Source organism: Lonchura striata, chromosome 22, assembly GCF_046129695.1.
Source record: "Lonchura striata isolate bLonStr1 chromosome 22, bLonStr1.mat, whole genome shotgun sequence".
Taxonomy (NCBI): domain Eukaryota; kingdom Metazoa; phylum Chordata; class Aves; order Passeriformes; family Estrildidae; genus Lonchura; species Lonchura striata.
In genome coordinates, this window is record NC_134624.1 from 10,598,140 (window position 1) to 10,734,161 (window position 136,022).

Below are 136,022 nucleotides of genomic sequence, written 5' to 3' on the forward strand. Positions count from 1 at the left end.
CTCCTGCAGGAGCAGCCACGGAGGCTTTATCCAACACGAGAACTGTCCAAGGGACATCACAATCCAGATTATGTTCCCATAAAAACCATTGAAGGTTTCCTCTCAAGTTTCACCTGGGATGTATTTCCAGACAAGGACATCACAGCAGTTTGCAGTCAGCCTGTGTGAGATGTTGGAGCTGTGATAGATTTTTACTGGTTTTGGTTGGTTTTTTTTTTTTGTTTTTTTTTTTTTTGTTTTTTTTTGTTTGTTTGTTTGTTTTTTACAAAGGAAAAAAGGGGTTTAAAAAATTAATCTTTCATACTGACCAGACATTTCTCTAAATTTCACCACCTCTACAAGCCTACAGCTGGGATGATTAGGCAATGGAAGGCAGACATGTAACTTGTGCTCTCTGAAGGACGCAGGGTCCACCCTGGGTAAATGAAACCTCCTTATCCAAGCGCTGGGGAGAACTCAGATACCCCAGGCATATACTGCTTTCAAGATAAGTTATTGGCAATCATTTACCAATAAAGAACTTCACTGAAGCCAGCCTCTCCGTGGAGTATTTCCTCTTTCTAACAAAACCTGTACAGAATCATTTTTATCAACACATAAAATCTGGAAGTCTTCTAATTACGTAATTAGGACTGTAATAATTAAGACCAAAGCTAAAGCTCGAAGGGTCCCCTTGTCCCCCAACTTCCCTTTCTCAATTAACTCTGCACAGTGATAACCACTTTGGCTTAAAGGCTAAAAAAAGGACAGGATCAAAAGGCTGGTTTAATACAGCTGGAGGGAAAGAATGCATTTCAGCTCCCCAGCAGCCATCTGATGAAACCCTGGGCCAATTCCCTATGTAAATGACTTAATTAGAATTACCAGATTACACTGCTGAAGGCTTTATTTAAATAGGCAGTTTATCAACAGGATAAACTGTGCTCCCATTCTCACAGAATGCTGGTGTAAATGCATCTGTTCAAAGCTCTACCACGTAGGAGTTGAACAGTAATTCAATAAACCACTGGCACATTTTCCCTACCAAAAAAAAGAAATACCACAAAGGACTTGCCAGAGGCAGGGCAGAAAGATAGCTATTGCTTCCCAAGAATTAATCTCCCAGATGGGAAAGTTCCCTCATTTTATATAATTCAATATCTTTATACTGTTTTATAGCAAAGCAGGGAAAAAATCCTGTTGTTGCAGTGTCACATCACACACTGCAGCTGCTCAACATACAGCACTAGTCCTGGGCTCAGCACAAAAAGGCATGCATAAACCCATTTTCCTGATTAATGATCTACAGAAGCCATCAATACCAAATTCCAACTTTATACCAAGAGGTATTTTTTCATCTTTACCATCAAATCAAACAAAGGAGTTAAGTTGTTCCTAAATTACAAATCTTTCATTTCCCATCACAGAACTGAGAAAATAAAGCATAGGATTCTGAACTATTATTATTTACAAAAGCAAGAAACATCCACATTCAACAAGCCAACACTGAGCTGAAATAACACTGTAGCTTCTTGTTTATTCAGAGACATTTGACTTCAGCAGCATTGCCATTCGACAACTCCATTTGTTTTTCTTCCTAAATCTTCAAAGAAATGTTTATAGCAAGTAAACTAAGACCCAACTATATCAATGAAATAGTCTTTGTTAAGCAAAGGCTTATCTCATCAGATGCAAAGCAACCAAGCATAAAGAACCACTAAAAATGTCAGTGTGCGCCAGTAAAGTTTGGGAATGCTGTGGAAAAGGGAAGGGATGCAGGCAAAGGGATTTTTCTTTGAAAACCTTACATTCTTTGTGCTCTGACAACTTTCCTCTTTTCTCTGGTATGAAGTTTATCCAGATCAGTAATCTGCCCATCTGAAACTCTGATCGTTTTACGGGAACACAAAATTCAAGTTTTCTGTTTAGTTTCCTGATAAATCCAAGACCACAGTACACAACAAAGTGTCCAAAGCTACCTTAATTCAAGCTAATCTGTTGTGTCCCTATTTTAACTAAGACATAAAATAATTAAAACTACGTAAAAGCCATCGTGTCTCACTCACAGAGGAAAAAGATGCCAACTGAAGCTATAGCAAGACTGATTTTAAATGGGACCCTGTTGAGAAATAATTGCTACTACTGCAAGAAAAATAAATGCCTTAATGAAACTGCTTTAAAAAAAAAAAAGGCTTTATGAGTTGCTATTGATTTGCTCAATGACAAAATATGTTTCTAACATGGAAGAGGAAGTACTCAAATTGGCAAGGGAAAACCATCATCTTATATTCTAAGAACGTCAAGTGTCCCCTCAAATAATGAGGCTGCAATTGCCTGTAACTGCTGAAATAAAACTACACCTCTGCATTTCAAAGTTATCCTGAGGCTTCTCTCACTGAAGGCGCCAATAAACTTGCAGCAGTTTACTCCGGGTTAACACAGAAGCCACGTGCACAGCTTAAGTTCATTAATGATTTTATCATTAACATTTTAACACCAAGAATACAGTCTGACTTTTATGCCTCTGTCCTCATACAATTTTCACTGGTTCCGTTAAGATGCTGTTCCTCAATGTATCAAAAGTACTATGAATCTTTCTTAAGGAAACAAAACATTCAGAGTCATCATTTGGCATTATCATTTGCGGGTATTTTATAAAAGCATGAATTAACAACCCAATCTTTCCTGCTCCTCCCCCAGAGGCTTTAGAAAGACTGAAGGTCAGGCAATGTCTCAACACCGCAACAGTATTTCACATTTTTGAAGGCAAAGTAGTAAAAGGTTGTTACATCACCCATTCAAAAGACTAACCACAGCCACAGGTACATCTGTCACAAGAAACAGCTACGCAAGAAACTCTTAAAGCTAATCTGATTAATCAAAAGAGATTTCCTTCAAAATCCCGCATCTGTGGGAAAAACAGCAAATGCGGACAAAGCATTAATATCGCTGCACTCCCAGGGACACTAAAGCAACAGACACTTCACAAATTAAATCAGAAAGTTCAGAAACTATTAAGGCTATATTAAAGCATTAAGAGTGCTATTAGAGTGTTATTAAAGTATCTAAGAGTATTAAGTGTCTTTCATCCAATTGGACATCTAATCAAGTGAGAAGGAATAAAGAGCTTCCAGGGACAACTGAGCATTACAACATCAGGGCAGGTACAGAAATGCCCATTTCTGCAGTTCCCACACTGCCTATCTTTTGGTACCGCCTGTATCTCGAAAACCGAGGATGCTGCCTGATAAAAAGCCTCTTTTGTCTGAGCAAACCCTTTGTAGAGAACCCGAGTACCTCAAGATGGTAAAATGCAATTGTAAACCATAAAAATTGGCAGGGACATTCAAGTGCAGATGCGGCATCTGCATACGGGAAGTGTAAAAGGGTCCCAAATGGTGCCCATAAACCCCGGGCAGGGACCGGCTCACAGGGGCTGAGCCACGACACCCGCGGGGCACCGGGAGCAGCCGCGGGGTACGGCCGGGGCGGCGGTACCGGCACCGCGGGGCACGGCCGGGCGGCGGTACCGGCACCGCGGGGCACGGCCGGGCGGCGGTACCGGCACCGCGGGGCACGGCCGGGACGCGGCGGTACCGGCACCGCGGGGCACGGCCGGGACGCGGTACCGGCACCGCGGGGCACGGCCGGGCGGCGGTACCGGCACCGCGGGGCACGGCCGGGACGCGGTACCGGCACCGCGGGGCACGGCCGGGCGGCGGTACCGGCACCGCGGGGCACGGCCGGGACGCGGCGGTACCGGCACCGCGGGGCACGGCCGGGCGGCGGTACCGGCACCGCGGGGCACGGCCGGGACGCGGCGGTACCGGCACCGCGGGGCACGGCCGGGCGGCGGTACCGGCACCGCGGGGCACGGCCGGGACGCGGTACCGGCACCGCGGGGCAGCCCCCGGAGCGCTCGGGCCGAGCCGGCAGCGGCCGCGCACACCCCGCGGGACCGCGGACCGCCGCGCGGGGAAAGGCGATTCCTGCCGGGCGAGCCGGGCTCGCGGGACACGCCGCCCGCCCGAGCGGACCCGCTGCGGGCGGCGACCCCCGCGCACCCCGAGCCCCGGGCGGCTCCCGGCGCCCGGCCGGGGCGGCGGGGCAGGGCGGGCAGCGGCCCCTTTGTTGCGCCCCGCGGCCGCGGAAAGTTGCGGGGCCGCGGCGGGCGGGCGGAGCCGCCGGTACCGCCGGCGCCGCGCCCCCGGCCCGCCCGCACCCCGCGCAGAGCTGCACTCACCGCTGCGGGGCGGCCCCTTGCTGGCGGCGCGGGGCTCCGGCAGCTCCGCGGGCGGCTCCAGCTCCATGGCGGCGCCGGGGCCGCGCCGCGCCGGGGCTCGGCGGTCTCAGCGGCCCCGGCGGCCGCGCTGCCCCATGGCCGCTCGGGCGCTGCTGACAGCCAGGGCCGCGCCGCGCTCGGCCGGGCCGGCCGCGCCCCGCCCCCCCGGGGCACCACGGGAGCCGTAGTCCGAGCGCCGCCCGCGGGGCGCCGGGCCCGGCCCCGACGGCCGCGCCCCCGGCCCGCCCCGGCTGCCCCGCGCCGGGAGCGGCGGGGCGCCAGGGGGCACCCGGGGCCGGGAGCGGGCACGCGGGCACCGGGACCGGGGAGCTGCGAGAGGGGCGAAACCGGGCACGGGGCATTGCCCGGGGAAACCGCGCAGCCCCGGAGAGGGTCCGGGCGGGGACACCGCATCTCAGAGTACGGGATCGGCCCGCCCCGGCACGGGGCACCGGGAGCCCCGGGGCAGCGGGAGCCCCGGGGAGGGCACGGGCGGCTCCACCCGGGGGGAACGCGCCGCCCCCGCGCCGCGGCGCCGCCGCTGGGGCCGGTGCCGCCGCCGGGACGGGGCGGGGCGGGCCGGGCGGACGGGACGGGCGGCTCCTCCCCGCCGCCGGGACGGGACGGGCCGGGCGGAGCGGGCGCTCGGTGCGGGCGGTCACCGCCGCTCTCGCCATGCGGGCGCTGCTGCTCCCCGCGCTCCTGCTCCCGGCGCTGGCCGCCGTGCGCGGCGCCGCCACGGTAAGGACGGGCCGGATCGGCACCGGCACCGGCACCGACGGGGCTCGGGACCGGGATCGCGATCGCGGCTCCGAGCGATCACGGCGGCGGTCGGGAGCGGGCAGGGCAGCCCCGTCGCTGCCGTGTCCCCGGCGGTCGCCGCTCCCTGTGCCCGGGCGGAGCGGCGGGGGCGCGACACGGGCAGCGGGCGGGGGTCCCGGGAAGGGCCGCGGTTCGGGTGCCGGCGCTGCCATCGCGGCGGGGCTCGGCGCAGGGAATGACCCGGGCTGTGGGCGCGTTCGAGCGCTTGGAAGGTGCCCAAGCCCCGGCGCTGCGGTGATGGGCGCTGCAATGAGCGACTCCGTGCCAGAGAGAGCAGCCCAGACAAGCCTTCCCCGCGGGGATGAGGAGCAGGAGCGGGACCGGGCAGCGGGGGGAGCCAGCCTCCCCCCGCATCCAGGAGCCCCCGGTTCCAGCTGGAACACGTCTCCCACGGGGTCAGTGGCCGTAGCGGGGCCAGGGCAGGGACACCGGGACCCAGCCCAGAGGAATGGTGGAGGGAGCAGCTACTGCTAGGATCACCAAATGTTAAGACAGGATTTTCCAAGACATTTGGTGGAAAACGACGCTAACGCAGCTGTTGTCGGGCAGCACTTAGCCTGGAACAGATATCCAGAGCCTGGAATGCCCTGTTGCTTGGCTTCCCGGCGGGGTGCCAGGGCTGATGCTGGCAGGACTCAGCGATCCACGCGGTGCCGTCTCCCTCCCCGCAGGTGCTGCCTGCTGTGCTCAGAGGTGTTTCCTCCATGCTTACCGTTGGATGAGATCCCATCGGTGGGCATGCATGTGCCACACAAGCGCTTGGCATGGCTGTGTCCCTGTGACCAGCACGGGACGCCCAAGCAGTGCCAGCGCCAGCGCCCGGGGCCTGGCTGCCGTCAGCCACGGCCCAGCCCTGCCAGCACCGTTCTGCCTCAGCTGCAGGACGTGTTTGACACTTTGTGCCAAGCCTGGGAGGAGGAGGAAGAGGAGGGTGACATGGTTTCCCTCCCGTGACGGGGACATGCCTTCCAGCAGCTGTGCCAGAGGCGTGCGGTGCGGCAGCTTATCAACACAGCGTGTTTTCCTCCAAGACGAGCCTTCTGGCAGCAGCCAAGGGACAGCTTAAAAGCTGTCCAAGGGTCATTGTCAAAGGTCCCGCTTTCTCCAAATAATGTCACAAACTCTGTGCTCACATGGATGCTCTTGCAAGCAGTCCCGGAAACTGGGAAAATTACCCAGCTCATAAAACTTGCAGTGAGGAAACACTCAGCAAAGTGCAGCGACAGTCTCCCACACCAGCCATGGGTGTGCAGCCCCTGGGAAGCTGGGACCTGCTCAGGAGGAGAGGCAGCAGCCACCTGCCAGCACCCTGGGCTGGGGTCTGCAGCGAGTGGGGGATGCAGGGGAAGAATCACCAGAGCCCCTGCAGGGCTGCACCAGCCCCCGACGCAGGTTTCTCGGGCAGCTCACAGATTCCCACCCGGAGAAAGCAGAGCAGCACGGGCTGCGTTCTGCACTCACGTCCCCAGCCACCTGTGTGCCGAGGTACCACGGCGGGCGACCCACGGAGTCTCCTCGCGTGGGAGCCTGTTTTTTAATACTTCCTTGCTTATGGGCTTTTCTGTATAAATAGAACGTGCAGTTCCTGTTTAGGGAAGCTGGCAGACGGCACAGCGAGGTTTAGAGTTACGGCCCCACGCGAAGGTGGGCGGCGGCCCGGGCGCGGTGCAGAGACACCCGCAGCGCGTTTGCCCACGCGGGACGGCCGTGGCCGGGTCCCCGGGAAGGGGCTGGCCCATCTTGCCGTGGGAGACGCGATGTGCGCCGGACACCTCCGCGATGTGCATTGTCACGGCTGCTGCGGTGTGTTCGCTGCTCTGGGCACCCTCCTGCTCAGCCCAGCCTCAGCGGGCCCGCCGTGCCTCCCAGCGCAGCGCAGGGTCACCCACAGCCTCAGGAACGAGCTTCCAGCCCAGGCAGCTGCAGCCCTGCCCTGCAGGAGGTGCTGGGAGCTGGCGGGGTCGCAGCATGTGCCGGGGGTCGGGCTGTGCCGCAGCAGTGGCTGGTGCTCTTCGCCAGGCTGGTTCCTGGCAGGAGCGGGGGACCCCAGCTTGGAACTGAAGCGGGGCTCAGCGGGGAGGATGTCCCGTGGGATTCCCGCAGGGATGTGTGCTGACGCTGCCCGCGGCAGAGCAGCAGCTCCGGGCGCTGCTGGTGCGCGCAGCGGGGCCGGCAGCTCCGGCCGGGCTGGGACTCCTCCTGCCTGTTTGCACAAGTGCCGGCCTGGCCTTGGGGGAGGTCAGGGGCCCCGGGGACGTGCGAGCCTGGCGAGGTGGTGTTTGGGGAGGGGGTCCCTGCCCCGCTCCCTGCTGCGAGCTTGATTAGATTCTGCTCAATTTACAGCCCTTTGGCTTCCTGGTGTTTCCCCGCAGCCAGCAGGACCTGCTTTCCCTTTGAACGAAAGAGGGGTTTTTGAAATGCAAAATGTGTGAAGTTCTGCAGCCCTTCAGAAAGGGGAGGAGGCCCCTGGCCCCTGTGGGCTGCGGGGAGCTGGGGGTCCGTGCCCAGCTCGGGGGGCGCCGCTGCCCCGGTGCCACAGCGGCGCCGGAGGGAGGGTCCGTGCGCGGCCGTGGGCGCTGCCTGGTGCAGGACACGGCCCCGGGGGCCTCTGCCCTTTCCCACGCCGCTCTGCGCTCCGCTGTGGTCCGCGGAGGACCGGGAGCCAGAGCTCAACTCGTTTCCCAGCTCTGCCACCGTTCTGTTTCCCAGGATGAGTCAGAGTCCCTGTGGGCAGAGCCCTCTCCCTCCGGGGTCACCGCGCCGCCTCTCGCTGCTCTCCCACCCTCCCGGGCGCAGGGAGCAGCGCATCCCCGCTCCTGGGACACCCAGAGCCTGGCCAGGCTCCTGCCAGCCCAGGGGTCCCCCGCAGGTGCACAGCTGGTGGCAGGGGGTGGGAGGGACTCAGCTCCCCTGTTCCTGAGCACAACGGGAGAAATGAGCTAAACCGGCCGAAAAGCACCCTGGGCTCTGTAGCGTGAATCAGGGCCATGTGTGGAAACAAGGGAGTCCTTGAGCCTGTGCCTCGGGCCATCGCAGCAGGCTGAGGGGCCGAGCTCACCCCGAGGTGAGCATGTCACCACGAACAACGAGCCCTGTGTGGGCTCGGAGCCGTGCCGTGGGGGCACAGAGGCGCTGCTGGGTCTTCTTGCCACCATCCCTGCTCACTGAGGTCTTGCTGGAGGCTGGGAAGCAGCCACAGAAATGAGACTGAAGTACCTGGGCCACAAAACACTGCAGGGATGAGCAGCTCCCTGGGCTTTGTCACTGTCAGCCTGGCTGCAGAATGGTGGGACAGGGTGCTTGGGACTAGACTGTGCCTCTCTCTGGGGCACAGCCACGAGCCCCAGGGCAGTGGGAGATCTCCAGGCAAGCAGCAGTGGGGGAGTTGGCTATGATGTTCTGCTGGGGTTGGCGAGGCCCTGTGGGACACCCCGGTGGGGCACCGGGCTCATCACGTGTCCCGCAGGCTCTGGGTGACGTGGACCAGGTCCGGATGACCTCCGAGGGCTCCGACTGCCGCTGCAAGTGCATCCTGCGGCCGCTCAGCAAGGACGCCTGCAGCCGCGTCAGGAACGGCAGCGCGCGCGTGGAGGATTTCTACACCGTGGAGACGGTGAGCTCGGGGGCTGACTGCAAGTGCTCCTGCACCGCGCCCCCCTCCTCACTCAACCCCTGTGAGAATGAGTGGAAGATGGAGAAGCTGAAGAAACAGGCCCCTGAGCTCTTCAAGGTAGCTGTGTGTGGTGGGACTGGGGGCCAGACCCCGTCCCCACGCTGTGCCGCCGTGCCCCTGCCCCGTGCCCCGTGCCCTAGCCCTTACCCCAGCCCCATCCCTGCGTCCCCTCTGCAGCTGCAGGCCATGGTGGACCTGCTGGAGGGAACGCTGTACAGCATGGACCTGATGAAGGTGCACTCCTACATCAGCAAGGTGGCGGCGCAGATGAACACGCTGGAGGAGGTGAGTGAGCTCCAGCAGCCCCATCCCCGCAGTGCTCCCCGCTGCACAGCTCAGGGCTGTCTGTGAGCTCCCTGAACGGGACTCCAGCCTCTCCCTCCCTCTCCTGCAGACCATCAAGACCAACCTGAGCAGGGAGAATGACTTCATGAAGGAGAGCGTCCAGCACCTCACCGAGCAGATGAAACGCTACGAGAACTACTCTGACATCATGATCAGCATCAAGAAGGAGATCTCCAACCTGGGCTACCAGCTGCTGCAGAAGGATGCGGCTGCCGTCCCCGAGAGCAAGGCACAGGTATCCCAAGGCACAGGTACCCCGCAGCCAGCCCCGTGCAGGCACAGTGGGTGCTGCCAGGCAGGGCCAAGCTCCCCCAGGCTCGTGGAGGATCCTTGGGGTAACCCCTGGGCTGCTGCCCACTGCCTGGCACGGCAGTGGCAGGGAGGAGTAGGGCACGGGAGGGAAGGGGGTCCAACCAGGCTGTGCCCCCCAGGACACGACAGGAGGCCGAGAGAAGGAGGCGGGACGGTACCCCAGCACCCGCAAGGCTCTGGGGGACAGGGCAGGCCCCCGAGCGCCCAAGGAGAAGCCGCTGAAGCCCGAAAAGCCCAAAAAGGAGAACACCAAGGCCAGGGCGGGGTCCCAGCCCACGGCCAAGCCCAAGCCCCCGGCGCAGCAGCAGACTGTGGTCCGAGGCATCACCTACTACAAGGTCGGGCAGGCGGGAGCGGCGGAGGGTCCGGCCGGCGGCCGCGGTGAGTCTGGAGGCAGGGTGGGGATGGGGGGCAGGGAGGGCACCTCTCACCGAGGCAGGGGGCCAGGGCTGCCCTGACAAACACAGTAACCCCCAGCTCATCCCCCCACAGAGAGCTCTGTGAGAGGGGCAGCCGCGTCAGAGCAGCAGGAGGACAGGGGCCCCCCGCCCCCCTCAGCTGAGGGCACCCCAGCCCAAGCTGTTGCACGGGCAGAGAGCACCATGCCCAGCACCACGGCTGTGCCCAGCAGTGCCCCGGCCCCCCGCAGCACCGCCCGCAGCCCCCCCAGCCCCGGGCAGGGCGCCGACCGCACCGGGGACCCCGAAACACCAAACAGAGGTGGGTGAGAGGGGGTGGTTGGCACAGGGCACCCAGCCCTGTGCTCCCAGTGGCCCTGCCGAGCTAAGCCAGCAGGAATCTGCCACGGGGAAGGAGCAGCAGAGTCAGCTGCCTGGGGCAGGGATAAGCCTTCCTCTTCCTCCCTCTGGCACCCAGTGAAGGAGGCGGAGTGCGAGGGCACTATCGAGTCCGTGGAGCCCCCCACGGAGCACCACAGCTACGGGCGCAATGAGGGGGCCTGGATGAAGGACCCAGCAGCCAAGGATGACCGCATCTATGTCACCAACTACTACTATGGGAACAGCCTGGTGGAGTTCAGGAGCCTCGACAACTTCAAGCAGGGTGAGGGGCAAGCAGCCGAGTGGGCACAGGGGTCCTGGCTCCTCCTAGGAGGGTGTCCAGTGCTGTGTGACACAGCTGTGCTGGGTCCTGGGGTGGTGGGCAGCTGAGGGGAGTGCCCAGAGGGCAGCAAGGGTGACACAAGTCCCCTGCTGCTGCTGCCATGCTCTGGCCATCGTGCGTGGGACCCCTGTGCTGTGGAGGGTCTCAACACCTCTCCCACCCACTCACAGGCCGCTGGAGCAACCTCTACAAGCTGCCCTACAACTGGATTGGCACCGGGCACGTGGTGTACAAAGGGGCATTCTACTACAACCGTGCCTTCACCAAGAACATCATCAAGTATGACCTGAAGGAGCGGTACGTGGCAGGCTGGGCACAGCTCCATGACGTGGTGTACGAGGACACGACGCCCTGGAAGTGGAGGGGCCACTCGGACATCGACTTCGCCGTGGATGAGAGCGGGCTTTGGGTCATCTACCCCTCGGTGGACTATGACTACTCCCAGCAGGAGGTGATCGTCCTCAGCCAACTTGACCCCATGGACCTCTCGGTGCGCAAGGAAACCACCTGGAAGACGGGGCTGAAGCGCAACACGTACGGGAACTGCTTCATCATCTGTGGCATCCTCTACGCTGTGGACACCTACAGCCAGAAGGAAGGGCAGATCTCCTATGCCTTCGACACGCACACAGACACGGAGGCAGAGCTCCGACTGCCCTTCCTCAACCACTACTCCTTCACCACGCAGGTCGACTACAACCCCAAGGAGAAGGTGCTCTATGCCTGGGACAATGGCCATCAGATGACGTATGGGCTCCGCTTCGTGGTCTGAGTGCCCGGGCGGGTCCCACTGCACTCCTGCGCCGTGCCTGGCTGGGGCACCCTGACGCAGCCTGGCCCTGGCACCCCAGCTCCAGCCAGGGCTGTGGCAAGAGCCCGGCTTCCACCCCAAAACCTTCCCCATCTGCTATGGCCGTCGCCTGCACCGTGCCCACTGCGCTGCAGGGCAGGGAGAGCACATGAGAGCAGCCCCCAGCAGACACCCCTGTGACAACGTGGCCCCCGGGGCCGTGGCAGCTCGGCCAGCATCGCCTTCCCTGGGACACAGAGAGGAGCCCAGCCTGCATCCCTCTGCCTCTGCAGCAGCGCACTGAGCGCTTCCCGCACTGCGCCCAGCCCGCCGGGGCCGCGTGTGCCACCGCTGCCGCCGTGCCAGCGCCGGGACCGCGTGTGCCACCGCTGCCGCCGTGCCAGCGCCGGGACCGCGTGTGCCACCGCTGCCGCCGTGCCAGCACTGGGACAGCCCCGTGCCCTGCCCGCGCCCAGCCCCGTGGGCCCCCTCACTGCCAGGCGCCAGGAACAGGTGCCAGTTGCTATTTTAGGAAGTGTGGTTAAGATGCCTTTGCTTTTGCTGACCATGGGTTTGTTATTTAAATGCATTCACTGGAGCCCTGCAAGTCCCCTTCGGCAGCAGGCGGGGAGGAGCGTGCCTGGAGTGCCCTGCTCGAACACCTGCCCGCACGCCTGCCCGCACGCCTGCCCTCAGCCCGCCCTCAGCCCTGTCTTCACCTCTTCCCTCACCTCTGCTCTCACCTCTGCCCTCACCTCTGCTCTCAGCCCTGTCCTCACCTCTTTCCTCACCTCTGCTCTCACCTCTTCCCTCACCTCTGCTCTCAGCCCTGTCCTCAGCCCTGCCCGCACTCAGCACGGGGCAGGGCAGCCTTGGGCCTCTCACTCTCTGTGTGAGGCAGAGCGAGGGGCTGCGAGCGCTTGGCTTGGTTTTGGTCATTTTAGACATGAACAGTACTAAAACATAACAGATGTGAGAGCGGGCTGCGTGTGTTGTCATTTGTGCTGGAGCTGGGCAGGGTGGGTGCTCTCCATCCCCGTCCCGCACTGTGCCTGTCCCTCGCCATCCTTGTCCACTGACCCCACTTCCACGGCCAGGAGTGCCAGGGGCTGCTGTCACGGCTGTTGCACCCCTTGCAGGCACATCTGCCCAGAGCGGGCACCCCGCGTCTCCCCGGCAGCACCAGCACGGTGCCACGGCAGTGCAGAGCCGGAGGGTCCGGGACAGACCCGGGACAGCAGCCGCTGCCGGGTGCTGGGGAGCAGCTTTGGCATTGTCCAGCCTGAGCTGCAGCCCGGGAGCGCCGGGAGCGCGGAGCAGCTGAGCGTGGGCCCGGCGAGCAGCTGCCCTGACCTGCTCCGAGCTTGGCGAGCGCGGAGCTGCCGGGGGGCCCGGGGGAGAGCAGCGTCCCCTCGGGCCCGGCGCCCTCCCGTTCCCGTCCCCTCGGTCCCTCCGGCCCCGCACGCACCGGCTCCGCCGCGGGCGCCTCGTGCTGCGGAGCTGGCACCGAGCGTGTCCCTGGATGTGAAAGGCTTCCCGCTGCGAAGACCTGAAGCTGGTGCCAGGCGCGGGGCAGCCTGGCTCCCCCCTTCTCCTGGCCCCACGCTGCTCCCAGGTCCTCCTCTGGCTCACGGCACCCCTGCCCCTGCCCCTGCCCCTGCCCCTGCCCCTCTTCCTGCTCCTGCCCCTGCTCCTGCTCCTGCCCCTGCTCCTGCTCCTGCCCCTGCTCCTTCCCCTGCCCCTGCCCCTGCCCCTGCCCCTGTTCCTGCTCCTGCCCCTGCTCCTGCTCCTGCCCCTGCTCCTGCCCCTTCCCCTTCCCCTTCCCCTTCCCCTTCCCCTGCCCCTGCCCCTGCTCCTGCCCCTGCCCCTGCCCCTGCCCCTGCCCCTGCTCCTGCCCCTGCTCCTGCTCCTGCCTTGCTCCTGCCCTGCTCCTGCCCCTGTCCCTTCCCCTGCCCCTGCCCCTGCCCCTGCTCCTGCCCCTGCCCCTGCCCCTGTTCCTGCTCCTGCCCCTGCTCCTGCCTTGCTCCTGCCCTGCCCCTGCCCTTCTCCTGCCCCTGCCCCTGCCCTGCCCCTGCCCCGAGCCCCTGCGCTGGCCCTGCACTGCCTCCTCGCCGGGCCGCGGGTCCTCGCCACCAGAAAGGAGCCAGCCGACTTTCCCCCGGACTAGGTCCCTGCCAGGCTTTTATCTAGCGATCCCCAGCAAATCCCTGTACAAACAATACGGATTTCTGACATTTTTTTGTGGTAAAGTAAACTCCCAGCACATCTCTAATTCCAGGGCTTTGTTGTTCTTCTGCAGGGGCTGCTGTGGCTCCGCGCTGTGCTGGGCTGGGCTACGGACACCCCTCGGTCAGAAAACATGGGAAGGGAGGAACGAAACCCACATGGTCAGAGCACTACGTTGTGTTGGGTCCTTTGGGCTGTGCAGGGGACTGTCAGTCCCAACAGCCCTCTGTGAGCTGATCTCTGTTCTGGCACGGGTCCCTGATGGCCGGCCCTGGTATCTGGTCCCACGTTCTGCCCCTGGTCCCAGTTCAGGTGCAGGACAAGCCAGGCTGGGGAGGACGGGGACCCCGAGCAGGACACAGTGGGGATATGTTGGGGGGGCAGGATGGGCTCCCACTGCGACAGGCGCTGCTGACTTCCAGACATTCCTCCTGTGCGTGGCCGGCACCACCTCGGCTCATAACGTGATTAAAAGATTAAAATCTCTCAGTTCAGCAGCAAGCAGCAAATGAAGCTTGAGACAGGGATGTTGGGGGGCTGTGGTGCTCAAAGCCCCCGTGACAGCGATGTGGCGCCTGGGGAAGGGCAGCTGAGGCCATCTGGGCAGGGGGCTCTTGTGCCACAGCCCTTGCTCCCAAAATCTCCTGCTGTCCTTGGTGTAGCCGGGCAGTGAGCCCTGATCCCCCCCGGCCCCATCTCAGTTACTGGCCGGGCTGGTTTGTTTGTGGTGGTTTTGCCTCTTCCTGGCCCCGCTGCCCGGGCTGGCGTCCTGCTCTCCCCACGGTGCCAGCCCTGATGAGCTGTCTCGGGGCTGAGGTGAGCCAGGGGTGGCCAGTCTTTGGGTGGGCAGGATGTACAGTGGGCAGGTGACATCCTGGCCAGAGCCTGCCCATGGCACTCACTGAGGGTGCACCAAAACCTCAGTTCCACCCCAGGAGCTGCCTCCACCTGCATCCCCTGCAGCTCAGCTGTCTGGGCACTGCCAGGCTCCAGGAGCAGGGGCTTGGCAGAGGGCTCTGCTGGGGACATGGTGCCCAGCCATGCCAGTAGCCCCCAGGTCATCCCTGGGGAGCAGAAAGCTCAGTGGCAGTGCCACAGCCCTCATGCTGCCCATGCTGGGACATGTTTGGTGGGAGAATGCTGGTGCCACCGGAGCCTCCGGTTAGTCTCCAGGAGCTGCAGGGAGGTGCAGGGACATGGTGTGATATGGAGACACAGGTGCCAAGGCTGACGACCCCGAGCAGCTGTGGGAAAGGGCAGGGCAGCGGGTGGTGGGTGGTGGCGGTGGCCGGAGGGAAGGGAGGGGACCACGGGCCTTGGCGGTGCTGCCGCTGACTCACTCACCAGTGGAAACAGAAATCTTTCCCAGGCTTACACCACCAGCTCCACAGCACCCTGGTCTTGCCATGGCAACCCCTCGGGCTGGCTGGGTGCACCTGCAAATACCCCTTCTCTGGCAGCACCCATGGCATGGCACGGCACGGCGCGGCACGGCAGGGAGCAGGGGGCTCTCATGGCTGGGCTCTGATGCAAGGGCTTTCTCCATCTCCCTGCGGATGCACAGCCAGGCTGGCTGGGAGCCAGGAGCCCCGCAGGGAGCAGCCCCAGCCCCGGGAGCCCCAGGGCCACCTCGGCCCGGGAGCCCCAGGCCGGCGGGAGCCGAGCCCTGCGGCGCTGGGTGCAGACACTGCCCGAATTCATGGCGCAGCAGGACCAGGGCAGCGTGGGGCAAGTCCTCCCCCAGACCAGCCAACAAAACGGGCATTCAGGGCCGGCGCGGGCGGCTGCCCTGGGCAGACCCAGGCCATCTGTGAGGCCAGCAGGACGCGGCATTCTCCTGCCAGGCCTCTCAGCCTGGGGCTTGTGGTCACCAGATGCACCAGACACGCTGCTCGCACGCAGCCACGCAGGGCCGGCTCTTCCAGCATGCCTGTGCTGGGCACGGCACAGCCGAGGGAACGGCGGCGTGCCCAGGTGGTGGCTCCCAAACTCCCTGCCCCACAAAGCACCTGCATGTCCCTCCATGTCCCACTGCCCACACTGTGTGCAGAAAGCAGGGACAGCCCTGGGGCAGCGCTCAGGGCAGCGGCCAAGGACCATCCTGAAGAAGGAAGGTGACAGGAGTGGTGACAGGAGCATTAGGAGAGCTGGGGGATTGTGTCCATCATAGCAAACACCAGCCAAGGGAGGTGGAAAGCCCAGGACCCACCTTTTTTGGTTTACAGTTGGACTCAATCTTGAGGGTTTTTTCCATCCTAAAAGACTCTGTGATTATACAGCTCACATCTGCTCTGCCCCTCTGCAGCCCCTCCTCCCCAGCCCCCAGGCCCTGCCCTAGATGCAGAACTGGGTCCAGGAGTGGATGCTGCCAGCTCCCACTGACACCATCCGCCCCGGGCCGGTCCCGCTGTGCTGGGCAGAAACATCTGGTCCTGTTGGATGTGTTCCAGGGCACAGGGCCAGGGCTCCCTCTGCGGCAGCACCAGCCCTGGGCCATGCCCTGCAGCCAGCCAGCAGCTGCTCCTCTGTCCTCATCCCCGCCCGGGAAATTATTTATTTGTTGAGGAACGTCTTTTCCCAGGAAACCTCCCCAGTGCTGAGGGACATCTTCAGTTACAAGGAGCAAATAAACAGTTTGAGTTTGTGAGGCTCTGACGCTCTGCAAACACCGGTGCTAAACCCAGGGCTGGTGTTGGGCAGCTGTGTGGGGTCAGTGCTGAAGCACGGCGGGGTCCCAGACCGACCCCACAGCCAGGCCGGAGGGGACAGGAGCCACACAGCCTGCAGGGACACAGGGGACATGCTGTGTGGTCCCACAGAGGCACTGCAACGCTGGGATGCTCTGGGGAGGGGTGGCCCTTAGCTGGGGGTTCCTGCCACTGGCCTCCCTTGCTCTGGGACCAGCAAGGCTTGAGAGTGTACACTCAGCCCTGACAGCAGGGAGCTGGGGCAGCATGGGCACCCTCTGGGGCTGGCTGGTAAACAGAGAACAAGCACAGACCACTGGAGACCCCAGCCACGACAGGCTCTGCCTTGCTCTCACAGCAGGAACAAGAATGTTCTCTACCTGTGTCCTGAAGGAAGCTCATCACTTCACCTCTGTCCTCTCAATCAGTCTGTTGTTCCTGGTCACTTAAAGGACTCCTTGTCTGCAGGATGTCTCCTGTGACAGGGCAATTCTGATGGAAGGACAAGACTGGTTGGTTTTGTCACACAGCTATGGGTGGATGGAGTAATTCAGCCCCAGGATTTACTGCAGTGCCAGAAACATGTTCACCTCCTCAAATGGCTGCTGTGGCCTGTGCACAAACTGAATTCTGAGCTGTTCTCCAGGACTGCCTCCCACTGCAGCATGGGGATGGCTCCTGGATGTTCAGTGCCTGCCCAGTTGGGATTTTCTCTCGTTTTTGTGTTCCCCACCCTCTTGTTACTGATTGGCATGCCAGTGATCTGTACTGACTGGATCCTTCAGACAGCAGATCCCCTCCTGGCAGTGCAACTGCTCCATGGCTGGGGTGGAAGGTGACACCTGGAGCACACCCTCACCCTGTCACCAGCCTCTGCAGTGCAGTTGAGGCCGTTTTTGCTTTGCTGTGCTGTCAGGAACGCTGACAGAGCTGCTGGGGCAGCACAGGGCACACAGCTCTCCAGAGAGAAGCCTGAGTGCAGTCAGGCACGATCTGGCAGCAGCCGCCTGCCCCATTCCCAGCACAGGGGCTCGGTCCCTCTCCTGCCTCCCTCTGGCATCCAGCTCCTGGGATGGGAGTGGTGGATCTGGGATCCTCACAGGGTGCTCCTGCTCCTGGGGAGGCAAGCAGCTCATGCTCCCCCTGGAGCAGCTCTGCTGGCCCCAGCAGGACACGGAGACACGGCCCCTGTGACCCTGCCCGGGAGCAGAGCCCAGCCAAGGAGCCGCTTCCCACGCAGCTCCCCGGCCCCGCGCTGTGCCAGCTCCCGCTGCCAGGCACGTCCCACCACCCCGGCTCCACACAAAGCCTCGGCACAGCCCAGGTGACATCACAGCAGCCACCCCTCCAATGCCACCATGTAGGGCAAACTCCCTGCAACACACGTGGTCAGGCCTCTGGATAAAACTAGCTTGAGGCTTACAAATCCTTAACTGAGGGAGCAGAATTAAGATATTTTTCCTAAACAGAATCTGGATCCAATCTAGGAACTCCCTAATGGATAGGGAATTTTTTATGTTCGAATGCATTGGCTGCACTAACACAAACCATGAGTGCTGCAGCCCTCACGCTCCAGCAGCACTGTGGAACTCTTCCTCACAATCAGGACCAAAAAAGGCTTTTGGAATTGCAATTCCCTCTCTGAGTCCCAAAGTACTCCACGGGGGACAAAGACAAACCATTTAACCCGTGCTGTGCTTTGCAGGTATAAAGTGTGCAATTGTGAGGCCATGGAAGTTCAGAGCTTTTTTCATACCCTGAGCTCACACAGAGAACACCTGGCCTGACACTTTCCCCAAGGGGGTTCTCCTTAGCTAAAAGCTGCCCAGGGATCTGAACCAAGCGCTGACAAGTTTCCATCATGTCCTGTAAAATCCTTCAGCTAATTAATTTATTTATATTAACCCTTCAACACTGGCACAAGATAAAATTTTAAACTGTGATAAATAGTGATAAGTATTGACTGATTACCAGCATTTGTGAAAAGCTTCCAATTCTGCATCAGTCTCAGGTTAAATACTTCTTACACGTTTGGATGAACCGGCCTCACAGATCTGTACCCATCCACGCCTGTTCCTCAGAGGAAAATAAAACTGCCAGGTCTGTATTTTCATTAGCAGCTGCAGTTTAAACACTTTCTGTGAATCCTTCCATTTCCCTCCATTAGGCTGATGACTTCTTTATGGCCTCTTCACCCACCACCACCAAGGAAACCACCAGAGACACTTCCAAACCAAACTCCCTTTAATGAGCCATGCCCAGACCCCAGCCCCGCTCGGGGCTATGCCTTGATGGCGAATTTCCTGGCTGGGTACAAACGTTCTTTTCGCTGCTGCTTCTTGGTCTTCAGGTTCTCCTCGTGCTTGTTGAGCCTGCGCCGCATGGCCCGAGTCTTCTTGGGCCGCAGGTCCAGGGGCTTGTACTTCTTGCCCTGTTTGCAAAGACACACAGCAGCTGAGCTGAGCTCCTGCCACAGCACCAGCCCCACCCCAGCCCCTTTTCCTTGGGACCATCACTACAGCCTGGACGTTCAGGAGACTCCACTGGAAACACCAGTGGATGGTAACTTCTGCAGCAACTCTGACTCAGGGTTAAGTAAAGCCTGATCTTACAAGCCCCTGTTATCCAGCACCTCTTGAAAAGATCTTTTTTCCCCAGCCAATATGACCTAATTCAAACTCCAGGAAGTGATAGTTTAAAAATTACAGAACCTTATCGAACTGAAGAATTTCTTGGTCACCTGTGAAATTATTAAATTTAAAATAAAAGAGTATCTGCATATCTGCAAACTACATCTCTAAGCAAATTCACCCCATCCCACAGAAGGGATGCTGGCAGAGCACTCTCCTGCAAAAGCAGACTCACACCAAGCGTGCAGAATTCTCGCACTAATATTTAAAAAGCAACTGTGACCAGAGAACTTTACACTGAACATAAATTATAGTTTTTCAAGTTTTAAAGCTTTTAAGTAGCAATCCTTCCCACAAACTTTGTAACTGTGAACGGTAAGAATGTAAAGGCCACTTATGGAAAATGCCTGTCCTTACCTTGTAGAACTTCCTCAAGTTCTCCTTCTGGGTCTGGTTGATGACAGTCAGGACTCTTGCAATGGATTTGCGCACCACACGGCTGCAGGGGGACAGAGAGGGATGTGAGGACAACCCGCAGGAGCTGCTCCAAGGCTCGCACCCGAGATCCAGAGCCCTGTGCGCTCCCCTGACACTGAGCCACACCGCAGCGACCACCGGCAGCGCCCGGCCAGCACCTCTGAGCCGACACACAGCGGCCTCGGGCCCGCCGGGACGCGCTCCCTTCCACGCCGGTTTTCCGGAGCACACACCACCGCAGCCCGCGGCAGCGGCTCTCGGCACGGCGCGCCCGGCCCCACTCACATCTTGGACAGCTTGGAGGCGGCCCCGCCGGTCACTTTGGCCACGCGCAGCTGGGACAGCTCCACCTTGAGATCCTCCAGCTGCTTCAGCAGCTCCTCCTTCTTCTTCCCGCGCAGGTCCCGGGCCTTGATCTTGGCCTGCGGGCGGACAGGCCGTCAGTGCCCGCGCCCGATCCCCGGGCCCGCGCCCGCCCTCCCTCAGCCCCGCGCCGCCCCTGTGCGGGCCCCGGGCCCGCGGGATTGGGCGGACTGCCGGGACTCCCGGTCCCGACTGCCGGCGGGTCCCGGCGCCGTTCCCGCAGGATGCTGATGGATCCCCGAGTGCCGTTCCCGCGGGATGCCGGCGGATGCCGGCGGATTCCCGAGCGCGGCCCGGCTCTCTCACCATGGCGGCGGCGGAAAGGCGGAAGCGGCGCAGGGACGGGGGCGGTGCCGCGGCAGGACCGTACCAAGGCGCGCAGGCGGGGGGAGGAGCCCCGGTGGTCCCTGCCGGGCGCTGACAGGCAGGGCGGGAGGCACGGCCGGCCCCGGGCTCTGGGGCTGCAGCCCCGCGGGAACCGCTCGCTGCTGCGGCTGCCGCCCCCGCCGTCCCCCGGCCGCCGGAGCCCGGTCAGACCGCAGCCGGTGTTCTCACGCTGGCCGAGGTGCGGCACTCTTACACCGGCAGTGATGGGGACGTGATGGCGGGCGTGGCGGGAGCGGCCGCCGCGGCACGGCGGAGCAGGGGTAGGGGCAGGGTCAGGGCTGTGCGCACAGGCGGCCGCGCGGGACGGACAGACGGACGGACAGACGGGCCGGTCTCGCTCCCCGCGGCGCCGCCGCCGCCGTATCCAAGCAGCCGCCGCGCCTCACCGGCAGTGCGCGGGAGGGCGGGGCCTCTCGATTGACGGCCGGAGCAGCCAATCAGAGCGCCGTCTCGCCGTTAGCCCGGGCGCGCGGCCAATAGGAGCGCGCGGGGGCGGGGCGGACCGGCGCGGACCGGCGCGAGGCGGCAGCCGCGCTCCCCGAACCTCGGCGGCGCTGCGGCCGCGCCCGGACCGGCACCGTGGTCGGGAGCGGCGGGTACGGGCGGTGAGCGGGACCGTCCGGCGGCGCCTGCCCCGCTCCGGCCCGGCCTCCAGGTGCGGGGGGCGGAGCGGCGGCGCGGGCGGGCGCGGGCGGGGCGGGGGCGGGCGGGAGCGGCGGTGGCGGCTGCGGGCGCCTCAGGGCAGGCCCGGCGGCGGCGCGCCCCTCACCGCGGTCTCGCCCCCGCAGAGCTCCGGGCCCGGCGGAAGAGCCCCGCCGCGCGTGGCAGCCCAGGTAAGGCGGCAGGTGCGGGCGGGGCTGCGCGGAGCATCCCCCGGTGCCCCGGCGGGTCCGTGCCCGGTGCCGCGATGACGGGCGGCGGGGGCGGGAGCCGCCGAGGCCCGGCGGCGGCACGGCGCCGTGCTCGCCGCTGTCTTTGCTGGTAACGGAGAGGAGGAACGCGATGTGACACGTCTGACGCTTAGGCCTGGGCTGGCAGCGTAGCGGCGATGATCGCCCGAGCCATCCCCCGTTAACTTCTCCGTTCCTCGCGCTCCCTTCCCGCCCGCGGCGGGCGAGGCTGCCGGTGCTGGGCACGCCGCTGACAGCCAGCGCCGGTCGGCATCGGCAGACGAGCCCGCTGGGATGGAATGTTGCAGGATTTTACGGCAGCAGTCTGTGCAGTGCTGGATAGCCAAGCTGCCGGTTCGATGGAATCATCATGGGTTTGTTCTGATTTTAAACTTCCATCGCAGCAGTTCCCTTGTCACCGATTTTTATTTGTTTGTGTACAGAGAGGTGGCTTGAGCAGTAGGTGACATGAGATGCCCTTGGGGATAGAAGCTGGGTGGTTGTTACATTGTGTCATCCCCTCAAATTTCTTGCCTTATAAAAATGTCCATAACCTGTTTAAGCATTCAAGATCAAGGCTGCAGGTTTTCGGCTCTTGGTCTAATCTCCCACCACAGAATAAGACCTGTTTTCATCAATGTCTGAGTTGCATGTCTGTCATTTAATAACCAGACTCCAAGCTTCTACGCTTTAGCTCTGTCTGGGCCAAGCGTTTCTAGTCCTTCAAGCTGCAAAATGGACCCCTTAATAAAAAAAAAAATAAAAAATCTGGATTTTGCACGAGCTATCCAAATGCAACCTATAATTCATGGCATCTTGTCCAAGCTAATGCAAAGCAGAGCTGTGAGACCCAATGAAGACTAAAATGTGAGTGAGTCTCCCTGAATGCGTGTGCTTCCCTCTGCTCCTGCAGGCAGCAGGACTGCAAATTGTAGAAAATCATCCTGGGTGTTGCTGTGGGATCTGCAGGTGCAGTTCCTGCTGGGGTCTCCTCACCTCGCCTGACCCCGTGGTGTGGTGGTTGTGCTGTCCCTGGCACGGTGGAGGAAGCACTTCGGGAGCCTGGTGCCCTGCTGGGGATTGTGTGCGTAGAAAGAAGAGGCTTCATTTTCAAATCAGATTTATACAGTCTCATTCAAGATGTTTGGATAAATTGGACCACGATTTATGTTAAATGAAAGAAAGAGTGAGTCACTTCACCAGGAGCAGAGAGCATTATTCTCCAGTCATCCTGGGCTGCCAGAGCAATACAGACAGTCGTGAATGTGATGGCCAGGTCCTTTACTGCAGAAAATAGAAAAACCATTCAAACTATATGGAGAGAGGGAATGTTGTGCTACAAAGGAGAATGTGATCATTGTTTTGTCTTGATATGTAGCTACACTACACTATCAAAATTCAGTTGGCAATCCATGTCCCTTACAAACAAGGGAATATTTTATCACAACGATGTCTAGTTGGGCTTTGCTCTATGTGTAAGAACGATACTGCATTCTGTGCTCTTTTGAGAAAGTCGATCTACAAGTGATAAAGATGCTGAGAGTGCATTCCAGTGGGAGGAACATGAAGCTCATTGTTAATCATTTCTGTGTGCCCGTTTTATTTTGTGGAGGGAAGTAATAAAAATGGAGTGTAACGATTCAGAACATCGAGAAGCTTCTAACCCGAGCCGGTTCTGCACTGGGCTCAGATGGCCTGGCAGGGGGGGCACAGGTTTGGGGAGGTGGGAGCCGGGGGCTGCAGCTCTCCCACGCTGCTGCTCCTGTCACATGATGCTCTGCACAGTCCCCTGCTCGCACTGCAGCTGCCTCGCCGCCGTGTGCCACTCGCATCTCCCCTCTTCTTGCATCACTTTTATTCTGCTTTAGCTCTGTTGGCGTTAAATGGAGTTGGTGATGATGTGCTGCGGCACAGATGGATAATGGGAATTCATTGGATTGTCTGGGCACGTTACTTTGTTGGCTTATCTTTTATTCTGCTTGGTTTGCTTTGGGTAAGGAAAGATCTCTGGTGTGAAAGTCTGTTCTGAGGTGGTGTTACTGTCTAAGGGGTTGCAATGGAGTTAATATTAAACAGAAACCCCCAACACCCCCACTAGTCCCCTAAAGCACAGTACAGCTATTGGACTCTAACCATAAAACCTGGATGTTGATGTCTTTTTACACAGAACTTTACTCAGTTCTCATTTTTTCATAAAAATGATTGCTTCCATTGGAGCAATCTTGGGAGAAGGACAAATATCAAGTATCAAGACCTGTACAAGCAGATTTTATAATAATTTTGTTTGGTGTTCTTGCATAAGAACATTCTGCAGGCTTGGCTTTTATGGCTAAGGTGCCCTGTTGAAGCACAAAAGCTCTGTTCAAGCTGTGTAGTTTTTAAAACAGGCTGGAAACAGAGGTATGGAATGGAGCATGTGTTGCAGCAAGAGGAGACAGTTCAAAGGAGTGGACCAAGTCGTGTGTGGGAGCTGCACTGAGGGTCAAATGGAGGTCTGGTTCTGTAAAGTATGTAAGGAAGTTGCCAACACAAATATTACCTTGCAGCTTACATGTGCTGAGAGAACGCAGCACAGCCCTGCAGCAGGGATGGAGCAGAGTAACCATCAGTCTGGTTCCCTGAGGATGTCAGTCAGGAAAGGAAGTGTGCGATGCCAGAAAGCCTGGATAGAGCTGCAGGTTTAGAGGACTTGTTGTCTGAAGTATTTTTAATTATTGCTATTAATATAATGGAACGCAGCCTAGGAGCTGAGTTTTTAAAATATAATTAAAGCAGAAGTCAGCAGAGGGATTTCTCTGCTGCGAGGCAGAGGCCCGGCTCAGGAGCAGTACCTGCTCAGGAAGGTGAATTCCCAGAGTGGCGATGCTCTCCCTGTGACTCCCAAGTGTGCTGGCAGCTCCCACCAAACACCGGCTTGGAGGGAAGAAGAGAACCGAAGGGATCAGGAAGCTTTCCCAAGCTCGTCCTGCATTCCCTTTTGTCGGAATACAGTTCCAGTTGGAAGGCAGCCACTGGCACCTTGGCCGAGGCTGGGAGCAGGCTGCAGAGTGTGACGATAGCTGCCCTCCAGATCGGGCACTGGCCTCAGCTGCCATTTGGGCCAGCCAGCAAATTATTTGGCTCGCTGGAAGGAGGCCTCTCCGTCCCACTGCTGTACAATGCAGCTCCGTGTTAGCTGTTTAATTTCAAATTAATGAGTGTACATAAAAGAGTTAAAACATCAGTTGTAGTCAGAGAAAAGAAAGAAAAATCTTTCTTGTAACTGGGATGCTTTTCAGGAACTTGGCTGCTGGGAAGGCGAGAGGCATGTGCTTTTCCACCCTGCTTTAGGTGATGGCTTAGTTCAAGGGGGCCCAGATTTGGCTCAGTCAACAGTTGTGTTGGCGTCTTGCCATCAAATGTGCATAAAATGGAGCTGACTGCAATTCCCTCCTCGCTCTAACATGGAGGGGCAGCCGGAGGGACCCGAGGCTGCCGTGCCGTGCCGCAGGTTGGCTTGGCTCTGAGGGTTACTCTGGCATGTGCAATCCCTGCAGCACGAGCTGTTGCATTGTGACTGGGTCGTTGCTTTCCAGTCCCTGGGTTGTATTTTGGTGTCTTGTCATAACTAATGCATTTCAGCCCTTGTTGTGCCTGTGATCCCAAAATCTCTCTCCTTTCTCACAGTGGCTCGTGTGCTTGTCCAGATGTAGGAGGTTCGGCTCTCATTTGCAGACTCTTCCTATGATTCTGTGGCTTATGCTCATTGCCACAAAATCGAGATAAAACACAACTGGCATTTTAGCTGCTCCAAGAACATTGTGTGTAAATAAACCACTAAATAGTTCAGCCTGTGAAATGTAAATACACACAGCTCACTGCCACAGCTGATGGTGTTTTTCTGTCTCCTTTCTACCCTCCCACCCCTGCCAAGAGTGGGCCAGCCTGATGGTTTTTTTTCCTCTTGCTCTTTCATACAAAGCAAATGACTGCTAAGTATCATGTAGGTGGTATGGAGGCACCACGACAGATTCATGATTTGAATTTGGATGAAAAGAAGCACTTGTGTCCTCTTCCACATTGCTTCTGCACCATCTTCTGGAGATTCCTAGACTCTGATGACCCAGAAATTCTTCTTTGGTCTGACTTTGAGCTTGAGCCTATTTTTAATAGCAAAGCAGTGAAGTCAGTAGAAGAGCAGAGGCCCAACTGTGATGACATTTTTAGCCTGTGCCCTTTGTTCATCCTATACACAAAAGGTCATGAACTGCAGTGAAAGAGGGATCACAGAGGGCGCAGAACAGACAAAGGTGGAACAAATTGTCAGTGGCAGAAGCATAAAGAAGAGAAGCGAAAGTTTTGTGTTCTGAAGGCGCTCGAAGGCCACGTGCATCCCGTGGTGAGATCATGTCTCTTGTGTTCAAAGTGAGTGGGCCCGGAGCGAATTCAGAGGAGTCTGCTGCTGAGGTGTGGGAGGCAGGAAGGGACTGCACGGTTTCCATGGCATGATGTTAATGAGCACCTCCGCTTTTTTCTGAGAGAAAAGATGCCAAAACTGCAGTTCTGCATACAGACAGGTGTGCTTCTAAGCAATAAAAGGATTTTTAAATACGTCTGAAACATACGAAAAGCCTGATTCTACAGACGAAGCACTTACTTGAGGTTAAAATAATGGGATCGACACTGCATGTTGTGTTTTCCGACTCATTTGACTTGGAATGGAGCTGAATTTGTAGTGTTGCCTATTTTCCTACAGGAAGTCATGAGACTGTTCCTGACGAGATTTCACAGGTAATGCAGAGATGGCAGATCCCCTGAACTCTGTGCTCTTATTGTGAGGCTGTTTGCAGATCTTCTCATCTTCTGATGTGCTGAGGAAGGAATTATGCATTCATGTGAGAGTAGTAGACTTTCAGTTTGCAGTAATAAAATTTGTGTACCTTGTATAACAGTTCTTGTGTAACTGTGAGTGCCTGCTCTCTGCCACTTCCACTGGCTGCAGCTGGGGAATGTGTGTGTGTGGGTTTATCTTGTTGTCTTATTTATCCCCTGCCCGCTCCTTTCCCTTTTTTAGGAATGCAATTGCACGATTAGGCTTCCTCTTTTTTCTTCTTCTCTAAGCAGCTTTTAAATCCCTTGTCTGATGTAACTTGTTACTCTAGGGGGAAGGGTCCTGAAGATATCCAGTGAGTAGTTTTCACTAAATTCAAAAGAAGTTGAAGTAATGTGTTTAGTGCATCGATTAGAGGGAAGGACAGACAGAAGAAAATTGTTGTGCTGTAGGAAGCATCTGGCCAGCCCCTCAGAACACGAGGAGCCCCAGGGCAGTGGCAGCTTTCCCTGTGCTGGGGAGAGCTGGGTTTATTGGGATGCAGAGGGAAGGATCAATCCAGGTCAATGTGGGACCAGGCTCCCTGTCCCTGCAGGAGTGACTGCTGGCCCTGACTGCTCGTGCACAGGCGTGTGGGTGTGTTCATACACAGGCTCACTGGGGTTTGTGTCTTTTTATTATTTTTTAAGTGACCGCCCTCCCCCTAATCTTTAGAGGTAGCAGTATTTTTGCAGGTTAGCTGTAAAAATGTGTACTTTAGTAGGAAAACGAGTTTCTTGGAGAATTCCCAATAGGAGGTAGTTGCTAGACATAGTTGCATTTGCAGGTGATTTTGCCAGCCCCACTGTAATTTGTATATAAAGTCAGTAATTCATTTCTCCTTAGTGCCCTTTGAAGTAACAAACATCCAGGCAGAGAGAACATGATCTGACCAACATTACCAGTTAAATACAACAGCTACTTGTTTCTGTTTCTTAAGTTAAAGTTGCTTATCGTTGTGGCATTCAGACAAAAGTGTCCCTAAAGCCCAGGCTGTGTCCTTTTCCTTGTGCAGTCCACGAGCATGTCCCCAGAGCACTGGGTAGAGCTGGGGCACAAACTGGGGTTGTTCTCTGAGCTGGCGCTGGGCACTGCTGGCCCCCGGGACTGAGCCTTGCCAGGAGCTCAGGTGTGGGCTCAGCCTGCTCCCAGATGCCTCCCGCAGCATCCAGTGAGCTGCTGGAACAGGAGAGCTGCAGCCACTGCAGTGCAGACGTGCCCTGAGGTGAACAGTGGTTGGGGTGAGGAATGTCTGTGATTTGCTCCAAATTTTACGAAAAATCTTGGAATTGTAAAGAAATCTTTCTTCTCCTGCCTACATTTTGTAAAGAAATGGTTTGATGTATAACTGCTCATTGCCATTCCCTCTGAATTCCTGACTCCAGCAGGCTGTGAGGTTTTCAGTGCCTGTCTGGGGAAATTGCTAATTATTTATTTCAATTTTTCTTGGGCAGAACTGAGTGGTGTCTTGGGAACTTCAGAGCAGTGGCCCTTGATGGAGAGTTAGGTATTCTGGCAAGAGGAATGAATCTGGTTTCTAATGCATTTTGTGTTGTCTGAGGCTCTGTCAGGACTAGCACTCTGAGCAGATCACATGGAAACACACAGATGGTTTTCCCAAAACGTGCAGTGTAGCGTTGAAAGAAAACATGAGACATGAGTGTGCCAGTCTGCAGAAGAAAAGGACAAGCAGACAGGGAGCCAAGGTAGGCATCCTGCTTGGTGAAGGTAAGATGGGCTGGTTTTTGACAGAGTTTTGAGACATCATGGTTCCAGGCTTTGTGTATGGACGATTAGGAGGTTAGTTTTATCTGTGTTAAATTTGCAGATAAGGAATAGATACCAGCTGGGTGCCTGGTTTTGTGTCACATCCCCTTTTGGCAGTGATGCTGTGGGAGACGTGTCAGGATGAAAAGTGGAAAGAGAGCTGGTCTGTGACTCAAGGTTTGACAGCTTTAAAATCCTGATAGACTGGAATGTGTTTTCCACCACTGGTTTTTGTAGGGAGCAGTTCTACGAATATCTTTGGGGAAAATCCTGTATCAACAAGACAGATGAACAAAGTGTGTTTCCTTTTGGTTTTTGGTTACTACTTGTGCCTCTAAACAGGGAATGGGAAACATTTGAAAGCCAGTCAAGATTCCATAACTGAGAAGAAGTGATGGCTTAAAAGAAGGCAGTTGAGTCGTACAAGTGTTCTGTCAGGAGGTCAGGGTGCTGTATTCAGGAAACTGCTCCTAATTCTGCCTGTCCTCACTGATACATGAGCTTACAGACCCCTGACATCCTCCTGTGCCCTGTGGTTACACCGTGGCTGCACGTTGAGTGTGTGAGGTTCCCTTTGCTCCTACACGTCGGTGGGGAGTTGTGGCCATCCCTTCCAGGAGGCAGCTGAATGGCAGCTCACAGAGATGCTGGCTATGTAGCAAATCTGAGAGGAGGTAATGCACTTACTGGACACATCCATGCTGGACTTGCACCGTCAGCTTGGTTTCCCTGACCCAGAGCTTTCCCTCAGGCTCACGGAGCCTGCCTTGCTTTGCAGGCTTGAATCCCAGGGCAGGGCCAGCAGGGAGTGCATGCCATTAACTTCAGCACTGCTTTCCCTTCCAGCTAAGCCTGGAAAACCTTAGCCAAAAGACAGCAAACCACAGGGAAGTGGAGATGTGTGTGATGTAAGTGACATCTGACTTTAAAAATACTGGCCAGCACAGTGAAACCTCTATCCGTGTCCCATATCCCTCCTCCCTTCAGCTCCAGCTTTAACTGCCATCCTCTGGGGTGTCCGTGAAGCTTTGCTACATGGGTGCTGCAATGGGATGAATTTGTAAAATCCAGTAATGTATTGCATTCAGCAAACCTGGAATTGTGTGTTCTGAGGGCTTGTCGGGAAGAACCTGGCACACCAAGTGTGGGGCTTGGCGAGCACGGGCTTTCTGCCTTGTATGGCCTGAGGAGCTGGCAAAGTCTTTGAGAGAATAAGTTCTGCTGGAAGCCACCATTTTCTGACTTATTCTAACAGTCTTTTAAACCAGTGTTTCAATGTCTCCTTCTGCAGACTCTGGAGAGCATTTTTTAATGTGTTACTTAAGAAAAATTGTCATGCAAAACAGCCCAACAGTTTCTTTTGCATGAAAGAAAGCAAACAGCATCAAACAGAGAACAAGAAATAAAGTAGGTGATATTCCTGGTGTAGTTGAGCTGTCAAAACTTGTCTGTCTGCAGACAAGCAGGGATCCATGTGATAACTTCTAGTATCAAAGGGAAGGAGAGGTCCCCGTTGTGGATGTGCTCCTGGTTGTTTTTTATTTACATTGTTCATTTGGAGCTGAGCAGTCCCTTAGGAAAGGAGCTGTATTCCTTCCCTTACTGTGCCCACTTGCTGTTCTAATAATAATTCTCCCTCCTGTCTGTACTGCTGCTGCATTACAACACAGTCCTTAGTGCAGGAGCACCTCCTCCTCTCCCGAGCTGCTCCTGATAGTAGCTCTTCCTTTGTACAGCACCAAATACCACCCCCTTCAGAGCATGGTAAGCCAGAACCAGTGCATGAGATAACTAATTCTATTTTCCTCCTCTGTCAGCTGGAAAAGCCAGCTTCATATGTCTCTCCAGCCTTCCAATACCTTTCACATTGGCAGGCTATGGATTTTCTTGTGTATCTTTTACTGATTGCATAAATGGCCTCTTCACAGTGGGTCTGGTGAACGACTCCTTGCATGTGAGAAGTACTTGGTTTTAAAAAACAACCCAAAGCCTAGTTGGTTTTATTTGCCTGTGCCAGGGCTGACACAGGTTATGTTGGCCGTGGTTGGGGTTGTTGGGTAGTATGACTTAAGGGTGATGTAAAATAAAATTCTCTGCCATGAAATTAAAAGACTGATATCTAGATTGTATGAAACATACTTTGCAACTTAAGCAAGCTCCTCAATTTTTGCAAATGTATCTGAAGCTGCTCTGGAGTGCCTGAACTGCCACGGTGGAGCACAGAACCCACGGGCTCGCTGCAGGATTTAGGTCACCCTTGCTGTGGAGCACACAGGACCTGGGGTATTGTCCCTCTTCCTGAAATTCCTGATCACCTCCTGGCTGCTTCTGACATCTGTTTTTTAGGTCTCACTGTTCACTTCAATCTCATATGTTGGTGCTTTAAGTACTTGGTGTTGTTTGTTCTGTGCTGTGTAAATGTGAATGTTTGGAGGTTTCAGGCACAGGCTGGTGTTCACAGTCTTCATGTCCTTCTTGCCAGGCTCATCCCAAAGCTTGTGACATCTGGGTGGTATTGTTTTGGACTCTGGCACCCATATTGCAGTTACCTGACAATACAGAAATGCTTTTTTCCTTTTTCTGGAACTCTTCAGCAAGTGGTCTGTGCAGTGCCCCCATGGCCTTGCACTGGTGTTCTGGTGGGCTCTCACATGGGTGTGTAAAAACAAATCTTTGTGGGCTGCATCTTGTCTAAACTGGGGAATCATGAGACTGCTTGGCTGGCAGGTTGGGCCTCTAACTTACCCCAAAAGCTGTGTGGAAACTGCCAGTTTCTCCTGCATTTGTTAGGCGTGAGGTATTTGTTCAGGGAGGCATTTCTGAAGCCTCTTCAGTTATTGTGAAGGATATTTTGTGGCAGTTGCTGAAAGATGCTTCTGGGTGCTTCCTGATGGCTGGAAAGAGGGAGCTTTGCCATTTCCTGGCTTGGACTGGGACATGTAGGTAATTGTTTGTGCAAATAGCATCCCAACAGAGCTGCTGCACAAATGGAAACCTGTTGCTTAACAGAAATACACCAGAACTGGCAGAGAAGCTGCTAGAAGTAAAAGCTCTGCATGTGCCCAGTTAGAGGTGTGTTTATCTTGCACAAAAATCCTGAGCATGGCAGAGCTGAAGACCTAGCAGCCATTTCCAGAGCTGTTTCATTGTTCTTTCTGCTGCAAAATCTAGCTCATCTTTATATGCTCAAAAGGATAATTTGATCAGTGTATGTTTAGAGTAAGATTTTTAAAAGCCACTCTGCCTCTGTAAACTTTCACATTCCCTTACTTACTCAATACTACTATTATCTACATTATATCTTAGATTTTTTTTTGGGTGATTATAGTACAATATAAAATTTTACTCATAGAAAGAGTAAAAATGGATCTGTAGGTATGATTGTGGGCAGTGCAAGCCATGGAATGAAACAGTCATGAGGATGCAGAGAGGAAGGATGGTAGGGTGCTTTTTAGCATTCTGGCTAAATTTGCCTTGTTTTAGCAATAGGAGCCATTGAGCTACAGTTTTCAGAAGTAACAGAGGAAAATGAAATGTCAAGACAACTGAGGCTAGTCTCTAAATACAGCTGCAGGATAAATACCTCTGCAGAAGGCAAATTCGGAGAGGATTTCTTTTTCCAAGTGTGAAACCCAAGCGCTGTTTGTGCTGCAGTCCTTTCATTGTCAGTTTTGTGTTTGTGAAGACAGTCCTCAAGAGGTTTTTTTTTTGTGACTATTATTGTTGCTTTTAATTTTGCTCTGTTAACTAGTGCATTGTGCAATAATTAGTCCCATGCCTTGATTATCAGCTGTTTTTTTTAATGAGTCTTGAGCAGAGTAACCTGTGGAGAACTGCATGCTCTGTGTTACATCCCCATGGAACTGAACGTGCATCTCAGTCTGGATGAGGTCATGGCAGCCGTTGATTTTTGAGTAATATGGCTGTTTTTTTCTTCATAGGACTGAGCTTGCCCTAAAAGAAACCATGTCATCAGGGGGAGCTGAAGATGATATTCCTCAAGCAGAGAGAAAAACGGTGACAGACTTTTGCTACTTATTGGATAAATCTAAGCAGCTCTTCAATGGCTTAAGGTTAGTGGATTTTTGACAGTATTCCTTCAGAAAAGCCTGGGAACTCACACTGCAGTAGTGATGCTGAACTCAGTACAGTGAACATTTTCAACCCAAACCCAGTAAGTTCGTTTAGGAGAGAATAATGAACCTCTGTATGGGTACTTTTGGACCGTGTATGTAAGAATGTTTTGTAGGAGCAGAGGCTCCAGTTAATAGTAAACTAGAATTTGGATATCCCATGAAATTGATGTGATTATTGCTGAAATGGTGTGTTTGAAGGCCACAGTTAAGGATTAGGTGTGACTGTGTGCAGTCCACAGTGTGCAAATGCAAACCACTACTGTCTATGTGGAAAAAGAAAGGAATGAGGAGGATTTTTCTGGCTGGGAGGAAAGGAGGAGAGGGAATTTCTTTAGGGAAGAAATTTAGGAAGCAATAAACAGAAACATCAAAACCATACCCTGTATGTGTCTGCTGAAACAAGTGCTTAATCTGAACTGTGGAGAAAGGTAAAATCTACATTTATCTACTAAGCAGCTGCAACAACAGCTGGAAAGTCCAACTGGTTTGTCTGCAGGGGAATACAGGTTTGGACAGTAACATGGATATCCTGTTTATGTCAATATATGCTGAGTTAAACAGCATGTATCCAAAGCTGCTTTATTTCTAAGCTTTGCTGTAGAGTCTCTTAAGTAACAGGGGTTTGAGCTCATATCTGGTTGGCAGTTCAGCCTCTTACTGCTCTCTGAGTAATGCTGTATGTTTGGGCCCTTATAGCTTGCTGTTAGTCAAACACAGATGGTTAGCAAAGATGCTTTTAATTCCTCCGCCCCCTGCTATTGATAATCCTTTCATGTGCTTTAGAAGTTGATTACCAAATCCAAAACAAACAGTTTGTGCTCCAAAATCTGAATGGCAAACGGGCAGTAGAGACAAGGAGTTCTTGGTGATTGAGCCCCCATGAAAGACAGTCTAAAGCAAAAGAACTGAGATCTTGAGACCAGGATTTCCAGGACTGTATATGACATTACACTGGCTTTCTGATGGGTTTTGCTTGAAATTTTGGCCTGAAATGAGCGCAGTACATGTGTGGCTGTGTGCTGCTTCAGTTCAGATCACAAAGGTGGCAGAGAACCTCCAGCCATTCTGTGCCTCCTTTACCATGGAGGGAGGTACTGCTTGTATCAGATTTCGAGATGAGAGATGGAGTTTCTCAGTGTATCCATGGTACTTTCCAGGAAGAAACCTTCTTGTCCAGCTAAATGAAAAGGAAATGGAGAATACCTTTGGATGAAGTATGGCAAATAAAAATAGAGATGGGTTTAAGCAGCCAGTTCTGCTGTGCAAAACTAGGAGTATTGCAGAACAGGAACCTCTGTCCTTACTGTAGCCTGGCACAGTTACTTCTTACACCTGACCACCATTTCACCTCTAAGACCTGTGATTCCCGTGGGCATAATGACAGGATAAAGCAACATTATAATTCTCAGGTATCTGCTCTGTTAATGCTTGTTCTCTGAGGAGTTCACCTGGAAATGTCTTGGCAAGCATCCCAGTTCTTAGTCCAGTTGCTTCATAATAAATGCATTTGATTCATGCCTGACACCTCCTGTTTTGAAGATGATGATGGCCTTTGCTGCTGTGTTTTATGCTATTCTCTTGCCCCTACCACGTTTCATAGAAAAGAAGTGATGGGGGAGGGAAAGGAGAGCAATGATTTCCTTCCCAAAACCTCCTCTGGGCACTTCAGCTACAGGGAGCTGAGCCTATAGCTGTGTTGGCAGCTGCTTAGCTGTTGCTGCTGCCAAAAATTGCAAGGGCTCAGCCTGCCACGTCTTTGTTTCAGTAGCATTTCCTTCCTCTCTTCCCAATACAGATGCCAAATACAGCATTTGAGGAAAACATATGATGGTCTGCCAAGGTTGCTGCTCGAAAGTGTACTTTGTGCTGGTGCTCCCAGTGATAGCATCTCCTGTGGCTGTGCCTGCTAGGATAGCCCAGGGGGGCTGTCTTCCTAGTGTCTCTACCCTGGGCTATAAGTTAGAATAAGCTGCTAATGAAGTATGCTGCAATGGCTCTCCCCTTTCCCCACCCCTGCTGGCTTTTTTCTTGAAAAAGGCTGGGAAGAGGGAGAGTGTAAGGAAGCAGTTTGTCATGGTGTTTTGTCATTGGTATTACTTTCTTTTAAATGTTAAAAAGTGCTTAAATGTGCTCAGTAGCACAAAGAAGCCTGAAACTTCAAGGAATTAAAAGACTTTCAGCAACTGTATTTTAGGGAAGTGATTGTCCCTTTGTACTGGGCACTGGTGAGGCAGCTTGTCCTGTTCTGGGCCCCTCATGGTACGAGAGACACTGAGGGGCTGGAGCACGTCCAGGGATGGGAACAAAGCTGCAGAAAGGTCTGGAACACCAGGAGCAGCAGAGGGAGCTGGGGGGCTCAGGAGGTCCCTTCTGGCTCTGTGCCACAGCACTTTTCTCCCACTGCTGCTCAGGTTCTGGGAACAGGAGCCTGTAACTACTACGAGCCCATGAACATAAAAGGAAATTGTCTCTTTTTATCACCTGTCAAAACTGTGAATGTCTTTAAAGCTTTAAATGTTAAACTTACAGTTATTGTAGCCTTCCTCTTTGAAGCGTGCTGCTGAGTCTCTAGGATTTTCTCAACCTCTTTAGTGTCCCTGTGTGACAACTTCCATGTGGCGCTGGCCAAGCACACCTCAGCACCTTTAATTGGGTTTCAGCCAGTGTTATCTGGCAGCATGGCTGAAATGAACTGACAGAGAATTAATTATGAGCACATAAGTGGTGCTGGTCTTTGTGGAGACAAAGAGTACAGCAAGAACTGGATAAAATTCTGGACTGTCTGTGAAAATTATCCACTAGTGCAGCAGGAGAACCAGTCTTCTGTGCCCAGTGTGAGAAACCCATCATTCTAGAACATCAGAGTTTGTGTCTTCATGTCCCATTTGGAATGTTTTAAAAGCCAAGAAATTGGAAATGGTTTCCACCTGTTGTTGCAGGCTATTGTACTGTCCTAAATCAAATCTCTGCATTTGGATTAGTTTGGTTGCTCCTTTTTCCCTCTTGTAGTGATGTTCAGCCAGAGCAGTGCTGAGCCAGCAGCCTGGGCTGGGCACACCCCACAGGAAAACCTGCTGTCTTTGTCTCTGCTCACTGCTCTGGTGTCCTCCTGTAGATCTGGAAGGAGCAAAAAGTCTTGTTGCAGCACAGGTCTTGAGCTCTCAAGTTGGGTGTATAATTGCTTCTGGGTCATGTATTCCGTGTCTCCTTTGGTGGGAGGAGCTGTGTTAAAAGTCCACTCTGCAGTCAGCTGAGGATTTGGGATTCTTTTGGGCTATTTCTCACCAAATAATGCACGTTCCCATGTTCTATTAAAAAAAAAAATGCGCACTAAGTGTCCTCTTTTGCTTATGCATCCGTTTTCTCATGGCAAAATTTCTTGGTACATGGGAGCAGCATGTGTGACGTTCAGCACAGAGCAGTAGAGGGGTGGCAGGAAGGGCAGCTCTTGTCTGCAAAAAGCTGTAGTGAAACCACAGTATTGTATTGTCATAAATGAAGTTTTATTACAGCCATGTCAGAATACTATCAAAAGAACAAGTGCTACTGTCTGTTTCCATGGAGATCCTTCCCGTTCCCCGGGGAGCCGAGGAATCCGTGGTGTTGTGCAGCTATGCCAGCTGCAATTAGGGGAGCAGGCTGCAGGAGGAATATCCGTGTGGACAGGCAGCAGTGGCTGCAGACAGCAGTGCCAAGCACGGGGCACTGCCCTGGCATGGGCTCCTGAAAGCACCACTCATTTCCACATCCTCTCATCTGATGCAGCGCAGCGAGTCGGGCTGGGCTTTGTCTGTGGGTTAGCTTAGGATGTTTAGGCTTGTGCAGAGGAAGGTGTGGAATGGGGAGGTGACAGGTGAGTGTGTTAATTAGCTCACTGATGAGGGGTAGATCCATGAACATCATCAGCCCACAGTTACCTGTCTAATTTTTAGTTTATGCAGGTACTGATGTTTGAGAGAAGGGTGCTTTTTTAGGTTAGGGTTCTTCAGGTCAACTTGTTCATTCAGGCATTCCATAAGTTAGTGCCAGGGAACTTTGATTTGTACAGTTTAAAAAAAAACCTCCATTTTAGTGTTGTTTTGTAAATATTATTTTTTTTAATAGATACTACAACATTGAATCTTGTGGATGTGCTAATTAAATTGAATTAAAGCTCTTGCTATGTCAAAGTGTGTGCTGTATCTTGGGTGTGTTTGGACAGTGCCTTAGATTCTTTTGTTTAGCTAAAATATTTATGTCTATTACAACGAGAGAAGGTGGTGAATTGTTCCTTGCAGAAAATGCTTTAAATTTGCATGTGTTTGTATTAAGCTGTATTTGAATAAAGATGTTGGTACCCTGAAGCACATATTCATATTCCTGTTTACCCCTTGCTACACCAACATATGTTGCAAGATTTTGAGCAGCCCATTGCAAGTTTGAAGGGATTTTTTTGGTTTTTAATTTGGTAAAATCCTGCACAGATTCCTTGGCATCTTCATAGAATATCAGCACCAAGTGCTGGAATGCTTTTCCAGGCTGGTAAGAGCTGTAGCTGGTAAGGGATTCATTTTACTTGTAGTAGCTGAGCTAGGTCCCTTCAAGCTGTGTGGGAAGTACAGTTGGCTGACGAGCAGAGGAATATTAATTTCCTTTCCTACCTCGGGTGCTGTTAAAGCAATTACAGTGAGCAGAAACAGGCCAGAATGCTGCTCTGAAATGGTGTGTACTGCTCTGCTTCTCTGGCTCCTTCAGAGGACATGGCAAGGGCTCCTAAAGGTGGTGCTTCGCTTGGGCACTGCCCTCCAGGCTTGGATGTGGAATGTGCTGCTTTTCTGTCTGCTGAAGGTGGTGCACGAACCAGCACAGTGATTTGAGAGAGCATTCCTTGTGGAAATCAATCTTGAATCAAATGAAAGAGGATTCTGTCTTGGAGAAGCTGTTCTACATCTACTTACAGTGTTGTTCATCTCCTTTGAAAGAGATTTGGTGTAGATGCATAGGGAATGTGTGCTCAGTGGGACTCTGTTGCATTTATTTAAAAATTCAGGTAATTCCTGAGAGATGGGAGGAGTGAGGGTTGAGAGCACAAACGTTTAAAGGCAAAATCCTTAGGAATACATCATAGTTGTGGGCTGGAAATACACCATGGAAATGGAGGGGAGGTGGGAGAGCAGAGCTGAACTGGGTTGACTGACTCACCTGGTAGCACTGGAGAGTGACAGGAAAAACCAGAAGTTGTCAGGTTGTGTTGTGTCACTAGCTGTGAGTGAGAGGGTGACAAATGTGGTGATGCTGTAACAGAACCCAGTGGGTGTTAACTGTGAGCATCCATTTGCTGGCCTGACATGGTGGTAGTGGGGCAGTGGTTTTGTTTGTGATGTCACAGGCTCTGCTTCTGAAAAAAAAAATTCTTCCCTTAATCACTAACAATAAATATTATCAGTCTGTATCAACTAATTTCCATCTGCTTGTTCTTGGGTAGGGTTTTTCTGTATTATGATCTTTTGAGAGTCCACTTTGTCTGTCTGTGCATATAATTGTAACATTACTTCTCTTTTAGCAAAATTTTAAGTTATTTTCAAACACCTGTTGCATGTAGGAACGTAATGATTTCCTATTTGGAGAGATACAGTAACGACAGGTTTTGAGAAGCTCTGGTAATCATGGTTCTTGTAGTTCTGGGTGCAGGCAGAATTCTAAAGTATGTCAATGAATCCTGAACAGAGCAGTTCTGACTTTGACACAAACATGCTGCTGTCATGTTGGGCTGACTGCAGCAGGATTCTGCTTCCTAATTCTGCTTTTGTCACTGTCTCTTGCAGGGATTTACCTCAGTATGGGCAGAAGCAGTGGCAGTCCTATTTTGGGCGAACATTTGATGTTTACACCAAACTCTGGAAGTTCCAACAGCAGCACCGGTAAGGAAATGTTGCAGGCAGATGTGTTGTGTGGGTTTAAGTGCAGCTCTAATCTCTGGAATGCCCAGAGCCCCAGCTAAGATTGAGATTTCACTGTGTTGTTCAAGCATGAAGGGAGGGAACAGCAGCTTCCTGCAGTGCTCACAGTCTATTGAATTAAAATGTTGCAGAGTGTTCAGTGTGACTTTTTTAACAAACCCTTTTGCTCTACCTGAGTGTGTGGTGCTTTAATTTCTCACTGAGGAGGTGATGGATTCTGCAGAGCAGAATCTGGAATGGTGTGAAGTCTCTTGCTGCAGTGTGGGCTCTGATCCTTCACACCTTCCTCTGGCTGCATAGTCTGAGTGTTCTCCTGGGAAGTGGTGACCTTTTGTTGTGTGTATTTTGTGCAACACACTTATGTCTGGTTCTGGCAAGTTTATGCAAGATAAATGGCCCTTGTGGGGTGTGTGTGCTGTTGGCTCTGTGAGGGGCTGCTGCTGGCAATGCTGCACCAGTAATGAAAGCTGAATTTAGCCCTGCAATGGCTCTTTGTCTTGTCCGGTGGGATGTTCTGGGGAATTTGGGAATCCTTTTAATCTTTCTTTTCTCTCTTGCGACATAGACAAGTTTTGGACAATCGGTATGGGTTGAAGAGGTGGCAAATTGGGGAAATTGCTTCCAAGATTGGGCAGCTCTATTACCATTATTAGTAAGTAAGCACAGAAGTGGATTCAGTGGGCAATGCAGGGTTAGTGGCAGCTGCATGCCAAATGTCTGGATGCTCAGTCAGGAGGAATCAGTGTCTGGGCTGAGTCATGATGCCAGTTCGTGAACGAGGGCCCTGGGGACTGCATGGGGTGCTGCAGGGAAAGGCCCCTGAGAGCCCAGTGCCACATTGCTGGTCACACTGGTACTGCCCAAGGACTTCATTCCTGCCTCCAAAGTGTCTTCCACGTGTGCTGCATTGGAATGTTGTGCAGAAGTGTGATTTACGAGTTTGGGAGCTCAGTGTTCCTTTAAGCTGTTCAGTGACCCCATCACCTGTCCGTGTGGTGCGAGGTGGGCAGCTCTGATTGTTATCTGAATGGGATCCAGGCTCTGACAGCTGCCTTCCCAGAGAGAGCCTGGCGTTCACAGGATGGCACTCGAGGAGGGAGCTCTGCCCGGGGTGCACAGGGTGTCTGGGGGGCAGGAGGGAGGGTTGGGCATGCCTGTCCCTCCGGGGCAGTGGGTGATGCCCGTGTTCCCGCAGCCTGCGCACCTCCGAAACCAGCTATCTCAACGAGGCTTTCTCCTTCTACTCGGCCATCAGACAGAGGTCCTACTACTCCCAGGTCAACAAAGAAGACAGGTATGCCTGAATGGAGGCCCTTGTTTTTTCAAGACTACAAAGGTGTGTGGAAGCAGCAAGGAGCTATAAACTGTAGGAGCATAACTGGGATAAAATCCATGTTGTTGAAGGAAGTTTCTTTTAATCCTTCTGCCACTATTGTAAAATTCAGGATAAATAAGAGCTTTTCTGTATGACTGGAAGAATATTCTGTTATCTGGTCCTGGATAGAAGGCTTTGAGCCCCAAATTTTTGTCATTTAAAATCTTGAGCAGTGTCAGTGCTGGGAGCTGGAATGCTGTGGGTGGAATATGGGTCAGCTGGGCTGGAGCAAAGGAGTCTATTTGATTCTCATCAGGCCTTTCAGGGGAGCAGCAGCTCGTACTGCAGTACAGCAGGGTTTGAACAGCCAGCCATGATATCTGACTCCCATGCCCCTGTCAAGTAAGGAGGCTGTTGCTTTCTTACATTATTTTTTATATCCCTGTGCTCAATTTTAACTAAACCTCCAAGCAGCCAGGTGGCTATTCATCACCACGTGAGTTCAGTCAGAGCTCTTAACCTGCAAATGTTCAGCCCTGCTGTGGTCTCAAACTCCTCCTCTCCCTTAGCCCTGCTACCTGCTTCTGTTCTATTTTAATCTCAGGTTTGGCTGTGGTGTTTTTGTTGTTGTGTCTAGGCCCGAATTAGTGGTCAAGAAGCTGCGTTACTATGCAAGGTTTATAGTGGTTTGTCTCCTGCTCAACAAGATGGATGTTGTAAAGGACCTTGTAAAGGTATGCTAGAATCAGGATACAGGTCCTGAGGGGTGGGAGGTTGCTGATCCTTGCTTTTCTAGTCTGACATCCAACAGAGGGAATACCTTCTGTGATCCAGACATTTAATAATGACACTTTGGGATCAAAAGGTTTGGTTGCATTGTTTGAACAGCAAGTAGAAATATTCCAGTAGCTGCAGCCCAGACAGGAGGTGCCCTGGAAGTGCAGCAAAGGAACAGCAAGCTGCTCCCCACAGCATATGCTTCCCAGCCCCTCTGTCAACCTTGCTTCAAGCAGTTCCTGGGCTTGACAGCTTTGTGTAGGTTGCATTGCTGTGTGTGTCACAGCTCCCTTGAACTGCAGGCTTAGCTTAGCACAGCTAAACCAGCCACACCATCCCCTTTCTCAAGGTATTTAAAGTTACTTGCAAGCTGAAATTCAAATCCTTGGTATCTGTAGCTTATGGTAATAACCAGTGACGTAGCTGTGAGTGGGATAATTATACTTAACTCCAGATATTCTTTGCATTTGGACCTACGTAAAAGACAATTTGCATTGCCAGAACTCAGTGTAACATTGGCATCCTGTCTGCTGAAAGAGCGCGTTTTGGCTGGCATGTTAGTCAGGAGTGTGCTGCATATGTTCTCAAGGAATTTATTTATTTATTATTCTCAAAGGCCAGAACAGCTAACCAAATGTAAGGTTACTGACTGCCTGTTAAAGTCTGGTTTTAGGACTGACTGTGTCTGTCTCTGAACTGTTTACATCAGGAGCTGTCAGATGAAATTGAAGACTACACGCATCGTTTCAATACTGAGGATCAGGTGGAGTGGAACCTGGTTCTTCAGGAAGTGGCAGCATTTATTGAGGTGAGAATACCAGAGTTTTCTGTATTGTTGATGGAAGTGTTGCTGTATCACCACATTTGTGAGGGAAGCAGGTGTGCCAGTGCAGGGACAGTATGCCTGTCCATGCATCACTGACGCGTGTTCACAGGAATATTTAAATATTGCCAGAATGGGTGGCACTGTTACCATTCGCTCTCCTCCTTTGCTATTCATTTCTACAAAGGGAAGGCAAGCTAAAATAGGAAAACTAAAATGATTATGACTGTAGGAATATGTAGTTGATTCTGCATTAATTTGTAAGGTTGTTGATGACATTTGACTCCCCAGGTAGAGCGAAGCTGAAGCAGAGTCCATGTCATTGGAGGCAGTATGCTTTCTCTCATTGCTGTGCCTTCATGTGCTAGTCCCATGTATTTCTTGCAGTCCCTAGGAACTTTGCTTTTCCAGCTGGGAAGGCTTTTCCCTCCAGCCTGCATACAAATATATAAATTCATGTATGGCAGAGTAATTTTAAAAATCTACCTCATTTGTGAAATGTTTCTTGTAAGTGCCGAGACCTGTGGACTTCTCTCTGACTGCAAATCTGTATGCTTTCCTGAATTCTTGATTTATTCTGGTTGCTTTTTTTAGGCAGACCCTGTCATGGTTTTAAATGATGACAACACCATTGTAATCACCTCTAACAGGCTTTCTGAGACGGGAGCTCCGTTGCTGGAGCAGGGCATGATAGTGGGACAGCTTGCTCTTGCAGATGCGCTCATTATTGGGAACTGCAACAACCAGGTAAAGGAAATGCTGGGCACCTGGGTTTGCATCTTTGGAGTCCCCCATGACATCCCTTGTGATCATACAACACAGATTCCAACAGAGGACAACACTGAAATATTTTTGTTGTGATGGTTGCAGCAGTAGCAAGAGGAAGACAATTCTCAGAAATAAGAGCTAAAGTTGAAATGTTAGATATTAGATCTGTGGTACTGACCTCATTGTTTATATTCAACATGTCAATTAAGTAGACACAATTGATTTTCATATACTGGATTATTTATAACAACATTCAAGCATAGGAGACCTCTAAGATACATCCAGAAAAAGCTTGACTTGAGCTTTCATATGCCTCACTCCAGCTTGTTGCAACTTCAGTGGCAACAGGAAGAGGTTTCCAAAAGACATTCTAGGTCCTGTTTTTAGATGATAATGCTAGTGAAGTTGTATACATTTCATGGCTTCTCTCCGAGCTCTTTTCAGGTTAGCAAGGGAGTTATATTTAAACTACACTACATGTGTCTTTGTCAGATTTTGTCTGAATTGATAGCGCATAGTACACTCAGCCCCTGATTAGTACACATCCCAGAGAAGCCTGTAATTTGGAAGCAGGGGTCTGCAGTGCAGTGACCTGGGTGGTAGATCAGTAACAAATTGACTTCTAGAAGAGCTCACAGAAGACAAAGTCTTTCACAGCTCTTCAGAGATTCAGAGATGACACTGACAGGTCCCTGAGAGAGAATGGTCTCTCTGGTGTGCAGTGGAGTCTCTAAGCTGGATAATTCCAGAGAAATTCTGTTTAATGTGTATCTGGCAGAATAAACTGTGTGATTCTCTTGCAGGTCAAGTTCAGTGAACTAACGATCGACATGTTCCGAATGCTGCAAGCACTGGAGAGGGAACCCATGAACTTGGCCTCACAAATGAACAAACCTGGAATGCAGGTCAGTTCCACTTCAGTGACAAACCTGGCAACACATCTTAACTGGTATTTTTGTTTGATTGATTGCCTTTAAGTAGTGTAATCCTTCAGGGTTAGTAAAGGTGGTGCAACTTCCACTAGAAATTAGTGAAAAGTAGCTCAAACCCATGGACTCATCAATTACTAGGTAATCTGAAAGTTAATGTTCCTTTCAGAGAAAGCATCAAGTGTTCTATCTGGGGCCAAAAGAAAGTATGAAGATTTTTAATTTATTTGATTGAGATGCAGTGTGAATTTTGTCACTCATTTCTTGGGTGATACTTGAGAGAGTAAGAAAGATTTCATTCACAAGTTTTAGTAAGGGATAATACAAGGTTCTGGTTTGAATACTGTGCATCTTGCTCTACTATGTAGTAGGAAATGCAGAATGGGCACGCCATTTGTGTGGGTACTGTGTTGGAGCATTCTAATAACTAGAAATTTAAAGGGTTATGAAACTGCTTTGGCAATATCTGGTTTTTGGGGGTTTTTGAGTAGTATTTTGTTTCTTTCTTTTAACAGGAGTCAACAGAGAAACCAGCCAGGCGGGAAAACCCCCATAAATACCTACTTTATAAACCAACTTTTAGCCAGCTATATACATTTTTAGCAGCATCATTTAAGGTTTGTGAAATCAGTGAATTTATTTGTAATAAAAAAATACCCAGGACTGTTTGTGAGACTGAATGAAATGCAGATCTCCACTGATCTGGAGAATAGAAAAATCTTAAGAGTATTCTTTCATTTCATATCATGCCAAGCAGAAACCAAAATCGTGGAAGTGCATCAGGAGACTGTTGCTCTCAAGCACTGTACAGCTACTGAGTCTCCAGTCCTGTATCCCATTCCAACTGTAAACAAAGCTTCCCTTGTGCATTGTTTGGGAGTTGGGCTCAGCGTGGATCTTGGCAGCTTTTGGGCTCCGTATCTTGGAGAGCCTCAGATCTGGATAGATAGTGAGTCTGTGTGGAAGCAGATGCTTTCTCAGTGCTGCTTGGAGCTCTGGTACCAGCACAGAGGTTTGTGGAGAGGAGTTCAGACATTTCATCAGGTGACACTTCTGCTCTGTTGGAAGGGGTGTCTGTGGTGGGGCAGGGCCAATCCATGCACCAAGAGCAGAGCGGAGGGGAGCCAGAAGTAGGAGCAGCACAATTATAATGGAAGTGTCTTTGTGGAGGTGATGACTGAGTATTAAAATAAACTTGTACCTTTCTTCCCTTGCCCCTGGTGCCCTTGTTTGTGTTGCAGGAGCTGCCTGCCAACAGCGTGCTGCTGATTTACCTGTCTGCCACGGGCGTGTTCCCATCAGGTCGTTCGGATAGTGAAGGTACAATAAAGGAATGCTCCCTGTCATGAACAGGGCTTGAATTCTCCTTATGTTCCAGGACAAGTGACCAGGAAAGATGTCACAAAGCTCCTTTTAAAAGACAAGTCAATTTGATTCTCCTGTCTGCTTAGTAAGATAGCCTTTATTTTCCACAAACAATAATTAAATCTTTGTGTTTTAATTAGTGTGCATTAGCCTGAGAACTTTTTAAAGGACACATCCAGTTTTTGATGCATCTGAAGTATTAAAAGCCTTCCAGTTTTGAAGACCACATGGCTCAGCTGATGCATTAGCACAAAGTTCATAAAATGGCTCCGTGGCACTCTGTGGTTCTTTGCAATGCCCAGCACCAGGAGAATGTGTGGCCAGGACATGGGTGGTGGAAGGACTCAAGCAGCTGCAGGGACTGGTCTATTTGCACGCTCATTAACCTGACAATTCAAGCCCTTCTCATGATTTTTGACAATTCCCCTCACCTCACCCTCCTGTTCTTTTCAATCTAGCAGAATATTTGGATGCAGCTGCAATATAAAAGCTGAAAACTCGTTGGCTGAAGTAAACACGGTCCGAAGATTTGTTTTTATAACTCAATAAAAAAATCAAAAAGACTTTTTAACATCCTAAATATTGTAAAAAACCTCATCTGTTTGAGACTTGCATTCCTTTATAAGATGCATGCTTTGTCCTCCCTAGTGCATGATTTATAGAGCTCTCAAAATGTTAAAAGGAAAAAAAAAAATCCCTGTCAACTTTGGATGGTGGCAGTGATTTTTTTTAAAATGCTTTTAACATTTTACTTCTCGCTGCAGCTTGGTGATAGGTCCTACCTCTGAAGCCTGTGGTTTGTCCCCCTCTCTGCATGTTCTGTTTCAGCTTTAGACCTTGTGGCAGAGGCACTGGGGCTCAGTCACTGGAGTCACAGCCAGCGTGCAGCTTTCACCCAGTGATCCCATCACAGCTGCATTCTTTTAATAAGGTGGTGTGGTCTGCACACAGTTCTGCCTTATTAAAGGGCAGAGCAGCTGCAAGTTGCACTGTGCATCGCCTGCAAGCCGTGTGTTTGGCAGACCGTGTGAGGTGTTTGTAACAGTGCTAAATTAATGTTTGTCCTGTTCCTGATTTTGTATCCCCAAAGCTTCCCTTAAATGGAAAGGCACCTTGTATCCAAACCTGAAAAAATTGCATTTGGTGGCCAAATGTGGGCCAGCCAAGTCTGCAAATATATGACAGAATGAGGAAACTCTAATACTTTATTTTACTAAAGTTAGTGACGTTTCATACCCATACCAATGGCAGAAATATTTCTTGGTATCTTTTAGGATTTGATACTTTTATAGCCATTGCTTTTGTGTTCGCTCTCCATCAGACATTCAGCGGGTAGCTCAGTTTTGCAAATTTAGCAGAATATTCAGCTTACAGTGGGAACACATGTCCAGGGCGTGTGCATGTGAAAACTGTGAATTCTGACTTTGAAATAACTTAGCTACAGATTTGAAATCTGGTTAAAGCTATTTTGTCCCTTTGTCATTCTCTGAGTTCTCTCTGCTCCCTTTTGCAGTGTTAGAACTGCAAATGACAGTAGTATTTCTAGTATTTTTGATTCATTTAGCCTTATAAAATTCTGAATCTGGAATATGCAATGCAAACTCATACAGTAATTTTACAAATGTATTGATTTTCCTGTATCAGACGTATAAAATGGGTTTTAATCTTTTATCTCTATAGTGTAACAAGAGCCAATATTGGGATAATTTGCATTAATTTGTGGGTTAATAATGAATAATTAAATTAGAAGTTATGAAATTGCATTCCTTGCTTCTCTTTGATAGATGCTGAAATTTCTAAAAAAGCATAAAAAGGAATATGCAGTTAGCGAAGTCTCCACAATCCTCTCTGCCCTCCTTAGAGCTGCAGTAGTTCAGATTCCCTTCGTTTTCTGGGATTCATTGTTGCTTCCTCCCTTTGATGTAATCACTGAATGTCTAACGGGTGAGTTGCCCCTGCTGATTTCAGCTTCCTTTTCCCACGTGAAGGTCCGTACGATTTCGGGGGCGTGCTGACCAACAGCAACCGGGACATCATCAATGGGGATGCCCTCCACAAGCGCAACCAGTCCTACAAGGAGATGCACTGGTGAGTGTGTGGTGCGACCTGCAGGGGCACCAGAGCTTGTCTTCAGTAGAGGAAAATGCATCCACGCCTCTGGAGTCCAGACTCCTCAGTGCAGGACATCATCATGGGATTGGCTTGAACACTGAGAAATGGATGTGCAGCTTTAAATGATCATTTAAACACTTCAGCCTTACTTATATAAGTTAATATAAGTTCTTAATTACTGACAGACCTCAGATCAGTGGTGGATGACATCTTAAGAAGTTAAGCATCTCCCGGGCTAATAAGAAGTCCCAGAGCCCATATTGCAAACAAATATAGACAATAGTGCAGCTGCTCTCTGAGGATGAATCTGGGGACTGGGGCATGGAAATAAGTCTGCTTTTTATCTGGCTGCGGGCAGCTGTGTGGCTGAGATACCTGTGCAGTGTCAGGGCTGTGCAGCAGTTGAGGTGCTCTGTGGTGTCCCTTCCTCTTTGCAGTCTTCACCCTGGAGATCTGTACCCTTTCACCAGAAAGCCCCTGTTCATCATCGTGGATTCCTCCAACAGCGTCGCCTACAAGGTAAGGCCCTTGGAGGCATTCCTCCTGTGGTAGGATGCAGTGCCAACCCCTAGTTAGCTTACACTTTTACCAGGCTATTTTTTTAAACACTTTGTATTCAGTCTTTCTTTTCTTTTGAGGTTGTGCATGCTAGTCAGGATCTGACCCTATGAATAGGAACAAGAAGGAGAAGCACATGAACAGCCGCTCATTGGAAAGTAATAAATCCTCCTGGAGGGAAAAAAGGTTCAAGATTTCCAAGGTCTCTGGTGGGAGGTTTATTTTTGTTTTATACCAAAGACAAATCTCGGTGTGTGTGCATGGGGGAGGGAGGTAACTTATGTGCTTTTCTTTTTTCCAGTCATCCAACATTCAGTTGCTTTTAAGCAACAGAAAGGAGTCAAAGCATTGAGCCTGATCTTAAAAATCACGGGGTGTCTGTGTCTGAAAAGTGTCTGAATCAAGGAAGTAACAAGCCTGAAATTAGCATCCAGTGTTACTGTAGAGTGGTGTTTGCTTGAACACTGAGCCTCCTTCCTAGGGTGCTCTGGACTTACAGTAGAATTGCTCCATGCCAAATCACCTCTGGGAATCTGCAGTTCGGGTAATACAGAAGCAGGCCTGCACTTGTGGTGGCCAGTTGAATCTGGAGAGCATTACACATGTATTTCATTCATGAATGGGGTAATAAGAATGTGCTATATCTGGGGAAAGTGCCACTTCTCCTGTGTTCCTTTTTATAGCTCCATTATGTGCAGCGAGGGAAGGGAGCATCCACAGCTGCGTTTCGGAGGAGGAACAGGGACGTCTAGTGGACAGAGGAGCTTGTGCCTTGTTCAGTGCCCACAGGCACTGTTGGTTTTGAAGGCATGTGTTGGCCAGGGAGAGGTGCTAAATCAGTGGTCAGTGTGAGTCAGGGTGGTTCTGTACTGAGCCAGGGAATCCTGCCTGACAGCCAGATAATGATCTGGCCTCTCTGTTGGCCCTTTGGTTTCTTGTAGTATAGTGTAGCTCAGAGGGCCTTTAAACACCACTTTAAGTTCACTGCACTGATTTCAGAACAAACCTGCTTTTTCTTGAATTCCCTTCCACATTTAAATGGAGAGAAACACAATTGGAATTATTTACTTGTCTTTCTGAGAAGGCGAGTAGTTGGAAAGGATTTATTTCCCTATGCTCTTTCCTGACATTCATTGCAGTATAACATCAGGAGGATTGGTTTTCTTTCAGGGGAAAGAGGTATGGCTTGTGTTCGGTTTTTGGTTTGGTTTTGGTTTTTGTACCGCCTTCCTCTCTAATAGAATTGTTAAAAGATGTCAAGTGGATCAGCTCTGTAAGAGAGCAAAGGATTCCAGCTCTGGACAGATTGGGATTCTGTGTAAAGCTTAGAGCAAAGGACATGTTTGGGGCAATAGATTTCCACATGTAGATTTGTAGGTCTTTGTGAGAACAATGTCAAGTGTTTACAGTAGAATTTGCTTTTTGTATTACATTTAAATTTGATAATTAAGTTTTATTTATGTTTTGTGGGCACAGAGTAAGCAGCTCTGTAATCTCCACTGAGTTTATTTTCCTTGTTCTGCAGTGGGCTGACAGGAGAGTAAAACCCACCAGTCTGTTTAGCACAGCTGGTGGAGAGCATCCAGCTCTGTCTGTGTGGAAGGAGCACAGAAATGTGAGCTTTGGAAGGATTTCAGGACAGGATTATAGAAGTGGCTGCGAGGAGCACTGACCCAGCTCAGAACAGTGTGGGCAAAACTGCAAGGAACCTAAAAATAAATAGGTTCAGCATTTCAGAAGTGACATTTACCTTCCCCATCTCTTGCCACTGAACAAAGGCAGGCGTGTAAGGGGGCTGGTTTGGATGTCTTCTTTTGTTTTCCAGTGAAGGTTGATGGCAGAGCTCTCAAGGTGAGTGTTTCCAGCCCCACACTCCTGCCTGTGGTTGTGCTGGGGTCCTTGTCCCTCTGTCCCTGACAGAGCTGTCCTGTGACTGTGCCCCGGTGGGCTGGGAGGTGTCTGCAGGCTCAAGTGCTGTCATGAACAAAGAGGTTCTGTGCCATCCTGTGAGGAATTGAAGTCAATACTGACTTTTTTCCCCATGGCTGCTCTGATCCTTCCTGATAGGACAGGAGCTATCCTGACATTTAAATGTCACTGCCAGCAGTAGCGGCAGGAACAGCAAATGCTCACACATCCTTTCCTGCAGCCCTTCCTGCTCTCCTGCATGCATCCCCATCTCTCCCTCTCTCTGGAGGACTTAAATGGTGATGACTGAAAGTAAGTCCTGCCAGGAAGTGACTTGCCAGTTTGTCAAATCAGCGGCACTTGAACAGCTTCCTCCCCTTATATTTAGCTGAAAGTGGAAGATAACTGCAGATCGAGCATATCTACTGAAAGCCGTGAATTTTTTTTAACACTTCATTTAAATATAGCTGTCTGTGTGTTCTTGAAGGTTACCACTGCATATGTGGATGAAATAATATTTTTGAGTCAATATCTTCCTGTAACTGTGGTTGTCTAGGATCATGGTAAAATGCAAAGTCTTCAAACCAAACCAAACCAAACCAAACCAAACCAAACCAAAACCTCCAGCCAGTGGGAATGCATGGCCTTTGTCAGTGATGTGGTATAAATAAGTAGCTTAGCAAAGCTTAAATGTGAAGTGACTTCTTTTGGAGATGATGGGCAGTCTTTCTTGGAAGGAGATGTACATGACATGCGTGGTAAAAATAAGCAATACTTCTGTTGGAAACCTTGAACACTGAAGTTAAAAAAAACAGTCAATTGTGAAACAAAGTGGAGTTTATTCTTTTTGGAGTTGTCCATGTACTGGAGGGTTGGGCATCCCATATCCAGACCTCCTGTTAACATCTGGATTGCAGAGCAGGTTTTCCTGGCTTAACCTGTGCTGGGACAGAGTCCAGAATGCTCTCAGGCAGAGCCTGAGACCCACAGGGGACCCAGGGGTGCTCCTGGGCTGCAGGGCTGTTATCACTGCTGCTCTGCTCTGTAACTGAGTGACACACGGTGGAATTAATTAAACGTGTCAGTCTGCCCCTGGTACTGAGAATACAAATTACTGGAGAGGGTAAAACCTTGCCAGTGCGTGCACAATTCAAACCAGCAGTGTCTGGGGTGACTCGTGAAAGTTTAAATGTTTCACCAATTCCTGGCCTGGCCTATTGTTACTGTCTGCAAGGGAGTTGTCTTTGTTTCTTCCTTAGAGACCAAACCTTAGTGTCCAGCATTATCAGTCTTCCCTGGGCTCCTAACGAACTAGAAGGGTTTCTAGCACTACTCAGCACTCTGTCAGAGATGGGAAATGTTTTATTTTGATTAGATTAGATTCCTGTCTCTAGTATGTAGCAGATTTAGAGCTAATTAATTCTGTAAAACTAATATAACTGAAATATACTGCCTGGAAGGGAAAGTTCATTTGAATTATGCAGATGCCAAAAGGAATTTAAAAAATAGCTTTTTGAGGATTCTTCACAAGCAAATACTTGTGGTGTTGTAGGTCTTACACTTGTAAACTGCAGTTTTAAGGATCTGATCTGCAGATGTGTGTGTGGCACTCGTGTGCTCTGGAGGCAGGGTTTTAGTCTGTGCTCTGAAAGGATCCAGGCACAATCACATTTTCTACAGCTTTGCAAGCCTTCAGTTTAAGAAAGCTGTTCTGGTGGCAGCTAATGAGGTTGTGTGCATGATTTTTGGCTTTTTTCTCTTTGTGTTAATTGTTTGCCACCAGATAGATACACAGGACTGTTATCAGGTAAATATTGGTGAAAGTGGACAGTGGTGATGTTTCAGGTTCTGGAGAAATTCTTGTGCAGTTGGACACTTTGGCAACATTTAAGGTGCTGGTGAAAGGGGCATGAAATGGGTGTTTTAAAATGAGGGTTCAGTACAGCAGATGTTACTTGCTTTAAAGGAAACTTACTTTAAAACTTTTCTCTGGGCCCTCCTGTTTCATCAGACATAGCTCTTCCTGCTAGAAGGAAAACGGGGAAGAAATGGTTTTGACTGGGCAGTTCAGCTGGTGTTGAGGGAAGATGCTAAATCCAATTGCTTTCACTTTTTCTGCAGAACACGATTTTGTTATTTTCAAGTAATGTGTTACTACTGAAAGCTATATTTCCATGAAATTAGTGTCTGCCATCAGTAGCAATGAAATGAGAGAATTGTAATTAATTTAAGATATAGTTGGTTATATTCCTTCTGTGCTGTGGTCTCTTGAGTAATTGAACCTGTCAGACTTATTGCCAGTGCTGAGCTGTGTGAGGGGCATTAGTGTCTTCTGTCATTAATATGATTTGTACCCTTGACTTGCTGAATATTCAAGGCAAGCAAAGTGACCATCAATACTTCAAAATTCTTATCTGTTACAGAATTTCACAAACTTATTTGGACAACCATTGGTGTGCTTGCTTTCTCCAACAGCATATCCAAAAGCATTACAAGGTATGTGCAGTATTGCATTTCCCAACAAGCTGCAGTTGCATCCTGTATCTGTCCCAAACAGAACTTGGATTCCTCAGGAAAAGACAGCTTTTCACTACTCTGTAACCCCCAAATCAGGCTACCAGTCCCTGAAGTAGTATGATAAAGTTGAGCTAGTGTATGTGGTAAATAATTTGTTCCATGCTGGTGACATTTCTGCAGATGGCTCCAACAGGAGCTGGGAGCAAAGGCTGTCCTGCACGGAGACCGAGGCAGTGGCCAGCCCAGCATGGGCTGGTACAGCTCTGGGCAGCATTATTGCTCCCAGAAAGGGAGCAGAGGCAGTTTGGGTGTCTTGGTGTTAATGCACGTCTCCAGCAAGCCTTTACTGCCACTCATTGATCAGGGCTGCACGAGAGAAGGTGTAATGACACACAGGAGTAGCTCCTCTGGGACGGAATTTAGCGGGTGAGCGACTTCGTTGTGTGGCAGGACAGCGTTTCTGTTTCATGTGCCAAACGTATCCCTTTGTCTATTGATTTATTTTCCCTTTTAGATCAGTCTCAGCGGGGTAGCCTCTTCACACTCTTTCTGAACAATCCGTTAATGGCATTCCTGTTTGTCTCTGGATTATCAAGCATGCGCCGAGGACTGTGGGAGAAGTGTCAGGATTACCTCCGCAAAATCAACCGGGACATTGCCCAGCTGCTGACCCACTCCCGGTCCATAGGTACGGCCTGGCCAGGCCCAGCTCAGCCTTTCGGGGTGGTTTGAGCCTTTCTAAACTCAGCTTTCTTTGCCTTCTGTACAGATCAGTCCTTTCTTCAGTTTTTTGGAGATGAATTTCTTCGCTTGCTTCTCACAAGATTTATCTTCTGTTCGGCTACTATGAGGATGCACAAAATCTTCCGGGTATGCAGGGATGTCTGTGCCTTTGTGGGGACTCCAGGGGCTGTAGAGCTGCCCTGCTCAGGTGGGAGGCTCCAGGGTGACCTCAGAAAGGGGACTGATGCTCACATGCTGTTCCTGCAGCTTGCACCGAGGCTCTGCCTTTGTGTCTCTCCAAAGGCACGGAGCCTTTGGCTTGCAGGAGCCTCATCCTGCACGTAACACAGCAGGCACACTCCAGTTCAATTATGTCACTCTGGACAGCCTTGTCTGCTAGAAAAATTCCTCTTTTTAACTTAAGATTATTATTTCTACAAAACCAAAAAGGTATAGGACAAGAACATAAGAGGAAGCTGGGAGGAGTGGGTCATTATTTCTGGAATGTGTTCATGTGAATGGGTTTTGAAAGGTCTTTGAAGTGTAAATGAATACACTAAATAGGAAGATGGTATTTTGCCTCTCTGTTGGTTAAAGCTGTGCCAGCAGAGAAGTCTGTTCTGGATCTACACCATTTTATGTGAGTGTTGGCATATGAACTGCCTGCTCCATTTTAAATGCTGCAGAGGAAAATGGGACTGGAGCATTCAGAGGTGCAGTATTCAGTTGTGGAACTGCAGATGTCCAGCAGCTCTCCAAGCCTAAGTCAGCTACCTGGGCTGCTCTGATACTAGGGAAAAGAAGTAGGGCTGTGTTAGTGGGAAGAGATTTGCCCCCAGTGTCTTAGATATTTGTTTTAGGATGAGATGAATCTCCCACTGGAGATTACATGTCTGTAATTTCAAGAACTGAACTCCAGCCTAGTAGGTAAGTACAGGTGAATATTTTTTGTCTGTTTTAATGTTTTGGGGTTTTTTTCTGCAAAGCCTCAGTGAACACACCAATAACTATCTGTGATGAACAGGCATTTATATTGCCACTGTGACCATCTCTGAATCAATGGAAAGAGAAAATGGAAAATTCTAGAATGTTTTCTGTCTCTGTGCCATACTGAATAGATTAGGATGAAATTGGCCTTTTGCAGTCTTCTTGTGTGAGAGAAATGAGTGTCTGATTCTCTTTGTTTTCACTGTCATCTAGCAGGAGACTCGAAATTATCCCGAATCTTATCCTCAGCTGCCAAGAGATGAAACGGTGGAGAACCCTCACCTCCAAAAGCACATTTTGGAGCTGGCTTCCATACTGGATGTTAGGAATGTTTTCCTGGAAAACACACTTGATGACTATTAAAAGAAACTGTCTTACTGCAAAGGGGATTCCCTGGCCACAGATTTTGAATGGTGCAGTTTTATAATGTGAAAATCATAAAAGGAAGTACTTGATTTTATTTTTAAATTTAGGACCATTATTTTAAAAAGTAATAATAAACAGCTGTTAGTTGAGCTGTTCCATTCTGTATGGGGTCAATTTTATAAGCAGAAGTTTTCATGTCTTTTAAATGTTAAACTAAAGAATCACTAGAGGTTTATTTCTGGTCTTGTGGCTGTCAACCACATTTCCAACAGCTGATCCTAAGCATAGAAGTATTATTGGTTACCTTTAGCCCACATTTGTGGAAAGTCTTTATTTTTATACAATTTTAAGAAATTGGAAAGAAAAAATCAACAGAAAAAAACCCAATATTTTATCCCCAAAGAGTTTGGATTTGAAATGGTAAAGATGGAACCACACAATACAAACCAACAATAGCAATAACACAGATTCCTTCATAACAAATATATTTTTTCAGTCTTAGGCAAGTGAGGAGACAAAACTGTGGGCAATTAAGTTGCATTTGGAGCAGTGTTTTGAAGGGAATTTGTAAAGATACTTAATGCTCCCTGTAAGTTTGATGCAGCAGTTTTCTGTGTGAACTGTGTTCTGCTGGCCAAGGACCTGGTTGGGCAGGAGGTCAGTGGTGAGCAAACTGCAGACCCTGACAGTCAGCCCCCACCTCTCCCTGTCATGTCTCTTGCCACAGAAGGAGGGGGCATTGTTCAGTTTGAGGTACTTTTAGAAATTCCAGCACTTCCAGCAGTGTTACCCTGCTCTCCATGTGTGGATGGAATGTGTGGCTCCCGCAGCATGCCCACTCCCTGACAGGAGCTGAGAGGATGTCCTGTGCCAAACCCCTCCTGTCCCTGGTGTGTGTGATCCTGCTGTGCCAAGCCCCGTGCCCCGGGAGAGGTGCTGGTGTGGGAGCTGCCAGAACCCCCTGGATGTTTGTTCTGCATGTGCCCCACGGCTCAGTCCTGCCCTGGAACAGCAGCCAGGGGCTGTAGCTGTGGCAGCACCGCTGGCTCCCCAGCCCAGGGGCTCAGCATGGATGGGTGTCTGCAGGAGGACAGGGGCCTTTGGCAGGGGGCTGGCTGGAGGAGGGCTGCCAGGCTCATTTGGGACTGCACTGCCTGCCCTGCAGGGCTAGAGGAGCTCTGGCAGCTCCTGGCAGTGCAGGGTGAGCAGGGATGAGGGAATGGAGATGCTTTATTTAATGAAAAAGCCAATTGTCACTGTTCATGGGCTGCTAGAAAAGAAGTGAGAGGACAGGTCCTTTTTGTTTAAGCCCAGGCATGCTTCTGTGCTTAGGTGCAAACAGTGCAGAATGTGGTGACTGTTGCAGTGTCGTGGCAGTCCTGGGGGCAGAGCATCTCCCAGGGTGTGATCTGGTCAGCTAGAACAGCACTGGTGGGTCCATTCTGCTGAGGGAGCACAGTGTGGGACAGCAGGAACAGCTGCAGTGTAGCTGGGGAGTTTGCATGAAGGTTCTTTGTAGCTGGGCTGAAGCTTGCACCATCCATTCTTTATTTCCCAAGTGTACAAAACCCTGTGAATGCTTGTGTTTGTCCTAAGCAGTTGTGAAGCTGGTACATTGAGACCCCCCCTTGGTGCTGCTCTTTGGACTCTGGCAGGACTTCCTTTCCCAGGCTGTGGAGTCTGTTGTGATGAGTGTGTGTTCGTGTGTGTGCATGTGTGTGCTCGGCGTTTGTGTGTGTATGTGCAGTACACATACATCTACTGGCTGGTGTAAATTGTAAATATGTATATATGTATAGGTACCTGTATATGTATTAAAAAGAATGAACCACTACAATGTCTATATACAAAATTTATATATACACACATATGCCACGTTGGGTGGATTCCACAAGGTGCTGCAGATCATTTGTGGTTGTACTAAAGGTTATGGCTCTTCTGCCACTGTAATTTGCTGTTTCCAGAGATTTACCCTTGGACCTTGAAGCAATTGATAACTGATTCCAGGTGCAGGAGCCCCCAGTTAGCCAGGGGAATGGGTACCCCTGTATGTATTACAGTGATGAGATCCATGTATTTACTGTGAAGCTGATCCTGGCCTTTCTGCCTGGTAGGAGGTCCCCAGTTGCTAAAACGTGGGATTGTATGTGGAGGCTAAAGATGCAGGAAGCCTTTAATGCAGCAGCAAGTGAGAGGCAGGTTATCTGTTGCCCTGCCTGCTGTTCCTCTACCAGCAGCGTTCAGCTTGCATGGAAACAGGGAATTTCATTTTCCCCAGCTCACTGCCTTCCAGCCAAATGCTTTTGCTTTGCTTTAGCTGTTGCTTTGATGAAGCTATTCCTTTTTTGGTTCCATCTCTGTGGAAAAGAAGAGTATGCCGTTTCCAAGCATAGGAGTGATGATGATGATGATGATGATGATGATTCCACTCGTGTGGGCTGGTGAACCTCTGGGACACTGCTTGTGAACGGACTGGGAAAGCCTTGGTGCTCCTCACCCTTGTTTAGCCAGGCTGAAGTGGGGAGTCCTTGCTTGTGACCTGAGAGGCTTCTACCATTTGCAGCCCTTTGAACAAGTTCTGTTTGCTTTTTGCCAAGGTAGATCTCGTCAGAGAAGAATGCACTTTTAAAAAGAAGCTGGAATGTAGGAGGAGAATTTAGGCCTTGAGAATTAGTTCAGAAGTTGAACTTAGTCAAAAATTAATTCTTGAGGTTCCTAATTCTCTTCTTACCCGCTGATCTTTGTTAGAAGGTCCAGTGCTGGGACGTTCAAAGATAAAGATTTCACTCCTGTTGTGTTGGGAGGAGTATGGAATTGTACTGTGGAAGCAGAGGGCTCATACCCTCTGTCTGCTCTAGCTGTAGCTAGGACGAGTGTCTGCTCTTGGATTTTGAGCCAGCGCCTTCTTTCCCACCCAAAGAACTGCTTTCAAGATGAAAATGTTGATATTTTCCCCTCCAAGTAAAAGCTTGTCTTGTTTGAACTAAGTCATTCTAAACTTGTGCTACTTTGTGCTCTGTGCTATGGTCGTAGGTACCTCTCGGTGTATGCTTGTGTGTACTGAAGAAAATCTGGTTTCTGTATCTCACAGTCCTCAGTGTGGAAGCGAAGCAAAGACTGAACCATTTTTAAGTGAGAAGAGAACAAATCCTTTTCTTCTCAGGCCTGATGCCTTCCCTCTTGTCTCGCCCTCCCTTTCTCCATGTATCTTTATTGCTTATATTAGCGGAGAAGACTTGCCAGCACCAGGCAATGCCAAATTAAAGGGGTAAATTCTGCATGTAAAACATTTGAGAGGACAAGGTGAACTGGACCAGCTGTGTCCTTACAGGACTGCTCCTGCCTGGCTCCCTACTCCCTGCATGTGGTGTGCTCAGATGAATCCTGCTCCCACAGTAGGTTTGTGTCCCTGCTCAAATTGGCTTTGGAACATCTCGCCGAAGTTACTGCTGTTGCCTTTTTTCCCCCTTTGACTTCTCAAAATAACAATGATAGGGCAATGCAGGGTTATGAGTCTTTAATGCTCTGGATTTTAATTCCTCTTGGGATGTGATGTGTCGTTTTGCTTTGTGCACCAGCTAAATGGAGCACTAACTTCCATGAGCTGCGCAAACAGGAATTGCTTCCTGGAGTGCTTTCTTGAGAAGTTTCGGACCTTTCTTTGAGTGGTTCATCAAAATACTGTCTGTCAAGTCATGACTGACTAAACTCCTCAAGACTGTTCCCCAGGGAGATGTGCAGAGATGTCTTTAAAGGATCATAGGAAATAGATGGGGGCAACAGGAAATCTGGCTTCAATTAATCACACTCAAAAGCTACAATCTGAGTAGCTCTGGTCAGGCTTCTCCCCTAAGGATGGGATGGAAGGGCTGTTCCATAGCCCAGCCCTGGCATGAGTTAGGAAGCACCTCCCCTGCCTCACTGCCTCCCGTGTCCTGTAACCATGCTGTGCTGCAAGTCTGCTCTTCCCAACGCTAAAAATCTTGGAATCTGTCTGAACAACTGTTTTGTCTGGAGGTTTCTTTTGTAAAAGCTTTACATGTGTTAGATTCCTCAGTAAGTGTCCGAGTGCAGCTCAGTGGTGCAGCAGCGGCCGAGCCTGGCGCAGTGCTGGTGGTGCTGGGAGCTGCTCTGGTGCTGTGGCTGCTCCTGGGGCTGAGGAACAAGGGAACAAAATTTAACACAGAGAGCTGAAAACTGCTCTGTGTGCCTCGTAAGGTCTGGACACAGCAGCCACGGTAAACTCTCCAGAGCAGATGATACGCTCCTGAGGGGCTCTCTGATATTTGTAACACCAGACTTTTAGAGCAATACTGTTCTGTGACCAATTGTATTCAGGTGCTTTGAAGATCAATAGAGATCTGCTGAGTAGAGGAGAGGACACACATAACTGCTTCAGATTTAGGAGTGACAGCCACTTTTTGTTTTCCCTTCTAAAACATTGCCAAGACTGAGGAGAGTTAGTTCAGGATTTCTGAATCTGACACTTCTTGGGGTTCAGGACTGAATTCTGCCCAGAGGCACGCACAGATGTTTTGTTCCTGGTTTGATTCCCGTTGGGAGCAGACCCCAGCACAGCTTGCTGGCCTGCAGGAGCCCCAGAGCAGAACAGATCTCACCAGCCGCTCCTTGCAGAATAAACCCTGCTGGGAGCATCTGCCCCCTTGACTGCACAGCTCGCTTTTGGCACGTGTTGATTATCGCTCTGCCATTGAACCGGATTGTTGGGAGCAGGATTCTGCCTCGTGCAGGCTGAAAAGCACAAGTTGCTTCTGCCCTGGGCCAGGCCCAGCGAGAAGGATGAGGGGAGCGCAGGTGGGAGCGTTCTGGGAATGCAGAGGGACCGTGCCTCGGGCAGCCCAGCTGCGGAGGTACAGGGAGCGTTTTGCCTCTCTGAGAATCAAATTATTTATTACCAAAAGTAATTTTATAGTGAATTGGTTTAAAGTTATTTTACAGCTGTGTGCCTGTATATCGTATTTTGGTAAAAACGGATATTTTCCTTAAAATATATAGAGATATATAAATAAACTTTTTTTGGAGCAAATGGACTTTTTTTGCAAGGGATCTGTAATCGCCAAAGCAGTGTGATGCCAGAAGCGACTCTGCCGTCGTTCGGGGAGGGAAGAAGCGCGTTTGTGTTACTGCCGGGCACTGCGGGGAGCAGCGGAGCCGCGATGGACCGGGCACCACCGACCGCCCTTCCAGCCCTGCCAGAGACTCTGGAGCAGATTTGCGTTCGCTTTTGTCCGCGCCGCGCCGGGGCTCCCGCCCGGTGTTCGCGGTTGTGCCGTGTCCGAGCCGTTCGTGTCCCTGTCCGGCCGCCCCCGGCCCCGCCGGCGGACCGTGCTGTCAATAAACTGTGCTAAACGCTCGCACCGAGGCGCTGCTCCGCGGCGGGCTGGGACTGCGGGCGGAGGAGCGGGACGAGCGGGGCTGAGGGACCAGCGGCACCGGGAGCGGAGCGGGAGGGTCGGCGACGGAGCGGTGGTGAGGGAGGAGCTCGGTCGGAGGGCGGAGCGGGGGCGAGGCGGAGCTGGGTCGGGGCGGAGCGGCTCTGAGGGCGGAGCGGCGCTGAGGGCGGAGCGGCGCTGAGGGCGGAGCTGGGTCGGGGCGGAGCTGGGTCGGGGCGGAGCGGCTCTGAGGGCGGAGCGGCGCTGAGGGCGGAGCGGGGCTGAGGGCGGAGCGGGGCTGAGGGCGGAGCTGGGTCGGGGCGGAGCGGCGCTGAGGGCGGAGCGGCGCTGAGGGCGGAGCGGCGCTGAGGGCGGAGCGGGGCCGAGGGCGGAGCGGGGCCGCGGTGGCGGGGCCCGGCTGGACGCAGAGCCGGGTCGGGGGCGGAGCGGGCCCGCGGCGCTTCCGCCCCGCGCGGCGCTTCCGGGTCGGCGGAGTCCGGGGAAGCGGCGGCGGGACCGGCGAGGCCCGGCCGGGCATGGGCGGTGAGGAGCGAGGGGCCGGAGGAGCGGGGGAGGCGGGGGCAGCCCCTCGGTGCCTCGGAGCGGAGCAGCCCCGCGGGCCGGGCCGGGCCGGCCGCCCTCGCCGGCGGGTGGGCGCCGCGCTGAGGGGCCCGGCCGGCCCCGGCCCCGGCCCCGGCCCCGCCGCCGTTCGGGGCCGTTGGTTTGGGACTCCAACGGATTCTGCTCCGGGAGACGCGATTTTCTGACGCCTGTAACAGATGCGATGTTTAAAGGTTTTCTGTTACCTTTAAATGATCCGTGCCGGTGGGAGTTTTTAGTGTGGAACCCCCTCTGTTTGATTTGCAGGCACTGCCAGGCCTTGAGGCTTCAGTGGCACTGGGAATGCAGTGAAGCTGTGGATGAGGCTCGGAATTCAGCTCGGCGTTTGGGAGCTTTAGACGAGAGCGTCAGCGTGTTAAACGTTGGGCTTTCCAAAAGGACCTGGCTATTTGGGGGCTGTAGAGCAGTAAAATGTTTGCCAAGCTGAAGAAGAAGATCGCAGAGGAGGCAGCGGTGGCTCCCAGGCCCGCAGGAACCGCCCGCATCCCCAGGTCTGTCAGTAAGGAATCGATCACGTCTGTAGGAGCAGACTCTGGAGACGACTTCGTGAGTTACACCTTGAAATCTCATTTCTCTGGCAGTGTTTTTATTACCGTTTTGCAGACAACCATTTTAAGTCTAGTGTGTGATTTGAAAAGGTGCTGTGGTGTCTTTGTAAGTGTATCTCTCAATGCATAAATGTGTAATTAACTTGAGTGAAATTAAATATTGAAGAGAAAACGTTTGTTAAACGTAGTAGTTGCCGAGAGGCTTCCATTCGCATGTAAACGTGAGTCACAAAGCTGTTTCGGTGTAAAACATTGAAAACTTTGAATAAAACTGTAATTATGTGTAAGGTATGTTTTAGTAAATTAATTACTGAATCATAGAATTCTGGAATGGTTTGGGTTGGAGGTGATCTTTAAGCTCATCCACCCTCTCCATGGACAGGGACACCTTCCGCTAGACCAGGTGCTGTGAGTCCTGTCCCACCTGGCCTGGAACACTTCCAGGGATGGGACAGCCACAGCTTCTCTGTCATTAGAAAAGCCAGCTAGATGCTGGGCAGTTGTCATTTTACCTCTTGGCTTCCTGGTACTCTTCCTACCTGAGACATTGCTCTGCTGAAAACGTCTGCAGTGTTGTGCTCAAAGCTATCGTAGTTCCTGTCTTTCCTTATAAAGCATTCTTTAAACAAGTGGTACAGTTCAGGAGTGTATGGGTTAAATGAAACCCTGGAATGCTCTGGCACCTCTGCCCTGCATGGCTGTCACATTTCTGAAAGCCTGGATTAGGGCAGTGTCACCCCACTGCAGAGCCAGCAGCAAGTCTCTGTTCGGTGTCTGCAGAGTGAAGACGTTATTTACACAGTTGAGCTTTAAATTATTTTTTTTTGAAGCTCAGCTGAAACTTTTGTTAAACAGGAAGTTGGAGCTTCTAATGTTTAAATACATGTTATAGTGAAACTATATTAGTCTTGTGTTCTTCTGAGGCTATTTTCTTTAGCACTTAGGAAATTCTCATGTAGAAATTCTGTTTGCTGTCTTGCAAGTTTGTAAACAGAAAACAAACAACGAATTGGCAAAACAAAATAATGACATGGCAAAACAAATAATGAATTTGAGTGGTTTTCAGAAAACCTCCAAGAGTTAGTTGTTTTATCAATATTCATTTAACTGCTCTTGCTATTGACTGTTATGGAGCAAAACCCACCAGAGGACTCATCAGTCAGTTATGCAGTGCATTTTGTGTGGACAGATTGCTGCATCAGGGCTTCAGTGAGTTTATCCCACCTGAAAAGCATTACTGCTCCCTCCTTGACCTTTCCTGGTGCTTGTGCTGTGCTTATTTCCTCCCCCTCAGTGATTCCATGGCTCCATCTCCTCAGTGACAGTTTGGGGAGCAGGCAGCCTGGCACTTGCTGGTTTTCTCTTTCAGCATTTTTACACATTCTGCTGTGCTAGTACAATTTTCTCCTCTATGGGAAAAACAAGTGCTATTCCTAGGCAGGAGATTGGTTATTATCCCAGACTTAATGTGTGGAGGGATCACTTTTTCTAAATTTTGTAAGCTAGAGTGTTGCTTTTCTCCCAAGGCTTCTGATGGAAGCAGCTCCAGAGAGGATCTTTCGTCCCAGTTGTTCAGAAGAAATGAACAAATAAGAAAACTGGAGGTGAAGCTATCTGGTAAGTGCCCTGATGCATACAAAACTTGTTACTTTAGGAAATGCTTTCCTTTGAATTTACATAGTTTAATTAATAAAAAACACATGGGGTTAGGGTCTTTTGAAAAAATTGTTTTGTAGCAGCCCTGTTGATTGACAGCAAGGGAATATCCAGTATCATTAATTTTTTATGAAGGCAACTAGATCTTTGCTGATTTCAACAATACGTTTATGTGATTCCTTGGAACAGCTGGGATAGCTTTCTGTCCCATGTTTCAACAGCGTCTGTCCCCACTTGTGTGCAAAGGTTTGTTTCTCATAGGGCCTGAGCTTTCTGATGTTGACAGTAACACAGTCATCCTTAAAGAAGTGGGCTTGGAAACAAAGTAGAAACAAAGAATTCAACATAAAACAGTCCTGAGGCTTTTTTATTTCTAATTCCTTGTTCTGTAAAGCTCTAGGGAAGGCTGGCACTGCTCGCCATCCCCGTTATGGGGAGGGGACCAGAGGCTGGGCTGAACTGTATTACACTGCTGCTTCCCAAAACTCATGGGAGGCCTCGGAAAATTAGGAAAGGTTACAGGCAGATAATGATTATTTTGATTTATTCTGGAGACTTATCGGGCTTCTGTTCAGTTCAAGAAAATACAGGCTTCAAAAATTATTTCACATTGAATTTGAAAGGCCCAAGTGCTCATCTGCTTGCACAATGTAAACTTAAAAGTGCTGGCTGGGGCGTAACGCAAGAGAGGGAGGCTCTGGGTGTCGGGAGTCTCATGTAAGCAACCAGTCAGTGAGTAAATCCTCTTTTCCATTGTTCAGGAACTTCCCTGGGTGTGTGTATACTCTCTTCCGTTTTTTATTCCCTCCTGTGTCAGTTCTGAGTGAGGGCAGTGCTGTGGGACTGCAGCAACGAGCAGGTGGATGCATTGGCCATGAATTAACCCTTCCTTGCACCCCCCAGTGCCAGACAACTTTCCTGAACAGAGTGAAATGCATCGCTGTTCTGGGATGAAGTAAAAAGGGAGGGACAGTTGTTCATTCTCTGGTTCTACTCTTGTCTGTGTGACTGACACCCTGGGACAGCCCTTCTGTTTGTGCCAACCCTGTGGACAGTACAGAACTATTTGCTTGTGTTCATTGTTGTGGTCACCCAACCACAGCAGGAATGATTTTCTGATTGAGAAAATCATTGTCATTTGCCACTCATCCTCTTTTTTTTTTTTCCCTTTCTTTTTCTTCTTTATTTTTTGTTACCCTAAAAATGTCCTTCCCCAATGTCTGTCCATTCTTGGTCTGTTCTTCTCCCTCCTCACACAAGATTATGCTGATCAGATCCGAAATCTGCAGAAGATAAAAGAGAAGCTTGAAAATGCATTAGAAAAGCATCAGGATTGTACGTATTTTTCTTTTTTTTCCTTTTTGTTCCGTTAAGTTGAAAATTGCTGTGGTTGGAAGGAAAAAGGTTTGATGTACAGGTGTGCTAATGATTTCCATGCAAACTGTGCACCTCTGTAGTGTGAACAGTTAGAACACGAGTTGTTACCTTATTTACAGCATAAAAAGCAGCAGCAGTGTGTTGAATGAAGTTGTTATTATACTCCTCCTGGCAAATTTGGGACTAGCATGCAGGAAAGACCTTTTGGAAACCTGCAGCTTTGTTCTAATCCAGCAAGGAGCAGTATTCCTGTCTGCTGTTAGCTTTGGCTCTTTGCCAGCCTGCAAGCAGTGTGAGGGAAGGAGTAGCACAGCGCTAGTGCTATAGTCAAGATGGGGCTAATTACTTGCAGAAGAAGTTCTTTAATGTTACAAATAACTTACAGGAAAGTGATAAAAAAATTTAAAATATGAGATTTTAATATAACTGGTGGTTCTCTGTTGATAGCCTCCATGAGGAAGTTTCAGGAGCAGAATGAAGCTCATCAGGCTAGTCGAGCCAAGATGGCTGAAGGAATGGCTTTGGCCTTGGAAAAAAAGGACAAGGTAAGAGAACTTGAGCAGGGCTTTAGACTCTCATGACCCTGATGTTTTAAGCAGGTGTTGCTATTAATTAAAATAATTGTTCAGCCCTGTGTGTGAGCGTGCCAGTGCTGAGGGAAGGAGGGAATGCTGAGCTCAGTGCCAGGAATGGTGCAGGACTTGTCACTGCTCAGACTGTTCTGACTGGTTTTAACAAGGGCCCACAAAAATTCCTAATGAAAGGTTAAGCTTGTGCTTGGGTAAGATCCAATGGCAGTAGGCCTGTTGTCACATTTATTTTACTTGCATGAATCTTATGTATTTGGGTAGCATGAATGATTCCTCAGCCTTTATCTATTCAAGCACTGGCTGTTACTGTACTGCTGCTGATTATTTTTTTAATCATTATCAAACCTTAGTATCTGCTAACAGTACAAATTCTTCTTTTCTTTTCTTTTTTTTTTTTTTTAACTATAATTGCTGTCCTTGCAAGTCTGCAGATGGATTTTGATATCTATTTTTCTCCTTTCTTTCTTGTTCAGGAGTGGATGGAAAAACTTGGTCAAGTTGAAAAGGTAACCTTGGATGTTTTTCTCAGGGGGTGTAGTGTGTCTCTGTGTGTATTTGCAAACACCATCCTGCACACTTCCAACTCTATCAGAACTCAGTTCTGTTCAGCCCTTTTTATTATTTGGTCTGTGTTCAGTGGGAGAGGCCAATCATTTGCTTTTTGTTACCAGCTCAAATGCTCGGGGAGGTCTTTCTCGTTTTATTTTTCAGTGGGGAAGTAAAGAACAATGGGTTGTGATGGGAAAATTGTCCTTCTGTAAGGTGGAACATTGTCCATTTTTAAGAGTTCAGCTTAGATGGTCATTGGTGGCGTTACAATGAATTCAGATTTCTTTTTATCTTTTTTTGAAGTTTGGTAATTTTCACTGTCACATGAATCTGAAAGGATTTCTAGTTCTGTATGGACCACCATCAGGAGCTATACAGCTACAAGACAAGATTTCTTTCCCAGACAGTTTACCTGAACTCCCATTAACTTGACATAAGCATACAGAGATCCTTTGATATCCTTTGGTTCTGTTCATTTATCAGGAAAATAAAATGCTTCAAACAGAATTACAAGAAATGAGGGAGCAGAGTTTGAACCTTTTCCAAAAACGAGATGAAATCGATGAACTGGAGGGCTTTCAGCAGCAGGAAATGGCCAAAGTTAAACACATGGTAAGAATATTTTAAACTTTTTGTTTCCTAAAGTTTTTACTAGGATATTAAGTTAGTGGTAGCCCAGCATTCATTTTTTGAGCCTTTATCCTAACAGGATTTTGACACCAACCAAAACTAACACCAATACACTATGTAATATTGTGCTCAGTAGGTACTGAACACAATATTACGTAGTTTATTATCTCACTTAATTCAGACCACAAATTAGTGAAACAGGCAGGTTTCAGTGGAAAGGTTTATCAGTGTTACTGGTTGTCTGTATTGCCAAAGATAATCCTTCCATATGCAGCTTTTGAAGAAGGAAGAATCTCTGAGCAGGGCAGAGCAGGAGCTGGAGGCGCGCGCCCAGGAGCTGAGCCGGGCCAGAGCGGAGCTGCAGGAGGCAAGGGGCGAGTCCTGGGGCCTGAGGAGGGACCTCCAGGGCCTGCAGCAGCAGCTGCTGGAGCTGCAGGCTCGGAGGTAAGCAGCTGGGGCTTTCACACGGGCAGTGGGTGTTTTTTCCCTGTGTTTTTACCTCGTTCTCACTTCTGTCTCTTTGGAAGAGTTTATGTATGTAGTGAGTTGACTGAATTTTTGCCTCTGCTATGGCCGTGGGGATGTAAATGCCAAACCATTTACTTTTTTTGTAAATTATTTCCTTTTTTCGTGGTTTGAATGCTTAACTCTTACTTTTTTTTGAAAATGTATAATCAACCAGTGATTTATGATGGTGGCTGGTTTTAGGGCAAGAAAATTTTATTAATGTCCATTTGAATAAGTAGCAGAATTGCCTACTAAAGATTATTTTTCTGGAATGGTATGTCACTTGTTTTTATTCTCTTTCTGTGAAGAGATGAACTAATGACAGCTGAGACAAATGCAGAAAATAAGATCACTGCTCTGGAGTTAAGAGAACAGGAGCTACAAACTGTCATTCAGCAGCTTTCTGTAGACTTGCAAAATGTAAGTTTGAGCCAAGTGAGATTTAATTCAAAGAGCTGCATGTCTGCAGAAGTTAGATTAGATATCAGTTATGTGGTGCTGGAAATTTAAGTTTCAAAGTAAGTAATTTCTCAAAATGTTTAGTCTCGAGTGGCTGGTTCTGGTTGTGAGAAGAGACTGGAAATGTTACAAGTGGAGCATGAATCTCTGAAGGTGGAATATGAGCAGCAGAAGCAAAAGGTGAGGTGCTTTCAGATGCATGTGCTGTTGGTGGTGTAAAGGTGCACATCTGGGTAATGTACACCTTTGTGTAGTTGGAGGTTTGGTGCCCAGAAAGTGTTCTAGGATCATATTGTCTTTTCAAATAGAACTTTCCTTTCTGTTAGCATTTTCAAAAGTCAAACCACAACAGTTCAGCTGAAAGCTTAATTACAAAAAAGATTCTGTGATTTCTTATTCTCACAGATGACTTTTGAACTTGCTGAGAGAGATAAACTTACTGAACAGCTGCAGGAAAAGGTGTCTTCCCTGGAAAAAAAGCTAGAAAGAAATCTCTCAGGAGATGAACATGTGCAGGAGCTGCTCAAAGAGGTAATTACACAGTTAAAGGCTTCTTAGAAGTACAATATTAGTGAGTTGTTTGTTTTGGGTTTTTTAGGTCATACATTTCCTCTCACCCATTGAAAGAAAGCTGCTGATGTCACACAGCCACATTTGTCCTGTCAGTGTGTTTTGGCACACTGTCTGTGCTGGGCAGAACATGTGGGTGGCTGCACTGAGCCTGTTTGTGTAGGCTCTGCACAGATGTCTGTGCTGGCCTTTCTGCATTGTCTGTCTGGGCACTGCATCTGACTGCTTAGAAGGAAGAGAGCAACTTTCTACCTCCACAGGAGGTGGCAAAATTTGGGAGCTTTTCTAATTAATCCTCACAAGAACAGTGAATGCTTTTCCTTGTTCTTTGACAAGGCAGTGGGGCAGGGAGGGGAACTATTTGCACATAGATGTGCAAACAGAATGTTGTATGCTCAAAACCTCAGCCTCAGAAGTGCTAAACAACAGCTGGAAACAGAAACTTAGCTGTGCTTAATCCCTTTTTTTCCTCATTGCTCCTTGATCTCTTTCTCAAGCGCTGATGCTCCTGCTCAGAATCAGCCTGGAGCAATGTTTCCCCAGCTGGGTCCTGGGAAGACAAGGGGATGTTTGCTTTTCCCTGGTCAGGGTGCCTACACTCACGTTACCTCGATGTTGCTGTGACAAAAGGACTTGGCTTGGTAAACTCAAGGCAGTTTAAAGTTACCTAGAGATATTAAAACATTCTGTCCCATTTTAGTTTGACCTTATAAATGAAATAAAAAGGAAAATTTTTATTACTCTCCTGACTTATGTCTTTGTCCATCCTTGCTCATGTTCTTCACCTCAATGTAATCTTCAGAAAGCTGCTCTTGAGCAGAGGCTGGAGGAGAGCAGGCAGCAGGTCCTGACAGACAGGACACAACACGGAGAGGCTCTGAACAGGTTGGAAACACAGGTGAGCAGCTTTTCATTTCACCACAGATTCCCCCTCTTTTCATCCTCTATGCCCTCCACTGCTGGGGCAGAAGAATATCTGAAACCACATGTGTGAAATAGCAGCTTCTCCATCTCTGTGATTTCAGGGATTTAATGTTTACCTTCCCCTCCTGGGCCACTCTGTATTATGCAAACTTTTTTAATAGCATAGATGCCAGTGGATAAGGAATTTAATTAATGGTGTAATTTTAGAATAAAGAACTGGAAGAGAAACTACGGATTGCAACAGAAACATTGAAAAAGAGCCAAGAAGCAGCTGCTGACCAGGATCTGAAGCTCCAGAAGCTGGTGAGTATCCTGCATGTTTCACTGACCAGTAACAGATCAGTCTTCAGCATCCCCAGAGACAAACACTTCTCTGTTTTGTTATTCAAGTGTTTGTTTTCTTGCTGTTTGTCTCCTGAACTCTGCTCTGTGAGTACATGACACTGCTGCCAAAGGAATAATGTTGTCAGTTTGAGAGTGTCTCATGGAATGGTGTCTGATCTTTGTCAGAATGATGTCAAAATACCATTCCATTGATGTGGTTTTCTTTATTTCTCTTAAGCAAGCTGATCTAGAAAATGAAAGAAAACAACTGCAGCAACAGATTTTAAGTGAAAAACAGGAGTATGATCAGAAAGTTACTGGGCTGGAGTCTCAGATTGCTGCTCTTGAAAAAGCTTGGGAATTGGATAAAACAACAACTCAGCACAGGATTGTAAGTACAGAAACTGGTGGGTTGTGAGAGTTTTCACACAATGATTTTAACACAGCTTGTAGAGTTGTCTTAACGTTCTTATTCAGTGCTCCTGGCATTGTAATAGAAGATATCATACTTTGAGGCACTAAATATGAGCAAAGCATTAGATGTGTTTAATTGTTTAAACAAAGCATTAGAATAATCGTACTGTGTATTTATACACTTTATTATACAGAGCCAATTGGAAAAGGAAAATGAAAACCTCAAGGGAAGCAAAGAAGGGTATGAGAGTTCATTAAAACAACAAGAGTCTGAGCTGAACAGGCTGAAGGTAAGGGCTGGACAGGGTACTGGCATTGTCTTGGGACAGAGCTGAGGCTGAGGAACAGCAAACAGCACAGTGGGTTACATTCAATGCTTGGAGACCTGTTATGTTCAGTTGCAGGTACTTGGAACTGTAAATCATCTCTGGTACTCAGCAGAAATGTGTTTGAGAAGCATTACAAAGGGCTGATGCTTTTCTGACCCAAAATGTCTAAATCTGGCAGAAATAATATATTCCCATATTGTCAGGGATGTGAGGAGCTTGGAAATCCTGTTAGCAGTGGTGAATACAGAATGGTTCAATATCAGATTCCACTCCAAACCAAACAGTGTAAAATTAAATTAGTTGGGTGTTTACAGTTTATCCAATTTTGACTGTGATTTTAGATGGTTGAAATTTTTTTCATAGCTATTCCTGGATTCACAATTTGTTGTAGCAAGAGCTACTTCCTTGTAATAGAGACTTCAGGCTAAAAGATCTTGTAAGCATTGGGTCTGTTTGGGTTCTTACATCAGTTTTGTGTTACTCTTGCATATGCAGAGAGCAGCAGTCAGTAAAACAAACCTAACTGATTTGGAAATTGTAGTGTGTCAGAACATTCATAATTGTAGTCCCAATAGATTTGGGGTTAAAGATGAGAGACTGATTTGGTTTAGTTCTCTCACATAACCTCTCAATTACTTCTGGTTTACAGAATGAGATGAGCAGCAGAGAAACTGTCAGTGTGGAAATTGCCAAAGCATTGGAAGAAACACGGAAACAGAGAGAGGAATTACAACAGCAGGTTGGTTAATAATGACTGTTTGAAAATGTATTTGAGACGTCCCAACCTTTCAAAGAGCAGACTAGGTTTGGATTTGTTTATCCTAACATTCAAGACCCTTGGTCAGAGTCATATCCACAGCATGTGAGAGAGCAGTGGTTGCCTCAGTGAACCTGAGAGTGTTTCAGAGCCCTGCAGTCTGGCTGCTTCTTTGGAAGAAACCTGTTTGTTCTGCTTAGTTCCTTTCGGTGCTTGTCACTGGGTTCCTCTGGAGCAGAGCAGTTGTAAAATTGTACATTTCCTCATAGGGAGGAGCTTGTATCCAGTACCAATTGTCAATTCTAGGTAGTCTTGATTTGCTCTTCCTGTATAAAAAATAGTGGGTAATGTGAGCTTGTGTTTGCTTAAAGTAGGAACTGTCAACTGAGCAAGTTTGACTGGAGTTAGTCCCATCTTTTGGTTTCTTTATTCTTCTGGGACTGCTGTAGATCTGTGCTTGCTGGGCAGATCTGTGTAGAAGAGGTTTAAGGCCATCTCCTGCTTTGCTCAGGAGCTTTTGCAGCTGCCACATGCTGGCTATGACAATCTGATGGTGGCACAGAAGCCAAGTGGGGTTTAGCTCTTCCAGTAATAACTTCAGTGCTTGTTACTGAGGGCAGCATTGTGGAGGTGATGCCTGCTGAGATTCTGAAGGATGTTGGATCTTTCAACACCCTCTTCCTGTTTTATATCTTTAATGACTTCTGTTCATTGTTTTTCTCCTTTGAAGGTTTCACATCTGAATACCCTAATAAAGGAGAAGGACCACCTGATTGATGAAAAATGTGATCTGCTGCTAAAACAGAAGGAAGAACTGAACCAACTCAGTCAAGGTTAGACCAAATGAGTCTACTATATCCCAGACAACTTTTAAGTAGAGTCTCTAGTTTTTTCTAGATTTCTCTTCCATATTTAATCATTTAGCATTTTCAAAATGGCTTATTGTTCACTAACAATTGGACAGTCTCTCTTCTGTCTTTCTGTCTCTCCCCTGGCTTTCTGTCATCATGACAGACCAAATGGATTAGAAATTCCCATCTGGTGTGCAACACTGATACTAAGCAGGTCTCTCCTTTCCCAGACCATGAAGCTGTCTTGCTGCAGGTGCATCAGTTACAGATGGACATAGAAGCACGTCAGAGCCAAGCAGTGGAGATAGAGGAAACAGCAAGAAAAGAAATTGATGAGCTGAAGCTGCAGGTACAGGAGTGCCTGTTGGCCAGAGAGAATGAGAAAAATGTGAGTGCAGTTGCAAATCCATTCTCTCAGACTTCCTGGGAAAAGAGGGAGGTGTGCAGGAGCCCTCCAGTTCTGTCCTGCCTGGACAACCAAAAAGAAGTCTGGTTTTCTCCCTGGGGAGTGTTCTTGGGCTGTAAATGTCATGATATCTCTCCAATGTTTATTTTTATAGGTTTTGGAACTGGAGGAATCAACGAGGGCCTTGAACAATGAACATTTGCCTTCTCCAGAAAACTCTGTGGTGGAGCAGAATGGAGAGGTGGCAGCTGCAGATGTTGTTCAACTTCAGAAAGATAATAGAGAGCTGGAACAGCAAATTTCTGAGAAAAACAAGGTGAACAGAAACAGCTGGTAGTCTTTCCCCTTTTAATTAGGAAGCCAAGTAATTGGGGCTGCCCATGCTGCAGCGTTAAAAGGACAGGCCTGTTCCATTTGAATCCAGTATGCTGTGAGTAACTGCTTTTCTCTGGATTGCACAAGTATCCACCAACCATGAATAAAAGCTGCAGCAAGAGCTGCATGAATCCTGATCTATTTTGGTAGAAAGATGCACCAAATGATGCTATTTACAGCTTTCCTGCAGAGCCCTTCTGAGTGCATTCGGTTCCGTTCCATGGCGCTGTCACATGAAAGCCCAAGTGTCCTGTCACATGCCTGCTGCTGTGTGCAGCTGGCAAGGCAAGGCTTTCAGGTTGCTTCTTCACAGCTGGCAGTGTTGGTTAATTATTATTTCATTCAGTGCTCGTCTGTCATGGGTTTTTCCAGATACCTGCAGGTCCTGACAATGAATACTGTGTTAAACTCTCCTTTGCTGTGCTTACAGGTGATAAAGCAACTTCAGCAAAGAATGACAGAACTCAAGAAAACTCTCCAGAAAGAGCTGGTAAGGGTTGTGTGTTTTCAATCTCTTCAGGTGGCACTTGCTGGCAGGTACTTGCACTGTTATTCCAAAAGCTTGACTGCTAACTCCTATTGCATCCCTCTGCAATAGTTTATCTCTCCAAGACAAAAAAAGTCTATTTAAAAGAAAATTAACAGAAGTTTTAAAATTGTTATTTTTGTTCTGATGTTGAAAATTATTCTGAAGAAAGCCCACGTTTGAAAGGCTCAAAGCAGGTTAGTGGTAGGAGAAAATTACCAAGGGATAGTTTCCACATGGAGCTACTTCCATGCTGGTTTGGGTAATGTACACAGAACACTGACATCAACCACCTCCTGTCCTTGAGTTTAGGGAGAGCTGGAGACACTTCTCTGCTGTGACCCATGAAGGATGAGGGGCTGTTGATGCTCAGTTTGTACCCACCTGTGGGTACAGCCCTCTTTAAATATCCTGAAACCAGACCCCTCCCAGTGTCAAGCTAACAGCATCTGCAATGTGCTTCTCTTTTTCTTCTGCTGGTTGGGTTTTTTTTGTAGAAAATAAGGCCTGACAGTGAGGTACCTGAGCTACGTGCAAATTCTGAAGTGCCTAATGCTACTGTGACTGTCACCAACAACTCTGACTTGAATGACTCAAGAGAGATAAACTTCGAGTACCTTAAACATGTTGTACTGAAGTTCATGTCCTGCAGGGAATCTGAGGTAAAGCTGCCACTTCTCTTCCTACATCTGTCATTAGAAATTGCCACCTGTCAACTCCTAAGGATGCTTTATGCCAATTCCATAATTTTGCAATTAAAAAGTGTACAGTGGGGACAATAAAACAAAATAGCTGACAGCAATGTGTTTGGAACACAGCTCTGTGGTTTCTTTCAGGCATTCCATCTCATTAAAGCTGTGTCTGTGTTACTGAATTTTTCACAAGAGGAAGAAAACATGCTTAAAGAAACTCTGGAGTACAAGGTAAGGGTTCTGTGCTATATGTAGTCTCTAATGAGACAATGAAAATTTCTAGATGCTGGGAGATTAGGAAAAGTGTCTTTTTCCCAAATGTTAGCCACAATAATAAGTGTGATTTATTATTAAAACTTTAGCTGACTGCCTGCGTGCCAGGAATTGTCCCTTTCGGTGAGGGAAATAGCAGCTTTCTGGTGCTCAGAGGAGTTGGAGGACAGCTTTGCCCAGTGGACTTGATCTGTGGGGAGAAGCTGAAAGCTCCTTGCCCAAACAGTTAGTGTTTAACAGCAGGAGCCTAATTCTGGGTTTGTCCTTTTGACATTGGGCTCGGATACCAAGATCTTTGTGTCCTTTCCATGGGCTTAGCTGAGATCTGTTGGCCCTGGCTGTGTGGTGGTTAGGGAATGTTCAACAGTGAGTGCTGCCTTAGCTCCAGGTCCTGCATCATCCCTGCCCACCCAGGGAGATGGGATGTTCAGTCTGCAGATGAAGAGATTTGCTCACTGTCTGGTTCAGGGAACATGAATGCTGCATTGACTAAAGGCACCGTGTTTGAATGACTGTAGAGTTCTAATCTGAAATTATTTTAAATGAATATATGTAAGTATAATCTTCAGTCATTTTCACCTATGGGAAGTGGGTGCTGCTCCTTCCAGATCTGGTTGTGTGAAGCTGCCTCCACTTCAGTCTGGAGTCTGCAGCAATCTGATTCATAAATAGGTCCTTCCCTCAAACAATGAGAACATGGCTGTGTACCATATGGCTTCTTTTTCACACCTGAAGTGTGACCCCTGTGTGATGTGTGCTGTGCTGTTGTGTCCTAGATGTCCTGGTTTGGGTCAAAGCCATCTCCCAAAGGCAGCATCCGGCCATCTATCTCCAGCCCAAGGACTCTGTGGCCTTAAGGGAACCTGAAGGTGGCAGGCAGTATCCAGGCACTTCTTTCTGTGAAAAGAATGCTGAACACACTGCTCCAGGTGTGTCTTAATCACTGTCATTGCAGTATTTTGTACAAGAACTTCTGGCTCTGTTTACAAAACGAATACTGTGCAAGGAGACATTTTCACTACAGACTGGAACAGCTCTGGGCTGCAGTCAGGGACCTCCTCGGTGTCTGTGATGGGAGCAGCTCCTTGTGCTCATCACTGCTGGGCTCCTGCCCCACAGGGTTCTGAGCCCTCGCTGCCAGTCCAGTCTCTGTGGGATGGTGATTCCAGCTGCTGTTCCAGAGACTCGGGGCACAGCAAAGCTGCTTGTCTGGCTGTGGGAAGCCAGCAATGAAAAATGTGTTGGCAGAACAGTGTTGAGAGTGGGATGGTTTGCAAAGCCTTTCACAGGACAGGAGCAGGAGCTTTAACCAAAAAAGAACTCTGCCTTGCCTTCTAATACTGACATTAACTAATGGTTGGCATTTTTTCATATCACTGTGTAATTTAAGGTGCATTTATCCTGGCCTGCAGCCCTCAAGGCTGCATGTTGATGATTATTTAATTTGAGAGCACAACTTTAGAGTTGTCTGATTTTACTTTTCTTAAAGAAAAATAATATTTAAAATGGTCTTAATTATAGTACCTAATCCTCAGTCGCCTTTAAAACTAATCCGTTAGCCTGTTCCATGGGTTGTTAGCAGTGGGAAAAGGGGTAGGAAGCCATTTTAAATTTTTAAAGCTGAGTTCCAGGTATTGTAAATCCACACTAAAAAATACCTTTTATTTTAAAAAAATAAAAATCTAGTTACAAAGGGTGGAGAATGCTGGTACTAAACATTTTGATTTTTTTTTTTTCTTTGAAATCTGCTAGCAACAAGTACTTATAACCAGGATCTGCCTCTTTGGTTGTGGTTTTCTGTACTTCAAATACTGATGCTTAAAAGCTGTTATGAATATGTTAATTGTGTCCTGACTATAAGGGTAAAAGAAATGCTGCTCATGAGGGCTTTGAGGGCAAAATTCAACTCTTAGTGAACAAGTTGTGGTTCCAGCAGCTTGTTTTCCTAATACAGTAAGGAGGGGGGACCAAGGTGGCACTTCTTCCCTGGGAGCACAATTTTGCCCAGACTTATTAACACCACTGCAAAATCTGGATCCAAATGGGAAGCAGCACTAAGTCTGACTTCTGAAAACTGGGAGCTATTTCCAAAAATCTACACATGTATGGAATTCAGTGAGCATGCTGCAGTTCTGGGACTTCTCTTACAAGGAAGTTCATACTTCTGTTAAATATATTCAGGATAATTCAAGCTTTCTCCAATGGAGATCCAGCAGGAGGTGAATGTGCTGATCCAGACCCTGCTGGTCTCCCAGCCAGCCCCACCCCAGACAAAGGTACTCCCAGGAGCTGTTACTGGGCACAGGTGCTGCTCCTCAGTTAGAGCCAGGTTGGATTGGGCTGAAGGTAAGAAAACCAACTAAAGCTTGTCCAAACAGTCTTTAGTAACCAGATTCATGGCACTTGCAGACAGGATAGAGCATGGGAGGGTTCAGCCCTGCTCTACTGTGAAAATAGGCAATCAAAAAGTACATTATTTGTTTCTCTACTGAGATACAGTGGGGTGGAATAACCCTGTTGGTTGTGGGAAGATTTTATTCTCTGAGATATTTTCCTTTCTAATGACCTTTTGCTCTGCCCTGTTTCTGTGGGACCAGGGATCAGGACTCCCTCACTCCCACTGCTCCCTGCTGAATGACTGTTGGGTTTATGCTGATCCTGGCTTCAAAGGTTACTGCTGAACAGTAAGGAAGGCAGGACAGGCAGCCTGGATTGGAGTGACAAAGTAAAATCTTAGGTTATATAATCACTAACAACTTCAGTTTCAGATCCCAAAGCTCAAAAAGGATCAACTTACCGTAAACTAGTTCTTAAGTGTTGAATTTTCGTTAGGTATCAGAGCAAGACTGGTGTGTATACATGTATTAAAAAGCTAATGCACTTTCTCAGAACAGTGGTTATACATAATCCTTTCTATCACTATTGGATTTCTTTCCTTCTGTGCTGTAAATATGGACTGTATGATGAAACACTATGAAATTTGTGGTGCAATACATTTTGGATCAAACCGGTAATTTTGATTTCTGTCTTTTTATAGTTCTGGTTATCTCCCCTGGGATGCTTTAAGCAATTTTAAATTGACTTTTAAACCATGACCCAAACCCCACCTTTGCCCAGGGTGAGGATGGGTGTGCCAGCTGTGCCACCAAAGCCTCTCACAGGGAGTTGTGCCACTGCACAATCACCTCCCACCAGGACCAGCTGCTGCTGCACTTTGAGCAGCTGATGGAAGCAAGGGCTGGGAGGAGCTGGGGCTCTCCAGGCAGCTGCTCCTCAATGCCAAAGGGCAGGGTCTGTGTCCCCTGCCTGAGCCAGAGGGACAAGGAGACAGCCATGGATCCAGGAGTCGTGCCCTGCCTGGGCAGAGGACACACCAGTACTTAAATCACAAGTTCTGATTCGAGTATCTGCTCGACTTTCTAGCATGGATAAGAACATAAAAATCAAACTCAGGGTGCTTACTATGTGTTCTATTCACTGCATCTTAAAAGTCGTGATTGTTACAGCTGAACTCACGCCTGCATCCAGGACAGAGTTGGATTTGAGGACAAATTCTCTAAGTAGCTGGAGTTAGGAGCAGTCCTACAAAGGTGGACACTGGGTTAGACTGGGTTTTTGCAGGCCTGCTTTGGAATAAGTGTCAGACTTACAATTTAGCTGTAAATAAATGTAACTCACGTGATCCAAGAGCTTTATTGATGCAGCAGGCACTTCACTTTACATTAAGCCAACACCAGAGTCCAAGAGTCCTTCACCCACACGTTCTAAGAGCCCTTGTCCCACCCTCAGCTGCAGGATCCCAGCCTGGACACAGCTACCTCGGGACTAAGCAGGACACACGGAGCTTGTACCACCACACCTGGCTAAAGCAGCATCTGAAATACCTGTTCACTTACAGCAGTAGGAGGCAGGAGTGTGCCTTCTCTCTGCCCGTTACAGAAGGGAGCAGGAGAATGTCTTGGCTCCTGTGTGTGATAGTCGGAATATGCAGGAATACCTTTACTCTTCCCCCACCTTAAAGGTTAAAAGCATTCCAAGAGGAGGTTACTGTAGGATTTCAGTAGATTGCAATCTCTAATAAAGATGGACCAGTGTAATTTCAGCTTATTCCTTCTTCTGAGTCCAAACCTGACCGTCACCTCTGTCCAAGTTAACAGTCTTTAGACAGTCTTTCTTGCTGTGAGAACTCTTATAATGGAGCCCAGGCCTCCTACTGCCAGTGCCTGTGGGAAAGGAGAGAGGTTAAGAGTCACCACGTCCCACACAGAACAAACATCAAAGAGTTTAGCACAGAAGGGACTATGGCTCTTCTCCAAAACTAGAAACTGTAATTCTCCACAATCTAACTATCTTTTGCATCTCCAGTGTTGCAAGTCACTGACAGAGCAGAATGTCTCGCCTCCTGTATCCCTGAGGAGGAGGAGGAAGGGCTCACTTCAGTTGAATTTGTGTCCCTCAATATGAACAGTGTTTCCTTCTGAAGTCTAGAAGATGGAGGTGATTATGAAGAAAATAAATTTTTAAGATGACTGCTGGAAGTGGGGTGTTTACTTTGCAACCACAATCCAGTAGATTGCTCTACAGAGTACAAGAGCAGAAGAGACGTGGAGCTGGGAAACATGACTAGACAAATGCAAAGCACCCACCTGGAGCAGGACTGGCAGGTGAAAGCTCCTGAGCTACCAGACCTGCCACAGGCCTTTTCCAGAGGACAGACTGGTACTACCACTGAGCTGACTATGATCTGAGCAAGCCACACGTCCTACCAGTACTGCCACAAAGCAGGACACCAGGCTTTAAACCCTGCCTACTCAGACCTGCCTTGTTCCTTTCACAACAGAGAGCATGAGATGCCTTTCATGTCCCTGCACGCTCTGAGTATCAGTCAGGGTGGTGGTGTGTCACCTCCCACGCTGGGAGCACCACCCACGCTTACCTGAAAGCACCTCAGTGGAAACAACAGGAAAAAAAGAAAAAAAACCAAGCAGAAACATGTTCCTTGCTGTCCCGAGAAATTCTCTCCTCCCTTGTCAAGGCCTGGCAAAGCTGGTGACAGCAGCCAATAGCTGGAGTCACGCTACACCAGCTTTATGTACAGCAGGAAAAAGCTCTGCACCTCGGGAAAGGACAGTGGCATTCACAGCAGCTGCCCTGCACAGGGAGCTGCAGTGTGCCCAGGGATCAGTTTTCCTAGGAGCACTGACAGCCTGGGCTTCAGCCAAAGCCCCTGCAGGGGGGGAAGACTTCACTTGGATTCCTGCCCGGGGGCAGGGGCACCCAGCAGCTGCTTCAGGGCTGTGCCTCAACCCAGAATGTGCCTGGGCCCATCACACACAGGGAAGAAAGTTGCAGTATCAGCTTCTGAACACATCCCACACTCCCTGTTTCACAGCTGACATTCCAGAGGAACGAAAGAGGCCCCTGCTGGTCCCCATTGGAATCTTTGGAGACCTCAAAATCCTCTCCTGGGCAAACCAAACAGGTTTGCTAAACCCTGTGACTCAGCTGATGCAAACTGCCAGCCTGACTCCCTGAGCTCGGCCCCAGAGGAAGCTGCAGCTGCCCCGTCCATCCCATCACATCTCCACTCCCACCCTTCTCCTTGCTGGAGCCCCTGCCTGCCCTGGGGGCCAAAGGCAGCACAAGGAGAACTCCCTGCTGCAAGTTTCCTCTTCCCATGGCAGAGGGTAAGGTTTGAAATACAGGCAAAGGCTTTGTGAATGCAGGCTCAGAGAGAGCAAAGGTAAAAGGAAACAGTGAGCAAAGGTAAAAGGAAACATTCCTCCTCAGGGATGAGGCCCTGCCCCACCTGCTTCTCTTCAGGGGCTCTCCTGAAACCACCACTGGCCAGGACCCTGCGAGCGAGCCAAGAGTGCCCCCAACACGTACCTTTTCATGCCACTGGAGTAATATTGCACTGCTGTTTTCTGTTGGCTTTTCAAATCCTTTATAAATGTACTTCATTAACAAATCAACACCGTTTCTGTCTAAGGAATTCACCGCTTGTTCTATTTCACTGCTTTTAAAAGATGTGAGGACTTTAAGCATCGTTCCCTGCGCCTGCTCCTGGGAAGACAAGGCAAAGAGAGAAATGTGAGGACGAGAACAGCTGGAAACGATCCCAAGACTCGTGTTTGGCAAGAGGTGGCCACGCTCCAGGCTGGGTTGTCTGGGTGAGCGCGGTGAGCAGACCTGGGGTTAGCGGAGGAAGGGTGAACACGGCGGGATGCCCGTGCCAGCACGCTCAGGGCTGTGCCGGCAGCAGCGGCGCCGCTCAGACCGGCGGGGCGCCGCTCAGACCGGCGGGGCGCCGCTGTCCCCCCCGGCCCGTACCTTCACGGCCTGGCTCCGGCTGCTGCCCGGGGAGCTGCGGATGGCGGCGTGGAAGGCGCGGAGCGCCTCGCCCGTGCGGCGGCGGTCAAGGACTCAAACGGGACCTGCGTGCGCGGGACCGCAGCGCGGCTCCGCCCCGGCCGCTCCCCGGGACCCCCGGGACCCCCGGCCCAAAGGATATTGCCTGAGCAGCGCCTCCACCTCGGGGCCGGCATCGGGCTCGGCCGCCGCCGCCTCCTCGGGCTCCTCCACGAAGCGGTTCTCGTCGTACTGGTCGATGTCGAGGCGGCGGAAGCGGGACGAGAGCGTGCTCCGCGCCATCGCCGCCGCCCGGCCCCGGCGGAAGCGGCGGCGGAACCGGAACGCGCGGCGCCGCCCCGCCCCGCCCGGAAAAACAGCGCAGCCCGGGAAAATCCCAACCAGCCTTTAATGTACGCGTCCCGCCGCTGCAGCGCTCGCGGCTCCGGCCGGGATCCCGCGCAGAACGGACAGACCGGGAACGCGGAACAGCCCTTGGAGCGCTTTATTGGGATCCACGTAACACTCGGAAAACGCTGGCTCGGTCCTGCGCCGTGAACGCAGCACGGGCAGCCCCGGCCCCGCCGCACGCCGCGCGCTGACTTTGCTGCTGAAATTTCTTAAAACTTAGCAAAAACAAAAAGTGAACAAGAGACGGGCCCGAGCGGCTCCCGGAGCGTGGTGGTTAAAGGAATCGGTTCATCTAACCCAGGACTAGGCGAGGACTACATGCAGTAGTACAAATCTCAAGGACATATTACAAATACTCTGAAATTAATCTAGGGGCGAGGGAAAAAAAAACTTGCTACAGACACCATAATACACAATAAATTTAGATAATTTAAAAATAAAAAAGGCAAGAGGCAGCATTTCAGCAGCAAAGTGCTCAATAAAAAGTATATTGAAAAGGGGCAGGACAGGGAGAGGTGAGAGCAGGCGGGCGAGGGCTCAGAGGAAGTACGGCGTGGTTGTCCTGGGAGGAATGACACGCTCTGAGTCTGGAACTGCGCGGAATAACTTTGGTTCTCTTGTATTTACATCTTTAAAGACCATGATGGAGGCGATGTTCCCGCAGCGGTAGCAGTAGTTGGGAGCTGACCATACCGTTACCAACTTCTCATCAAACATGAATTTGTATCCTTCGTGGACGAGCTGGTGCGCTCTGCAGATCAGCTTCAGGTTGTTGATGTGAACAAACTGCAAGGGAAGGGGAAAATCAGCGTGGCCCGAGCGGCTGCTGCCCACACCACGTCTGCTCCTGGCCTGACCGCACACAGCAGCATGGAGAACACAACAGGAGGAGTGAGAGCACTGAGAAACCCCTGTGAAACCCCTGTAAAACACGGCTGGCGACACCCGAGCTCTGAGGAACAGCATGAGTCCTGGGGCTGTGCTGTCCCCAGGCTCAAGCCTTCCTAACATGCTGTGCCAGGGCCACACGACAACGCAGTTGAATGTGGCCAGGTCAGAGCCTGCCAAGGCCAGTGTGTAGAGCCCTGAGGAGTCTGCTCAGCACAGACACAATAAAATTAACTCAAAAATTGCTTAAAAAATGGTATTCTTCTCCTAGATCCTTAGGAAACCATTCCATAGACAGCCCAGGAACACAAGTAAGTCCCACCACATCAGACTTTTCAAAAGCAAGATAGGCATTAGTACATCTGGCAGTTACATTTGTGCTTTTAGGTTGAAGTGGCTCATTTTTTCCATCTGGCACAAGCCACGAGTTACTGGCAGAGGCGTGACGGGGGAGTTTGGTGTCCTGCAGTGCCCTGGGTGCACTCAGCACCACCCTGAGCTGAGCCCGTGGCTCCCCCATCCCCACCCCGGGCTGCGTGGCCCCGAGCAGCAGCGTTACCTCGTTGGTGACCTTGGCCCCGAAGAGCCAGCCCGCCCCGCGCGGGCTGATGGCCCACGTGTCCACGTCCTCCGGGTCCGACCACACCAGGTCGCAGAAGGCGCCTTTGTGAGGGATTTCCTGGTTCCGCTCAATGGTCCGGATCTGGTCCAGGGTCTTGATGTCTGGGGAGAGGCCTCCGTGCACGCACAGGATCTGCTCGTCTATTAGCTGCAGGGAGGTGACACGTGCACAGAGCCCTCAGCAGCGCTGCCGGGGAGCTGCAGCTCAGCCTGCAGCGCCTGCCAGGACCCCACCGCTGCTGGCCTGGCCTCTGCACTTACAGCTGCTATCGTGAGCATGTCGAAGACTTTGGTGCAGTACCTCCAGGCGTTGGCGTTCCCGTATTTGGTTTGGCACTCATCTGTTGGAGAGAACGGGTTTGTTCCTCTTGGATCTCGGGGAAACACTGACGGCAGAACCTGCATGCTCAGCTGTGTCACATGAGCTCTGTGCTGGGTCCTGCTGCTGCCCAGAACCAGCACCAGCAGCAGGGAGCAAGAACCTCACGCTCTGCCTGTGCCACTGAACGTGGCACAACACAAGCAGAAACCCCACGTGCCAGAGGAAAAGAGCAGCGAGATCTGCCTCAGACACGTTCCATTTCAGAAGCACCGTGACCTTGTCACCAGTAACAAGCTGCAGCCCGTGTCCCAGCCAGCCCCGAGAGCCCCGGCCCCGTGTCGGTGCCAGCGTGCTTCCCGGGCAGGACTCACCGTAGAACCCGTACACCTGGGTGATCTGCCGGCTCTCGTGGTTGCCTCGCAGCAGCGTGATGCGGTCAGGCCACTTGGCTTTTAGTGCAAGCAGGTATGTGAACGTCTCGAGGCTGTAATACCCTCGGTCTACAAAGTCCCCCTGGAGGCAGAGACGGCGGCACTTGGAGCGACAGTCACACGGGAAAGTGCCCGGTGACAGATCCGCCCCCAGCTCCTCAGTGCCACAAGAACCCGGCGCTGCAGGGCAGGGGATCTGCGGGACCCGCGGGGCTCTCCTCCCCTCACCGCTGTCCTGAGCTGACCCGGGACAGCCTGGCAGGGCGGGATGCTCTGCCTCACCCCCGGGCTCCCGGCAGCACAACTGGGGGCAGGAGCCAGCAGCGGCCCCGGGACTCGGGAGCCCCTCGGGACTTCCCCCCAGCCCTGTCAAACCCGGCGCGGCCCGGCCGCACCTACCATGAAGATATAGTTGGTGTCGGGAACCTGCCCGCCGGTCCGGAACAGCTCGCACAGGTCATAGAACTGCGGGGGGAGAGCGGCGTGAGGGGGCACCGGGCACCGGCACCGGCCCCGGCCCGGGGCTGCACCGGGAGCGGCCCGGCCCGGCCTTACCTGCCCGTGGATGTCCCCGCAGACGGTGACGGGAGTAGAGACGGGCTGGACGTTGGACTCCTCCAGCAGCAGGTCACAAACATAGTCACAGAGGCGCTACGGGAGGAGCGGGGCAGGGTCGGGGTCAGCGCCGGGACCACCGGCACCGCCCGCTCCGGCCCGCCCGGCAGCGCCCACCCCGGCCCCAGCCCGCCCCGGCTGGCCCCGGCCCGCCGCCGCGGCCGCACCTTGAGGTCGTTCTCGGGCAGGTACTTGCAGAGCCGCGCGATCTCCACGTACTTGTCCAGGTCCAGCGGCGCCATCTTGGCTCGGGCTCGGGCACGGCGGGCCCCGCCCGCCACTTCCGGCCGGCGGAGCGCGCCGCGGGCGCGGGCGGAAGCGCGGGGCACTTCCGGCGGCACTTCCGGCCGGGCCCGGCAGCGGCCATGGCGCCGTGGGCGCTGCCGCTGCTGCAGCCGGGGCGGCGGCCGCGCCCGGGACGGTGGTGAGCGCGGCGGGCACGGCGGGGGCACGGCGGGGGTGATGAGGGCACAGCGCTGAGCGCGGCGGGCATGGCGGGGGTGCTGGGGGCGCGGCGGGGGCACAGCGCTGAGCGGCCGGGGGAACCGGCGGGCCCCGGGCCGGCCCAGCCCGCGCTGAGCGCCGCCCTCGTCCCGCAGGTACCGGCTAAGCCCTTGCGGGGAGCGGCCCCGCGGCCGCGTGGGACTCGGCTGCCTCCTCCTCCCCGGCCGCGTCCTGCTGCTGGCCGGTGCCGACCCCGCCGGCGCCTTCGCGGACGCGCACTTCCTGGAGCTGGGTGAGGGCCGGGCCGGGCCGGGGCCGGAACGGGGACCGGGACCGGGACCGATCGCCTGTCCCCTCCACAGCCCCGCTGCGCTGGGTCCCCGCCGGCTGGCGCGGGCTGAGGCCGCGCTACGAGCACGCCACGTTCCTGCCCGCCGGCCGCGCCCCGCGCCTCTGGGTGTTCGGCGGAGCCCACCCCGCCGGGAACCGCAGCTGCGTTCAGGCGCTGGACCCCGGTGAGTGCCCCGGAGCGGGGCTGCCGGACGGGCTGGGCCTCTGCTCCCGCGCTGGTTGCTCGGTTAATCGAATGTCTTCACTAGAAACAGGAACGTGGGAGAGCCCTGCAGTGAGGGGGGAGCAGCCACAACCTCGCACATTCCACTCGTCCTCGGCGGCCGTCGGGGCGCGGCTGTTCGTGTTCGGCGGTGGAGACAAGGGGGCAGAGCCGGTGAAAGACCAGCGGCTGCACGTGTTCGACACAGGTACCTCCCACCTGCGGGATGGAGCTCTGGGCTGTGTCAGGGGGCTGCGATTGTTGTCTGGGGGCGAGTCCCACGGGATGGTGGCTGTTCTTCCTTTGACAGGCCCTTATGTTCATGTGCTCACTGGGAATTCAGACCCGCTTGCTGGTCTGTAGAATTTCCGGAGTTTTCTTCCTGATGCACATGCACTCCCATTTTTAGCCACCCTGAGCTGGTCCCAGCCTGAGACTCGTGGTGATCCCCCTTCTCCTCGGCACGGACACGCCGTGGTTGCAGTTGGGACCAAACTCTTCATCCACGGGGGTTTAGCTGGAGATGTTTTTTACAATGACCTGTTCTGCATTGATACCAGTAAGTGTGGATGGAGGTACTGCAGCACCTGTGAGCGAAGTGCTTTGATTTGGGGGGACATTTTTTCCTGAAATACTAGTTCTTAAGTGCTTTAAGTATTACCTTCTTTGTTTAAATCAAGGAAATGTGTGGGGTTTGTGTAATGCATAACTGCAGAGGTGTTGTTTCCTGCATCAGCTGACTTGAGATGGGAGAAGATCCCGGCCACCGGGGATGTCCCGGGAGGACGGGCATCCCACTCCTCGGCAGCGTTCCAGGAGCACTTGTACATTTTTGGTGGAATAGGTCCAGATGGGCCACTGGACACCACGTACAAGTATCACACAGGTAGGAGGCTGCTCTCAGTGGTGCCAGGGTAGGTGCCAGGCACTGAAGTTACACTGCTGCAGGACTGAATGCTCAGAACTGTTTTAATTCATGGTGTCACTGTCTGCTGTGTGATGTTTAAAGCTGTGACTGTATCTTTGCACTGCAGGAAGGCAGCACTGGACACTCCTGCAGTTTGAATCTCCCCTGCCCAGCGGGAGGCTGGACCATGCCATGTGTGTCATTCCCTGGCAGGCTGGGGCACAAGGGGACACAGGAGACAGCCCAGCTGGGACAGAGGCACCTGTGGCAGCAGGGGACAGAGCTCAGGGCCTGCGAGAGGACTGTGCTGGCAGCTCTGTCCATCTGCTGTTCGTGTTTGGGGGCATGGACACTCAGGGGCAGATTCACAGGGAGTGCCTGGTCACGCTCATCGAGTAATTCCCCACAGCACCAGCCTTGGGCCCCGGGGTTCATTCTGTCACCCTGGCACGGTGCTGGCACTCCTGAGGGACAGGGGCTCTGCCTGAACACAGTCCTGCTGCAGCCCCAGCCAGGGAACATGGCAGCAGCCAAGGTGTTTTAAAGGCACTGCTGGAACTGGCACCAGAAAAGGTCATTGTGAACTTAACTAATCCCATGGATTGGATAAGGATCAGTTAAATAAAGAGACCAAATTTCAGTTAGGCTTCTTTTTTTTCTAAGAACCTTTATTAGGTGTAAATTACTATTCAGTCTTCAGAAAACTGGTCTGTTTCATATGACACTTTATTAAAAGCTCTGAAGCTTTAATACTGCAGGAAAACATAATTAAGCCAAGCTCCTCTCTCGGTGCTGGGCACCACCACTACTGCAGGCAATGGGTTCTGGTGGATAACCTCCCTCTCCCAGCTCAATAAAAGCTGCCCCTTCAGGCAGCTCGGGCTTGATTCCCCTTCCTTATCAGGATGTGTTGTAGAACTGCAGTGAGGTCTAAGTCCACCTGCAGAAACTGAATCCCAGCTCACCCCAAGGCAGCAGAGGCCCAGCTCCTGCTTTCAAACCTCCCACTGTCCACAAGCCCATGAAAGGTGACTTGAGAGGGTGAGCTGCACTCTATCCTTCTTTAGGGTTAGTCCAGATCCTGGCTGGAGCTGGGGAATGGAGATCACACAACCAGAACAGAGTCCAGTGTAAATAACAAATTTATTGTGGTCACTCCAGGTAGAAAAGCTCTACACCAAGTTCACATGACCAGGTTGTTAAATAGAATGTTCCACTGCCAATACTTCTAAACCCACATTTACACTCCCACCCCACTCCCCATCCCAGACATCGAGCAACTGCTAACGAAAAGCAGGATACAGCCACGTTGGGCTAGCGGTTCCAGCTCCACTCACGAGTGAAGATTCAAAGTTACATTCCAAATTAAGAGTTCAATATTTTAAACAAGTGTTCCTGAGTCCAATATATACACACACCACATTCGGAGACGCCGGTATCTACAACTCATCCTTCTCTGCTGCCTCCTCCTCGCCGGGCGGGGGGCCGGCGCTGCCGTACAGCTTGCTAACGATGGGCTGAACCACCTCCTCCAGCTCCTTCTTCTGTGCTTTGAAATCTTCTATGTCCCCATCCTGATGGCTTTCCAGCCACTCAATCTTTTCCTCCACTGCTTTCTCTATTGTTTCCTTGTCCTCAGAGGAGAGCTTCCCACCCAGCTTCTCCTTGTCCCCGATCTGATTCTTCAGGGAATAGGCGTAGCTTTCCAGCTCATTCCGGGCATCGATGCGTTCCTTCAGCTTCTTGTCTTCCTCAGCAAACTTCTCAGCATCGTTCACCATCCTCTCAATCTCCTCTGGGGTCAGCCGGTTCTGATCGTTGGTGATCGTGATCTTGTTCTTGTTGCCGGTGCCCTTGTCCTCGGCCGTGACACGGAGGATCCCGTTCACATCTATTTCAAAGGTGACCTCGATCTGGGGGACGCCACGGGGGGCAGGGGGGATTCCCGTGAGATCAAAGGTGCCCAGGAGATGGTTGTCCTTGGTCAGGGGACGTTCACCTGTGAGAAACAATGAGACAGGGTTATACTTTCCTTCCCAGCTGTGGCCTGTACTTTGTGAAACCGTGAGTGACACAGTTCCTGAGCAAAGTACTTACAGCCTTTGTGACAATCACAAACAAGAATGAAAACCCTACAGCAGACAGACTGCAGCTGTCACACGGGCCAGCACAGCTGACACCCACCTTCATAGACCTTGATGGTCACAGTTGGCTGGTTGTCAGAGGCTGTCGAGAAGATCTGAGACTTCTTTGTGGGAACAACGGTGTTTCTTGGGATCAGCTTGGTCATGACACCTCCAACGGTCTCAATGCCAAGAGTCAGGGGACAGACATCGAGCAACACCAAGTCACCTGGAACAGATCAAAGGCAAGACATGATGCAACTTCAACACCAAACACAACACTGCAGACAGCATCCTGAGGCCTCAGAGGCACAGAGCTCCAAGGACTGGGAAAGATCCAAGTTTGTCTGCATTTGCTGGTCAATGCCCAACAGCCAGTGTAGAGTCAGTGAAGGTGTCATTACCTGTATCCTGGTCCCCAGAGAGCACCCCGGCCTGGACAGCTGCACCATAGGCCACAGCCTCATCTGGGTTAATGCCACGAGAAGGCTCCTTCCCATTGAAGAACTCTTTAACGAGCTGCTGGATTTTGGGGATGCGAGTCGATCCACCAACCAGGACAATCTCGTCAATGTCAGACTTCTTCAGGTCAGAATCCTCCAGAACTTTCTGAACAGGCTTCATAGTGGAACGAAACAGGTCCTACAAAGACAAAACCCCAAGGGTTGTGAGACTGTAGCACGCCTTATTCTGCAGCCCCAAAGGTACAACATACACCACAGAGTAAAGTAACCACTACAGAGCAGAGATGTCAAACTGCCTGAGGCCCAGCTCCCTGGCAGGCAACAGCTGCCTGCTTACACAGTTATTTATACTCCAAAGTGCAATGTTGCAGCATGAGATGCTGCACATTCCCCAGTCCCAATCCAGAGCTGAGCCTGTGTAACTTTACCTTTCTGAACTTACCATGTTCAGCTCCTCAAACTTGGCTCGAGTGAGTGTCTCTGAAAAATCTTCTCCTTCAAAGAAGGACTCTATTTCAATCCTGGCCTGGTGCTGAGATGACAAAGCTCGCTTGGCCTTCTCCACCTCCCGCCTCAGCTTCTGCACAGCTCTGTTATCCTTCCTAACATCTTTGCCAGTCTTCTTCTTGTAGAGCTTGATGAAATGCTCCATAACACGCTGGTCAAAGTCTTCTCCACCCAGGTGAGTGTCCCCATTAGTAGCCACCACTTCAAAGACTCCGTTGTCAATTGTGAGGAGGGACACATCGAAAGTTCCACCGCCCAGGTCGAATACAAGGATGTTCTTCTCTCCCTCTCTCTTGTCCAGTCCATAAGCAATGGCAGCAGCTGTTCTGTACAGGGAAGAGGCTGTCAGGGCTGGGGGTGCCAGCCCACAGCTCCCCTGGGGCAGGACGGGGTGAGGTACTCACGGCTCGTTGATGATCCGCATCACATTGAGCCCCGCGATGGTGCCGGCGTCCTTGGTGGCCTGGCGCTGGGCATCATTGAAGTAGGCTGGCACCGTGACAACAGCATGGGTCACCTGAGCAGGGAGGGACAGCTTGGTTAGAGAAATGACAGAAAAAACAATCTGTAAGCAGTACCAGCCACTCTGAGCAGTGCTGGGAATGAGCAGCCCATCTTTAGAGGTGAAGAGCCAGCAGCAGCTTAGCCCATCGAGCAGGGCTGCTGATGGGGTCTGCAGCACTGACTGCGGTTTGGGATAGCCAGGTCAGTCCTGGAGCAGCCTTCCCTTCTCCCATCTCCTAAAGCTGCCTCTCAAACTTGTTCCCAGTGTTTCCTGTACACTTACTTTCTTCCCCAAGTAAGCCTCTGCGGTTTCCTTCATCTTTGTCAGAACCATTGCAGAAATTTCTTCAGGAGCAAATGTTTTTGTCTGTCCACCTCCAACATCAACCTGAATATGAGGCTTAGCTTTCTTCTCAACCACCTGAAAACAAAAGATACTGTACTATTCAACTATTCCAACTTGTTCCCATGGTTCTTTCTAAATATCAAGCAAAACCTCTATGAGAGGCATAATCTGAGTGCAGCTAACAGCAGGAACTGTTTACACACCAATTCTCCTGGGGGGGACTATGAGGAGATGCCTCTTCTGCCCAAAATCGCAGGTCCTCCCCCTCCAGCCCCCCGACCTGTGCACTTGGGGCCCACCTTGAAGGGCAGGTACTTGATGTCCTGCTGCACCGAGGGGTCGTTCCAGGTGCGGCCGATGAGCCGCTTGGCATCGAACACGGTGTTCTCAGGGTTGGATGTGAGCTGGTTCTTGGCAGCATCTCCGATCAGGCGCTCCCCCTCGGGGGTGAAGGCCACATAGGACGGCGTGATGCGGTTCCCCTGGTCATTGGCGATGATTTCCACGCGCCCGTTCTTGAACACGCCCACGCTGGGTTGCGGGGGGAGCGGAACGGTCAGGCGGGGCCGCGGCCTGCACACATCCCCCGCACCCCGCCGCCCGTTCCGCTCCTCCCCGCGCCCCCCGCCGCCCCGGCCGGGCCCGAGCGCTACCCGCCAGCCCGGCCTGCCCCGTACCAGGAGTAGGTGGTGCCCAGGTCGATGCCCACCACCGTGCCCACGTCCTCCTTCTTCTCCTCGTCGTCCGCCCGGACGGCGCCCAGCGCCAGCAGCGTCAGCAGCAGAAGCCTCATACCGACCGCTCACCTACCGAGAGCCCGCCGGTTACACAACGGAAGCGCCACGTGCTCGGCCGCCCCCCGCGCCGCAGCCCCCCAGCCCCCGCCGTGCGGAGTCACCCCCCGTCCCCGCCCGCTCTTTCCGTGCCCCTCGCCGCCATCCCCCCTCACGGGCCCAGCCCCGCTCGGCCCCGGCCGCGCCCGGCCCTCACCGTTCAAAGCGCCGCGCCCCGACCGCCGCCAGGCCGCGCCGCCCGTCCTTTTATACCTTCCGTTACCTCTTCGTGGAGCCTCCCCATTGGCTGCCGCGCCCTCGCTGGAGCCTCTCCATTGGCCGGCTGCGACCAAGCTGGCCTCCCGCGATTGGCGAGCGCCGCGCGCCCGCTCCGCCGCGCCCGGCGCGCCCCCCTCGCGCCGCCCCATTGGTTGCACCCGCCGGCCGCGGCCACAGAGAAGCGTGAGCCAAGCGGAGCGTCCCCATTGGCTGGGCGGGACCACGGCCGCGGGGTGGGGGGGCACTTCTGGAAGTTTCCATGGTTACCGGCCCGGGGGATAGCCCGGCGGTGGGGGGGGGAATCCCGCCGCTCCCGGGGGCACCGGGGGTACGGGCGGTACCGGGGCAGTGCCGGGAGGGACGTGCGGGGACGCTGGAGCCCGGCGGCACCACGGCCGGGCTGTGCGGGCAGAGCCCCGTCCCGCCCCGTCGGGGCTGAGGTGACCCGCGTGTGCCCCGCGCCCGAGGCGGCACCGGGACCCGTCCCGCCCCGCCGCTGCCCCGCCATGGCGCGACACCCGGCCCCGCACGCACAGGCCGGGGCCGGGCGGAGCCGGGGCTGACGGCGGAGCGACGCTCCCGGAGCGGCCCCGGCTCCGCCTCGCCCGGCCCCGCCGCCCGTCCGGCCCCGGGACTACAAGTCCCAGGAGCGCCGCCGCCGCCGCCTGCGCAGTGCCGCGCCCGCCCGGGCCGCAGCGGCAGCCGCCGGGGCGCTGGCCGGGTAGGGACGCGCTGGGATCCGCGACAGCGCTCGGCTTCCTCCCCGCGAGCAGCCGGAGGAGGAGCAGGGAGCGGTGGGAGGCGGGGGAAGGCCCGGGGCCTGACAAACCCTTTGGTTTTTCCAGGGAAGCGAGCGGGAAGGCGGGCAGCCGAGCGGACGCGGAGCCGAGCAGGGTATGTCGGGTGGGCTTATCGCGACAGAGCGCCCGGGCGGCGGGGCAGCGCTGCGGGCCGGCGGCACGAGTTCCGGTGCGGCTGGCGGGGGCCCCGGCCGTGCCGCTCTCCCCGGGCAGCCCTGCCCGCCCCGGGCACCGCGCTGCCCGTGCGGGGCACCGGGAGAGCGGAGCCCCCGGAGCGGGGCCCTCGCGGCTCCGGGAGCCGCTCCTGCCGCCTCCCGTCATGGCTTTTGTGTCCTGCAGGTTTAAAACTTGAAACTGGACCAGCGCGGGGACTTCCCTTTTTGCTCACTCGCAGACCCCTGACGCTGGAGAAGCCGATGCGGGCACTATCGGGCTTTTTTCTTGCAAAGTCATGATACCGCGCTCCGGAGAGCGTTGGGATGGAGCTCTCGGAGCGAGCATGTGACACTACACTTACTGATAGGTGAAGTGCTATTTTGGTGGACGATGCAGTTGACTCACGAGTAGAAGCTGCAGTTTGAAGAGGATGGAGGGGAAATGGCACGGGCAGCATGTGAAATCTGAAATGCTCTGAAAAAGCAGCAGGATGCTGGCTTCAGGAAACACTTTTCAGCTGCTGCTGCTGAGGAAGGTTCCAAAATGTTAAAGATGCTCAGCACACGGATTTTGATGTGACATTTGTCAGATAATGGATAATATGCTCTCCTCAGTAGCAGCTGCCCTTCCTGGTGGATGGGAAGGGAGCTGCTTTCAGGAGAACAGGTTGGTTTTGTCAGTTTGAACAGCTTCAAGTTCTGCACTTGTTCTGGCTAAAAGTTTATTAGTGTGATGCTAAAGGGAAGTCCACTTTCTGTCATCACAAGCAACTGGAATAGATTCTAGCCTGGTTATGTGCTCTTGTTGATTTTATGCAACATGGCAATGCCATAATAGATAATTTAGTAGCCAGCTGAACCTGTGCTTTACTGATGAGTTCTGCTGTGGGGCACGAGAAACAAGGCTCTCCTCACACGTGGATATGGGCAGTATGTCCAGGGCTAGCTGAGAGCAGCCTCTGGGCAGAAACAAACGTGAGGGATGAGTTTCTTATTAATGACAATTACACAGTGGACCTGAATTTTGTGTGTTACAGGTGTGTTTGAGGTGGTGGGTGCTGTAACGTGAGGGTTCAGCAGTGAGCCCTAGGTCATGGTGAAGCATCCTGCTGAAAAAGGGCTCTTCTAGCTCAGCTGTGGGAGATGGGCAGTTAGCTTGTGTAAAAATAAGCTTTGTGAGAGGCTACTATAAATGCTAATGAGGAAAGAGGTACTTCATCAGGGCTTAATTAGCTTGGAAGCCATTCAGGCTTGCTTAGGAGTTATTTTTCAGCAGGATGGAGAGATTTTGCCTTGCCCTGCCCTGCCTATGTTAGATGTGCCCAAACTTGCTCTGGAAGTTGAGTCTTGCTTAGCGAGACTCAGGAGGAGCAAGTAACCCTGAGCAGGAAACACGGGAGGAGGAAGAAGGAGCTGGTGTACCAGCAGCATTTACCACTTTACTTAATCTCTCTTCTGTCACTGAATCACAGAAATATGTAAGGAGATGTGGCTCGTTCCTGCATGCCACAGGACAAAGCCACAGACATTGGCAGGTGGAGTTCAGCACCTGAAGATTCAATGTCGTGCTCTCCAGCACTTTTAGGAGTGGGAAGCCATCTGTGTCCTGTGTCCATCAAAGGAGAATCTGCCTTGGGTTCTGAACAAATGTGTGCTGCCAGCAGGGCAAGGCATCTCGGATGCTGTCAGGTCATGCAGTCTTTGTTGTTGATATGTGGAGCATCATGAAGGGAAATTGTCTGAGCTGTTGTGCTAAGCTGCTCTTACTGTGGCACAGTTACTTGTTGGTTCCTGAGCAGTCTTGAAATGACTGATAGAAAATGGAAATGTTTCCATATCAACGTGAAATTCCAGGATTGAAAAGTAATCTGCACATAGCACTGTCTTGCATATCTGTTGTTCCTTCAGCCATAGCAGGCTGTTGGGTATCTAAGTATCCTAAAGTGACTTCTTTATACAGCTGTGTACAGATACCTGCTTTGCAGTCACAAACCAGATTGCTGGATAATTACAGGCACTTTTTCGTTTGTGAGCAGCTGATAAAGGAGGAATCAGCAGGGGCACTGTTCCAGAGCTGTTCCATGGCGTGTCAGTAAGTGTTGGCTGTGGCCAAGTGCTGCTGAAGCTTTGGCCCAAGTGCTCTGGAGTGCACCTTGTGGAACCTGGTCAGAGGATGCAGCTGCTGTCTTTTTGTACTGCTGTAAAGGGAAGGGGTTTTGGGGAGGAGCAGTGTGTGAGGTAGGTGTGTTAGTGGTACAATAGCTTTTTCTTTCAGGACAAGCTGTGTTGGTAATACCAGTGTCTGAAGAGAGGGATAGCCTGTGCGTCTTGCCCCACTGGGTTTTTTGGGTTTTCTTCACTGAGCCTTGCTGAAGTGCATTGTGTGTTAAAGTGCTGCTTTACATCTCTGCTGTTCTCAGGTGTCTGTCAGGGACCTCAGGTGAAGACAGAGTTGTTTGTGCTCTTGCTTGCTGTGTGTGCGTGGCTTCAGAGTAATTAATTCAAAAAGTGGTGGAAGGCAGTGATGAGGTGTTCCTCTCCATGGAGCCGGATCTCAGCAATAATCCTTGCAGTTGAGCCACTGTGATTTTTATGAAGGTTACCAAGCTGGGGAAGCTGCTGATCCTGTTTTCTTGTACATAAGGTGCAAGCTGCTGTCACACAGTTGTCCTGTGGACTGAGAGGAAAATCCTGTGGATTTTCACAGCTCTTGACAAAGCAGTGGCACACAGTAACCTGCTGTGGCTCAGTTCTGGATCAGTTCTCCTCTCACTTTCGTTGTTTCTGGTGCTCTGCAGCAGAGGCAGATAAGACACACACGTGGGTAGTGGCCAGCTGATGGGGTGTTATCAGGTAGTCACAGGACCAGTATATTTAGCAGCACAGATGCAGCTAAGGGTGCTTTTTGGAGCCTTGTTTTGGGCCTGGAGTTCAGAGAGGCAATGAGCTGAAAAGGAGAAATCAGAATGCACAGCAGTTGGCAACTTCCCACAGCTTCTCAGGGCCTCAGTGTCTGCTCTTCGTCGGGAGGTGCCCGAGTTGTTCCTCCTTTGGTGCTCACCTCACCTTCCAAGCAGGGCTGAGGTTTCTGCTCTCAGTCTTTTTCAGGTGACATCACAAGTGGTACAATGCAGGAGTCTGGCCTCTTTTTGCTGGGCAGGTGGATTAATGCATGTGTAACAGGACTCTGGACTGGGTGGGGCTGCGTGGGCTTTTGCAGATGGGGCTTTTGGAGCTTGCTCTGACCCATGGGCAAGGGAGGAAGGAGCAGAGTGTCTTCCTCAGAGGCTTCTTAGGGAGCTTTGCCCATTCTTGATGCTGGAAACATCTCTAATAAAAAGAAGTTAGAAAAAGGCCCTGAGTGAAACTGAGAGAAATTGCTTGTAAGTGTAGGGAGCAGCTCAGGAGCTGTTTAATCAACTTGTCTGCTCTTAAATGGGGTTGTTACACAAAAATAGAGACTTGCTTTGAAATTTGGCAAAACAAAGGCATAGGACTGTAGGCAGAGGCACCAGGCTGTTCCTAGGGGTACTCCATGTGGGCCTCCCCTTCCTTCCCAAACTTGCTTAGGAGCAGGAGATCCACTTGGACTGACTTTCTGTCCAGGAAAGTGGAGACTGTGGGTTGACACCTGAAAGTGGAAAATGCCAGCTAAAGCTGTTCAGATTTGATAAAGTATGAGCAGCTCTTGAACACAGCCCTACAATGGGAAGCTCTGAAAAGGCAGAAGGCAGCTCTGCAGCTCTTGTTTGTGTGTGTTTTTATGGATTCAACTTCTTTTTCCTGGCTGATAGCACTAGCTGACAGCCTAAAAGCTGGTTACTACTATGGTTGCAGGCAGTAGCAAGTTTACTGCTGTTTTTTTTGTTTGTTTGTTTGGGTTTTTTTTTTGTTGTTGTTTGTTTTTTTTTTGTTTTTTTTGCAAGCTCTTAAATTCTGAGACTAAAAATAAATTTGTTGCAAGAAGTTATTATTTGTTTCACAAAGAACTTTGGCAGTAACAGCAATGTTTCTTCTTCTAATCATTTCTCTGAGACTGTCCTAGTTAAAAACATCTGAATTAGCACATCCTTCAAGTTCCTGTTGTAATCTCATTTTTGGATGTATCAGCTGTAGCCTCTGGTTAGGGTTGCTGAATTTGGTTTGGGGTATTTTTTGAGTTTGGAGGTTTTTTTTAAATGAGCTTTATACCCAGTTTTCTGTGTTTACTAGGAATGGCCTTTAAACCTTTGGGTGTAATAAAATTGAAATTTTTTTATGCATGGTGACAGCTTCTCTGTTCATATCTGCCTGGCTTCTGACTGTGAGGTTAAAACTATAGATGAAAGGACTTAATTACACAAGGAGCAGTGATGGTTGTCAGTGCACCTGGTTGTCAGGCTGCAAAAACCCAACAAATGGGCAACCTGTGCCTAATTAGGGAGCTAATCTGTATTCTTCAGTGAGGATCACCTCCTGCTCTGCTGAGCAGTGAAACACAGGTCTTTAAAACACTGGCAGGGGAGAGCACTGGGCCAGCACGTGGTATTCTAGCACATTATTTGTAGTTTCTCAAGCATGGTCTAAGTGGGTTTGTGAAACAAGGCTTGTCCAGAGCCACTGCAGGTTGTGGGAAGTAAGTTTTTATATTGACTGGAGTATTGCTTTGAAGGGTTCCTCACCAGAGCCCTCTGACGTCTCCATTACTGATGCACACGACAAGTACATTAAGATCTGTTTCAGATGGTATCTACATCAAACCCTTGTCCTGCCCAAATTAGCTGGTGTGGCTGTTAGTTCTGGTGGGGAACATGAAGCAGTTAACCATCAATTCCATGATTTGCATGATTGTACTTCTTCCTTTGTCAATATTAATTCACTTGATGGGGCTTTCTCCTCCCAAACAATTTTTACATGAATTTTCTCCTGGAATATGTCTTGTGTGGTGCAGTACTCTACTGAGATGTTTTGTAGTTGTGAAGTTAAAACTGATATTACATTCATACAGAAAAGTAGTTTGTGTAGATTTTAGCCCCTGACGTGCTATCAAAGCCTATGGTTGTTTCAGTTTTTCTCACTATAAAACAACATTTTTGGATCATGGCCCAAAGAAATATTCTTCTGAATTGAAATATTTGAGGAATTTTTTCTGAATAAATTCTACTGTTGAGCAGAGTCTCTAAGAGTATTTCCAACTACTGCCTTATCTGGGTGTTGATACACCTTGGTTTGTGGTTTGGTGGGTTTTTTGCTTAATTAGTAATTTTGTTACTATTATTTTTTTTAGCAGAAAAGAGCGGCATTGGGAGCTTGGTGCTTCTGGTGCACAGGTGAGAGAGGCAACAGGCCAGAGAGATTCCAGCAGCCAGATCCTTGGGTAGTGCTGGGTTATGTGGATGGGCTTTAGGATGGAGGAGTGGTGCCTGTTCCCCAAACAGTGTGTGGGAATGGGGGCTGGTCTTCATCTCCTTGACCTTGTGTCACCTGAGCTGTAGCAGGGCCACGTGTCCCAGGTGAGGCCAGGTTCCCACCTCGTGTACCTGAGGTGTGGCAGGGCTGTGCTCCTGTTCCTGCTCACCAGGTGAGCTGAAAATGCCATCTGCGTCTCTGCCAGAGTCCCTGAGGTGTGGCAGAAAGTGAAGTGGCACTGGAAAGGTTGCATGGACGTGCCTCGGCGCAGGGTGGGGGTTTGGGGAGGGGCATGGCAGCGTTCCCTGCCGGGCTCAGCCCGTGCCCAGCCGCGGGCTGGCAGGGCTCCTTCCCTCCCTGCTGGGGCTGATCTCCCCGTTCCGTGTGCCAGGGCCGGTGGCACCATGGTGAAGCTGGACATCCACACGCTGGCCCACCACCTGAAGCAGGAGCGGCTGTACGTCAGCTCGGAGAAGCAGCTGATCCAGCGGCTCAACGCCGACGTGCTGAAGACGGCGGAGCGGCTGTACCGCACGGCCTGGATCTCCAAGCAGCAGCGCATCAACCTCGACAGGCTCATCATCACCAGGTACTGCACACCCGCCCTGCTCCTCACAGCCTGCAGCCTCTGCTGTGCTGGCCAGAGGAACAGCGAGGCTGCAAACCAGACCTCGGCTGCGGAATCTCACACCGAAACTTACTCGCTGGCCATTGAAACAACTATTTTTGTAATACCTGTGTTTGTTCTGCTTCTGTTCATGAGAGCAAACTATCCAGAATTTGTGAATAATTTGTAGTAACTCTCTGGAAAGACGTTTTTCCTCTGGCAGCCTGGTTAATAGATCACGCGGCATCTCTTAGCAAGTTTGTTTACTTAAGAGTTACTTAAAGTGTTTCAATGTTTTTCTTTAAAGTGCTGAAGCTTCTCCTGCTGAATGTTGCCAGCACGCAAAAATCTTGGAGGACACCCAGTTTGTGGACGGGTACAAGCAGTTGGGATTCCAGGAGACTGCTTACGGAGAATTCCTGAACAGACTGAGGGAGAACCCCAGGCTTATTGCGTCCTGCCTGGTTGCCGGAGAGAAGCTCAACCAGGACAACACCCAGGGTGTCATTCACACCGTCTTCACCTCCATCTATGGCAACTGCATCATGCAGGAGGACGAGAGTTACCTGCTGCAGGTGCTCCGCTACCTGATCGAGTTTGAACTGAAGGAAAGCGACAACCCCAGGCGGCTGCTGAGGCGAGGCACCTGTGCTTTCAGCATCTTGTTCAAGCTTTTTTCTGAAGGACTCTTTTCTGCAAAACTTTTTCTTACTGCTACCTTACATGAACCAATCATGCAGCTTCTGGTTGAAGATGAAGACCACCTGGAAACCGATGCAAACAAGTTGATTGAGAGATTCTCCCCAGTACAGCAGGAAAAGTTATTTGGAGAGAAAGGCACGGAAAAGTTCAAGCAGAGAGTCCAAGAGATGGTTGACTCCAACGAGGCCAAGCTGGTGACTCTGGTCAACAAATTCATTGGCTATCTCAAACAAAACACGTACTGCTTTCCTCACAGCCTGAGGTGGATTGTGTCGCAGATGTACAAAACGCTGTCGTGTGTGGACAGGCTGGAGGTGGGCGAGGTCAGGGCCATGTGCACAGATCTCCTTCTGGCCTGTTTCATCTGCCCTGCCATCGTCAACCCCGAGCAGTACGGCATCATCTCTGATGCTCCCATCAACGAGGTGGCAAGGTTTAATCTGATGCAGGTATGATTCACAGTAAGGCACTCTTAAAAATACATAAATGACTTTTTTCTTCCCTCTAGAACTGATGCTACTACAGTAAAAGTGAAGGTACTGTCTGTCCTACTTATGAAATAAATACTAATGAAATATTTGTGTTAATTGTTCCTGAAAAGGCAGGCTCCAAAGTTTGTCTGTTTGCTTAAAATACTGGCTTGAAAAAATTGACAGCATGTATTCCTGTATCCCTTAGAAGAATTGAAAATATCCTTTATAACAGCTGTTTTTAAGGGCTGGAAGCTAAGGCATAAAAATGACTAGAAGATGAATTCTGGAATGTGTGAAAAAGAATGTTATGCTGTTCTTGCTGATGTTAAATATTATACAAGGTATTGCAAAAAATAATGAAATACTTTGCTGAAAACCCCTTGTTGTCTGGCAGTAATGTCCAGTGCTCTACTTGGAGCATTCCCCAGCCCTCATGACCAGTTTGTGTCATTATGCAAACACTCAGACAATTTAATGATGTTCCATGGAGGAGTCATCTGAAGGTGTTGAGCAACACTTGTCTGACTGAGGATGTTCCTCCACGTGAGGAACAAAACCTGCTTTTTACTGTTGTCTATAAAGTGGGCAGGGAGTGATTCTTACAGTGCAGTCACGCTGCTGAGTTTTGCCCAGTGTTTCTCTAAAATCCAGCAGCAATCCTCTCCTGTGTCACTGCTCACGTGCTGTAGCAGAGCAGTTGGCAGCTCTTTAAATTGAGGGTTGCTTTGCAGTTGGAGATGAATAAGGGTTATGTGCTCTGAAATAAGAGTTAGCCCTCCTGCTATTTCTCCTGAGTAAAATATATGCAGCCTTTGAAAATCTCTAGGTTTAGATGACCTAGATTCAACTCTCAATTCTGACGTGTTGCAAAAACAAAACGTGCTTTGTTCCTGGGAGGGGGAAGTATGGATGGTCACAGCCTACTGTGTGTGCACATTTTCTTGTTAAAGGCAATGACTGCTTTTTTTCCTAAAGCTTCTTGCATTTTTGTCTTCCCTGAAAGCAAGCACAAATCTCTGTCCACTGAATCAGAAGTATTCTTTGGAGTATTACATGAAAAAGGGTTTAGAATGCAAGAGGTTTTTTGAATATTTTTTTATCATCAGGTCCATCATGGTATGTAAAGCTTACTCTGTGTACTTCTTTTTCATTTCAGGTTGGGAGACTTCTGCAGCAGCTGGCAATGACAGGCTCTGAGGAGGGAGATCCACGTATGAAGAGCAACCTGGCTAAATTTGACAAAGTAAGAATCCAGGCTGAAAAAATCCAAGGCTTGGTGAATACGTCATCATCCTTCTGCAGCCTCCTTTCTCAGACTTTGCAAAGGACTTACTAAGTGTTTAATTTCCAAGTTACATGCAGTCAAAAGCAGATTAAATCCTGCACAAAGCTGGGAAAAACAAAATCTTGAATACTAGAATTAAGGGTTGGGGATTCTTGCTTCTACTCTGACCTAATACTTCTTAAAAGAGAATATTTTTTAAAATTAAATTAAATGGTATTTTCAACTGAGCACTGTAAGTGTTCAAGGCCAGGTTGGACAGGGCTTGGCATAACCTGGTCTAGTGGAAAGTGTCCCTGCTCATGACAGGGGGTTGGCACTGGATGGTCTTTAAAGTTCTTCCAACCCAAACCACTCTGTGATTCTGTGAAATACTGAATTACTGTCTGTGGTTTTTCAACTGAACCTAACAAAACACTTTGGTCTGAAAACGGCCTTAGTATAATGTCTGTTTTAATACCAAGTAATTGCTTAGTGCCAGCAACTTCTCTTTCTTTTTGCATAGTTTTTCTTTTTTTCTTCAGCTTTTGCTGTTAGTATGGATCATTCCTAGCCATCGAGCAGTTGCCTTCATCAGAGCAACAGTGAAGCTGATGGCCTTTGATAGATTGTCAAGTGTTTAAAAAGCTGTTGGCATCCTTGGTAGCCTTGTATCTGCCCAGGTTTTGGTAATTCTAGTTGTTACACAGTCACCACACAAAGCTACACATTTATTGTACAAGTAACATTTGCACTCAGATTTGAAAGTGGTGTCGTTGCTTCTTTGTTTCATTTTCAGTCTTGCCTCAGCAGATTCTTGAGGAAGGGCCAGTTTATTGCCATTATTTTTTTTCCCTTAAATTGTAAGAGGCCACTTAAGTGAGTAACAGTTTGGAATGCAGGAAAGGAACGAAGGAAATGCTGAAAGTAGCTGCACACTTTCCTTGCTTGCTCTTCGGTGACCTTAAAATATCTGCCATTTTATCCCAAGATTTCAGAAGTAGGAAGCGAAACTTAAATGATTCTGTAAGCCACTGAACTCCTGTCCTAGGTTTCATTCCAGGCTCGGGGGATGGTGTGTGGTTCACGCTGTCTGTGTCTCTCAGAGCTGTGTTGCTGCTTTCCTGGACGTGGTGATCGACGGGCGCGCGGTCGAGACTCCCCCGATGTCGGCCGTGAACCTGCTGGAGGGGCTGAGCCGCACCGTGGTGTACATGACCTACAGCCAGCTCACTGCCCTGGTAATGCCTCTGCTCCTGTCAGCCTGTTCCCTCCAGTTCCACCCTGCCAAAGCAGGCTGGTGTGCACTGCAGCTCTCACCCCAACCATTGTCCGTGTTTAGGTTGGCTTCATGCGGAACGTGATGTCAAGCGATCAACTTAAGGAAGATCGGATGGCTTTGGAAAACTTGCTGGCAAATTTACCCCAGAACAAACCAGGGAAAAGCAGCAGCCTTGAAATGACTCCATATAACACCCCCCAGCTTTCTCCTGCAACTACTCCAGCTAACAAAAAGAACCGACTGCCCATAGGTAAGGAGAGCGAGGGGAGCTCCCATGTGATTTCTGACACCTTGGGCATTTCTCTGCCATTTCCTCAGTCATCTCTTGGGCTTACTCTTCACCTACATCTTCAATTCCTACTTTTTCTGTATAGATGGTGAAGAATTTTTCTTAAAACCAGCTAGCTTCCTTAGTGTCTAATGCAAGTGTGGTGAATGACCTTCATCACTCCAGCCTGAACTGGAGAAAATTTCTGGAGTGGTTGGTAGTCGTAATGGTGGTGGTTGGCAGTGACAGTAAAGGGAAGGTTTGAAGGTGGGAAGCAGATCTGGGGGAAAATTGCTTAGGAAAGTTGTAAGTTGGAAGCAGAGGCATTTAATTAGTGGGATAGAATAAGTCTAACATTTTTGTTAGAGAACAAATGAACAGGAGGGTGAGCAAGCAGGAGCAGGACTTTAAGAGTATGTGCTGAGAAGAGAAGGTTTGTCCTTTCTTCATTCCTTTCCTGCTCTAATTCCAACTGTCAGTATTCTGGAATGCAATTTTTGCTTTTTTTTCAATAGGATTTCTGGGTCTAGATTTTTTTCCATATTAATAATACTTCCTTTTGAAACAGGAAGTGTGGTACTCTTCTTCAGTGTATATTTATGTGAATATGTCCACATGGGATATTTTTGTTTGAGATGTGGTGTTGGTGTGTAAAAGGATGAAAATATACAGAGGCCAATAAGCGGCAAAAAACACCCCCAAAACAAATGTGTCCCATGTTGGTTTAACTCTGCATTTGAATGGTTCTGGTCTTACAGCTCTAAAGTGGTGGCACTTTGCAGTATGTATTTTATGGTATAAAATAGCTTTTGCTCAAGTTTTTTGTTTCTTTTGTTTCATTTTAATGCTTTCGAACTCCAGGACAGCAGTTGGCAGCGATTACTGCCTGGGATACCTCTGCTACCAATCTGTCAGCTCACATAACTCTAGTAACCCCTTTTGGTGGGTAATGCCCTCTTTCCATTCTTCTGTGAAACTTTGACTCGTGTCACATAACTCAGCATGCTTTTGGGCCACCTGGCAGTCAGTTCCCTTGGCAGATTTCTGCAGTGTGTGAACTCATTTTGTGTACATGTGGGATTCAAAAACCCCTCTGTGAGATAATCAGAGTTTGGCTGCCACTTCTGCACACTTGCCTTGTTTTCTTGGGTCAAATAAAGTAGCAATTGGTGTCATGCTGCCATTCTTAGAAACCTTCATTTCATGTGGGTGTTTTTACTTCTGTGGAGCCACATGTGGGAATCTGAGGCCAGTTGAAAAAGGGACATCAGAGTGCCAAAGTAATCAGAGTAAACCACCTGATGTTGCATTGTGTGTCTGGTTTGAAACACCTGTTAGAATAGGATTTCCTACTTCTTAGGAGAAAAGCCTTTTAAGCAAATTAATTAGAGTTTTAAACCACAGAAACCTAGACCTTTTTTTAGTAACAAACTTAATTTTCTCACATAATGTATAAAAAGTCTTTCTGTGGTTGGAATAGGATAAATTGCTGTAGGCGAACAGGTCACAGTGTACCTTGTTTTCTGCTTCTCAACTTTTATGTTGAAAGTTTCCTTTTCCACAGGGCAATACTCAAGTTTAAACACCAGTTCCATTTCTCAAAAGTTTAGTAAGACTTTGATTTTGAAAATTTACTTAGTGTGTACTGCTAGTTAAGACACTACAGGTCTGTATTTCCATTGTATTGTCTTTTTCTCCTCCTTAAACAAGGAGGAAAAAATTTCTAATGTGAATATTTTGAAATATTTTCTTAGCCACTCGAAGCAGAAGTAGATCAAACATGCTAATGGACCAGCACGGAGATCATGAAGGATCCTCCCAGGAGACTATTCCAGAAGTTCAGCCAGAAGAAGTGCTGGTGATTTCTCTGGGGACAGGTCCACAGATTACTCCAGGAATGATGTCAGAAAATGAGGTATCCAGAAATGATGACCTCTCAGATGTTTTGAACCGTGCAGCCTCTGTCTTCTCCAACAGCACAGCAGTGAGGATGCAGAGCTGGAATGGGAATTAAAATCCTTACTCTGTTCCTGAGCTTGGAAGTTGTAGCTTTCAAACCGGCCTTTGTTGGGAGGGTTTGTTCCCTCACTTAAGAAGCTTAAGAGCAAACCTGAGCTCTTGTTTGTGAGCATTAAGAAACTGCTGTGTCTCTGCATGCCCTGTCCTTTGGATGCAGGGACACAGGTGAATGGCAGAACTGGAGCACTGATCCTAATGCTTTTGGCAGCTCAGGAAAGGCACAGGCCCAGGTTCTTGTGCGGGCAGAGCTGAGCTCACAGTGCCAGCAGTGCTTGCAGACTGTTCCTGGGGCAGGGCTGGTGTTCCAGCCTTTTCTTTCTCCAGCTGTAGCACAGCTGCTACTTCCAGCTTTGCTCCCTGCCTGGTACTTGGGGTTATCTCCTCTGGCAGCCTGGTGCAGATCCTTTCCATCCTGCTCTGCTCTGGGGCGTGGCTCCCTTGTTATCAGGACATTCCTAATGTCCATGGGCTCCCTTGTTATCAGGACATTCCTAATGTCCATGGGGTGGTTCCTTGCTTTCTCCCCAGGCTCTGACTTGGGAAGTTGCTGTCCTTTCTGTAACAGAATATTAGAAATTTGATTGTTCCATTAACAATACAAAAACATGTCTCCAATGTTTTATTTGCTTTTTAATTCTCTGAAAAACAGATGATTTTAATGAAGTCTTGTTTCTTTCTCCCACCCTCCAGGTGTTAAATATGCAGCTTGCAGATGGTGGGCAAGGAGATGTTCCCATCGACGAGAACAAACTCCATGGCAAACCTGATAAAACCTTGCGCTTTTCCCTCTGCAGTGATAATCTGGAAGGAATATCTGAAGGTGAAGGGCTGCCTAAGTCTTAAAGAAGTTGTGTTGCTCTGTTGGTTTTTTCCCCCCTTAACTGTAAAAGGAAGGTGTGCTAAATACAGCATCTTGACTTTGCTGTTTTGAAGACTGTGCTGTTTCACTCTGAGAGCCTGTCTTCTTTCTTAGTTGTTCAGAGAATAAAGCCTGGAGCTAAATTTTGACCTACAAAGGCATAACTGAATCTGAGAGTTAGGGAAAAAAAGACTAAGTGTGTTTAGAAAGAGAAAATAGAGAGTTTTTTTGTGGCTTTGTTTTAAACTTAAGTGCAGTACTAGTTATTAAGATAATCTAACTTAATTCTGAACTTGAACTTCTCAGACTTGTTTTTCATCCTGTTCTAACTAGTGTCAGAATAGTTTCTGTACAACTCCTTTATATGAACCTCAGACATAACAAAGCACAGATGTCTGTGGGATGGAAGCGGTTCAGACACATAAATTTTGCATTATTTTGTATAACTTCCATAACTTCATTTTTGCTCTCTGTCTGCTCAAAATAAGAAAACAAAAGAAACAAATGAGCAAGTAAATAAATTAAAAACAAAGACTTTATTGGCTTTTAAGTTGCAGCTAAGTACAGTAGCAGTGAGATTCAATAGTTTGTGTTGGAACTGCTACTTCACTTCTTGTAATTTTTCTAGTGGGTTTTTGTGTCCTGAATTGTTAATGCTGTATCTTTAGGAACTGTTATTCAAATGAGTTTTAAAGCAAAATGTGTTTTTGCAGGCCCTTCCAATCGCTCCAACTCCGTGTCCTCCCTGGATCTGGAGGGGGAGTCGGTGTCGGAGCTGGGCGCGGGCCCCTCCGGCAGCAACGGCGTTGAGGCTCTGCAGCTGCTGGAGCACGAGCAAGGCAGGTGCCACTTCTCTCACAAGTGCCTGAGTTGCTGGAGATGCTAAAGCCAAAGTCTTTGTGGAAAGAGGTTGCAAATTTGACAAATTCAAGGAAAAAAAAAGTAGATGTTTTCCTTGTGCAATTGCTCTTGTATTTAATGGTGGTTTTGGTTTGGTCTGGTGGTTTTTTTTCCCCCCAATAAATATTGTTTGTAGTCTGTTGTTTGGAAAAGGAAATCACCTGGAATTTTGAGACTTAAATCCTTTATAGGAAACGGTAAAGTTTGCTTGATATCAAGCTCTTCCCTTCAGGAATAGAGTGATCTGGATTGGAGTAGACTGGCAGTATCTGGACAATTTTCTGTTTACTGTCTGTTTGTCAAACACTGAACAGGTTTCTCAGAGGTGGTGGTGTCTCCAGCCTAGAGATACTCAAAATATGACTGGACACAATCATGAGCAGCCTGGTGTCCTTGACCAGGGCAGGGAGTTTGGCCTGAAATGATCCCTGGAGGCCTCGGGTTTTCTGTGATCCTGTTCCTCTACAGGAATTGTATCAGTGTCTTTGTAGCACTACCTTTCATTTATTTTTTCTGTCAATTTGGTAGATAGATTACCATGTGTACTTCCAGATTTTTCTTCTTATGTCTTAAATGTTTTTTCAGGCAGTATTTCCTGAATAGTGTAATGGTGTTTTACAGGCCTTCCTTTAAACCACTGCCTTACCTAGCAGAATTAGGGACCTGTTTGTTTGGGATTTTTTTTCCTAATGTACTCTTACAGGCTTTCAATCTGAAATAATTGGAGAAGCCTTCCAGAAAATCAAGAACTGTTTATTTTTCCACAGCCACAACTCAGGATAACCTGGATGACAAGCTCCGGAAGTTTGAAATCCGTGACATGATGGGTTTGACTGATGACAGAGACATTTCAGAAACTGTGAGTGAAACCTGGAGCACAGATGTCTTGGGAAGCGACTTCGACCCCAACATCGACGAGGACCGACTGCAGGAAATTGCAGGTAACGGGTGTGCTCTGGGTAGGTCCTGTGCTGCTCTGGAACCTGAGACTGCAGAGCCTTCCTCCTCCTCCTCCTCCTCCCCCTCCTCCTCCTCCTCCTTTCCTCAGCAGGGGCATTTCCACAGATTCAACTGGAGATTTGCTCTAGGAGGATTTTTGTGTGCATGAGCTGGACTGTACTTAGTTACTCGTTTCTTTTCAACCTTGTGTTTCCTGATTGCTTTATCAAGGACACTTAAGATGTGTTCTGACTTTTCTCTCTAGAGCTGACTCCCCAAGCCCAGCTCTAGCCATACGCTCCGGCTTTACTTTTGCAGGTGCAGCTGCAGAGAACATGCTAGGCAGCTTGCTGTGTTTGCCAGGTTCAGGATCCGTGTTGCTTGATCCCTGCACAGGTTCAACCATATCAGAAACCACAAGTGAGGCGTGGAGTGTGGAAGTATTACCAAGTGATTCAGGTCAGAATCGGGCAGTTTTTGCGTATTTCTTTAGCATGATTCTAAGACTCTTCCAGAGGTATAGAATGCAAAACACAGCCTCTTCCTCTTTCTTCAAGAAATTACTGTCCTAGGCTTAAGTTAGTTTTTGTGAATGCTTCCAGGATTAAAAGGACAAAATCCTCCTAGGCAGAAAGAAGATGGGAAGATGGAAAGCATTGGGAGACACTTCTGTTACTTAAGAAATTCTTAAGGTCTGAACGGGAAGAGAAGGGTTTTCAAAGCAAACTTGTGTTTGTGTTCCTTCCCTGTGGTAGGAGCTATCCAGGGCCACAGTTTACTTGGGTTAGTGAAGATGTGACTGTATTCTGTTGTCTAAGACATACAACAATTAAAACAGTAAACACTCCTGTGCAGACAGAGCATTGCTGTCTGTGCAGAGTCCTGCCTTCTGTACCAAAGGATATAAGAAAACTCTTGCTGAAGTGGTTGAGTTCCCTTAAAACTTGATACACTAAATCACTCCCCACCCCTTCCTTCTGCTTGTGAATGTTTAGGGAGCATGGCATTGAGTAATGATACTTTCTCTCTCTGCTGTCCATTGTCTCCCTTTCATAGAAGCTCCAGATTTAAAACAGGAGGAAAGACTCCAGGAGCTGGAGAGCTGCTCTGGGCTGGGTAGCACGTCTGATGACACAGATGTGAGGGAGGTCAGCTCTCGGCCCAGCACGCCCGGCCTGAGCGTTGTGTCAGGTGTGTGCAACTGTCTCTGCCAGTGCTGCTCCATCACAGCATGGCCAGCACTCACTTTGCTGCACGTGCTTTATTTGTACATCACTTCACTCATACAACAATTCCCTGCACTCGTTCTGTGATTCAAAGAATTACAAAGCTGTGATTCTTTGTTCACCTCACAGAAGAAATAAAAAAGGCAGCAGAGAGGTGGATGTCCTGTGCTGCAGTAGCAGTGGTGAGCAGAGGAGTGTTGCTTTGGAAGAAACTCCAAACTTTCTTGCATTTAAAATAACTTGTTTTATTTAAATAAATCAGCTCTAGTTCTTCATTTTCTGCAAAGTATGTAAAGGTGGAGTGTCTTTCTAATGCCTCTTTTCAGTGTATTCGTGGCTATGGTAACTCTTGAAGATGTAGAGCAAAAATAAATCGTGATTTTAGGAGTATAGACATTTGTAGTGTCTGTAGGTGCTACTGTGAGTTGGAACTTGATTATCACTGTCCACCAAACATTTTAACTGCCTCAGGATTTTGCTTCCTTGATCTTTGAAAGGCTATTACAGATGCTTTTTTTGTTATGTGTAAGGTATTAGTGCAACATCTGAAGATATTCCTAACAAGATTGAGGATCTTAGGTCCGAATGTAGCTCTGACTTTGGGGGAAAAGATTCTGTAACAAGTCCTGACATGGATGAAACAGCCCATGGTAAGTTACTTATCTGGAATCTCTGATAAAAACAAGTGACATTTGTAAAATCCTTAAATTTTACAATTTCTCCCCAGTTTCAAAGTGCTAGTAACTAAGCTTAATGTTTTCCTTATTTGCCAGTACTGTATTTGTTTGGCAAAGAGGTTCCAGTGCTTTGCAGTACTAGAGCTTGAGTACTTGATCTCAGATCCCTAATTCAGTTTGATTACATTGACTGTCCTCTTGCATTTTGGGACTGGGCTGCTCCTCAAGAACTCCCCATTTTTTGTTACGTAACTCTTTGATCATATCCAGATACTATAGAGATCTTTCCACACAGGAATATTTTTACAAATTCTTTGCAGCTAAGTTTTGTAAACTTCTGTTGCTGAAGTCTGTTTTTCCAGTGTCTCTCATGTCAGAGGCAGTTTTGGTACGGCTCTAACTTTGTTCTTTCTCTGTTTCAGGAGCCAGTCAGTTAACATCTCCTCCTTCTCAGACAGATTCTTTGCTTGCATTGTTTGACCCTCTATCCTCAAATGAGGGTGAGTTATAAATATTAAGGTTTGTTTTAAAAATAGGCATTTTCAATGCTTCTATGACAGTACCAGGTAATGAGGTAGTTTGGAATAACATTAAAAGAAATGTGTGTGGCTTCTTTTCTGCTTGCAACCACAGGTGTATCAGCTGTAGTGAGGCCTAAAGTGCACTATGCAAGACCCTCTCATCCACCTCCAGATCCACCCATCCTGGAAGGAGCCGTGGGAGGCAACGAGGCCCGGCTGCCAAACTTCGGGTGCCACGCTTTGATCCCGACGGACCTGGAAGCCTTCAAGCAGAGACATTCCTACCCGGAGAGGCTGGTCCGCAGCAGGAGCTCCGACATCGTGTCCTCGGTGCGGAGGCCCATGAGCGATCCTGGCTGGAACAGACGTGCTGGCAATGAGGACAGGGAGCTGCCCATGGCCTCCGGCAGCGCCGGGGCAGCGGTGCTGGCGGCCGCCTCTCAGTCGTCATCTTCATCTCCCAGCAAGGACTCCTCCAGGGGAGAGGTGGGGCTTCTATGTATCACTATATTTTTGTCTCCCATGCCCACTATCTAATGCCAGAGAGTTGGAATTAGATGTCTTCAGCTAAGGAATTACAACACACTTTTGTTATCCTTTAAATATTGTCCGGTAATGTTTTATAAGATAAAGGTGCAGATGTTCAGCGTGGCTTAAATGGATCTGGCTTTTCTTAAATTTACTGGATGAGGTTTACTGGTGGTACTTCAGAAACAGATTCATTGCCGTGTTAAATTGATGCAGCAGCCTGAAAATTAATTTTCTTAAAAAAAAAAAAGTGAAATCTAGGGTTCTTTGTGGCTATAGGTTTGCATTTGCTTGATGTCTTCTTTAGGAGGGATATTTCTGACTTAATGTGCTCTTTGTGCTCTGCTGTAGTTCTGTTTTTCCAGTCAGTGTAGCAAAATCTGATGTGAAGGAGAAATTTTCTCTTTACACTTGGTTTGGTAAATGCTCTGCCCTTCTGCAGATTGAGGAACGGAAGGACAGTGATGATGAGAAGTCTGACAGGAACAAGCCCTGGTGGAGGAAACGCTTTGTGTCTGCCATGCCCAAAGGTAGGCTCATGTCTCTCTGGGTTTGATACTTCAGTCAGAGTTCACACTGCCTTTATTATCCTTTAGTCACCTTTATGGTTAAAGTATAAATAAATATGTAAATAAAAATGGGAAGTTACCTGACTCCCTTGGCTAGTAGCTCCCTAGTGTGCTGGACCCGAAAGGCAAAACTGTTCTGCCTGACCTCATGTCTGTTAAAGGTGGAGCTGGCTATAGGTGATGACAGTACAGTTCTGCTCTACCCCATGGATAAGCTGATGCTTTTATGGAAATTGATGATTTGATGAAAATTTTCTGCATTAGCTCCTTCCTTAAAGTTTCTGTTATTTGGCCATTATCTCAGAGTAGTCTTTGATGAGGTACATTGCATTTTCAGCTCCTATTCCATTTAGGAAGAAAGAAAAACAAGAAAAAGACAAAGATGACATGGTGCCTGACAGATATGCAATGCTTCAAGGTATGTGAATAACATCATCATAGTAATTTTCTCTCAGAGTGTGCCTCCTGGAGCTCCAGAGTGCCCACCAGGTAGCTATTGACAGACAGGTACATGCTGTTGTAGTTCGTGTTCAGAACTGACATTTTGAATAAGAAAATGAATAAAGATTTCCTGACTTGAAGGCTGTTTTTAAGTTGTCACATGTCTGTCTGTGCATGTAGTGGATTCTCAACTCAAGTCCTCGCTTTTCCCCTGCCCTCATTATAGAGCTCCTGTCCTTGTCACAGCTGAGCTGTAAGGATAGCTGTACACACAGTCCTGTAATAGTTACTTAAGTGTTAAATTAAACATGGCTTGAGCCTGGGTGTTTTGTTTTCTGTTTGCCTGATCCTTTCTTGAGGTCTTCAAATACCCAAGAACCATTTGTGTGTACAGTATAAATGTGCTGAGGATCTGCTCAGGATCTGGCTTCATTTGTTCACTTTGATTGTACTGTTTGTTTTCTGATTTGCTTCAGACTTTATTAATGCATTTGAATTTGGGCTGCACGGGACACAAGTACCTCTTTGTTTGATCTGGCTAAAAACAGAGTCCAAATGTGTAGGCTTAAGTTTTTGTATTTGCTTTCAGATGGCCCAACACCAGGGTAACTCCTGTTGTTTTTTATGGTCCTTTCAGATGATCCAAGCCCAAGGCTCAGTGCACAGGCACAAGCTGCTGAGGACATTCTGGACAAATACAGGAATGCAATCAAGAGAACGAGTCCCAGTGAAGGAGCCATCGTCAACTACGACAGTGCAGGTGAGAACCTGGCTTTTGTAATCACCACCTACATGGTTTCTGCTCCTTAAAGATAAAAACACTTGGGTATTCTAGACCGATGTGAGCTCTGAACAAGGAATGTTTTGTCAAATAATCTGGGACAGTCCCTCAGAGGCTGGGAATTAAATCAGTATTCCCAAAGACAACTCTTTCATATTGCCATTGAGGGAGCTGGGTGTTGATAGCACATCTCCTCCCAGTTTTTTGTTTTCTTTTAAATGGCACTGAAGAAGTGCCTTCCAGAACTTTTGCAATTTCTTCTTGGGAGCTTCTAGGTTATATGCTTTAATGTGCATTTTTTCATATATCCAGAACAAGCTGGTTTATTTGCTGTCTCCATTCTCTCCCTGACCTTAGAATGACAAGCAGAAAATTAATCTGGTTTCTTCTTCTGATTCCTCCCTTGAAGTGTGATGTGTTTTTTGTTTCCAGAGGCAATTGGGGATGGTGAGAGCATGCACGACTCCCCACGGGATGAGGCTTTGCAGAACATGTCTGCAGACGACCTCCCAGACTCTGCAAGTCAAGTAGCACAGCCACAAGGTTCTGCTTTCTCCTATAGGTAAATGCATTTGCAGGTTTCATCTTACCCACAAAAGTAGAATTAAAAGCTGTGGGACTGGTTCCCACAAGAATCTTAATATAGACTCACTGTAAACTTTTATGTGTTTTTAGTTTTAAGCATCTCAAACTGTCATATATCCACTGAGGAGGGAGGGTGTTGCAACCAGAGAGGACAGAATAATTCAGTGTTTAAGAAAATCCCTTTGAAAATCATGCTGTATCAAAAGAACTGATACTCTAAAGTCTTGATAATGTTGTCTATTAAAATGATGTTAAATAACTTCTAGGCAGTATTAAATAAAAAAGGAAGTAAAGACTTCTTATCGAAGAAGCAGACCTCTCATCAACCGTGTTAAGAAAATATTTTTCTTCTTTAAGGGATGCAAAGAAGAAATTGAGATTGGCTCTTTGTTCAGCAGATTCTGTTGCCCTCCCGATGCTGACCCATTCAACAAGGAATGGTCTCCCAGACCACACAGACCCTGAAGGTACAGGCTCTTTTCACTGTGTGTGTCTCTGCTTGTCCCCATGTAATGGCACTTGTACTGCACCATTTATGGTCCCTTCTCTTTGCCATAAATATTGAGGACACAGGCTGCCTTTTGCCCCCAGAATGTTTTCATTCTTACTCCACAGACTGCCATCTCAGCCTGCTCTAAGATTTTTTTTTTTTTTTGTAATGAAGTATCGCAGATACAGTGCAGGTAGAGCCTGGAGCTATAGAGCAGACTCTGAAAATATATGTGCTGTTGGGAGTTGTGCCACTTGAATGATTTACTGGGTCTTTATGTTGACTTAGTATAAATGTGTTGTGTTGTATCCTTTCATTCACTCTGGGTTTATTTGCAGACAGGTGAATATGTCACCTTATGTGGTCCTCTTCACATTTCAGAATGGTTCTAAATACTAGATAAGATAGTGATATGGAAGCTTATCCTGTGATAGCTGGAAAATTCAAAAAGGCTTATTAAATTGTTCTAAAATAACATTTATTCCCTAATGTACAGAAGTTTTGTTTTAAACCATTAATATGTTTTCCATATTCAAAGGTAGTTTATTTTCATCATGCCTACGTCTCTTTTCCTTAATATTTTTCCTTTGTTCTTTTTAGATAATGAAATTGTGTGCTTCTTGAAAGTTCAGCTGGCTGAAGCCATCAACCTGCAGGACAAGAACCTGATGGCGCAGCTGCAGGAGACGATGCGCTGCGTCAGCCGCTTCGACAACCGCACCTGCCGCAAGCTGCTGGCCTCCATCGCGGAGGACTACAGGTACCTGCCAGCGGGCTCCCAGGCTCGTGGCCTTCTTCACCAGCACATGGGGCAGACCCCTTGTGGTTTAAATTGTGCTTTAGCAAACCGGGTTATTGCATCTCTGCTTCTCCCACAAAAGGATGCAATTGTCTCGCCCGTGTGAGCAAACTGCCGAATTCAGGCGTTGTTTTGTTTTAAAAGCAAAAGTGGAAGAATTCTTTGCACCACCACTCAGCAGTTTGTGAAGCTGTTAGCCTCTGTCTTTATTGGGATCTGATGCAGAGCTCTTTGCTTTAGGAAAAGAGCTCCATATATTGCTTATTTAACGCGCTGTCGCCAAGGCCTGCAGACGACACAGGCGCACCTGGAGAGGCTCTTGCAGAGAGTCCTGCGAGATAAAGAAGTGGCCAACAGATACTTCACCACAGTCTGTGTGAGGTTACTGCTGGAGAGCAAGGAAAAGAAAATAAGGGAGTTCATTCAAGGTAAGATCAATGCAGACCAAAGTTTTTATGTTCCTTTACTCTGCATTTAGATGCTGACTTGGGTTAATGTTTTAAAATATGTCTTTTGATCTGAGAAGCAGATTCCTAAAATGATTTTAATTTCAGATGGTGACTTAATGTCTAAACAGACAGATTACTGTGACTTTACAGTATGTTGTGGCAGCTAAGCTATGGTAATTGTCTGCATTTTTCATGGGCTGAGGGAATGAAGGTAATTTGACGTTACTTGGCCGAAAAAGTTACGCTAAATCACATTATCTGCCCCATGGCAGAAGCATGAATGCTATTAATTATTTTATATCTACTGATACATGATACATTAAGTTGCAGCATTCAGTTCTTAGTCCAGAACTTATGGCTGCACCTTAGAAGATATAGGGGATAGTAATAGTGTGAATCAGGTGAATCAAGGATTCAAAAATATTGCAGTATAAGAGTGGCACCAGGAAACTCAAAACAGCCCCTTATACCAAACTGGTTCTATGTTCTCTGTGCACATCTCTGACTAAATGAAGCACATAAGGAATTTGGAGTCAGCTCTTGCTCCTGGAGCATATAGTGCTGCGCATTAAATGTGCCTGAAAAACCTATCAGAAATAATATTTTTTTACTTAAGAGAATGTTCTTTCTCTTCCTCCTTTTTATCAGATTTCCAGAAACTGACGGCAGCAGATGATAAGACGGCGCAAGTGGAGGATTTTCTGCAGTTCCTGTATGGGGCCATGGCTCAGGATGCCATCTGGCAGAATGCCAGCGAGGAGCAGCTCCAGGATGCACAATTAGCCATCGAGCGCAGTGTGATGAATCGCATTTTCAAACTGGCCTTCTACCCCAATCAGGATGGAGACATTCTGCGTGACCAGTAAGTTAATGGGATGCAAAGGACTTGTTTTCACTTTTGCACTTGGTGCAGCCCTCCTGCCACAGACTCGTCTGAGTCAGCCACACAAATTCATGTTTTCGTTCAGAACATTTTGTAAAAGAAATAAGGAAGGGCTTTAGCATCATGTGCAAATAAATGTGTTTGTAACTAACTGCTAGAACAGAAAAAAAAAAAGTTGTAAGTGTGATAATTTGGGGTACAGACTGTCAGGTCTTCAAGTGTGTGTGCTGAGAGAATGATCAAAACCTGGTTCAGGACTCGACCTGGTCCATTTTCTGGATTCACTCAGTATTTTCCATGCATTTGGGGCCTGTGGTTTAGAACAGATGCTGTTGGGATGCTCTAGAGGATGTTCTTGGCTGCACAGAACAATCCTCTGCTTCTTCACTGACCCGGTGTCCATCATCTGTAGGGCCACATTCCTGAAGATCTTTCTTGTCCTTCAAACATGAAGCAAGTTTCCTCAGCTGGCTGGCTGCTGCTTACTTTTCACTCTTGTTTTTTGTGTTTCAGGGTCCTTCACGAGCACATACAGAGGTTGTCCAAAGTAGTGACTGCAAACCACAAGGCACTTCAGATACCTGAGGTAACAACTCTTTTCCTTTCCTTCTGTATGTGTGTTGGGGTTTGGACCAGGATTGGGATGGGGAGAGGATTGTTCTGTTTTACACTTAGAAGGGTTGCTTTGCTGCCTGTGACAGCTGAAATATCCTTCAGCAAAAACACAATGTACCCATGCTGTGGCTGTACCCAGCTGCAGCTTCTCTGGGCAACGTGTGCCAGGGCCTCACCATCCTCACAGGATGTGTATGTGTAACTTAAATCTCCCCTCTTTCAGTTTGAATTCCCCTTGCCTTAAAGCTTCCCGTTTCCCCAAAAGCTGTGAGGCTCTGGTCCCCGAGCTCCTCTGCTCCCCAGCAGCAGAGGCAAGAGGAGGGGCTGGTTTTTCCCCAGGTGTATCTCCGGGAGGCGCCCTGGCCGTCGGCGCAGTCCGAGATCCGCACCATCAGCGCTTACAAAACCCCCCGGGATAAGGTGCAGTGTATCCTGAGGATGTGCTCCACCATCATGAACCTGCTCAGTCTGGCCAACGAGGATTCCGTACCTGGGGCAGATGATTTTATTCCTGTTCTGGTCTTTGTTCTCATAAAGGTGAGTTCTTTTGCAGAGATCACAAACCCCAGTTAATTCCTGTAATAAGCAGGCAAATTTAGGAGCAGAGATAATGCCTGTGGGTCATGGGGAGCTGGCCAGGCTCAAACCCAGATCTGATTCAGCAGCATTTGAGTAGGAATGTCAGAGTTATGGTTTTTGAATGCAAGCAAACTTTGCACTTGGAACCAAGAGAATTAGTGTGCAGATGCTGTGTGTGGAGTAGAGTTTGTCTGAGGTATGTCCACCAGCATCTGTCATCCATGCCTTCTTCGTGCTGTCCTCAGGACCAAGATCCAGACCAGGACTGACTTGGGTTGTGTTGCTGCTCTTTTTTGACGTGAGTGGAGAATGGTCTGACGTGTAAGATGCTGAAACAACAGGCTTTACATGTATTGAGGTCCTGATGAGCTTCACAGATTGTGGCAGCATTCCCCTTCTTTCTCCTGGCCTGCTAGTCATTTTTTCTTGTTGGAAAAATGTTCCTTTCATCAAACCTGATGCCTTCTGAGCGTGTGAAGTGGGGCTGGAGAGGATAAACAGTCCCTGCCCTGCAGGCAGGTTATGTACTCCGTAGGATGAGGATCACTGCACAAAGGGAATTGTGTTTCTGTTCTGTATCGGGCGGTGTTTGTTGATGTTGGGCTTTGCAAACAAGCTGTATCTCTCTTCTCCCACCCCAGGCAAACCCCCCTTGCCTGCTGTCCACTGTGCAGTACATCAGCAGTTTCTATGCCAACTGCTTGTCTGGAGAGGAGTCCTACTGGTGGATGCAGTTCACGGCAGCCGTGGAGTTCATCAAAACCATCGATGATCGCAAGTAGCTCACACAGCACGGGCAGACTGAGCAGCAGAGGAGTTTCTGAGAATGTACAACAGCTGCAAAAGCTGAAGAAAAGACTTTCCTTGTAAAATACTGTACAGAATTGAGGCATTTTAAAACACACCTTTACTAATCTAATTAATTTAACAGATTTTCCTCTTCTCTTTGGGTTGCGTTTTTCTCCCCTCTAGATACTGGCACTGCAAAAGGGACCACAGTTTTCAGGTATTTTGGAATCTCAAAACATTCAGAAAATTCTTCATGCTTTCTCCACCACCCCTCTTCCTGAATTCTTATTCACATGAATAATTCACTTCATTTAGTTTCTAACAGAAAACTGAAACGAGGAAACAGGGCAGCCACTTAGTAAACTTTCTAGTTGAGTACACCTTTTATTAAGAAAACACCAGCCACACTGAAAATTTGTAGTAGCTGACATCAGCTGTTGGTTGTATTTCACCTAAATTTAAAATCTGAGAGGACAGTGTAAATATTATATAACTATATTTAATGCATTGCAAGTATCTTTGGACTTACTATCCTTTGAATAAACAAGCAGAAGCCTCTCTGACCTCTAACAGGTTGTGACCTACCATGTTTTGGTGACAAAAGGACTTCCTCAAAAGGCTAAGATTTAAAAAGGGCAAACTGAACTATTTATTAAGATGTAATTACTGAAATTTCTAAAACTGGAATTTATAATAGTGCTTATTAGCTAGCTAAACACTTCTTGGCTAGGGCATTAGGGTGTTACAGAGGTTTGGATATATAGAGAGGGACTGTAAGTTACAATAGAAAAGTCTAATATAAAAAGGAGAAATAAAATACCTTACTGTAATATTTTTTCTGAGCTATTGTGTATACTGTACAAACCCCAAACAGAGATCCTTAACAGAACCTTGGGCTGTAATATATATTTTGATTAGTGACATTAAATACATATGCCAGGGGGTTCAGTGAATGTTTTTACTAAATGTTCTTTGTGTTGTCTGCTATGCAGCAGTGCAAGTTTTACTGTTCATAAAAAATATTTTAAAATAATATAACACTGTTCTTTATGAAACATATCATGACATCAGTTCAGGGTGTTTTATAGATTTCTCACCCCGCCTTCCCCTTAAACTGACAGTTATCAATTTAAAGAGGTTTTTATGCACAACCCCACATGGGTTTTTCATGAGTGAAGTGCTCTGGGGCATGGCCAGTGGGTGTTGGCTGTATATAAGCACTCTCTGCTCTTTTTCAGCTTCAATACAGTGAAAAAGGACAGCGAGCACTGAACTTTTTCATGTCAGTATTATTTCTTGCTCTTTCCAGAGTGTTCATTGCACTTCTGACAGAGGGATGTGGTAAGATTTGGTGTCTGTGAGTGGTAAAGAAAACAAATTTTTTCTCACATTCTTTTGAAAACACAATTGGTTCATTTTGTGTGTGTGTGCATTTTAATGATTAAAACCTGTAGGCAACTAGTACTTGGGAAAATCATGTGATCAATTTGAATTAGAGCAATTTATGTAAAGTATTGAGTGCTTGATTTGGCTGTGCTACTTGTCAAGGCATAATCAGGAAACTTAGTTTTTAGGGCTCTCAAATATAACTCAATCGAGCAGTCTTGCCAAACTAATCACAGGTGAGAAGGTGGGATGGTAACCTTTCCTTTATAGTCTTTCTCCTCTATTAGAGACTCGATTGTGTGGAGGAGCAATACTCAGTCAAAACAGAATTCTTCTGATCTGCCTTACTCGGTGTCTCAGTCTGTGTAGCATTGCAATATTCTGGTTATTTAGCCTTGATGGGTTTTTGGTGCTGAACATGTAATTCAATATTGCAAGCACAGCCCTGCAGCAAAGCACAAACATGCCCTTGAAGATATGGCCAGATCATATCAAAAAGCAATATAAATTCATTTCTATTGAAGTGTCCTGTAATATGTAATTATTACTTGAATATGCGGGATGTTAAGACTGATGTGTGAAAGTTCTGCAGTTTGGGTGTTGGCTGAGGAGAGTATTTGTAGGATCCCTGAAGAAGGCACAAGGACACAGGGGGTGGTGGTCACCCTCTGTGTTGCCCCTCCGTGCTGGCCTGGCTCACAGGGTTTGGTCAGCACCATCAGGGCTTTCAGCTTCACTCTCCTTTGTGGAAGGGGCAAGAACCATTTCCTTCACAGCTTTTATCACTTGGTTTCTCTGCATAGAAAAAATACTTACAAGAACTGGAGTCTTTTTTTAAATGTTACTTAGTTATTTTAAAACCAGTAGGTGTTTCAGTGAGCCCCAGGTGAGCTGAGAGTTTTTGTAGCAAGATGGTCCTTTGCTTCTTTTTTCCAGCCTACTCTGAAGGTCCTTTATATAGTCTTGATAGGTGTAGTTAGAGAATTAGGCTTTCCAAAGAATTAAAAACCTGCCTGTAATGTCCTTTTACCGTTTTCCCCGATGTCCCGTAATGTTTTGTTTTAAAATGCTAAATTACGTGTCTAGGAAGTGATGTTGTTAGGTTTGATGTGCAATAGCCAAGGTGAAAAGACACTGCATAAAGGACCAAAAGTACCAGAACTGCTGCCAAAAGGTGTCAGCCACGGGCCTGTTGCTGTAATCCCGGTGCTTTCTGTGAATTAAATGACTTCAGCCACTGGAGGAGGAATGGAACATTTTGGGCAAATTGGAGCAGGGAGGTCCTTGGTACCAGGTCACAGTGTGGGCTTCAGGCTTGGCCGTTGTCTCAGTGCCCATCTTGGCACGTTCTGAGGAGCTGCCACGTTAAACAATGGCATGTCTGTGCCTGGGAATGCTAAAGAGGTGCTAGTTTCCTTTTTGGGTAGAGGAGGGGAAGGAAAGGGCTGGGGGTTTCATCTCTAGGAGATTCCTTTGTGCTCCTAAGTGAGATTTCTCTTTAAACCTTTTTAAAATCCCCTTTAAGGAGAGTCAGAATGTGTCTGGCCTATCAAGGATTTGAGTTTAAAAGTTTTTTTTTTTAAGACCTTTTACTACCAAATGCTGAATGTAACTGCCATAAACTTCAGGAAAAAAAAGCCACAAACATGATGCTGTTTCCTGTGGGTGAGTCTGGTGAGCACAGTGTTGGTTTGTATTGCTTGAAAATGTTCTTGTTCTGTTAAGCCAAATTCTCAGAGAGCTGGAGAACTCACTGCCGTGGGAATGGGGTGGGGGAAGGGGGTAGGAGGGGGCAGAGCTGCTGGCAGCAGAGCTGTGTGTTGGCACGAGTGAGTCCGTGTGCCTGGGGAGCTGGAGCAGCAGAAGGCAGTGGGGACAGGGGGAAGGTTGCTCGCTCTGGGTACAGCTGGGGACGTGGTTGAGCCTGTACTACTTGAGAATTAACCTCTGCTGAGTTAGTAGTGTGTGTTCTGTACCTTTTAATTGTGCTTTACCTCTATTGAAAAACTTTGTACTGCCTCTCCTCTTTGGTAAAGCCTTTCTAAATCTAAATTAACGAGCTTGCACAATCTTGTATACAGGAACCCCATCTTGTCTCTTAACGTGATTATTAATGTATTATTCTGTAAAAACTGATTAAAAGGAGAGCAGTTTAACCGCCTGGCTTTGACGTTTCTGCCTTGTTCCAGTGCCATCAGCAGTTGTGCTGGGATGGCCGGGCCAGTGTGAGCACTTCCACTAACTCTGTGTGGTTTGCCTTGAGCATTGCTGCTCTGCTCCGTCCTCACACCACACAGGGAGGGGACATTGGCAAAAAAGAGCCAAAATCCAGTAAAGGGGAGAGGAAACTCCGCTGTGCTGACTGCTTAACACAGATCTCTTCAGTTTTTATTTTGAATCTGCAGCTTGGCTGTTCCTGTAGCTTGAGAGGAAAGAAATAGCTCTGCCTGCAGCAGGGCTGTGCCCATCCCTCTGCTGGTGGCTGTTTGGTGCCTTGTTGAGAATGGTGAAGTCCAAAAGTATTATGTTTGGGGTTTTTTTTCTTAGGAAACGTTCATTTTTCCTGCCGAGACGGGAGAATTTCTTCAGCTGCCATGCACCCACAGGCCCCGCTGCCGGGCCGGTGCCGCCGTGAGCTCGGTCCCCGCAGCGTTATTGACCTTGATTCTCTCTCATTTGCATCCAGCATTTTTCATCCTCTGGAATATGGTGTTTGGGGACCTTTCCATCATTAAGTGGATTTACAGCAATTTCCTTATGTGTTTTCTCCAAGGGATTCTGTTATGAGAGGCACATTAAATCTCCATTAATACCTCATTATCCGACTGATAAGATTACCATGATAATGAGGCAGAAATTCTAATTGTTTCACTTCTTATTGTGCCTTTCATTAAATCATATACCTGGAAGTTGCTGTCAGAGTGGGGATCTCCAGCCTGCAGAGCTTGGGAGGTGACCTGCTCCTGTGCATCCTGGTTCTGTCCCATGGTATTCGAGGGATGCTGGGGTGTGCTGGCCTTTTCCCTGTGCTCCTGTGCCTCCTGCCACGGCCTCTCCTCCATGGCCATGCTACCAGAAGGGCTTCCACTGGCCCCAGGGCCCTTGGTAACCTGCACTGGGACATGGATTTGGACAGACTTGTGTTCCACGTGGCCCCATGAGCTGCCTGCTCCTGAGGGTCGTTAAGCACAGGGGTGTGCAGCCTCTGTCGGAGCTGTTACAGCCCATCAGGTCAATGATCCGTGAACTAAAAAGTCTCTAAGAAAGAGCAATTATTGTCTATCATGTGTCAAAGGCGCCCGTATTGACCCCGAGAGATGGAGCCATTATGGCCTGTTGAGGCAGCGATCCATGAACGTCCCTGGGAGCCGAGCTCGGACACAGCACGAGGTGAGGGGGCAGGGAGGGCTGGGGGCAGCACTGGGGATGCTGCCAGGGCAGCCTGGAGCCGGGCTGAGGTGGGGAAAGGCTCTGCTGGGCCCCAGGGATGTCCCCAGCTCCTGCTGCCCTGGTGCCTGCGCAGGGATTCCCTGCGGCAGCAGGACAGCCATCCTCGCCAGGAAACAGCAGAGCCCTGCTGGGCGCTGGGTGCAGCAGCCCAGCCCGGCCCCAGCCCGGCCCCAGCCCCGCTCACGGGGCACAGGAGCCGCGGGCCGGCACCGATTGTCCCTGCCGGGTCCCCAGCGCCGCGGGGCCGGCCCCGGAGCCGGGCACGGCCGCGCTGCCCCGGCCGGAGAGCGGAGCCGGGGCTCCGGCTCCCCCTGCGCGGAGCGGGAGATGTCTCCGTAGGAACTGGCACGTTCGGAGGGACCGAGACAAAGCCCGAGCGGGAGCGGCGGCCCCGGGACCAGGGCGCTGCCAGCCCGGGCCGTGCCGCTGCTCCGCGGGGACCCGGCGCCGCCCGGCAGCGTCCCGTGCCCGGCTCCGGGGCCGCTCGGGCACCGGCCGCGGCTCCGGCTGCGCTGCGGCACCTGGGCCGGGCAGGTGCGGGAGCGGGGCACCGCCCGCCCTGCCCGGCGCTGCCAGCCCCGCACCGAGCCAGCAGCCTCGCCGGGCTGGGGTTAATCAACATTCATTCATGTTTCCAAGTGTAAATTGAGCATTTGTTTAATTATGTGTAAGCAGCAATACATTCTGGCCATTATCTAAATCACTATTTTATTTCCTGGATGTGGTTTCATAATGCTGGGTTTGTGCTCCAGCCTCTGCATCATTAACAGAGAAGAGTTAATGAATATAAAAGCGTAAAGGCTAATTGCACTTTAATTTACAATCATGGTCTCATTTTGGGACCACATGAAATCTGTTTTGAAAACAATTAAAACAAAAAAAAGCCCAGTGAAGGTCTGGTGAGAGGAAGGGTTTTGGCACAGAGCGGTGCTGGTGGTCACCAGGCCCGAGGAGCTGCGGCCCCTCGGGGCTGGCGGGGCCGGGGCTGCCCAGGGTGGGTCCCTCACTCTCCCCTTGGCCCCATGGGTGATGACCCAGGCTGGCAGTGGGACCCCCGGGGCCTGTGCTGCTCTGGGATGGTGCTGAGGGATGTAAGTTGGAGACTGAGAGGAGCACAGTTCACTGGAAGGAGATAAAGATTTATTGGGCTGCAGATGTTGAAAGCAAAATTCAGCGATAGTGCTGACTCCAGTGCTTTGCAGCATTTCCCATTCCTGGGCTCCTGTGCTGTGCCTCCCTGCAGGTGCCTGGGCCCTGGAGGGACGGTGGCTCAGATGAAGCTGTGGCAGGAGTGGTGCTGGTGAGCGGGGCCAGGCTCTGTCTCTGCCGTGCTGTCTGTGGGAGGATCGTGCTGGGCAGAGGAGATTTTGTCACCCCGGGTGCCGGGTGTCAGGGCAGGAGCTGGCTCTGCTGCCATCCTCCCTGGCAGAGGCCAGAGATGTCCCAGAGTGTCGGGGCACTGTCACAGCTGATGTCCAGGCCCAGGGTGGGAACTGTCCCCACTGGCACGGGATGGCCTTTCTGGGTGGGGCTGTGGGTTACAGGTGGGATTCTGGGGCCGAGGTGTAGGCTGGGAGGAGAACAAGGTCCTGGGGAGCAGAACTGGAGCCTGTGCTCCCGTGCTTTGCAGTGGGTGAATACCTGCTTGTATTTACTCTGATTCCCTCAGCAATGGGATAAAAGCCTTGTGCTAGGACCAGGAGGGAGCAGTGGCCTTGGTGCCAGAGGCTCCTTCCCTTCTCTGGGCTGGCTGCCTGCAGCCACCAGAGGAAATAAATCTCCCTGAGAAAACCACTTTTCTCACACAATTCCCATCCAACAGGGCATCGTGGCATCACTCACTTCTTGTTTTCTTCAGCTGATGATCTTTTACTGGGCCAGTTGAGCCCTGCCGCAGCATGATGCCTTTACCAGCTGCTGTGGGTGCTCAGAGCTGGAGGCTCATGGACCTGGGCACTGAGGGCAGTGATGCCCATCCCTGCCAGGGCCCAGCTCGGGCAGTGCTGGGATGTGTCCCCCAGGCCGGTGCCCTGAGCTGGTGCCCTACAGAAGCACTGAAGTCCCCGTGATTTTACTCACCTGCCTATGGTGGGGGACAGGAGGTGTCCTTCTACTGCCAGGTCTCTCTGCAGGTGGCTCAGGGATACCTGCTCAGTGGGATTTACAGGAGCCAGGGGCTCTGTGGGTGCCTCTGCTGCTGGTGGATGTGCTGAGCTGGGACCGGGGAGGCTCCTTCACCTGCAGGCACTGTGCCAGGCCCCAGCTGGAAGGTGGCCCCGGGACTCTGCTGCCCCTGGCCCCTGTGGGCTCCCTATGCCCCATGGTGGGAGCCCATCCCCGGCTGCAGGCACCTGGGAACCCCTGTCCAGGGCTAACGTAGGAGCTGTGCCACTTCTGAGGCTCAGACAGGTTTGTCACTTGTCACTTTGCGGTGGGGCCATGTCACTAATGAGCACATCCAAGGGCTGAGTGCCTGTGGCCACTTATTGGAAGTGCTCACAGTTGGGAATTCTTCTGGGTTAGGCACCGTACCTGCACTAACAGGGATTTGACTTCCAGAAGTCCGTGGCTGCCGAGGGCAGCAGGAGGAGCAGCTGCAGTGCCCTGCCCACGCTGGGAGCAGCCAGTGCCACCGCAGGGTCAGCCCTTCATCGCCTCAGCACCCTGAGGAGTGTGGCACCCAGCCATGCCAGGGCTGCTGGAGCTCCAGGTACCCGGGGGGTGATGGCTCTGATGTGCTGCGGCTCATGAGGGCTCGAGGCTCACTCGGGACCCTTTGCAGTGGCACTGGTGGTCACAGGGCTCAGCTCCCCTTGGCGGCAGCGTGGGGCCCTGCTTGTGCAGGGCATCATCAGCTCCCCTCAGCTCCCCCTTGGCAGCGTTCCCACCTTCCCACTATTCCTTGTCATCCCAAATCCTATCAACACTGATTTGATATTTACCTCCAAATCGTGGATGAACATGTTGAACATCATCATCCGATGATGATTCCCCATTGACAACCACTTTTTGAGACCTGTCAGTCAGCCAATTCTTAATCTTTCTAATGTGAGCTCTATTGATATTATATACAGCTAATTTTTTAATCAAAACGTCATGTGCTATTAAATCAAATGCCGAACAGAAGCCAAAGCACACCACTGCTCCTCAGTTACCTTTATTAGGTAAACTTTTTAATTCAAGGAATGAAACCAAATTTTTTGGCAAGCCCAGCTTCCCATCCAGCCGTGCTCCCGGCTGTGGTTTCAGCCCCCTTTGCTCCCGCCTGCAGCCGTTCCAGCCCCTCGGCCCTTCCCGGGATGGACACGAGTGTGGCCGGAGCGGGGAGTGTGCCCGGCGAGGCTGGGCATAGGGCTGGACGTGCCAGGGCAGGGCTGGCTGCCGGGTAACTTCACAGTTAAAGTCTTGGTGGGGAAATGGGAATTTTCCTCCTGCGCTGGATGCCGCCTCTGACCTGGAAACGCCGCCCGGGCTCGGAGCGGGGACGGGCGTGCAAATGCGAGATGACAGCGCCAGGCGCGCCGAGGTGGTGCCCAGCTGTCCGGCCGGGCAGGCGGTGCCGGCCCAGCTGCCCTCGGGGAGGAGGAGGAGGAGGGCAGGGCAGGGCAGGGCAGGGCAGGGCAGGGCAGGCTCGGGCGGTGCGAGCGGGCGGGCACACGCTGCCCGTGCCGGCTCGCTGGGACGGCACCGGCCCGGGACCGGCCCGCAGGGTCCTGGGGGTGCTCGGGGCACTTTGGGTCCCTGTGCCACCGTGGCTGAGCTTTGGGGACCCCTGCCCAGAGCAGGTGAGCCAGGCTGCTGCCGAGCCCCTTGCCTGGAGAGCCACCGCTCCTGCCCCGGGCCAACCAGCACAAGGCGACTTGCCCAGCTCTGCTCCCTCCAGCACAACCAACCCTTTGTAAATCTAAATTAATAAGGTTGCACAGCTACAGACACAGGAACATGGGCTGTGTCTTGTCTTTGTCGATCAATGCTTTCTATCATCCCATAAAGCTGATTAAAAAGCAGAGCAGTTCATCTCACCAGGTTCTGCATCCCAACATTATAAATTTGATATTCCAGTTAATGATTGTCAGCGCTGGCGGAGGACATGGAAGCTGGTCAGTATTTGCGGTTTATAATTAATATGGGAGCTTGGGTTTATATATAATATTAGAGCATTTCTGCAGAGGGCACCAAGGGGGAATTTGGGATGGTTAGGAATTTATTTTCCCTGAAATGTCAAAGAGCAAGAGAAAGGCAGTTTGTGTGTCCAGCACTGCCCGTGCCAGAGGGACACGGAGTGACCAGCGTGACCTGTCACGGTCACCAGCTCCGCACCTGTGTCCCCAGTGCTGCTGGCAGGGTCAGCCGAGGGGTCAGCTCCGTCCCAGCCCTCCCCTGTGTCCGCAGGGAAGCCGCACTGAGCAGATGTCTGTGCCCCAGCTCTGGACACAGGGATGTTGGCCCCTCAGGCTAGACGGTGACCTGGTTGTCGGTGCCAGCTGCTCGGAGAGCCCGCGGATGGATGATGCTGTGCCTCCTGCGTGGCAGCCCTGCCGGGGGTCGCGGCCCCTCGGTGGCTGCGGGCAAGGCTGCGGCGGCTGGTCCTTGCCAGCCGTGTGGCACGGGGCAGAAAATGCCACCAGTGCATCCCAGAGTCACTGCCGGGGCCAGCACAGGGAATCTGGGGACTTTCTCCAGGAATAAGAAACTTGACCCCAAAGGAATGACCCGAGCTGTTTCTCTGGGGCAAAACCCCATAACCTGACCAGATCCCCAGGGTCAGACAGCCTCATATCCTGGATCGGTGAAGTGCAAGGGACGGCTGAGGGGGTCACTGGCCCTCCGGACAGGAGCAGGGGCAGGAACAAGGACAGGGAAGGGGACAGGGACAGCCCACGGCGGTGGTGGCGCCGGAGCCGCGCCGGAGGCTGCGAGCGGCGGCCTCAAGGTGGCACCGTAAGAATGGGAACAGCGCGGAGAACAAAGGCACGGCACGGAGCCCCCAGCTCACAGCCCCCGGCACGGCTCACAGCACGGCTCAGAGCCCCCAGCCCGGCTCACAGCACGGCTCAGAGCCCCCAGCCCCGAGCCCCCAGCCCGGCTCAGAGCCCCCAGCTCACAGCCCCCGGCACGGCTCACAGCACGGCTCAGAGCCCCCAGCCCGGCCCCGAGCCCCCAGCCCGGCTCAGAGCCCCCAGCACAGCCCCGAGCCCCCAGCCCGGCTCACAGCACGGCTCAGAGCCCCCAGCCCAGCCCCGAGCCCCCAGCCCGGCTCAGACCCCCCAGCCCCGAGCCCCCAGCCCGGCTCACAGCACGGCTCAGAGCCCCCAGCCCAGCCCCGAGCCCCCAGCCCGGCTCACAGCACAGCCCCGAGCCCCCAGCCCGGCTCAGAGCCCCCAGATCACAGCCCCCAGCACGGAGCCCCCGGCTCAGAGCCCCCAGCCCCGAGCCCCCAGCCCGGCTCACAGCTCAGCTCAGAGCCTCCAGCACGGCTCAGAGCCCCCAGCCCAGCCCAGAGCCTCAAGTCCCTGGACAGAACAGGAGGGTCCCGGTGCCACCGGCCAGGATCCATCCTGGCAAGGATCCCGGCGCTGGTGCAGAAGTCGGGGGCACGGCGGTGGCAGGATCGGGGGTCTTGGGGCAGCCACAGCCCCCGGCCAGCGCGGGGCAGCGGGACCCGCAGGAACCCCCGGGGCCGCGCCGGTCACAGCTCACGGGGGACCGGGCTGACGGTATGGGTCAAACACCCGCGTCTCCAGGGATTTTGGGGGTGACTGTCACGTTTCTGTGTGCTTTTCCAGGCACGGGAAGGCGGATGCAGTGAGGGGCTGGTGCCCACCGGAGACGATGGCATGGATCCACCCGGCCCCTCGGTGCCAGGTATGATGCTGGCGTTCCCAGCTCCCTCTCCCGTGTGCAGGGACAGGGATGCAGATCTGGAACGCAGCCCAGAGCCCCTCGTGGGTGTGCGGTGTCCTCCTGCCCGGCTCCCGCCCGCCGTGAGCCCCGCTGGCTGCGGGAGGTGCCCTCCTGCTAATTGGCGTGTGCTGAGGAGGAACCGCTCGGCTCTGCCTGCCTTGACACCGAGACCTAAACTTGCTGTAAAACCAAATGGATACGCACACCCACATCCACGAGGCTTTTAGTTCAGCAACAAGTGAATCCATCAAAGCCCAGCACCTAATTTAATAGCAATAATGAAAGGTGTGCGTCACTATTAATTTAAGCACTCCAACATTAGCCTTGCACTTAGAAACCAGCAAGGCAAAGCTATTTACAAATGAATGTACCAGGGCAATAAATTGAAAGGACTGGTCTGACCTGCGGTGGCGGCTTTCTTCATTTATACATAGATATATTTCTATAGATGCATTTATTCCCATCTCTTTAGCGAACTCTCCCTAATTAAGTTGAAGTGGCAGTGGAAGTGTGGCAGTAAGTGTGGAAAGAAGCTGCTGAAAACGTATTTAATTCATTATAAATAATCTTTGATACCGTGAGGTTGCATAAAGGTTCCGGTATCAGAGCAGGACACCAAGGAAGGCCAAGGAGATCATCTGTACCCAGTGGGAGCGCCTGCATCCCGTGGTTTGATGTCCCCGCGGCAGGGAAGGGGGAGCGGGGCTGGCGGAGCCCCGGGGGCTGCGGGGCGGCGGGAGCGGGGCAAGGCCCGCGGGGCCCGGGGGGCAGCGTGTGCCAGCAGGAAGGTGAGTGCCACCCACGTTAAAGGATTTAACGCGCTCAGAGCCACATTTCTGTGCCCTAGCAGAATACATTATCTGCACGCTGCCTTTACAGGCTGTCACCTCGCAGGGAGGCTGCAGAGTTCCTGGAAACCATTATCAGCCTCTAATGATATTATCAAAATCGTGGCGCGGTGGGGGCCGAGGGTTCCTCCCCGCTGCCGCCAGTCCGGTGAGGGCCCTTGGGAGCAGCGGGACGGGATCCTCCGTGGATCCTCCTCCGGAGCACGGGTCCCGTGGGTGCTGTGCCGAGCAGGGGCCGTGGGACCTGCGTGGCCCAGGGAGCCGCTGTGAGCGCTGGGGCGGCACCTTGGCCAGGGGCACCTGTGAGACCTGTGGGGGAGCCCGGCCCGAGGGGACAGTGCCCACACCCCGCTCCAGGGTGCCCTTCCCGTGACGCCGCTGTCCCCAGGCGCTGCTCTGCCCTCTCCCTGTCTGCCGGCGCTACAGAAAAACAGAGTCGTCTTTTTTTTGGAGCGTAATCTTCTGCCTGCGACAAGGAGCCACGCAAACTGATAAATTGCAGATTAAACGAGTGCCACACTCCACTCCAGCCCTGGCTGTTAATTCCCCTGTTGTGCAATTCCCGGCTCTCAGGGCCTGTCAATTCCAGCTAATCGCAGGAGGCACTAAAACACTCTGCCCTGACAGCCCCGGATCGAGGCACCCCTGACTCCCGGCTCAGGTGGATTGCACGCATCACTTATGCACAAATCAGCAATATGCCAGCCGGGAGGAATTATGTCCGATGACAGCCCAGACATGAGGTACATATTGCAGAGCCGCCGAGCCCCAGCCGCCGTGACAGATTGCGGCGCGGGGCTGCGCTGGTGCGGGAGCGGATCCCGGCTGCGGGGCCCCGGGCACACCCGGAGCCACCGGCACCGCGCCTGGCCCCGTCCCTGCCCCGTCCCCGGCCCTGTTCCCCTTCTCGGCCCCATCCCTGTCAGCGCCACGGCCTGGGCGCCCAAAGGAGCGAAGGGAAAGGAGGAGAGAACGGGCCGGGGATTGGCACCGTGGGCACAGGGCGGGTCCCACCGGGGATGGGGGGTGCCAAAACACCCTGCTACACCCAGCTGGGGTGGGGACCAGCCCCGCTCAGCACAGCCCGGCTCTGCTGTAACATTTAACTTGTCGTAGTCTGTGATCCTGAAAAGCTGAAATTAATGACAGCCTTGCAGTTGCTCATTAATAATTGCTTCATTACTGTACGCAGTTGCAGCCTCCTGACAATAATGGGGTTTGCTGGTGTATTTCTAATTATCTGGCATTTCAGCTCCCTAATAGAGTCCCGGTGCTCCCTGATGAGCTCTTGCTCTCCAGCAGGAGCAGCCCAGCCTGCTCAACCCCGACGCCTGCAGCAGCCTGCCTGCTCCTTCATCTGCAGCTCCTGGGAAGGGCTGGAGCGCCCTGGTGAGGCCCCACGCAGGACCCGGGGACACCGAGACCCTCCACGCCTGGGCTGGACTCTCCCACATCCCCGTGGCACACCTGGTGCTCGTGCTGAGGCCGGTTTGGGAGCAGTGACAACGGGAGAGGAGCTGGGACCTCCAGTGCACCAAGCAGGTACGTGCCCGTGGCTGGCAGAGCTCAGCGTGACCACACCACAGCTGTCCCCAATGCCACACCATGGCCATCCCCATGGCCACACCACATCTGTCCCCATGGCCACACCATGGCCATCCCCATGACCACACCACAGCTGTCCCCAATGCCACACCACATCCATCCTCAATGCCACACCACGGCCACACCCATGGCCACACCACAGCCGTCCCTGTGGCCCCAGCAGCCCTGGCACTGCCCCATGGCTGTGTTCCAGCCTGGGTGAGCAGAGCCAAGAGGAGGTACCAGAAGCCTGGGTGGGTGCTGGGGCTGGGCCAGGGCTGCGGGGCTGCAAGGCTGCAGGGCTGCGGGGCTGCGGGGCTGCGGGGCTGCGGGGCTGCGGTGCTGTGTGGTTGCGGGGCTGCGGGGTTGCGAGCAGTGGAATGGAGTGGAATTCCAGCCCCTGGCAGAAATCCTCCCGGCAGTGATGGCAGTGGGGTGGCAGGGGAATTGTGGCTGTGTCCCCACGCTCACAGCCTGGAAATGACCACTTGTGTCCCGTTCCAGCCCTGCCACCGGCTCCCGGCCTTAACAGCACACACCGACCCCGCACTCCCACCTGGGGAGGGGGCTCATTTGTAGTTAAAAATCTATTGTGACTTGTCAGAAAAATGAATAAATGAGCACATTATTTTTTCATTTTGGAGCTCAGCATCTGTTTGTCTAATCAAGAAAGAGAACTGGGAAAGTCAACCAGGGCTGACGCACACATTTTATTTAACTTTTCCTCTGTCAAAGGAGTTTAAATGTGTAATGAACAGGCCATGGTGATTTGAAATATAATCCCATTACTCTGATGAGATTACCCAGGCTGTGAGAGTTCACAAATCATGCTTAGGGTTTTTAGAGTGAACAACACCCTGTTGAGATTTTTTTTCTCTTTTTGCATTTAAGCAGAGGTGTGTGGGGAGAATAAAACATGACAGTGCTTAACCCTTCATGCAGTGGGGCAGCGGCATGGATCTGTGCCCAGCTGTGCCCTCCCCGTGCCCCGGCTTTTTGGTGACCCCGAGATCTCCCACAGTGACGGCAGCGATGCCAGGGAGCAGCACCTGGCCAGGGCACGCTCCTGCTGGCCCAGCTGGCCGTGTGCCCACTGTGCCCGCACGTCCCCGTCCTCGTCGCCGTCCTTGTCCCAGCGCTGCACAGGGGTGGCTGTGCTGGGATGTGATTTAAGGGGCATTAATTTCAGCTGCAGCAGCAGCACCCAGCCCCACCCGCCACCACAGCAGCGCATTTCCATGAATTCATGGGCCCATTACAAACATGTCTCCATAAATAACTCCCCCCATTAATCTCAGGGCTGCACCCACGGCTGTGCGATGGGTTTCGCTCGCTTGTCCTGGTGCCAGGTCTCAGCCCTGCCTGAGAGGCAGCTGCAAAACCCCTGGGACGCACCAGACTCCTGCCAGCCCAAAACAAAAGGTGCCTCTGGCTGGATTTGGTGCTCTGGGAGCTCGTGGCAAACCCCTGCTGAGCCCAGCGAGAGCATCAAGCGCTCTGGCCTTGGGTGCCAGTGTGTGCCAGGGTGTGCCCTGCTCAAAGGTCACTCTGGTGCTCTCCTAATCTCTGATGAAGCCAAGGAGGTGGAGGGGAATTGTCCCTGTGGACAGGACTCCTCTGACAGCAGGAGCCAGAGAGAATTCGGGGGATCTCTGCTGCCTCCAGCAGCTGCCTGCGTGCGGCAGGCCGGAGCCACGCTCTGCTCTGCCCGGTAGCGGGGATGGAGGAACAGCTTGCCTTGCTGACCCAGTTGAATGCCCATCTGACTCAATTACATCTACAGCTACCGGGGAAAGACCAGCCCGTGCTGGCTCCGTGCTCAGCTGTGCACACACTGCAGCCACGAACGCTCATTTAACTCCTTCAGGAGCGCCGAGCGGCAGAAACGCCTGGGCTGGGGAGGGACGCAGCTCCCGGAATGCTGGATCTTGCCAGGATTTAAGGACGGGCCATATATCAAACTGAACCTGATCTTTGGAAACAAACTGGGCTTTTGGCTGTCAGTGGCTCTTTTGGAGCAAATAAACCCACTTTGGGGTCCAAAGCTCCCCGCTCCTCACCCAGCCCTCGGAGCAGCCTCCAGGAGCAGCTTCTGCCTCTCCATCTCTGCCTGGCTCCCAGGACACCCACACCAGGAGGTGTGAACACTGCTGGTCTGGGCAAGGGACGGTACCACAAATGTCACAGACAGCAGAGATGTCATTAGTTGAGTTTTTCAGTCTCTCCTGAGAGCAAACCTGCACATGCTGAATCCCTGCTGATAATAAATACACGTGAGGGGGTGGCAACAGAACTATGGCCATGGAAACAGGAGAGTGCTGCAGTTTCTGGCACCAAATAGGCAATTTTTCAGTTCAGTTATAAAAAATTGAAACTGTGTGGCCAAAGAACATTCACAGAGCAACTTTAATGTTAAATATTTCACAGAGTCGGTTAAAAGAGTCATTTACATCAAAGGGGCTTTTCCCGTTGTATCTGTGCTGCATTTGCACATAGAAAATATTTTAAAAATTAATAGAATACTATAAAATAGCATTTCTCTTGTTTTGCAGATATCATGGAAGACTGTACAGCGAGGCTTGGCCTCGGAGCAGGGCCAGGCTGCTGAAACCCAGAACAAACACAACAGGTGAGACCCAGGCCCACCCTCTGCCCAGGGGCTGCTCCCCACGCTGTGTTAAGGCTCAGGAAGTTTTCTCTGTACAAAAGCAAGGTGGGAGGCTGGCAGAGGGTGGGCAGTGCCCCAGGGAGCTGCCCCCAGCCCCGTGGGGAACCAGGGCAGTTCTGTGACAGTGTGTGCAGAGCTCCAGGAACCTGGAGAGATGCAGGAAAGACACCTCTGGTGAATTCAACCAAAAATGCGGCTCTGGGTGCCAGCATCCATTCCTGTGTTCCCTGATGGATTAAGGATGAACAAGGCCAAGGTAGTTACAAATAGTACAAAGTAGGTCTTAATTTTTATTGTTAAAGAATAATATTGAGAGAAGGTGAAGGCATTTCTCAGTCCCCAGGGGCAAGGTGCCCCAGGGGATGTGCCAGCCCCAGGGTGGCAGCAGCTGAGGGTCCCGGGCAGGAGGACTCTCCTCCCCACCTACAAGACGTGGATTTCCAACCACTGTGCTGCCTTCAGCAAGGAACTTCCAATAAAGCATTTGCAAAGCTGAAAAGCACAGTTAAATAAAAATATTTTTGAACAAAACAAACACAACAGACTCGACTGTCTCAGTGCTCCCTCGCTAAGCGCTCCCCTACCACGGCTGCTGTTCCTGGCTCACGGATGCCTCCTGCACTTCAGCAACAGAAGTGAAACCATCTGGGACTGCAGCCTCCCCCCAAAAGAACTGTGCATCATATGGACCTTGAAAAAGATTACATCTGTTTATTAATAGCAAAAATGGATACATTTGTCCTACATTTTGTTTTTAGAAATTTGATCATGTCACAAGCAATACCTGCGTGTACGTGGGTGGACTACAGATGTATATAATTTATTTTAACCAGGCTGTGAAATAATATGTAATCACATCTCTTCTCGTGATTGTACATAATACAGTAATTAAATGATGCCAGTCTACGTCATTCTCTTATTTCTAATCAAAGGAACCTGAAGCGTAACAGTCTTCTTCCCGGCTGATATGGCTCTTTATTTCTGTCACAGGGGAGACCTCCCGTCCTGAGGAGGGCAGCTCGGATTCCCGGCCGGCCGCTGCGCCGCGGGCAGCGCAGCAGCGCAGCAGCACAGCAGCACAGCAGCGCAGCAGTGCAGCACAGCAGCGCAGCAGCGCAGCAGTGCAGCAGCACAGCAGCACAGCAGCACAGCAGCGCAGCAGTGCAGCAGTGCAGCAGTGCAGCAGCGCAGCAGCACAGCAGCGCAGCAGCGCAGCAGTGCAGCAGCACAGCAGCGCAGCAGCACAGCAGTACAGCAGTGCAGCAGCGCAGCAGCACAGCAGCGCAGCAGCACAGCAGTACAGCAGTGCAGCAGCGCAGCAGCGCAGCAGCACAGCAGCGCAGCAGCACAGCAGTACAGCAGTGCAGCAGCGCAGCAGCGCAGCAGCGCAGCAGCACAGCAGTACAGCAGTACAGCAGTGCAGCAGCGCAGCAGCGCAGCAGTGCAGCAGCCCCGGCCCGGGCGGGCGCGGCGGCCCCGGGCACAGCTCGCGGCTCTGCTCGAGGCTCGGCCTCACTGCTGGCCCGACTTCTTCTCCTTCTGGAAGCTAAAGCTTGTTCTCCTGCTCAGTTTCCTTTGTTTCTGAGCAAAATACTCTGCTCTGGCTGTGCTCGCTCGCGACTCTAGAATATAGTTAACCTGCAAGACACGAGGTGGAGTTAATGTCACCCGAGGTGGGGGACAGCCCGGGCTGGGCAGGGACCCCCAGCCCACCCCTCAGCAGGGCTCTGGTCTAACTGGTCCCAGCACGATGATGGCAGAGAGAGCCCAGAGTGCCAGCAGAGCCCTGGCCTGTCCTCCTGTGTCCCTGGTCCCATTTTGGGTCACCCAAACCTCTGGGGAAGGCAGCGAGCTGTGCAGACCCCCCAGTGCTGGGATAATCCAGCAATGAGCATCAATAAAGGACCTTATCAGCCTCAGTAAAAAGAATTCTTCCATTATGATGTTTGCATACTCAGCTAATCTCAGAGTTTCCCTGTGTTTTGGCACATTTTACTTGATGAAAGCATTTTAAAATGATATTTAACAAGCCTGCTACTCCCTAAATTTATTATCTCCAATGCTTTGTGATAATCTCAGAGATAATTTTAATGGAAGGTTAATGCAAGAATCAAAAAGATAAAAATGCCCTTTGGTCTGTCATTAGCTGGCTAATATGCTGTGGCTTAAAACTTGCACAATTTTATGCACTGTAGAGTGTTTCACTTTCATTGCATATTACAGCTTAAGGCATAAAAATATAGGGAATTTTCATGGTCAATAAAGTCTCAGTCCTTCTCACTTGATCATCTAAAAAGCCTAATTTGAAAAGTCTGATTTTTCTGTGCTCTCTAATGCTGATGGAATTGAAAACAAACCAGTGACTTGTGCATGAAACTAGATAATGTTCTATATAAATAAACTGCAACTTTGGAAAAAATGTACTGCTCAATATTATTCCTCTCTTGAATATTCATGTTATTGACAGTAAACCTTTTTTTAGCCTTTGTTTATGACCAGTCTCAGATGTGTGGAGTCACCAGCCCTGGAAGTGCTCAAAACCCAAGGAGATGTGGCATGGGGGTACTTGGGTAAAAGTTGGACTTGATGATCTTGGAGGTCTTCTCTAGCCTTAATGACTCTGTGATTCTATGATTCTGAGTGTTTGGGACTGCAATAGCTGATCTAAGATAGAGTGGGAACAGAAGAATTGGCCTAACAGCTCACAAATCAGAAACCCCTCAAACACACTGACCTCCTGTGTGATGAATAAAAGTTACTTTATCGCACGTCAGTCGTTTAACAATCCTCTAAACTCCACACAGCCAGTAAAAGCAAACATAACAGATGGTTCGCCAGAATTACTGCTTTTGAATTTTGACTTGCTATGAAAGATGAACTTGTGGAAAATTCCATTTAATTTTTCAAGAGTGTAACAAAAATTTGTTTCCCAAAGCAAGGGAGTTTGTGTCTGTACAGGGCCCCAGGGAAAGCAAACAGTCCTGAGAAGGATCAGGGGGGAGAAGCCCCAGTGTGCTGTGCAGAGACACCTGAGTGGGAAGTGTGAGGGGCAGGAGCACCCAACCCTGCATGGCACGGGGCTGCTGACCACGTGTCCAGAGGTGGAAACTACCCAGACACAATAAAATTTGGCAGTTTCCCATAAAATTCTGCAGAAAATGGTGTCTCTATTAAAAAAGCACAAAAGGAAATGCCACATACAGACAGGCAGTGGCTGTGTGGCTTTTGGAAGGATGAATAAAACAACAGGCATGGAGCTGCCATCCTGGCAGGTGAAACACACCCCAGTGGTCCTCAGGCACTGCACCCTCATGTGTTTCCAGAGCCCCTGAACACTCACATGTCTAACAAGTGGTAAAACACCAGGATTTTGGGTCACGTTAAAATTTAATACTCACCTTCAGTACAATTTCATTGACAGTAGCAGCATCTGATTCGAAGTAAAGGTGTTTGTAGTCATGATTGCTTAGATATGTAAGTTTAAATATTGCATGACCTGCAAAGATAAGAAAAAAACTGCTTAGAATATTCCTGTAAAGTTTGAGCAGAGCTCGTTGCCTGACAGAAGAAAACCACAGATGGTGATCTCAGTGTACCATCAGCACGACAGAAGGAAGCAATGAAATGCTGACAGGCTTCTCATGTCATTTCAATTTAAGGCAAGTGGTGGCTTGCAGGAGCAGCTGAACTCCAGTCAATAAAGTTCCTTTTCCCATCACATCCCCACTGCAGGAAATGCAAAAATCCATCAAAAGGCTGGTTAGCTCTGCTCGGCCACGCCGGCGCTGCAGGAGGAGGCTCGTACCGAACAGAAAATGGCAATGAACCCCAGAGCCAGCACTCCAAACCCTCCTCCCAAAATCCTCCCACACCAAGGAAAAGCACATTAAACTCCAGCTGGCCCCTTCCTGGTGCTCGGGTCCCAAATGGAGGTTCCAGCTGCTGGCCCTGTGGCACACGGTGCTGGCCCGTGGCTGCCCGGGGACACGCGGTGCCAGGAGGAAGGACTCAGACACAAAGGGCTAACGAGGAACACGAAGGAAGGCAAAATATCCTTCACTTGTATGGATGCTGATGGCTTAAAAATTAAAATTAAATGTATTCTATACATGATACTTTTCCAACGGTTTTCTAATTTATTCAGTTCAACAGTCAAAGTTAGCAATCCATAAAGTAACAGCCACATTACTGTAAATCCAGGTCTTTCCTGCAGGAAAGCTAATTGGAAATCTTATTTACATTATCTAATTCTCCAGATTTCCAAAAAGTGACTGATATATGCTCAGATTGGTGGCCAGGAAATTTCAGATGCAAGTATTTTATTGTGGCATGTTAATTAAACACCATTATGATGCACTAATCTGGAATATAAATTCTGTATTGAAAAATTGGCTAATAATAATAATAAAAACCCAACCCTTTAAATCATTTGACAAATGATGCCTCAGTGGTACTAAAAATGCGGAATTCCAAGCTGGGAGCTCATCAGCATGTTAATGCATGCAGCTTTGCCTGGAACACAGCATCTTAATGATTCCAAAAGTGCCAGTGCACCACTCCTGGGGATGGGACACAGCACCGTGCTCCACCAGCTCCCACCATTTTCCTTGGACACTGAACATTCCACACTGGTTATCAGAAATGAAACTGGTACAAAACAGGGTCAGAGGATCCCCATGAGCTGCTGAATTTTGGGTTTTGGAAAGTCACTGGGCAATTCTTGCTGTGGATCAAGACAAAACCTCTTCAGGTGCTCCCTGCTCCCGGGAGCCCAGCCCTGCCTCGTGCCGCGGTGGCACCACGTGTCCCCAGGGCACTGCCCTGCCCAGGGCAGCACTGCCCAGGGCAGTGTTCCTGCTCCCACGGGCAGGGGCTGCTCTGGGCCTGCCTGCCCAGCAGGGCACTGGCCAAGCATGGCTCCTGCAGGGCTCCCGGGGCCATGGCACCGATGCCAAACCCGGGGCCGTGCAGAGCCCAGCCCCATCCTGCTGACACTGGTGACTCCGTGGAAAGAAGCCAAGAAGACTTTTCCTTAGAAAGCCCCATTACAGCATCATGTTTATGGGCTCCAAGTCCACAACACACTACTTACAGCATGAAATATGAGTGCACTGAAATCCTAACTAGCACTTTGCTCTGCTACTCTTCTAGCCAGATGGAATTTATGAATTGTGAGATTGATTTCCATTTCCAAGAGTGCTTAAATATGTGATGTACCTGTTTCCAATAGAGCACCACCCCTGACAATTCTGAGATCAATAGGAGCCTCCATGGTTTGATGTTTCCGTGTGAAAGGATGGTAACAAACAGCAGCAACTCGAGTGGCTCCTGCTCCACGTGATGGGGGATTTAAAGCAAATGCAGATGCTGCACAAGCAGCTGCTACCATCCCTCCACACCAACAGGGGCTGGGTGTTTGCAGGAACCTCAGTGCCCTGCAATCAGGATTAATCAGCTGCACAACAACAGAAAATCCACGTTATTCCTGACCACGTTCGTCTGTTAGAACAGTTATGGAAAGCAGATGGAATGACAGAAACTCAGCAGCTTTTGCCACGGGGCAGGCACAGCCCACAGTGAGCTCAGCACAGCCAGGGGGTCTCGTGGCAATGCCCCTGGTGCCCCCTGAGCCCCCAGCCATGCCAGGGCCCCGCAGCAGAGCAGCACCTCCCCACTGCTGCCCTTGGCCTGGCTCGGAGCGCTGATAAATGTCCCCAGCCCCACCACTAATGGCTCCTGTGTGGTTACTCCTGGAGAGGAGCCTACAGCCGAGGGAAGGGCAGGATGCTAATTCACTGGGAATTCACCAAGGAGAGCTCATTTACTCCTTCAGCACCACGTCTCACGTTCAGCTGCTCACCCCATCTCCTGATTTTTAGCACCACTGCACTGCCAACGAGGCGAGGGAAGAGGCCCTGCGGCGCTGCACTGCCGGGGGCTGCTGCAGCTCCTGTGCAGCCTCCAGCCTGCAGCCCCCGGCTCCTCCACATCCCCACAGCTCCTCCACATCCCCCCAGCTCCTCCACATCCCCACAGCCCTGAGAAACCCTGAGCAATTACAGCCCCACAGCTACCGGCCATAATGTGCTTCTACAGGCAACAGTAAATCTGGTGCTAATTCCTGCAATCTTGGCAAGACATCCAAACCCTTGGTGGGCCCCACACTGCACCTGACACAGGTAGAAAAATAATCACTCTAATCTAAGTAATCAACTCTTTTAATCAAAGTCCAAAAGATACATTTTTTGCTTGGAAAACAAGGCTATGAATTTGCACAAGAAAATGTAATTTTTTTTACTGAATCTGCCAAGACTAGAAAGTTTTTCTTATTTTCCTCCCACCCCACAATTCAGCCCTCATCCAAACCCTCTCCTTGCCAACTCAGTAAACAGAACAGAATTAAATCCCTAATTATATGGAGGATGAAAAGAATATTCATGAATTGGACAAAGCAGAAAACAAA

General features: G+C 50.3%; 10 protein-coding genes across 25 annotated transcripts in view; 5 read left to right on the plus strand and 5 right to left on the minus strand.

The window, feature by feature from the left end:
• Positions 1–4,894: 4,894 nt before the first annotated feature.
• Positions 4,895–11,675, plus strand: OLFML2A (olfactomedin like 2A). Its single transcript, XM_021543807.3, has 8 exons — positions 4,895–5,002; positions 8,550–8,813; positions 8,934–9,041; positions 9,151–9,336; positions 9,533–9,794; positions 9,906–10,133; positions 10,290–10,475; positions 10,706–11,675. Exons 1-8 carry the CDS (start codon positions 4,937–4,939, stop codon positions 11,305–11,307), a joined length of 1,902 nt encoding a protein of 633 aa, XP_021399482.2. The 5' UTR covers positions 4,895–4,936; the 3' UTR covers positions 11,308–11,675.
• A 6,789-nt stretch (positions 11,676–18,464) lies between these two features.
• RPL35 (ribosomal protein L35) lies at positions 18,465–20,099 on the minus strand. The gene is made up of 4 exons (XM_021543700.3): positions 20,015–20,099; positions 19,631–19,767; positions 19,286–19,367; positions 18,465–18,669 (listed from the first exon to the last, which is right to left on the minus strand). Exons 1-4 carry the CDS (start codon positions 20,015–20,017, stop codon positions 18,520–18,522), a joined length of 372 nt encoding a protein of 123 aa, XP_021399375.1. The 5' UTR covers positions 20,018–20,099; the 3' UTR covers positions 18,465–18,519.
• On the plus strand, positions 20,016–57,871 carry SCAI (suppressor of cancer cell invasion). Its single transcript, XM_031506332.2, has 20 exons — positions 20,016–20,074; positions 20,133–20,273; positions 20,556–20,750; positions 20,884–20,928; positions 31,543–31,674; positions 37,542–37,637; positions 38,242–38,328; positions 38,872–38,970; positions 39,629–39,725; positions 40,478–40,576; positions 41,186–41,338; positions 42,163–42,264; positions 42,804–42,905; positions 43,530–43,608; positions 45,642–45,741; positions 46,203–46,284; positions 50,655–50,727; positions 51,263–51,436; positions 51,518–51,618; positions 52,672–57,871. The coding sequence occupies exons 1-20, from the start codon at positions 20,016–20,018 to the stop codon at positions 52,819–52,821; spliced, it is 2,166 nt and encodes a 721-aa protein (XP_031362192.2). The 3' UTR covers positions 52,822–57,871.
• A 794-nt stretch (positions 57,872–58,665) lies between these two features.
• GOLGA1 (golgin A1) lies at positions 58,666–74,609 on the plus strand. Of its 2 annotated transcripts, none has more exons than XM_021543701.2 (23): positions 58,666–58,760; positions 59,085–59,384; positions 60,913–61,003; positions 62,303–62,377; positions 62,867–62,964; positions 63,483–63,515; positions 64,042–64,170; positions 64,463–64,632; positions 65,004–65,115; positions 65,239–65,334; positions 65,560–65,685; positions 66,527–66,622; positions 66,856–66,951; positions 67,211–67,363; positions 67,581–67,676; positions 68,365–68,454; positions 69,203–69,305; positions 69,554–69,711; positions 69,884–70,045; positions 70,535–70,594; positions 71,128–71,292; positions 71,467–71,553; positions 72,372–74,609. In XM_021543701.2, exons 2-23 carry the CDS (start codon positions 59,250–59,252, stop codon positions 72,450–72,452), a joined length of 2,412 nt encoding a protein of 803 aa, XP_021399376.2. In that variant the 5' UTR covers positions 58,666–58,760; positions 59,085–59,249; the 3' UTR covers positions 72,453–74,609. The 2 variants fall into 2 exon arrangements, with proteins under 2 accessions (XP_021399376.2, XP_021399377.2); XM_021543702.2 differs by having other exon boundaries at positions 69,554–69,672.
• A 660-nt stretch (positions 74,610–75,269) lies between these two features.
• On the minus strand, positions 75,270–78,304 carry ARPC5L (actin related protein 2/3 complex subunit 5 like). The gene is made up of 4 exons (XM_077787933.1): positions 78,110–78,304; positions 77,929–78,010; positions 77,485–77,661; positions 75,270–75,818 (listed from the first exon to the last, which is right to left on the minus strand). The coding sequence occupies exons 1-4, from the start codon at positions 78,247–78,249 to the stop codon at positions 75,756–75,758; spliced, it is 462 nt and encodes a 153-aa protein (XP_077644059.1). The 5' UTR covers positions 78,250–78,304; the 3' UTR covers positions 75,270–75,755.
• A 133-nt stretch (positions 78,305–78,437) lies between these two features.
• PPP6C (protein phosphatase 6 catalytic subunit) lies at positions 78,438–81,497 on the minus strand. Its single transcript, XM_021543707.3, has 7 exons — positions 81,402–81,497; positions 81,175–81,270; positions 81,019–81,084; positions 80,560–80,701; positions 80,128–80,207; positions 79,805–80,014; positions 78,438–79,143 (listed from the first exon to the last, which is right to left on the minus strand). Exons 1-7 carry the CDS (start codon positions 81,474–81,476, stop codon positions 78,895–78,897), a joined length of 918 nt encoding a protein of 305 aa, XP_021399382.1. The 5' UTR covers positions 81,477–81,497; the 3' UTR covers positions 78,438–78,894.
• Positions 81,498–81,599: 102 nt separating this feature from the next.
• RABEPK (Rab9 effector protein with kelch motifs) lies at positions 81,600–83,778 on the plus strand. Its single transcript, XM_021543706.3, has 7 exons — positions 81,600–81,658; positions 81,834–81,970; positions 82,041–82,193; positions 82,278–82,439; positions 82,641–82,790; positions 82,968–83,117; positions 83,266–83,778. The coding sequence occupies exons 1-7, from the start codon at positions 81,600–81,602 to the stop codon at positions 83,535–83,537; spliced, it is 1,083 nt and encodes a 360-aa protein (XP_021399381.2). The 3' UTR covers positions 83,538–83,778.
• A 484-nt stretch (positions 83,779–84,262) lies between these two features.
• Positions 84,263–88,145, minus strand: HSPA5 (heat shock protein family A (Hsp70) member 5). The gene is made up of 9 exons (XM_021543704.2): positions 88,073–88,145; positions 87,760–87,888; positions 87,382–87,613; positions 87,020–87,157; positions 86,637–86,749; positions 86,168–86,558; positions 85,666–85,903; positions 85,323–85,490; positions 84,263–85,137 (listed from the first exon to the last, which is right to left on the minus strand). Exons 2-9 carry the CDS (start codon positions 87,873–87,875, stop codon positions 84,578–84,580), a joined length of 1,956 nt encoding a protein of 651 aa, XP_021399379.2. The 5' UTR covers positions 87,876–87,888; positions 88,073–88,145; the 3' UTR covers positions 84,263–84,577.
• A 142-nt stretch (positions 88,146–88,287) lies between these two features.
• Positions 88,288–117,266, plus strand: GAPVD1 (GTPase activating protein and VPS9 domains 1). Of its 11 annotated transcripts, XM_021543713.3 has the most exons (30): positions 88,830–88,855; positions 88,980–89,028; positions 89,274–89,457; positions 94,359–94,398; positions 94,869–95,066; positions 95,392–96,235; positions 97,416–97,502; positions 98,627–98,761; positions 98,863–99,052; positions 99,932–100,012; positions 100,825–100,985; positions 101,780–101,909; positions 102,662–102,787; positions 103,616–103,789; positions 104,106–104,246; positions 104,844–104,978; positions 105,544–105,663; positions 106,113–106,190; positions 106,324–106,697; positions 107,182–107,269; positions 107,646–107,726; positions 108,387–108,509; positions 108,963–109,092; positions 109,473–109,582; positions 110,206–110,365; positions 110,645–110,832; positions 111,502–111,715; positions 112,250–112,322; positions 112,691–112,888; positions 113,572–117,266. In XM_021543713.3, the coding sequence occupies exons 5-30, from the start codon at positions 94,882–94,884 to the stop codon at positions 113,710–113,712; spliced, it is 4,467 nt and encodes a 1,488-aa protein (XP_021399388.1). In that variant the 5' UTR covers positions 88,830–88,855; positions 88,980–89,028; positions 89,274–89,457; positions 94,359–94,398; positions 94,869–94,881; the 3' UTR covers positions 113,713–117,266. The 11 variants fall into 11 exon arrangements, with proteins under 11 accessions (XP_021399385.1, XP_021399387.1, XP_021399384.1 ...); XM_021543710.3 differs by lacking the exons at positions 88,830–88,855; positions 89,274–89,457 and adding an exon at positions 88,288–88,317 and having other exon boundaries at positions 94,356–94,398; XM_021543712.3 differs by lacking the exons at positions 88,830–88,855; positions 89,274–89,457 and adding an exon at positions 88,298–88,317.
• Positions 117,267–130,977: 13,711 nt separating this feature from the next.
• The window catches only part of MAPKAP1 (MAPK associated protein 1), a 78,342-nt gene continuing 73,297 nt past the window's right edge, over positions 130,978–136,022 (minus strand). For all 5 annotated transcript variants that reach the window (XM_021543727.2, XM_021543721.2, XM_021543723.2 and 2 more), the window contains 2 exons: positions 132,958–133,055; positions 130,978–131,197 (listed from right to left, as the gene is read on the minus strand). In XM_021543727.2, coding sequence (XP_021399402.1) covers positions 131,072–131,197; positions 132,958–133,055 — 224 coding nt within the window. In that variant the 3' untranslated portion in view covers positions 130,978–131,071. The remainder of the gene's footprint in view (positions 131,198–132,957; positions 133,056–136,022) is intronic.

Excerpts from the sequence above, each read along its gene's own strand:
- OLFML2A (XM_021543807.3), top strand. The coding sequence starts at position 4,937 with ATGCGGGCGCTGCTGCTCCCCGCGCTCCTGCTCCCGGCGCTGGCCGCC. Across the intron at positions 8,814-8,933 it reads AGGCCCCTGAGCTCTTCAAG|CTGCAGGCCATGGTGGACCT; the intron begins GTAGCTGTGTGT and ends TCCCCTCTGCAG. Across the intron at positions 10,476-10,705 it reads CCTCGACAACTTCAAGCAGG|GCCGCTGGAGCAACCTCTAC; the intron begins GTGAGGGGCAAG and ends ACCCACTCACAG.
- SCAI (XM_031506332.2), top strand. The coding sequence starts at position 20,016 with ATGGCGGCGGCGGAAAGGCGGAAGCGGCGCAGGGACGGGGGCGGTGCC. Across the intron at positions 42,906-43,529 it reads TTTTAGCAGCATCATTTAAG|GAGCTGCCTGCCAACAGCGT; the intron begins GTTTGTGAAATC and ends TTTGTGTTGCAG. Across the intron at positions 51,619-52,671 it reads GGATGCACAAAATCTTCCGG|CAGGAGACTCGAAATTATCC; the intron begins GTATGCAGGGAT and ends ACTGTCATCTAG.
- RPL35 (XM_021543700.3), bottom strand. Across the intron at positions 19,368-19,630 it reads GCCTCCAAGCTGTCCAAGAT|CCGTGTGGTGCGCAAATCCA; the intron begins GTGAGTGGGGCC and ends GTCCCCCTGCAG. Across the intron at positions 18,670-19,285 it reads ACTTGAGGAAGTTCTACAAG|GGCAAGAAGTACAAGCCCCT; the intron begins GTAAGGACAGGC and ends CTTTGCAAACAG.
- GOLGA1 (XM_021543701.2), top strand. The coding sequence starts at position 59,250 with ATGTTTGCCAAGCTGAAGAAGAAGATCGCAGAGGAGGCAGCGGTGGCT. Across the intron at positions 63,516-64,041 it reads AACTTGGTCAAGTTGAAAAG|GAAAATAAAATGCTTCAAAC; the intron begins GTAACCTTGGAT and ends TTCATTTATCAG. Across the intron at positions 70,595-71,127 it reads AAACTCTCCAGAAAGAGCTG|AAAATAAGGCCTGACAGTGA; the intron begins GTAAGGGTTGTG and ends TTTTTTTTGTAG.
- ARPC5L (XM_077787933.1), bottom strand. The coding sequence starts at position 78,249 with ATGGCGCGGAGCACGCTCTCGTCCCGCTTCCGCCGCCTCGACATCGAC. Across the intron at positions 77,662-77,928 it reads GCCGGAGCCAGGCCGTGAAG|GAGCAGGCGCAGGGAACGAT; the intron begins GTACGGGCCGGG and ends TTGTCTTCCCAG. Across the intron at positions 75,819-77,484 it reads TACTCCAGTGGCATGAAAAG|GCACTGGCAGTAGGAGGCCT; the intron begins GTACGTGTTGGG and ends CCTTTCCCACAG.
- PPP6C (XM_021543707.3), bottom strand. The coding sequence starts at position 81,476 with ATGGCGCCGCTGGACCTGGACAAGTACGTGGAGATCGCGCGGCTCTGC. Across the intron at positions 81,271-81,401 it reads TGCCCGAGAACGACCTCAAG|CGCCTCTGTGACTATGTTTG; the intron begins GTGCGGCCGCGG and ends CTCCTCCCGTAG. Across the intron at positions 80,015-80,127 it reads ACATGCTCACGATAGCAGCT|CTAATAGACGAGCAGATCCT; the intron begins GTAAGTGCAGAG and ends ACCTCCCTGCAG.
- RABEPK (XM_021543706.3), top strand. The coding sequence starts at position 81,600 with ATGGCGCCGTGGGCGCTGCCGCTGCTGCAGCCGGGGCGGCGGCCGCGC. Across the intron at positions 81,971-82,040 it reads CGCGCACTTCCTGGAGCTGG|CCCCGCTGCGCTGGGTCCCC; the intron begins GTGAGGGCCGGG and ends TCCCCTCCACAG. Across the intron at positions 82,194-82,277 it reads CGTTCAGGCGCTGGACCCCG|AAACAGGAACGTGGGAGAGC; the intron begins GTGAGTGCCCCG and ends TGTCTTCACTAG.
- HSPA5 (XM_021543704.2), bottom strand. The coding sequence starts at position 87,875 with ATGAGGCTTCTGCTGCTGACGCTGCTGGCGCTGGGCGCCGTCCGGGCG. Across the intron at positions 85,491-85,665 it reads CTCTGGGGACCAGGATACAG|GTGACTTGGTGTTGCTCGAT; the intron begins GTAATGACACCT and ends GATCTGTTCCAG. Across the intron at positions 85,138-85,322 it reads GACCATCAAGGTCTATGAAG|GTGAACGTCCCCTGACCAAG; the intron begins GTGGGTGTCAGC and ends TGTTTCTCACAG.
- GAPVD1 (XM_021543710.3), top strand. The coding sequence starts at position 94,882 with ATGGTGAAGCTGGACATCCACACGCTGGCCCACCACCTGAAGCAGGAG. Across the intron at positions 95,067-95,391 it reads GACAGGCTCATCATCACCAG|TGCTGAAGCTTCTCCTGCTG; the intron begins GTACTGCACACC and ends TTTTCTTTAAAG. Across the intron at positions 100,013-100,824 it reads AACTCTAGTAACCCCTTTTG|CCACTCGAAGCAGAAGTAGA; the intron begins GTGGGTAATGCC and ends ATATTTTCTTAG.